At 38.7% G+C, this 115,654-nt stretch overlaps 6 protein-coding genes across 13 annotated transcripts; 4 read left to right on the plus strand and 2 right to left on the minus strand.

The window, feature by feature from the left end:
• Positions 1-2,414: 2,414 nt before the first annotated feature.
• On the minus strand, positions 2,415-19,066 carry med23 (mediator complex subunit 23). 3 transcript variants are annotated; one of them, XM_023347961.1, is made up of 31 exons: positions 18,907-19,066; positions 18,485-18,516; positions 17,532-17,619; positions 17,314-17,438; positions 17,116-17,227; positions 16,870-16,968; positions 16,655-16,756; positions 16,187-16,256; positions 14,602-14,714; positions 14,172-14,267; positions 13,559-13,576; positions 10,433-10,639; positions 8,911-9,054; positions 8,665-8,810; positions 8,330-8,575; positions 8,104-8,246; positions 7,730-7,904; positions 7,085-7,248; positions 6,856-6,980; positions 6,566-6,771; positions 6,285-6,465; positions 6,035-6,205; positions 5,320-5,536; positions 5,133-5,242; positions 4,932-5,058; positions 4,420-4,585; positions 4,047-4,101; positions 3,743-3,957; positions 3,535-3,655; positions 3,318-3,449; positions 2,415-2,944 (listed from the first exon to the last, which is right to left on the minus strand). In XM_023347961.1, the coding sequence occupies exons 1-31, from the start codon at positions 18,955-18,957 to the stop codon at positions 2,720-2,722; spliced, it is 4,182 nt and encodes a 1,393-aa protein (XP_023203729.1). In that variant the 5' UTR covers positions 18,958-19,066; the 3' UTR covers positions 2,415-2,719. The 3 variants fall into 3 exon arrangements, with proteins under 3 accessions (XP_023203729.1, XP_005808391.1, XP_005808392.1); XM_005808334.2 differs by having other exon boundaries at positions 4,047-4,119; XM_005808335.2 differs by lacking the exon at positions 13,559-13,576 and having other exon boundaries at positions 4,047-4,119.
• Positions 19,067-20,244: 1,178 nt separating this feature from the next.
• Positions 20,245-29,704, plus strand: LOC102220963. Its single transcript, XM_023348314.1, has 7 exons — positions 20,245-20,414; positions 22,899-23,022; positions 23,167-23,375; positions 23,516-23,691; positions 24,692-24,836; positions 25,952-26,088; positions 26,184-29,704. Exons 1-7 carry the CDS (start codon positions 20,366-20,368, stop codon positions 27,282-27,284), a joined length of 1,941 nt encoding a protein of 646 aa, XP_023204082.1. The 5' UTR covers positions 20,245-20,365; the 3' UTR covers positions 27,285-29,704.
• A 1,211-nt stretch (positions 29,705-30,915) lies between these two features.
• On the plus strand, positions 30,916-45,760 carry LOC102237634 (EH domain-containing protein 3). The gene is made up of 8 exons (XM_005808333.2): positions 30,916-32,059; positions 35,505-35,681; positions 36,275-36,372; positions 40,927-41,068; positions 41,839-41,938; positions 42,713-42,883; positions 44,585-44,749; positions 44,835-45,760. The coding sequence occupies exons 1-8, from the start codon at positions 31,833-31,835 to the stop codon at positions 45,360-45,362; spliced, it is 1,608 nt and encodes a 535-aa protein (XP_005808390.1). The 5' UTR covers positions 30,916-31,832; the 3' UTR covers positions 45,363-45,760.
• A 17,908-nt stretch (positions 45,761-63,668) lies between these two features.
• LOC106699894 (C-C motif chemokine 4-like) lies at positions 63,669-64,595 on the plus strand. Its single transcript, XM_014472220.2, has 3 exons — positions 63,669-63,842; positions 64,044-64,155; positions 64,326-64,595. Exons 1-3 carry the CDS (start codon positions 63,764-63,766, stop codon positions 64,453-64,455), a joined length of 321 nt encoding a protein of 106 aa, XP_014327706.1. The 5' UTR covers positions 63,669-63,763; the 3' UTR covers positions 64,456-64,595.
• A 5,209-nt stretch (positions 64,596-69,804) lies between these two features.
• On the plus strand, positions 69,805-92,495 carry stum (stum, mechanosensory transduction mediator homolog). 2 transcript variants are annotated; one of them, XM_023347308.1, is made up of 5 exons: positions 69,805-70,746; positions 84,014-84,196; positions 85,744-85,848; positions 86,808-86,816; positions 89,390-92,495. In XM_023347308.1, the coding sequence occupies exons 1-3, from the start codon at positions 70,536-70,538 to the stop codon at positions 85,818-85,820; spliced, it is 471 nt and encodes a 156-aa protein (XP_023203076.1). In that variant the 5' UTR covers positions 69,805-70,535; the 3' UTR covers positions 85,821-85,848; positions 86,808-86,816; positions 89,390-92,495. The 2 variants fall into 2 exon arrangements, with proteins under 2 accessions (XP_023203076.1, XP_005808389.1); XM_005808332.2 differs by lacking the exon at positions 85,744-85,848 and having other exon boundaries at positions 69,808-70,746.
• A 2,427-nt stretch (positions 92,496-94,922) lies between these two features.
• On the minus strand, positions 94,923-114,232 carry coq8a (coenzyme Q8A). Of its 5 annotated transcripts, XM_023347303.1 has the most exons (18): positions 114,093-114,232; positions 113,762-113,864; positions 108,812-108,912; positions 107,512-107,594; positions 107,174-107,418; positions 106,890-107,082; positions 106,712-106,778; positions 103,050-103,124; positions 101,795-101,923; positions 100,580-100,665; positions 99,555-99,695; positions 99,198-99,279; positions 98,808-98,901; positions 97,715-97,856; positions 97,433-97,540; positions 96,734-96,799; positions 96,530-96,616; positions 94,923-96,420 (listed from the first exon to the last, which is right to left on the minus strand). In XM_023347303.1, the coding sequence occupies exons 3-18, from the start codon at positions 108,903-108,905 to the stop codon at positions 96,130-96,132; spliced, it is 1,983 nt and encodes a 660-aa protein (XP_023203071.1). In that variant the 5' UTR covers positions 108,906-108,912; positions 113,762-113,864; positions 114,093-114,232; the 3' UTR covers positions 94,923-96,129. The 5 variants fall into 5 exon arrangements, with proteins under 5 accessions (XP_023203071.1, XP_005808412.1, XP_023203074.1 ...); XM_005808355.2 differs by lacking the exon at positions 113,762-113,864; XM_023347306.1 differs by lacking the exons at positions 113,762-113,864; positions 114,093-114,232 and adding an exon at positions 113,323-113,585.
• Positions 114,233-115,654: the final 1,422 nt, after the last annotated feature.

A 115,654-nucleotide genomic window follows, 5' to 3' on the forward strand; every position in this document is an offset into this window, starting at 1 on the left:
AAAAGACTACACATCAAACATCTGATGTGTAGTCTATAATGTTGTCTACAAATTTAACAATGGTTTTCAGTCGATGTTTCTTTTTACAATTTAGAGGACAGAGAGTACAGCAAGGGGCTTAACTCACATCCGTGCAGGACATCGGTTTTGAGGCGCAATGTGGGCAAGGTACCATTTGGTCTGTGGTCTAAATGTTAGGAAATCCACAATCCAAGAGCATAGAGGTGCTTTAGTAGTCAAATTTAGAAGATTTGTGATAATTATGGATTAAATTATTGTATTAAATGTAGTTGGCTAGAAAGTTATGCAGTGAAAAGCCATTAAACAATGTGCCTATTCTGGCCTTACAAATATGTTTCTATTATTTCACAAATTTGCTCTTTAATTCAGCTGGTGGTTTGCTACTTTGCATTAATTTTTTAACAGTGTATTCTGGGCATGGAATTGAGGATGTGGGTGGAGAGGGTCACAGATTAGCATTCTTATCATTACACCAAGGCTAAAGAAAACTATATCAAATTCAGGTGCTATCTGAGCGAGGAGATGTTACATTAAAATTGTGCAAATATTAACAGACTTGTCTTAATCACTGCACCACTTTTTAATTGAAGAATGGTTTGGATTATTAAAAAGTCAATGTTTATTTTTTTTTTGCTTCTTTTTATTGTAGAAAACAAAAACCTTAACTAAAGGAAAAACTGGAAAACAGCAGGGAGAAAAAAAAATCTCAGAAGGCCATAAGCTGCAAAAACCAAAATATATCAAGAAAACAAAATGCATAGTTTTGTGGCAACAATGCCCAGGGCAATAATAATAATAATCTAGTCTTACACTGACTCTTTATTTTCCCTGAAATTGTGGGACATTTCTGTAAGCAACGAGGACTGGTGACTGAGCAGCTGAATTAGGTATGCAGGTTATGCTCATGAATATTTTTGCCAAACCCTCTTTCCCGATGCCAAACAGATTTTGTGGAGGCAGTGTGATGGTGTGGGGAGGCGTCTCACTCACTGGGAAAAAAAAAACAAAGCTCATCACAGTTGGTTGCAGTCTTAATGCCAAAAGACATCGAGATAAGTTGGAGAGAACCGAATGGCCTCCCTACAATCCTGACTCTAGCCACATTGAACACTAGTAGGATCAGATTTCCAATGGAGATTAAAGAAAGGGTTTCCATCCCACTGCAGGGTGTGAACAGGCTGGTGACCAGAATGAAGAGGGATGACATGGCAGACCATTGCTGTTGGGTTTACCCACACAACTTTTTGAATCAGTTTAACTTTTTCTCCACAATTGCCCCGGACTGCTCTAAAATATGACACAAGCCAGATTACCAATAGGCTATGTCATGTTCAGCAGGAAGTGCACATGCTAGCATTGGCCCAGCCCTGCAGCAAACTGCACTAAACGAAAACACCGTCAGCAGGAACAAGAACTGAGTTTATTGAAGACTGGAGCGGTATGTGTGAGGTCAGGCCTTCACATTTCAGGTGAATATTATAGTGGCTTTCTGAACTGAACAGCAACATTTCGAGGCTGTTCAGTAGATTTCCCGCCAGGGAAACATCCGCCATTGCCAAATGAAACGGATGCTGCAACATGCCGAACGGCATTGGTGAGTCAGTTAGAGATATAACACTACTGAAGTAGACCATCTACTACTAGAGGACTAAAGAGGGTTATTTTACTGCAATTTAAAGCTATATATACTGTATGTATTGAAGGCCCCGATTTTCACAAAGGCTAGTGCTGGGACTCAATGGATTAATATCCTGACCTGGTCATCTAAAGTCAAACTAAGTTGGAACAAATTTGAAACCTCTGCTGGCCATCTGCAAAGTCTTAGTAACCAAAAGGTAAGAGTTTGTGTATGAAATCCTACTAATTTCTTTAGCCAACGTGTCACAGTGAAACTCAAAGCTTTGTGTAGTGTTCACCTTAATAAATTAATATTTGCCTGAATATTTTAGCCCTGTATTCTGGCAAAAATACACAGGCATAAAAAAAATAAAATAAAGTGTTTTGTCTTCATGGACCAAAAATATGACTGATGATGTACAAAAAAAGAACACCGTTTGTAAAAATAAACGTCGGGACTCCCCCTACTGGCATACAGCCACAACACAGCCGATATATTGTGTATTACGGCGCATCAGTTTGCTCTTGCATGCTTGACACTTTGATGACCTGCTTCAGAGCGACAGTCAAAGAAAAGGCATTTCTCCAGAGAAAAGAATGAGGACAAAATGACCTGACAGGTTCAAATCTGGGCCAACAGGAGGCTAAGTATTAGAGCAAAAATAAATAAATAAATACAAGAGCCAAGGAAAAATATTAAATGAAGCCAAGAAGATGCTACCAGAAGAATCTGGTGTAAAAAGTTCACAGCACATTTAGTATAAAAAAGCATTTTTATTGCAGTTTTCAATGAAGTAAAAGTAATATTCAATGTAAAAAAAACTACAAAAATAAGACACTAGTAAAAAAAGTTATGTGAACCTTCTACAACAGTAAATCTTTGCACTTTGCCTGTTCTAATCATTCACTACAATCATGCAAATAACACAAACAGCTTTCCAAGTGTTTCTTTCTTCTGATGACGTAAATAAAAACAGAGCAGCGAGTTCGAAATTCATCTTTATGCTTCTGAAACTCGCAACCAAAACACCTGGCTGTCATTTCATGTTTCAGTTCACCAGCGTCATCGTCCCTCGTGTCTTTACATGGGCGTGTGTGCGTGCTGTGATGAAGAGGAGGGAGAGGCTGCGGCGCTGGTGGAGGAGAGTGAGGAAGGCGGCGGCTGGGGAGTGCCGGCGGAGGAGGAAGAGGCGGAGGCAGACGACGCGGTGGCGGCAGCTGATGAGGTCTCGATGATGCTGCTGTGAGTGATGAAGCGCAGACGCAGCTTCATCGCAGGGCGAAGAGTCATGATGATTTTCTCTACCTGGACAGACATGAATATAGGTGTATTTTCAGGTTGGCTGAATCCTTCCACATCATTTTCTGTTAAGCAAATCACCGTGTGATCCATTTTGTGCAGATTGAATAGTTTTGTGAAAGAAGCTGTCACACAAAATTGAAAGAAATGACAAAAAAAAAAAAAAAAACTCCTGTCACTTCAGGTGAAGCTGATGGAAATACAGAAAAGCATTTTGACAGTCCAATGGTAATTGCATTCTCAGCTGTCTGGTTAGATAAACAGCAGAGTTACAACGTCACTGTCAGGTGTTTTGATTCTATGAAATTACATCGCCTCAGTCTCTTTTTGCTTCCTCCTTCATCGATGAACAACCGTCATCGTTCTGGTTTGTTCTTACCTGCTCCTTCACGCTGTCTCCGGTGTACATGTACTTGATATGATAGAGAAAATCACAGATGGGATCCATGTAGCTCAGATGTTGGCAGTGCTGGTCAACGGCCTGCAGCATCTCATAGAAGGCCACCCCAATCTTTAACACAAACATTGACAAGTGCTTAAAAAAAAAAAAAAGAAATCTAAACTTTTATCATCCAACACTAGAGCTGTGACTGTACCTCCAGCATGCACCGCGTCCTTTCTTGCTGAAAGCGCTGCAGGAACGGCCCCACTAGGTGATAAACATAAAGCAACTGCAACTCTGTCTGGACGATGGGTTTCAGCGTCTCTGACAGGAATCTACACAAAAAGATGAAGCGCTACATCACACCGGACCCTATAAAGCACAGAATGGCAGGTGGCAAAAGAGAAGGTGGGACGGCTAACTTGGGAATGAGAGAGAGCTGTCCGATGGATGAGTGGTGCCACACGGCGTGCGTCAGCGCCAGCACGTAGCTGCAGTTCATTTCGCTGTAGCTTTGGTGGCAGGCGGTGAAGTCCAGCAAGGCGAAGGGATCCCCCGCCCACTCGGTCTCCGACGTCAGCGCCGGCGAGCTGAGCACAGAGATGATGCGGTCGTGGAGGACGATCCAGTAGGGCTCCTGCAACAGGAGGGGAGAGGTGTTTGAAGTTGGTTTTTTGTTTTGTTTTTCTTTTTAGAATATGCTCAAAAGATGTCACGTTTTCTTACAGGAAGGGCAGTGATCACCAGTCCAATGGCGTTCATCCAAGCTGTGATGTTCTCCCTGGGGACCAGAGGTTGACTAAAAGGTGAAAAAGATTTCAACCTCAACCACACAAATCAGCAGGCGACCTAAAGTCACATGACACTACTTTTTGAAGGTCAGCAATGAATAACCTTAAGCTTTCGATTAGCAGTGGACATTCCTCTGGGCTTGTTGCCTCGGCTGCTGGTTTATGTATAAAAACGTCATTCGGCAACTTTCCTTCCAACTTATCGGTTGATTAATAATAATAATAAAAAAAAGAGTAAATAGGAAAATGATAAAGCTATAAAACATAGATTTGCATGCAATTCACAATTATTAATGCGTTTGTTGCACCTCTTTAACACCACATTGAGCAAAGCATTGCCGACGTCCTTCCCCGGCACGGCCAGAGCCATGAGCTCCACGCAGGTGACATGCAGGGCGTGAGCTGCGGGGTTGGGGAACTCGTTGAACCTCCAGTCACAGTTTGGGAAGGGGCCGGGCGACTTTCCCGCCATGGGTGGGAGCGAGAGTTAAGGCGGGCTGAGATGAGAGTAGGTGGAAAAATAACTTCAATGAAAGCAAACGTGACTCTGTTTGAAAATGAGCAGAGCTAACCCAGCAGCCACGAAAAGCCCTGATGCAGGTGGATTTTTGTCTTGCTTACAGATAATTCTAACAACACGTTGGGGAACAATAGCAAAAAATTGACTTTTAATTGCTTTTCAAAGCCATCGAGGGAGACATGCTATTAGGAGTAACAAGTGTATTAGCCGGGCGCCTCGAAGGGCTGTGATTTCCTCCATTATCCTGCATCAGTCTGATCTTGTTGCGGTGATGGATCTGTTCAGATTATTAAAGGATATTGTCCACAAGGCGGCCAATCAGCTTGCAGTAGTAGGTGTCATCAGGGATCCAGACGTTGTCCTCCCTGGGGTTCATGCCAAACTTCAAATAGGTCTCACTCAGACACCATCCAGGGGTTCGGTTGTCCTGCAGAACAAAAGCTTCAGGGTTAACGTCGCTGCTCGTATCGAACGGCAGCTCTGCTCGTTCTTTCTGCCTGCCTTCAGTGAAGACATGATGGCGTGAACCAGCTTCCTCTTCAGGTTGGTTCGGTCTCTGAGATGCCGTTCGTAGTAATGAAGGGTGTTGTACAGGTACGTCACGGGCCGGTCTGCGCGCAGAAGACATTCGCAGATTAAAAACTTTGGTGCTTGTCGATCGTTTCCCCTGATCGGTGGTCTTCCTCACCGTGGAACTTGTACAGTCCCCCCAGGTGATCCAGCAGCGTCTCCAGAGACTTTGAGACGGGGAGGAGCTCCAGGAAGCGGTGGATGACGATGTCGAAGACGGGCAGGAAGCGCAGGCAGACGTTACCGAAGTAGATCGGCAGGTACTGAGTCTGCAGCTGCAGGGGAGGACTCACTTGTTCCGCAAGACCCTCAAAGTACAGCTTCTCAGGGTATTTCTGGAAATGAAACGAAGGTTTTTCCATGTTAAAATTACTTTCTCAAACTCAATTTTGGCCGACAAATAAAGGATATAATCTGACAGGGCTACAAACTGTGGCAAGGTGGAAAGAGAGAGATTCCTGCAGGTTTCAGTGAGTTACATTTTAGACTTTTGGAAATCTTTTACAAACCCCATGACTAGGACTGCAACTAACAATCATTTTAGAAATTGATTATCAATTTAAAAAAAAAAAGGGTTTTTACAGATTGGACGAGCAGACATTAAAACGCATAGATGGACAGACAAAGGGACAAACAAATAAACCCACAAAGAGGGATGTATGTACAGACAGACATAAGGATGGAAAGACATTTAGAGAATTGGCTAAGAAAAATGATAGAATCAATTATTTTCCACGATCCATTTTCCTTTCCCAGACCTATCTAACCTGAAAACAGTCAATATTTTGACACAAAACCTTTTCAGAAGAAAAAAACAAACAAAAGACAGACACCTTGTGGTAGTTCATGTGTTTGTTGTGCCAGTCGCTCTGCAGCCAGTGCTCAGGAGCGTTCTCCTTCACAAAGTCGTTGACTCGGTTCCTGAAGTCGCTCGGCTTCAACAGAAGGAGCTGGATAATGAAGTAACAAACCTGAGCCTCGTTCCCCTCGTGGCTTCGCATCGCCTGAAAGAAAACACCGTGAATAAAGAACACTGAACCAAATGGAGCATTAGCAATACAGAGTTCCTCTAGATGTTCTCACCAGACACAGGATGAGTCTGTCCAGAGTGACGATGTTGTATTTCCAGACCATGTCATTCAGGATTTCAATGCACTTGTTGAGCTGCTGTCCGCCAGCTGAAGTGGAGAACTCGTAGACAAGAAAGTCGGCGAATGTTCGGACGTGAGCCACCAGCGCACGAGCTCCGATTCGCTCCAAAACCCTGATGAAGGTTTTAAAGAAAAAAAATATACAAAATTTAAAATCACAATGCTTTAATTCATGACAGCATCCTCTCTCATAGTATGAAACAGCGTCCAGACCTGAATCCTATCTGGTTTATGCGATCCGTCTCCAGAAGCATCTTCCACAGCAGACACAGGAACAAGGGAGGGGAGCCCTGCATTGAGAAGTGGGTGATGATGTCATTCTCATTGGCCATCGACTTCCACTTCCTGTATTCCTCCTCCACGTTCTTCTTCAGGTTGAAGCGAGACTCCTGAGGAACATTGTTCTGCTTGAAGAACGCCTGCGTCACAAACAGAGGAATCGTTCAAGATAAAAAATTGGCCGTTTAATCCATGTCGTACCTGCAGAGGTAAATGTGTGGCACCTGCAGGGGAGCTGGGAAGCAGGACAGAGTGTGTGATGCCCAGTTGTGAGGCGTAAAACTCATGATGGTCTGGAGGATGTCTTTACACCAGGTGCCATGAATGGAGTCGGAGCCGGTGAAAAAATCTACAGACGGTACAGAGCAGGCGACTTTTCAGCTGAGAAAGCATGGCGGGATAAATGACACTGAAACCAAAACAAATCTAAAGACAAAGTCTACTGGAAAGTACCAGTCACATGCGTGGCCCTGGCCAGCGTGAGTATCAAAGCTCGGTTCAGCTCCTCTGACTCGGCAGAGAGGACAGTCTTCGGGTCATTGAGGAAGCGGGTGAACTGAGGTTGGACCTCTGAACTCCCCAACGCTGTGATGAGCCGCAGGGCGGTGCTCTCAACGCTGAGGAAAGAGACACAAATCTCTGTTTCTATAAAGTTAAGAGTAAAAAAAAAACTTAAGCGCAGTCAGGTACACACTCTCAGTGTTACTGCTACATAGTAAGAAAATAAAAGACGACGTAAATCCTTCCCACATCATATCAGTTAATGGCAGTAATATGGAGACGAAACGAACGTCGTTATTACACAAAAAACAAACAAAACAAACCAGGGATTCTTAGCATTAAACTTTGGGGAACATTGTATAAAAATTTTGTTAATTTCTAATTTGCTTTTTTTTAATCTTGGAATCTAATTAACTAGAAGATATTCTTTTGCGTCTCTTGCGGTTTTCATTTTCATTACATGCACTTTCACAACACCGTCTTCCTGCTTAATTGCTCCAGCTTTTTATTTAATTTGAACCTGCAGGGCATAGAATAACCATTTCTTTCTTATATCAAATAACTTACATTTGCATGTGTTAAAAGTATTGAGGTTACCAGAGATGCAGCTGATTCTGGTTGGTCTGGGGCACGGCAGCCAGGCTGTGCAGATGGCTGAGGAGCTGAACCCTGTAGTGCGGCTGGATGTGATGCATCCTGTAGCTGAACATCTCCAGCAGTGTGTGAAGGATTCCCCACGCGTGAGACTTGAACACGTTGGGCAGCAACTGACCTGAACAGGGAAGCTTTATAATGTTTCTGCATACTGACATTTATTTCAGCACAAAATACCGGTGAAAATCGTTCAGAAATTTAAGCGGTATGGATACGTTTGCAAAGTTTTGCATACTGGTTCATCAAAAGTGTTTTCATCAATTCTTTAAACATTCTTTTTAAGTTCATCCTTTGTCAAAATATAAACAAACACTTACTGATAAATCCCTTGATGCCCAGTGACTCGATCTCCATATAGACCAAAAGCCTGCTGTACGTTTCCACTAGCGCCGGAGCCAGGGCGATGCTGGACTTGGCGTGAGCCAGTTTGATCACACGTGTGGCGATGCTGTGGATCAGGCTGAAAACAAACCCGGCGGACACATGCGTTAAAGATAAACCACTTCAGTTCAAATGAACTGCCCTGTTTCTTTTCTCTACTACCTCATTTTCGCGTGCACAGTGAGAGAATCCAGCAGGTTCATGGGCAGCGGAGTGACAGATCCTGATGCCATGCAGCTGGTGCCGGGCAGGTTGATCCTCATGGACCCGTTTCCGTAGATGGTCTCCACCAGGACGCCCATAGGCAGAGAGAAGCAGTCGGAGTTGGTGCTGTAGGCGTTGCACAGCAAGGCGATCTTATAGTCGGACATGCCCAGGCTTTTGTTACGCAGTGACTGCTGGAGAAACCTAAGACAAAGACGATGAAAATGAGCAAACTACTGATAAACTAAGAGCAGCATTTACACTTTGGGACCAGATAAGTTAAATATACGCACTCATGGTGGAGTTTCAGGGAGTGTGGTATGAGAATCTGCAGCTTGGAGTTGTCGTTCTGAGCTTTGCGGTTCAGGTGGATCCAGATGCAGGTCATGGCAAAGGAGTGAGTTGACTGAGGTTTGCTGATGTCAGGAACTGGTATACACTGGAAATGTGAAAAACAAAATGCTACATTTACTGATTACAATCAAATATTTAAAGTAAAATGCATGGGGAAAAAAGCCAAACTGTTCACTTTAGTTTACCTCTTTTTCTGGATAAAGCAGGTCAAACAGCTTCATGACTGGCAAGAAGTCAGCTAAAGCATTTTTCTGAATGCTGCCTGATATGAACTGCAGCAGGACCCACATCAGGTGATCCCTGCCTTTAATAAGGCCTCTGCCTGCAAGCTAAAAAGACAGAAAGGTTGAAAAACAATAAAGGGTATGATTTTTCACCTAATTCATGTCATTTAGCCTTTTAATTTAATTTAAAAACAACAGAAAGCTGGTTGTGCATCAACTAAGCCTGTCACTATAAGCAATAAATCAATTAATCACATAAATTAAAATGAGTGTGTCATTAAAGAGACGTTCTCATTTAATATAGTTGAAAAACAGACATTTTGAAAAATTCTGCAAACATTTGACACCCTGTATGAAGTAGTTAGTTTGCATAATCTGCCACTTTTGCCTGTTTTTCCCATCTAAGTTGAATGATTATTATTTTTTGAAATGCAATTTTGCTTACAGAGACTTCATAATCCATTTGAATTATTGTTGCTTTACATTTTTTTGTTAATTTCAGATATCTAAAATGTCTTCCATTTCCACTGTTAAATATCACTTAGAAATGCAAAATATATATATATCTTTGAGTGTGTATACTGGTATCAATATGCCATTATTATTAGTTGAAGACTATCTCAAAATGCCATGATTACATCATTTCTGGGAGAAATTATTGTCCAACAAAATTTGTTTTTGTGACAGACCTAGCATCGAATGCAAGGTATTCTTTCAATAATTTCTATTACAGTATTCCTAACTACCTTACCATTCAAAATCATGTAGTTTTTTTATTGCTTTCTTTAAGCAACATGTTGATTTTGGAGCAAAATTATTTCCCTGAAATTTCACAAATCAAAAATAATATGTAATAAAATAAATATACTTTACAAATATAAAATAATAAGAAAAATGTAGCATTATTTTGTGTGGACTCAGGTGGCTTTGACAGCAGGCATTCAATATAACAGTTTTATACAGAAGACAATAAAAATCCTAAACACTGGAGAGAGTCTGGCTCAACAACATCCAACCTTGGGTGTGCAGCCCAGACAGGTTCATTTGGTGAGAGCTCATAAGACTTTAGAATAAAGACATGACATAACCAACAGATTGTACTGCATCATGTAGAATAAAACTTTATGTTTCAGCACTTTTGTCATTTTATTGCACTTTTGGCCACTGGACCACCTGAGATCTGCTCCATTTCAACATTTCACAAATCTTTGACTTGTCAGATTGGATCATCCAGCACTAAACAGAAATTGTTTACGGTACAGTTTGTCATCTTGGATAAATGTTTTATTTGGCATCTAAACCAGGCAGTTTAGAAACCCTAGGTTCAAATTAATGACACTGATCAAAGAAGCTCAAAAACATGAAAAAGCACAAAATTACCCTTTTTCGTTCTTTTTGTGACTCTCCTATTCAACTGTGGCAGTTCAGTGTCTTTAAAATCTGAGAGCAAGATGCACCAACTTCTGCTCATGGAAACTCTTACCTTCTGATGTAAGGAGAGCACCATGTGAGGGAAGCTCGCGAACTGAAACAACACAAAGAAGATGAGCTGGGAGGAGAGGTGTTGCCACAGCAACTGGCTCGTTCCTCCGATGTCGGCGTCGAAATGTTCCTCCGTCTCCGACCGCTCCATGGCGTAAACCACCAGGTCCACCAGCTGCTCCTCCAGCACCGGGCACCGCTGCTTTTGCTGCAAGGCGAGGAGCGGAGCGTTAAAATGGCGAAGAACAAAGTAAGCACGACAACAAGAGGGTTAACACAGAAAGACAAAAATATTACTACAACTACACTAAAGTTTCACATGCCACAGCCATTATTAAACACACAGACTTGGAAAATATATTTCAGTCTCTCTCATGCAGGACGGCATCTTATTGAGGTTCAACTGTAGCTCTATTCTGGGGTACAGCTTCTCCTCGTCCTTTCATTTCACTGAGATTTAAATGTCAGAGTTGGAGCACAGACCCAAAAAAAACAAAAACAAACAAACAACAACAAAACAGTTACCACAGCATGATTTTTTGTACACACTGAATAATTAGTTAAATCCCTAGCGGTAAAACTAGAACCTTGGTGCAAGAAAAACTAAAATTCACCTGCATGAAAACACATAGTTTTGGTTTTCAAACAGCATAACACCAGAATTAGAATACATCAGTATAACATTTGTTAGGGTAGAAACACTTTTTTTTTTTTTAAAGGGGGTAGAAAAGTGAGGAAAACGAAATACTAAACAAAAACAAGGAAGAAGGAGGATTACAAAGAGAATAGGATATTGTAGGTAAGCAAGGGGAGGCAGGCAGGAGGAGAGATGAATAAAGGGATATTAAAGCCCCAAACTGTGATTGATTTTATGCAGAATTTTGCTTTATGCAGATAAAGACCTCTTTCGCTAAGAAGTCGTATGAAACCTCTCAGGATAGAAGTTCTTATGTAACTCAGACACAGATTGGGTTGAACAACACAGCACGACAAACCACAGCACGGCACAGCAACCAGTCAAAAAAGAAAAAATGGTGCAACACATTCCTGCATGCAGAACTGCAAGGTTTGGAGAGGCAGTCAGAGGGGGGAGAGGGGAGATTTGGAGGAAGAAGAGGAGGCTGACCTTCACTTTCTCACTCAATTATATTTATTTTTTCTTTTTTTTTAAATCCAGCTACAACCTCTTTTCCATGCTCACACAGGGGAATAGAAAGCAACAAAGGGGACAGAGAAAAAGAGAGGCATAGCTTCTGTGAAATTTCTGAAAATAACCCACATGGTTTATCTACATCACTCCAAAAAACCAAAACAAAAATCACCCCAATCACTAGAGAACTAGGAATCACTAAACATCTGAACAAAAAGTCCTTCAATTTAGCAGATTTCTTCTTACTCATAATCTCATAAATCAATCCAATGCTTTGAATTAAACACAGCCTCAGCCATTACAACAGTTTAATGTCAACAATTATAGGCCACAGACAATTGTGTATGAAAAACTAATTGAGTTTGCCCAAGTTAAGATTCCCTGTTCCACATACAGCAAGACTTCAAGCCTCCCTTACGTCCAACTTTTATCTTGGGTCTTGTAGCTCAAGAAAAGGCATCCAACAACCTGTGCCCTTCGTTTACAGCACATTATTTTATTGTTGCACCACAGGTCTGCGCTCTGTCAACCAGCCAATCACAGTTGGTTTTGCATATGAAGCTTTCCTTTGGCTTCTGCATCTACTTCGCTATCCCGTGGCTTTTTAGTAAGGCAGAGGTTAAGGTATTTCGCCGTTTCTCCATGATTCTTTGACATGCGTTTTTTTTAAGACTTCTTTTAGAATCCTACTGTCTGCTTTCACAGTGAAAAGAGACCGCTTTTATTTTGAAAGCCCTTCACCAGTAGAGTACTTTCCATACAGTGAAGTGGCTGATTTCAAGTTCTGGGAATCCATTTCCTTTCTATGCATTTGTAACAGAGATCAAACTTCCTGCTCCTCCTGCCAACCTGATCTTTTAAAACCAGCTCTGCTTCCTCTCTGTCTGCTCATTTAATCAGGTGTCTGAAGGTCACAAACTACCAATAGTAGTCCCTGTTCCTACAAGGTTATAGTAAGCTACTATGTGTCGACAAACAAATACATAGGAAAGAAGATATGTCTTCAGTAATGCGAGTTAGAGTTTTTAGACAGTTTTGCCCAGGTTGGCATGACAAAAACACCTTGCTGACAACAGGCAAGCACCAGACTACATCCACACATGCAGTGCAACAGCACCTGAAATGTCAACAGCAGGGTTTCAACTTGAAAATACTTCATGTCAGGCTTGTTAGCTGAAAAAAAAAAGTCTGACCCAGAATAACCTGGAAGTTTTTAGCAGCGTTTCGACTGAAAGACTATCAGTGATAACCACAGAGCTGATTAAAGTTTTAAAGCGCAGGACAATAGTCCAAAAAGAATGTTAAACATCAACAAGTAAATCTAATAAAGATGATGTATTAAAAGAGTGCAGGCTCAACAGAGCAGACTTACTGCTTTTAATTGGCACAACACACCTTTAATAAAAACATATTTTAGCCTTTAAAATTTAAGAATAGGCAAAAATTTTAATCTCTAGATGTGGAAAACTGGTATGGACTTTTTCTAAAAGGCTTGCAGCTGTAATTATGCCGAGTCATAGTTCTGAAAAACTAATAAATTAGAGAGTTGAATACCTTTGCCCACTAAACAAAATCATGCACCATTGGCACTTCATTATTTTGCCCTACTTCCCCCAGCCCTGAAAATAAATTGAAGTTTTTGGTTGCAGCATAAAAAAAACTGAAAATATTTTAGGGAATGTAAATAATTTGGCAAGATACTGCATCATTCATATCCTAAGTTGTTGCTAAGAAGTCAAATCATCTACCTGCTTCTTTCTGTGAACACAAATGTGATTCAGCACTCATTTCAAAACACAGATTTATCCATATGAACCCCTTCTGCATCCATTTCAAGCACTGTGCGATTCTGATTTGCTCCATTCGACTTTCTGTCTTTGTCCACTTTTGGGTTTTTTGTATTACAAACAAAATCTAAGCGAGCGGAGAGCTGGTTAGTTGGCAGGTCGTGTAACCAGAAGAGGAACAACGACATACCTGGGCAATGTTCAGAGTCTAGAGAGCGCATGGCAGAGAGACGGACAAACACCAGAGACAACCAGAGGACAAAAGAGAGAAACAGGAAAGAAAAAGTAAACAAAGAGAACGGGAAAGGGGGGGGAGAGACAGAGAGAAAGTGGTGACTAAGGAGCTACAAGTAGGATGTTCACTCTTTGTTCAGCACAGTTTAGCATCAACTCAGCTGTCTAAAGTGTACAAAACAGGCTCTGGTTCGCTGAATGTCAACAGAGACCCGTGTGTTGCTTTAATTATGGTTTGGTGTCATTATGACACTCTGAGTGGTGAACTCGAGTGATCTGGGCTGAGCTGAAACTGGATGAACGCAACAGGGAATACTGACATAAGTGCATTATGGGACAAGCTCACAGCATTGCATTACATGGATCTGTACAGCTGTATGGAAAGGATAACAAAAGAAGAATGGGAGGAGGGCCAGTGATAAAGGACTGAGAGGGATTAAGAAAAATGAAGGGGAAAATGTTTTAAAAAGTCCAAACCAATGGAATAAGTAGAAATAAATGGGCAGATATTAAAAAAAAAAAAATGGCATGGTGTTTAGGCAAAGAAAACGGCAGAGAGACCGTTTTACCTGTTTGTTGAGTCCTAACATGTTGCACACCATCTCTCTGGAATACGGCTGCTCGAGCACATAGCGGAGCAAGCCGGTCTGAGGCTCAAATAGGTCCTACACAATGTAAAACACACGTATCACACTTCAGAACAAGCAAATGAGCGTGAACTGTGGATCCAGATAGACAGCATTAATACCACTTTTGAAAGTCATTTACTGCATTGGCACATCAGAGCAAGAGGAAGTTGAATAAAAATGCCACATTATGCAGATTTTTTCTTTTTACTTTCAAATTATAGCCATACCATCATTTTATGTTGCACTACAGCTTAAAATACCAGTAAAATACATTGAGGATTGTGGCTGTAAGGTGACAAAATGTTTAAACATTCGAGGGGTTGTGAATACTTTTGCAACTCAAAGTGTTAGCGGTGTACAAGTATGTTACTTTGTCATAAGGCAGCATGCCCCTCAGAGGGAAGCGAAGCGTTGTTGGGTCTAATTTCCAGGAGTTGCAGATGGCTCCGCTGTTGTTCACCACAGGCAGCAGACTACACCGTCCTGCAGACACACAAATACACACGGATTAGATAAGACCGATTTTAAAAAAACTGAACGAAAATCAATTTGAGGAAAAATAAGTAGAGCTGTGTCCTTTTAATCACATGGAGATTTTTCTGATCTTATCTGATTGGAAGATTTAGTAAGAGGTACAAATACAAAGAGTTGGATTTCGGTAGGAGAAGATGTAGTGTATAATGTGATACAACAGCATTCAGAAACAGATCACAGACTGATGAAAATATCAGGATTTCTGCAGTTTTCACAAACAAATTGAAGACTTTTTAAGACCAAATTTAACACCTGTATCACCACAAAAGTGTTGGCAACAAAATGAGATAATGGCGAAGACAAATGTCGTCCAGGCAACAAGTAAATTTACACTTTAGCTAGCTAGCGGTAGCCACAACTGCTTGACATCACAGAACATAATGAATGTGTTTGAGAGTGACTCAAACAATTGACTAGCAAAATAAAACTACCTATACGATACTAAATAGTGTTCGCATAACAAAATTAAAGGCCTGTGACTGACATATGGAAGGCCTACTTAATTTTTTTTAATGAATTTCAGGCATTGTAAGATGCACCAATGTAAGGCTGTTCAAGGATGCAAGGACACCTCGTTTATACTCAGATCAAAATAGTTAAGTTTTCCCACTGCTCTGGATCTGGTTACAGCCAGGTTCCATCGCAAAGACAAAACAAGTAGTCGGCACGGCACCTTCTTTCCTGGTATTGAGCTTTACGCTGAAACCATTATGAAACAAACTTTACTCATCTGATTTATAGCTTTATCTTAAGAGTTTACAAGTTGCTGATTGTCCGCCTCATTCTCAAACAAGCAGAGGATGCCGTTTCTAAGCAAACAGCGAGAGCAAACAGTAGATTATTTTGTGGTAGAATTCGAACAGGTGCCAAAAGCATCTTGATTTATATGCTGGCAACACAGTAGCAGTGAACAATAATGTCAAAGAAAAACGTGTTTATACAACTGGGTGAACAGGGATCCTTATTTTATTTTTGTTACAATATTTTAAAACATTCCGTACTCTATCAGTAGATAGCTTCACAATGTTAGTAAACAGAGGTTTTTCTCTTTTGTCATAACCCAATATTTACACTGTCAAGTATGATGACAGACAGATATTCTGTGTACACTTTGGATGAGAAAACCATGCCAACAATATAATAAGGAATAAACAGTTGCAGGTTATTAACTGTCAGAGTCGTAACATTTCTAAAGGCCTCATGTTACATCCTAACATTCTCCTTTTGAATAGATCAAAATAACTCCTGTTGACGCTTATTATTTATCAGAGTCACATAAACACTGTTCACCATAGTAGACTCTCAGTGAGTTATAGAAAATAAAAATACTAACACAAACTACAATTAAATGTTTTTAAGAAGAAAGACAAAAATATTTACCACTGAAATCTTGTATATTTTAGACATAATTAGTGTCTTACCACATATCGAGTTGATTCTGGCGGTGGGTCTGAAACTGTCCACAAAGTCCGATATCAAACTGCCCAAAAGCTACAGATGAGAAAAAGGCATGTGAAGCAATTATTACAAGGAAAAAACAAAACAAAGTACCAGTTTTACAACATGGTTGCACAAATTAGTTGTCACAATACGAGTGTTTAAAATATTAATTACAAAGGACTGCTTGGAAAGCACCAACTGCTGGTTAATATATTCCAGGTCTCACCAGTTCCTAATATTTAGCCTATTGCATTAATGACGATGCAGACACTTAACATAAATGACAGCGCCAAAGATGCTGAAGGTCATCAAAAGTGTTTGAGTAACAGATGAGAAAAGGTGGCGAGATAAGTTTGGATTAGTTGCAATCAATATCGTCATAATTACCAATAAAGTTGCCATCAAATTATTTAACATTGTGCAGCCCTATGTATTGGAAACACTTTTACCCAATGTGAAAGGTGTCCTTCTGGGTAGAGTTTTCTGATTTCTGTGACAGCAAAGTAGGCAGGCAGCAGGCAGGCGTTTCTGTCCAGGATATATTCTACTACCTGCAATGGAAGCAGATAAAAAACTGAAAATGTGACAAAGAGATTTACAAAACATTTTTCAAAAAAAACCCTGAAAAACGCAAAAACATGTACGTAATAATGTGTCTGAGTACCTCTCTTGCTGCCAGCAGTTGCTGCACAATAGCTGAGCTGACAGTGATGGGGATGGTCTGGATTTTATCCAGAACAGCTTTCAGCAGATCGCGAACACCCTGGATTAAAATTCAAAACAGCTTTTAAATCTACTTTACAAGCCTTAAAATGGAAAACAAAATAACTTGGAGCTTTGATAACAAACATGCCACACTAAAGAATATAGCACCAGTTCCTCATCATGCATTGTTTTGTGTGTCAAAGACCTTGTAATCCACTCCTCCGATGATCTTGCGAATAAGTTTGAAAGTTAAGGCCCAAAGTCGAGTCCTTTCCCACTCCAAGCTCTCGGAGCTAATGAGGGCAACACACACCATCCTAAAAGTACATTTCAGATTAATTAGATGTTTAAGAATTATGGAAGATTTCTGTAATCAGGCTTTAAGAAGTGAGTATGTCTTGACCTAGGCGGCAACAAACTGGTCTCCACAGCCATCCCCAGACAGTCGTACAGGAATGAGATCCTCTTGGGACTGTGCTGACTGTGGATGAAGCGCACTATCCACTGCACACACTGCTCATGAGAGTCCTGAAGAAAAACAGAGGCAGTTGACGGAATGAAGTTAATGTAGGTTATCTTTTAGTGCTGGTATGTGGTTGAATTTGCACATGTAGAAGAAACCTGTTGCAGAGTTCCCCAGTACTGCCTGAAGGCCCCAAGACAGCTTATCAGTTTAGTCCTCTCATTCTCAGGAGTGTCCATGAACATCCTAAAAAAAAAAAAAATCACTTTTGAGTTAATATATCACTTTTAGCTGGTCTTTCCAGATGTAAAACACTGACTAACTCAATCTTGTACAGTAGGGGAGCACTAATAAATCAGTCACGAGTTTCTTAGTTTTGGGAGACTGACTGTTATGGAAAAAAATTACTTTAACAAGAGTCTGGCTGAGAAGATAAGAAATTTATTAAAACCTTGCAAGGTGAAAACAGAAATACAGAGTCAAAGGAGTCTGTTACGTCTGCTCTGACCAACAGTGGATCTGGCTTCCTTTTATAGGTTCTGGTCAGAGAAGAGAGACTTGATTGGACTAGAGGTGTGAATCCCTGATTGTGATGTACCAGGGATTCTGTGGAGCAAAACACAGATGGTCTTGCCATTTGTCTATTGTTAAGGATCGGGGGTTGTTCTTTCATGCTAAAGAGGGCAGATAAGTTCTACGTTGGGGAAGTAACACTTAGATAGTCTCCAGGATCAAGGAGCTCTCCCCTGCTGTTATATGACACTGCAGAGGTATATGTGAGAGCAGCTTGACCAATCTCATGATAAGACTATGTAGAAATATTTAAAGAAGAAGAGGGATGAGGAGCACATTATAAAATTTTAAATTACACTGACTGATACTTTCATATAAAATCACTGATCGTATCTACCTCCACAAAGTTCTGAATACACAGTTTGAAGAAAAATGCTAACCTCTAACAACTTTCTTTCTATAATCCCAAACTTCCACTTTCAAGATTTTTTTCCTCCATAAATCCCCCAAAATTTTCTGATTGCAATTTGTAGGATCTAAAAAAAAAATCAATAAATAATTTTGCAATGTGCTGCAAGTGTAAAAATTGAAGTCTTACCCTGCAAATGCCTCTTCTATCATCTCAGTTTTCTGAGGAACACAGAAAAGATGAACAATTATTTGAAATGATAGAAATAATGGTAAAATCAAAATGCGGTTTGGTTTTAACTTTAACATTGCCTTCAAAAACCCTATTTGCAGGGCAATTCTGACTTGGATAAAAACAAACATAATGCTTGGAATGTTCCGAAACAAATATCCTGTAGCTTGTGGGGCGAAAAACACTGAGTCACAAATATCTCTATAGACAGCATCATGTGTAATCATGCATCAAATGTTAACTATCCGAATTGAATTTATGTTTATTTGATCAAATCTAAAGTGAGATCACTGTGTGCATTTCAATTTAAAAAAGCTAACAAGTGAAATGCTAACTAATCTTAGCTCGCTAATAAATCAAGTTATAAACATGCGTGTTACCACAACATCTTCAAAGATGCTCTGAAGCTGCGTTTCCATCGAAAGCGCCATGTTTGCCGCTTCAAATGTTAGTTATTTTCACTCAAACATCACAAAAACCAAGCTGGTCACTCCAGCAAGGGAGCGCACAGATGTCAACAAGCTAAATGCTAACCGCGGTGCCGCGACTAAAACAATCCTGACGCTTTTAAGGCACAAGACAAAACGTTCCGCTACCTTTTATGAACGTGAAACTTCTAAAATATGCGCTTGTGTAATACATACCGACTTTAGTACATAATTTACAAAGAATATATAATATGAAAATCAATACTCCATGCCACTCGTATATTTAATGGGGTTTTTTGTTTAGTTTTATTATTTTTTTGCCGAATAAGGGGGTTGCAATTAAAATACTGACCACATGTTATAGTAGAGGCCATTAACTCACTTTCTATTATGATCTTAATTGTCTTCCTTCATAGCAATTCAAATTTAATTTGTAGCTCAAGTTGTTTGAACTCTGAAGTTTTTTGTCTGAACTCAGTTCTGTTTCATGCTCGAAGCTGCTCAAATATAGGTCCGAGGAAAATGAGAGAAACATTTTTTTTGTTCATTTATTTTTTTTATTCAGAGTCTTTGAATTCACCCACACGGTCCAAAGATGGTGTGGTTTCTTCAAGGTTTCCATTGAAGATTGAAGGTGAACAGAAAACATACGCCTTAAATAAAATCTATTCATTTCTGCAGAAACAATACATGAACCCCTTGCGACATAGTTAAGAATATCTATGAATTGAAAATTGTCGGCCAAATGTCATTTAGTCCTCAATAAATTAGAATAACAACGAAAAAGAAGTTCAAGATTAAAAGTTAATTATAGTCTGAAATTCATATATTAGGATTTATAATACGTAAGAGTTTCGAGTTATAACTTAGAAAGATTTATAGTGCACAAAATGACATATTCTACGTGTTTTTATCTAGTTATCTTTGATGATTATTTGTGTCTGTCCGTGTCTGTTCACACAGCGGATTTGTTGACCTTAGACGGAAGGTGAATTATTGCTGTACTGTTTCATAATTACAAGGGCAGTAAATGTGTTGGCTGTAAAACCCTCTCAAGACGGAAGTTCAGAAAAAGCAGCATTGCTAAGTACGGGAAGGTCTCATGGCTCAGGGCTGCACCTGCTCAGGTGTTATGTGCACAGACGAGTGAGGCCACATTCCTTCTTCCGAACACGGAAACCTGTTGGCGTAAATCATTGATTTTTTTTTTTACAGGTAGACTGAACAGTGGGAGCTAATCTCTCCGGGACAAACCGCTCTTTATTTTTTATTTTGGGTGGGTGGGGGGGAATGGTTATTCGTCTCTGCTGATTTCTTTCAATCTTCAGGGGAGAAGTTGTCCCAGGACAGGTGTCTCACCCGGGAAAAAACCCGCTGGTTTCTCCGGAAAACATGACCTCTCCGGACCAAGATGTGGACTAAGCTCATTTTTGTTGCCCTTTCTCTTCTGCGCTGCGCAGGTAAGGCTGCGCGGATAACAACGGGAGATACTAACTAACTGTTATTTTAGGTTTGTTGGTTTGGACTTTTTTTTTTTGTTTCCATAAAAAAATCACTAGATTGAAAGGAAAAACTTACTTTAGACATATTTCACACCCTAATGTTTGTAGAAACAGACTTACACCCCGAAATAAATCTTATCGTGGTTTTGAACTGATTTACCAAGTATCAGTTCTGTTCTGTTTTTATAGTTTTAATGTTTGCTTAAATTAAATTGACATTTATAAGAGTATGCTTTATGCACGGTTATTACAGTTAACGATAAATCAGAATAGAAGTAGTTAACAGATTTTATGCATCTGGCAGCATGCAACTTGAGCAAATAAAACGCTCGGATCATTCATTAGTCCCTCGTGCTTTTACTAGTTCCTTTGTTTTAGTTAGTCATGTCTTCTGTTTAAATAGAAACAAATTATATATATATATTTATATATATTTATTACCACTTTAAATGCTGATTATTTGTCCAATCAGATGGCCTGCATACGTTTTTTTCCCACCAAGAAAATGTTCAATGCTCAGAATAAGAACTATTTTATGATGGAACTGCAGATTCTCTCATGAACTTAATAGATCTGGAAATGTTGAGAAAAGACTTAATAGTTCAAGTCAGTCAACCAAACATTTTATATAATACGTCAGAAGATCTGGAGGTTTTCAACGTCACAGATGAGAGAAACTGCTTTGGGCAACAAAAAAGAGAAATACTGTATGTTAGGATTTGGGGTTGTTTGTTTTTGGTTTTGTCATATTCTGTACTCAGTTTTTTCCATTAGTTTTGTCTTGTTCCATTTCCAGTTCAGTTCTTCCTTAGTGAGTCTAACTTACTTCTTGTTTCTAGTTATTCTTTGTCTCTACAGTTTATTTATGTTTTTTTAGTTGTTCTTCAGTGTTAGATTTATTTCTCAAGTCCCTTGTGTGTTCTCCTGTACCCTCTGTACCACCTTCTCTCACCCTCTACTCAGTTTGCCTCCTGATCCCTTCACCCACACCTGCAACCCCTTTAGCAATCAGCCCAGTTCCTTTATCAACCTCCCAGTATTTAAGCACTTCATTGTCAGTCAGTACCAGCCGTTTCGCCTTGTCACTTCTCCCTGGTTTCTCCGCTATCTCCTTGTGTCGCCTGGTTGGCTTTATTTTTGATTATTTGTGTTACTCTGACATCTCTCTCTTTTTCTTTTTTATAAGTTTATTTCTTTATTTTTACATTAACTCTACACAGAACATTATGCCTGCTGCATTTGGGTTCACATTTAAAACACATGACAAAATGTTAAAACTGCTCTGCATACAAAAGAACACTATAATACAACATACTTTTGACTGTCTTAGACTACTTATCTTTTTTTTTACTACATTAAAGCAGGAATTAAATTCATATACAATGACTTCATGTCGGACATGGAAGAATTCATTACATTATCACCCTTCCTGTTTTAGATTCACAATATAAAATAAGTGATTGCATAATTATTCACCACCTTCAAGTCGGTATCTAATAGATGCACCTTTTCCTGCAATTGCAGCACTGAGTCTGTGTGGTGAGGTCTCAGTCAGGCTTTCACATCTGGGCACTGCAATTTTACTCCATTATTCCTGATAAACGGTTCCAGCTATGGCAGTTTGCACGGGGATCAGCTGTGAACCTTTTCAAGTACTGTCACAGATTATCCATCAGATTAATGTCTGGGCTTTGACTTGGTTGCAAACCATTTCGCTGTATCTTTAGTTGGATGCGTTGGGTCATAAAATAATGCTTTGTCTGATAGCAAAAAGGCTCCATTTTGTTCTCACCAGATCAAAGAACTTTCTTCCACTTGACCGTGGAGCCGCCAACATGTCGTTTGGCAAACTCTACTCAAATTGTTTTCTTCAACAGTTGCTTTCTCTTTGCCACTCTCCCATAAAACTTTGACCGGACAACAGCTATATGCGGAGTCTCTCCCATCTCAGCTGCTGAAGCTTTTAACTATTTCAGTGTAGTCAGAGGTGTCCTGGTGTCCTCTCTCCCTGGTCTCTTTCATGCACAATCACTCCATTTGTGAGAATAGCCTGATTTAGGCAGATTTACACATGCGCCATACTCCTTCCATTTCTTGATTGTGGTTTTAACTGACCTCCGGGAGATATTCAGTGCCTTTGAATTTTTTCTAATATCCATCTCCTGACTTATACTTTCCAATATCCTTTTCTTTGATTTACTTGCGGTTTTCTTTTGTCTCAACATTGTAATGGTAGGTAGGAGCACTGAGTACAGAATATACCTTAGTGTCTTGGCAGATTACAGCAGAAGGTTTCACTTTGTTTCACAGGAAAAGTGTGGAGGTTATTAGCAATGTAAAATAATGTAAAAGCCCCCTCAGGCATTATGTGCTATGTGACTTTATATGGAGTCGTGCTTTGCGTCTTTAGCAATCTGAACGTTTTAATCTGCTTCCTTTTAGTCTCCTCCTCTCCTCCAAAACCGATTAATGTCAGCTTCTCTTCCGTGAACCTGAGGAATGTTCTGCACTGGTTTCCAGGAAATGGCACACCAGAAGGCACACTCTTTACTGTGCAATATGCCATGTAAGTTCATACTCAGTAAATGTACAATCAATAAACTGTGCATGAATGTGTCCTTGAAAAGTAGCCTGTTTTCTGCTCAAGTGTTTCAAAGCTATGAGTTTCAGTTTTTGTTTTGCCCCTTGCGTGGACCTGTGTCTCTCACAGCTACGGAAACCCCAGGGAGGTCAGAAAAGGAAAACGGGAGCACTGGAGAGCAGTGGACCAGTGCACCAAGATCATACGGACTTGGTGCGATCTGAGTGCTGAGACGCGGGATGAGGAAGAAAGATACTACGCCAGAGTTCGCGCATTGGGAAGAAATTCATCTTCAAAATGGACTGAGACAAACAAAAGATTTGATCCAAAGTCAGAGAGTAAGTAAAACATACCGACTTGAGTAGTTTTTGTTGTGTCATTTGCAACAGGTATTTTAACCCAACTTTGCACATTTGCAAGGCTAGGCTTAATGATTTTTAGATGATATATATATTAAAAAAAACATCTGTGTGTTTAGCAATTTTAGGCCCTCCACTGGTTTCTGTGGAAATAGAGAACAACAGTGCAGTTGTCACTATAAATGGGCCGGTGAGGTATTCACCAAACAACCACACCCCAGCGCTTACCATGAAAACGATCTACCATCGCATGTCTTACAACCTCTCCATCTTCAGCACCAACCGCAATCAAGTGGTGAGTAAAAATATTAAATATGGTAAGAAGAAAGTGAGGATGGCTGCACCACAGGATTATGCAAACTGTTCAGTTATGTCTTACAAGTTTGTAGAAAGATTATCTCAACATTCGAAACTCTTTCAACCTCAAGCGTATGCACAAAATAGCACTGGAGAAAAGTATAAATATAGATTTCATTTGCTTTTAACTCCTTCTAAACGTATCTGATGATCAAGCTAAATTTTGCAGGAGACAAACCTAGTGAATACAAAACTTGCTTCCAGAGTAGTTTCAATTCATTTAAGAAGGGGAAAAACATATCCTAGGGAATCTGCCCCAGTGGGAAAAAGGAGTTGCCTTCTGACCTCAAGTTCAGAAACTAATCCTGATGAGATTTTCTGGTAGAGCTCAGAATTTTTGTTCCTCTATGACAAGTCGTCCACGTCCTGCAGCAGCAGAGCAGCTCCAAATTACATATTTAGCTGTTGGTATAATGTTCCTTTTCTGAAATAGTGTGTTAGTTTTACACCAGATGTAACTAGACGTACACTCGACAGAAAGTTCCACTTTAATCTTGTCAGTCCACTGAATATTTTCCCAAAATCCTTGGGAATTTTTGGAATGGTTTAAGATAGATATTTTTTGTTGTTTTTGATCATCAGTAGATTTTGTCTAGGATCTGTCCCACTAATGTGAATATTACCAGTTATTGACTTTGACTAAGCTCTGCTGGATTGGATAGCTTTTTCCTCCTGAATAAATGGAAGAATCATCTAAATAAAGTATTCTGTATTTACTCAGATTTTGTTTATTCAATGTTTTCATAATCTGAAACATCCAATTCAGAAAACCAAAGTAAAACACGAGAAATTTGTATGGTAGCAATTACGGTTTTTAGTACAGTAGGTAAAACAAAGAAGCAGCATCTGAATTAGTACTTTGTCTTATTCAAAATTTTCAGGGACGTTGTGACTAATATTTTGTAGCACCAGCTTATCTATGCACCTTTGCTTTGCAGCTTCATTTTCCAGTGGAGAACAACCTGTTCAAATATCACATGATGGACTACAATACAGAATATTGCTTCTCTGCCAAATCAAGATTCCTCTCCATACCACTGCAATCCATGTCCTCAGTTTGGCACTGCATAACCACACCTCAAGGTACAACCTTGTGACAAATGTGTTTGTGAAATGCATTCTTTTGATTTGGAAAAGGCCGATTGGAAAGAATGCTGCTGAACTAGATATAAAAACTGAAAAACAAAATCATTCATTTTGAATGATTTAATTCAAAATGAAATCATTCATTTTGTTTTTCATGGCAGAACATCTGGTTTAATTCAGCTGAATGAAAATGCTTTCTAGATCAACTTCGTAGTCTGTATGGTGATATAGAGCATGAACATTTTAATCTCATTTTGACTGGATGAATACAGGCCAAGGCCAAGAAAGACTTCTTTCTCTTTGGCAAAAACTGCAAAGTATTTGCTGTTTTATGTTTATGGAAACTGCAAGTACTTTGGAATCCTGCAAGAAAATGGCGATCAGGAACAGGTTACACAGTTTATTGGCAACCAAATAGATTCTGAAGAACAAACCGAATGGAAAGAATAAACATCAACTGGTATCATAGCCTTGCCACATTAAAAAGAAAAGGCACCACAGAAATGAAGACAGCATCCTGAGAGTGTTCTAATCAGAAGGATGCAGGCTAACGACCATTGACCTTCAGAATCACCATTAAGGTATAAGAATGGAAAAAGTAGGGCTTAATCTGTCTAACTTGCGCTTGTGGTGATCAGATAAGGATTCGTGATCAAAAGATTGAAATCCTGGCCACAAGTGCTTGAAATGAGCCTACTCCACTGGGTGGCCAGTCTCTGCCTTAAATACAGAGTAAGGCTCTCCATCACCTAGATAAGCCAAGTCACTGCTCCTCTGCATTGACAGTCTCCTGTTGAGGTGGTTCAAGATGCTACCTCCATCTGTCCCTTTGGGAGTATTCCTGGTACATTCTATTGGGAGAAGACCATATGGTAGAACCAGATCATTTTGGAGAGATGACATACCTTTCTGACCTTGGAAAGCCTTTCAATCCCTGTAAATGATAAATGACTTATTGGTTTTCGGTGGAAAGAGGGATGTCTGGGTTTCCCTCATGCACCTCTTACCCTTGAAACACAGTCTTGGACTAGTGGAAGACAAAGATTGGATGAATGTATAAAATTGTGGATCTACTTTACATTTTATTGACTCTGATCAATTTCTTCCCACAGACCCTGTTATTATGCAGCTGCAGCAAGTGGTTGTGGGGATTGTTGTCCCATCGCTTTGCATTTGTATAATTGTGTTGGTCAGTTACCTTCTCTACAACTACCTGAGTGGGAAGAAACAGACAAGCCCACATATATTGGTAATTTGAATACATATTCATGTGCACAAAGGCATTTACACAATTAACTTGCTCGTACAATTTTGTCATGCCATGTCTTATTCTTCTCTCTCTAGAATCAACTATCCTTTCACCCATGTCCCGTTGTGTTCCTTCCTGATCATGCCACCCTGCAGCTAACCAGTATTATTCCCAATAAGCCACCTCCTGGGATGCAACCCTTCATTCCATACCCTTCACTGCGTCCCCCGAATCCATATGCACCTCAGAGGTCAGAATTACAACAAGAACCCGAAGAACCCATGAATAATTTATCAGATGACTATGCCGCTGTCATCACTAAAAAAGTTAGTGGAGAGAACACAAGACAGAGGGAGTCTGAGGAAGGAGTTGCTGTGAATAACTTGAAGGATGAGCACCAGAAAAATGCAGATTGTCACGAGAAGAAAGATGTTAACATTAAAGATGATAGTTCTTCTAGTGGGTACAAGCCTCAAGCTGAAACATTCGGGCAATCACCTACGCAGACAGAGGTTAGTGCTTTATTGCAGAGTTTGCCATGCTCCCTAGGGCCCCCTGTTTTACCATCACAAACTCAGGCACCAACCCAATCTAATCAGAGATCATTTAGTGATAAGCAAACTATAGATAACAATACAGAGTCCTCAGCTTTGTGGTTTACCAAAAACCTACAAACTGGTACATTTAATGTCCATCTAAACCTACCATTGTTGAAGGAGGAAGGAAAGAGGGAAGAGGTAAAGGGAGGTGAGCAGAAACAAAATCAGTGTGAGAATGTTCCTCTTCTTTCTGAGTATGCCTCTCAGGTCATCCCAACCATGCCCACTGTCCACTCACAACGGTCTGACTGCTTGTCCGATGAGTACGGTGCTCTGATTCAAGCTAAGGAAGCAGAGGCAGGTCATTTTAAGAGGGTGATGTGTAGTAACTGGAATCCTGAGGACATGCAAGAAATGCTGCCCATGCCAGGGATGACCTTTAACGTCAGCGAAAGGTTGGGTGGCATGCAGCCTTCAGACAGCGGCAAAGAGGACAATATAGGAGGAACATTTGAGGGGATGTATATGACAAGGAATCACCTGAAGTTGGAAAATGTGCTTCTCAGACAAATAAGTGACGAAGAGGCTTGCTCACAGATAGAGGAAGAAGATAATATTCTAAGCAAATGGAATTTGGTCATCTCAAATGATGACTAGAAGAAATTAATGACTGCCAGTTTTACTCTTATCTACAAGCATCATGTCATCATATTACAGTAATGTACTGCATTAGGTATTGAGTCCAGTTAATGTAAATCTTTTTTTTATATATATATATAAATAGCTCAAATCACAGTGAGGTGTTTACATTTATTGGATTTTTGTGTAGCTAAAAGGTGCTGGTGACGTCACTTCTTTGTCATTTTGTACCTTTGCACTCTTGGTTCTTTCGTGTTCCACTTTTATGGCTGTATAATGCCGCCATATACTTTGACATGTTTCTTATGAAATACATTTGTAGTAGCCAGGGGAAATTTTGCACCTGCAACTACAACCAACAGTTAGAGTTGTTTTCTTTATTTCTATTCTACCATAGTACACTGTAAGGAAATAACTATTTTTAATTGATTCCAACAAATCATATCTGCCAGCTCATGCACAATACATTTTGGTTTTAATAGGTGTCATCTTAGTATTTCATAAAAATGATTTAACCTAAATTGGTTTTAGAACCAAAGCCCCCCAAAAATAATAGGATATAACACAAAAAATTCAGAAAATAAAGTGAGGTTTGAATGTTTTGTCACCATCTCCATAAGTCTTGAAAACAACTGGCTACAAAGAAAAATAAACTGATCTATAGGTTAAGTGACAAATTGGTTTATTTCTGGCTATAAAATGAAAGCATTAAGGTACACAATGGCAAAGAGGTGAATTGACCTGAAGCTGCAGATAGTCAACAAGCAAACAATTTGAAAATAATGAGGACAGAGCTTCACCTCTACCCTAACCCTTGACCCTAGGTTCATCAGATGTAGCAACAGAAAGCTTTAGGTGTATGATTCATGCCTTTTTCTTTTTGTGGTGTATTTGAGTGACTCCGTTGCAACGTCACATAAAGCCCAGGGAGTGCCACTTTTGAGTTTAGGATCTTGTTTTTTATTTCTTAAATGATGCCATTTTTATGAGAAACCCTTTTAGAAAGTGCAAATGATGATTGGCTTAAACATTTTCAGACGTAAAGCAATATAAGTTGTCAGTAGGAGACAACTTGACAAGTTGTCAGTAGGAGACAAGAAACAAAAGCAGGAGCAACTGCTTTTGTTTCTGTTAACAATTAGAAAAATAACAAGCAATCTGAAACAAATCAGATCTCTCACAAGCTCTGTCATTTTATGGAAAGCTGACTTTACGTAGGAGTAGTGTCAAATATGTGGTACTTTATTGTATCATTTTTGTGTACGGCAACATCTTAAAGGATTTTCCCGGATAATTCTGTGGTGTTTCACTAGCTATACCAGCTCATTTTATATAACTGTGCACATCTTTATGCCGTGTACAGGTTTCAGTAACAGAAATACTTGGTTTAGTTGCAGAGTTTAATCATTTGATTCCAGTTACAGCACTTGAAACTCCATATGTGATTACTGAATATATATTTTTTTGTCTATTGTTGGTAAATTTAGTGGAATATCTATGAAATTCATTCCTTATGTATTTATACTGGTTTTAAATCATTTCTGATGATCAGAGGAAAACATCAGAGGAAAAATAATTATGCATGTTAATTATTTCTAGAGGAATATATAGCACTTTATTACTAAATACATCTTATGTTTACTCATGAAGCAATGTGTGGCACTATGTGTCAACTTTTCTTTCCTCATTATATAATTTTTTACTTTCTTTTCTTACAAAGCCAACAGGTTCTTCTTATCAGCATTAATTGTGCTGCTATCTTGATTTTCTGGTTTAGGCCAAAACTTGTTCGGTTTTTTTAGAAGTAAGATATGCCTGTGAAGGTTTGTTTTTTTTCTGTGTCACTGCAAGTTGCCAGACTTCTTTACTTGACACAGATACTTCCTCATTCCATCACCATAAGTAGGCCTAACTAAAGTGGTATGATTACATACAACACTGTAAATACTTTCATCTGGTGCCTACCTCCAACTAATGTTCCGGGTGAAAATACTTTCAGTTTCCTTTTTTTTGAGCTGTAATAGAGAAGATAACTTAAAAGTAGTTGTTTTTTACTCAAATATAAATGAAGGAAATCTTTATTTAATTGTATTATTGTTTCTGATTGTGTGCCTTTTTTAATGAAGCTTTTAAAATCTTTATACAAAAAATACAGCATTTTTTTTCTTGGTCCTACTATGAGAATAGGATATCAGGGAGGTTCCAAGTGCTCTGCCATCATTTTTGAACTTTTATGCCAATTCTGATTCCCAGTTGGTTCATTTACTTTCTGTTTTCTGTATTTACAGAGTTAAGGATGATAAATTACAGACTTTGTATGCAAACTCTGGGCATTAAATGAGGTCATAGTTTTACATTGATATGAATTTTTACATTGATATGTATTTGTATTGAGAGAAATGACAGAATTAAAAAAAATAAACTGAATGTATTGCATACTTTTGTTGTCAGTTTCTATTAAGTGAGGGTGACTTTTTTCCTAACCTGGCTCATATTTTTTTATAAACAATCTTCTGCCATAACTGTATGATTAATAGTATTGTGCAGTGTTCACTTTCTTATATGATTGTTTTGTTTATGATAAGACTCAATCTGTTTTTTCAATTGTATGTCAAAGAACATACAAATTAGTTTTTAAAAATATTGTTAAATTCTTGCTGTTACTTGTTACATCAAAATATTGCCATACCCCATGAAAGACAATATTTTTTATACCTATGATCGCCCCGCACTTTAAGTGGCAGAATTAAGAGTTGGGACATACAGTACTGTACATCCCCTAGCAGGCATCGCAGTTTCGCTTTTGATTTGTTTCCACATTGAGCATCTAACTAGTAAATTAACAACAGATAACATAAGCTGAATTTGAAGATTATTGTGTGAATTTAAAACGTACCCTCTTTCTGATAAACTAAGCCAGGGCCGGTCCAAGGCATAAGCAAACTAAGCAGCCGCTTCGAACCCCAGAGACACTAAGAGGGGCCCCCTCAATAGAGCTGATTTTTTTTTTTTTTTTTAGTAATAATTTCTATGTCATTATAATATCAAAAACACACAATTTCACTATGAACTGATTTGTTTTTACAATAATATATATTTGATAAGGTATGTAGAAATGATTATTTTATTGATAAAAAGAGAACAAATAAATTGCTGTTAGGGCCCCCTGGTGGCAGCGGTAGGTACCGCACGCTTCGCCGGTACCTTGAGCTGCGTGCAATGTGCAGAGCTGTTGTAGGTTCTGGTGGGGAGGTTGGAAAAAACAACTGGACCAGTTTTTAAAGGATGTTTTTATCACTTTTTTTCCCTCTCCCATATTTGTCAATATCACACAACAACACCAATTCATGCACATGTAAGGCGAAATTGCATATTAGAAAATGACATAAAATTCTAGAATCATTTTTAAAAGATAGTATAAAAAAAGCAACTTATATATTCACTTTTTTGACGTTATGTTTTATAGCAACATTGATAACAGTTGACTGAATAATCTTTACAGAAAACTATCTTCATACTCAGATTTAACCGCTAGGTGACGCTGTGGGCTTTTACCAGCCGCTCCCCTCTCCCTCCGCCCCCTCTCCATCCAACATGGCTGCTCCGCATCATCATCACTGGGCGGGACCGCGGTGGGTCGAGCTTCGCGCTGCCAGCAGCTGAGCACTTCCGCCGGGGGTCAGGTTTCGCCTCTCTCCGTCATTCGGCATTTAAATTGGGCTGCAGGACATCAGCTGCTGCCCCACTCAGCTTTGCTGCGTGATAGAAAAAAAAAATAACGCCTAGCGCCAGCAGAAACATTTGGCTTTTAATTTATTTTTTTTTGCCTCGGAAGCAGCAGAATTACCTGCAGACCCTGAAGAGGTTCGGGTTGTTTTGGAGCAGAAGAGCTGGAGAAGCTGAACAATAACGGTGGATGCACACTGACAGACAGCCACATCATTTCTGGGACTAACTATTGGATCAGACTGAATAGCGGTAACGGTGCGCTGTGCCGGAGTAGAATAAATACGTTTTTCCAAGTGGAGTTTGTTTACTGATGCAGATTAGTAAACAACAACAACAACAACAAACTCATTCAAAGCAGTGTTGGGTAGCATTAGTGGCCTGGAGCTGGAAGGACCAATGAGACCGATCAGGGAGCGCGTTTGAATTGTAATAAATAGATAAGCTGTGTAATTGATTTTAGTTGTAGCACAAAATGAAATAACCTCCAGATTATTTCATCAACTTTATTCAGTGCAGGTTAAACGTTGACATTTAATTTGCTTGATCACTTTGTGACATAAATTAACTTAGCATAATATTTTTGTTAGTATTGGTTTTGTCCATTTTTTTTTAGATTTTTCTGTACAAAAAAACAGATCTGTCTTTTTTATTTTTGGTCATATATTCAAAAACATCTCCCTACACTTCATGTCTGAACCTGCATGTCAGGAAAAAGCTGAACACGCTGACCTATCCCGCTGATCTTCAAGTTATTTTTTTTTATTATTTTTGGCTTTCCCCCCTCCACCCTCACCCTAAAAGTTTGTGAATTAGTCCAACAGTAGGAAAACTGCAGCAATGTTCAGCTGGCTTGGAACCGATGACCGGAGGAAGAAGGAGCCAGAAGTTTTTCAGACGGTCAGTGATGGACTGAAAAAACTCTACAAGACCAAACTCCTGCCGCTGGAGGAGAGCTACAAGTTCCACGAGTTTCACTCTCCGGCACTGGAGGATGCTGACTTTGACAACAAGCCCATGGTCCTGCTGGTGGGGCAGTACTCCACTGGAAAGACGAGCTTCATACGGTGAGACTGTACAGCCACACTCTTGTTAGACTTTGTTAGGTTGAAAGATGAAATGCACATGGCAGGAGAAACCAGAAAGATAAAAACAGGGAGAGGCTGACACGCCCAAGCAGACTCTTGTGCACAAACCACACTGGTAAAAATCACAAATGAAACATAGAACAATTAAAATAGCACAAAGGGCCTGTGGTGAACCTCTGTAGACTGTATGTACTCTATAAAAAAGTTTATTTAACACATACACACACGTACACGCCCACAAACAAATGTGTTGCATCTGGAAGCATCACTGCATGGTACAACATTCTTTCCTTGCATCTTATCTTTATGTTAATGTACCGTGCAGAAAGTAGCTTCTGATAAAAACGTAGCTCCTTATGTAGAACAACTGTGATCAAATGTTTTGGGATAAAATGCCCGATACGCATGCTATATCAGGGTTTTCAGTTCATTTTGCAGTTTCTGATCTACTGATCACATCAGATCCAACAAGGAGAATCTCTGATTGGTCATTTTTCAGTCAGTCAAATACTGAGGCTTGCAGCATCCAGAGATCTCAGTGGGTTTTAAAGTTTCTGCTTGACATCATGGCTATGAGAGGTAGACCTGGTTTTCATGGAGATGCAGAAAGTGTTTGGTGATGTTTACCACCTCATCCAGTCCTTGGTGTTATGGAGGAAAATGGATGCAAACTGTATTGCCCTTTTTCCTTTGCAAATGTATATTTGAATGTATATTAAAAACACATATTTCATCCAGCAACTTTTACAATTTCAGTGCATAATTATGTTTATTTTTTTGCTGGGTTTTAACAGGAAGTGTTGATTTAGGACATTTTTTTTTTCTTTTGAGAAAAATAAAAAAAAATTTGAGATACACTAACATATTAAATCCAAATATTAAACCATTCCTGTTTTTGTTGAAGTTTTCTCATCAAGGTTTTTCAGATATGTTATGCTATTAAGGTTATGGCTTTCTTAATGAGCGATGATTAATTTAGAGCCAAAATTCAAAGTAGGTCATGTTAGATGTTAGTTTTTTGTTCCGATTGCGTTTTCTGTGGTCTATGAAAGCACATGACCTGGACTACCCCTGGAATTAATGTGTAATGCTGAGCAATATTAGCAGCACGGTGTTGAGCCTCTTTTAAGCCGAGGAGCTTCTGCACACACACTTGCACAGAGACTCGCTTGCAGAGACCGCTGTGGGTAATTAGCGAGTTAAGGCTTTGAAAGCCAGAGAGATGATGCTGTTAGTGACTTCCTGCTACAACACATGGAGACATCCCTGCTCTCTCATCTTCCTCATAAAGGTCTAATTCTCTCTCTCTCTATCCCCCTCGGTCTCTGATGGCTGCTCCCCCGGTCAGCTGCCTGACCCCACACCACCAGCATTTTAACAACACAATGCAGAATGTACTAACTGCTTAGTAATGTGTGGTCTAAGCTCTCCCTCCGGCAACTCTTGCATACTTTGCAAAGCAACATTTCTTGCAAAACGAGGCATTGATGTACCTCCTTGTTCTGCAGCTCATAGATAAGCCCAGTGAATCTCATCGTTGGGCTGAATTTATTGATTTAGCCTCGCACGGTGTCAAAGAGCAAGTAATCTCCTGCGTGTTTGTGTGATTAAACGCGGCTTCTTTTTTTTTTTCCTTTAAACCTCACGATGTTTGATTTATTTGCAGATTTTATGAAACATGCTGCTGTGAGTCTTCAAATAAATTTGTAGTCCAAGTGCAGAATTCAAGCTGGGGTGATCTGGAATGACGTGAATGTTATAACTGCACACACATGCTGTACTTGTGTGAAGTTATAGATCATGCATCATCCTTGTAGTTGAGCCATGGATCTGTGTATATGTTGCACAATTTTCTCACAGAAAGGAGGATTCACGCTACCCAGGCACGTATACGTAGAGATGGCTCTACCAGGCACCTCTGGCAAGCTGTGTGTTTAGTCAGATAATCTTATGGAAATATTCCACAGATCCCAGTTTACACTTGAAACATGTAACCCTTCAACTTCCAATTGACAGAATCTTTCCTCAAGGTCTGCTAATGCTAGTAGAATTGTGAAAAGTACCTTAAAATTTCTCCACGAGTTTAAAAGGTGACGTTTAAAAAAAAAAAAATAAAAAATACAATTCAGTATTCAGTCTTAAACACATGACATGTTTAAGTATTTTATGCAGTTTTAAACCTTGGCTGGTTGTACCCTGCAACACTTTTAGAATTGCCTTTTAATTCAGTGGGATACGAACACATGATGCCGCAAAAAAAAGAAAAAAGATAACCAGATGCCAGATGATCCAGTCTCCATTGATTTTGATTTTTGTCCTTTTTTATGTTAATGCACCTCTGCTTTCACGTGCCATGTAGACTACACAAGAGCACCGCTGCTACAAAATTGATGCAACTATGAGTCATATATTATAGCAATGGCATAATATTACTTAATTCAATTCTTCACTCTGCATTGACAAAGATTCATTCATTTTGGTTTGCCTGAGACAGAAACTGAAGGTGACGCTGACCGCCTGCCCTACTTATTGGTTAGTTTTGCTAGTAATTATGGGACAACTTGGGGCGCTAACAGAATATTTAAATTATATTAGCAGACTGCTAGTTGATCTTTAAATAAGGAAAAAGTAAAATGTCAAAGCAAGATCATGTTGTCACAGCTAGACTGACCAACCCTGTCCTGATGCAGCAGAATTTCACAGCCATGATTCCAATTAGGGGTGGGCAATACGGATGCAATGTTTCATCATAATATTTTGTGGTGTTCTTCCAAGAATGATTAAAGTGACAATTAGAACTGTGTATTACTTCTTTTTTGGCACCTTGTATAGCTGCGACTGTGTGTCACAACAATTGGGAATTTTTAAACATCATTTATGAAAATTTATCATGACAATGATAATTCAAAATTCTTAATATGATAATAAATTTAACCCAATAAATAGCAAAGGATAATATAAATGCCCACTCCTAATCCCAATATACAAACACTATCCAGGGTGAAATCAAAACACTCGTGCTTTAAAGATGTGATGGGATTTGATGTTACATTCATCCCCTTTGTCACATTTAGACCCACTTAACTCACATTTTAAAATATGTCAATGCACATAGAAAGATAGGAACAGTGTGGCCTCAGCTTTAGTCTTTGTGTTATCCATAGGCTAAATGAAATTTGAAATGCATTTGGCAAAACACCAAATACCAAATGCATTGGTGCATGAAGGAGAAATAAACTTGCCTTGCCTTGTCCCACACAACTGTTCTTTGTTCTTTCTGGTAGCATTTTCTTGGAAGCCTAGTTCCACTTAATGGAAAACCTGTTCATATACGGCTGATTTAGTTTAACAAATTGTTGGGTTGTTTGAAGAAATCCCTCATCTCGTTTAGTTTTAACACCGAGACCTTCAATTTCACCTGCAGCTACCTGCTGGAGCAGGATTTTCCCGGAATGCGCATTGGCCCAGAGCCCACCACGGATTCTTTCATCGCGGTGATGCACGGCGACACCGAAGGAGTCATCCCCGGGAACGCTTTGGTGGTCGACCCCAAGAAGCCCTTCAGGAAGCTGAACGCGTTTGGAAACGCTTTCCTGAACAGGTAGACGCTGCGGTTCAGCGAACACACGTACACATTCAGTGAGGTTGCTGAGTAACATGGTGCAGGTGTTGCCTGACATCTTAGGAGGAGTGTTCAGGGGAAGCAAAATGATACTTAGAGGTAAAGGTAGAGGGAAAGACTGCAGCAGCTAAGAGAGAACAAGTGAGAATCCACACCAGTGCTCCACATTCCTGTGTGATTGAATTTCCCTCCTCTTATGGCTCAGACTTTTTTTTTAGACTCTTTTAAATGGGTTCCTGTGTGAGCCACTGCACTGTCATCCTTTTGAAAAACTCTATACTCTTTTTTTTTATTTTTATTTTTTTTATTTCACAGATATGCCGTCGCAGATATTTTACTGCTGAAAAAGAGAATAATGAGTTAGAATTAGAGGGGGTTGCTGTGGGGATGACCCCTAACGTGTTCATATTTATTCAGCTGAGCAAACAGAGAGACGAGTAAGAGGAGAAAGGAGAGGTAGAGGTGTCCCAGTGTGGGACAGTGTTTGTTATAAGAACACTTTACACTTCTGTCCTGATTTGGTCTAACGTCGCTGCCTTCTCCTCTCTCTCTGTGGCCGTGTGCGTGTGTAGGTTTGTGTGCGCCCAGCTACCTAACCCTGTGCTGGAAAGCATTAGTGTGATTGACACGCCAGGAATTCTGTCTGGAGAAAAACAGAGAATAAGTCGGGGTAAGACACACACTTGTCACTCTCGTGCTTTTAAATATTCCTCTGTTTATGTTGCTGTGTGTGTGTGTGTGTGTGTGTGTGTGTGTGTGTGTGTTAGTTTTTTTGGACCCACTCAGCTGCAGGCTCACGGTCCCACTGATCTCTGAAACCCAGTGTCAGCATTTCCTTTGGACACTCTTGTCTCTTTGTTTATTTTAGCTGTTGCTTTCAGGAGGATTATGCCTCATTCATTTCAAAGAGCAGGAAGCGGAGACAAAAAAGATGAGCTTCGAATTCACTCTTGGCACATGCATACTTTTTTACTCTGCAGCCCTGTAACAAATTGATGTGATTTAATGCCTTTTTCTTCCCCCAAGTACTTCCCAAATAGCAAACAGAGATGCAGATGAAAACACAATCACACATACTGAGTTTGTCTTGGGTTAAATGCTTAAACATGAAACCACAGCTGCTCCGTTGCTCATTACACATGACTCCGTTGCCACATGTGTGCCACGGCACCGCCTTTTCACTTGACCGTCCAGCACAGGCAGAAATCCTTTAGTCACCAATAAAAACAAGCTGTTACATGTGGTTTAGGTTTGGATCTTAAGTCATCGTGAACAGAAAACCCGACCTGAGAACCCTAATGCTGCATTTAGGAGGAGGGAAATTAAAGGTCTCGAATGACAGATTTTCACGTTTCTGGTAAAACTGTGAACAGAAACCCTGGAATAAATAAATTTTTAGGGGGAATTTGTGACACCAAGATGCCACTTTATGTTGTGAATAATTTTTCCCTAGCTCATAAAAACACACATCCACTTTAGTTGAATGCCTCGTTTTCTCGTTTTTCCCACATTCCCACTCCCACTTCCCACTACAATTGCTTGTATTCCCCGAGCAATTGAAAGACTTTTGTTACTAATTAAAAGTTCCTCAATATAGAGGTAAAATACCACTTTGTGTTGTGGTATTTATTGAAAAAATGAATATGTGTAGATAGATTTTTTTTTTAAATAAATATGGAGGATGCTATTTATAAAAAAAAAAAAAAATCTAGAAGATTATTTCGGTATTTTCCAGCATTACCAGAGAAAAAAATTACACTATGCAGTTTATATCAGACGTTAATAAAATATGTTAGATTTTCAATCTAACTGTTCACAGTTTGAATGATTTTACATTAAAAATAGTTTCTTGTCTGAACAGAGAGAAACAATCCTTAAACAGAACGCAGTAGATCATTAGCTTGTGAAGTTTTAGCTCTGTGACCTTCGAAGCAAACGTTTGTGAAACCTTGAGCCTGACACAAATTATTAAAAAAATTAATTTACCATTGAACTACAAGCTGTCTAATTGTAATCTTTTGAGTTACTTTACATGACCAAGACTTAGTAGGAGCATGTCGAACTTGTATTGAACTTTGTGGAAAAGTGAAGCTATCCACGGAATGGTGGACCAGCTAGTCAGATAAACGCTGGATCGATGCCACAGCAGCTGATCTGGCGAATCAGCTGATTGTGAGTCTGTCGGAATAATTTTCAAACACATGTAAGACCTGGAAGCAGAAGAACATACCATCTGTGTTGCCATTGCACAACTAAGAGAAAGGAGTTCACTACATTCTTCGTGGAGGCAGAGCGGATTTGGAAGATCGATGCAACTGGAAGGCTTATAAAGTCAAACTCCACACAGGAACAGATGGTGTTACTGTACGTAACTGTGCAACATAGAACCCTTGTAGGTGATTGATGCCTTTAACGTCAACATTATTAAATGAAAACCAAAAGAAAATCTGAGAACATTTTTAAATGAACTCAACCTTTCCTCTGCATTCTGATCTGAATGAACTTGGAAGTGAACAGACGACAAAGTGAGAGGATATTGTGGAGCAAAGCGCTCCACAATACGGGCAGAAATGTGTGTTTGTGTGAGGCATGGTTGACATTCCCTAAGCCCTGTAACGGCCTCACCATGCCAACCAGCAACATTTACAAACGAGCACGGACTCAAACAGAACAATAAAATACTTTCACGGCCTCGCCTCCTTTAAATCATTTTTTTTTAGAGGAACTTTATTTTTTCTTTGCTTACCGCTGTTGCCCTTTGTGATTTTATTTATTTATTTATTTAATTTTTTTTCTCTTACAAGAAGCTTGATTTTGTTAGTTTCAGAATGAAAGGATGGGTTCATCCTAAGCTGCTCTTGTTCTGCTTTGGTTTCCGTTGAACCGTCATAGCGATGCACGTATTTCATACACTTGCCTTTCGAAACACATCATAAAGATGAGATGGATACATTTTCTTACACAGTTAATTCCCAAGCAGTGAGTACTGCAGATTATAGCTGATTACTTCATAGCCGGGGTGGGGTTAGATGCTTCGATTTGGAGTTTTCTCAAAACGCAAATGTGGAAAGGAGTTTTTCATCTGTTATTATCTCCAGCTCTTCTCTTGAGAAACGACTACGACTGAGTGATTAGTGAATACGAACAGAGCGTTATTTAGGTGTGGTATAGCAGTTGATTTAACACAGCCCTGTGTCAGCTCATTTTTATGGCTTTTTTTTTTTGTTCATTTTTTCCAGAAAATACTTTTGAGTCAGCACAGATGTGTTTTGTAGTCCCTTCCCACCATCTGAGTCAATTTAATTATTATTCATCATGTATGAGTTTAGTAATTTCACATCTGTTTACAACTATATGCTCTTTTTTTTTTGTCGACATCCTTTCTTTTTCCACTTTTCATTCATTGTGTTATCAGATTTCACCTTTTATCTGTTTGTGTGTCTAGATGAGGGGTTGTCAGGATATAGCTCTCTGCGTAGATGTCCTTATGGAGGTATAGTAGATTACGTGATAAATCTCAAGAGTCGGCCAGCTGCAAAAATCTCTTGATTTTTGAAAAGTGTATGAGTTCGTACATGTTCTTCACCGGTTTTGTCGCACAATATTGGGGGGAAAAATTGTCTTTGAGTTATTTTTGTGTAAGATTTCTTTGCTGTACTGGAAAATCACTGTGTGTAATTTTATACATTGTAGATGTATAATGAAAAAGAGATTGTCTAGATTTTGTTTTTCTCTCCCCACAGTCCCCATCTTGTAGGTTTTACTGTACAAGACACAGTAAAACTTACTGTATCGAATCGCTTACTTTTAAGAACAAATTTGATTTAATGATATCCCATATTTAATGTAAAGGTTTTAATGTAGTTTTGGTCTACACTTTTTAGCTACATGGCTTACCACAAGGTTTACCTGAAATGTGGACCGTTCTTCCAGAAGCTGATTCAATGATCCTGATGGGTGCGCAATTACATTTAGCAGTGCAGTGTATTTCAATAATTAATCAAATAGTTCTTTCCAGTTCTATTCTGGCCTTTAATAGCCTGATTTTAGAGTTTAAATGCGTCATTTTCAGGTAAAATGTTAGCTGTGTAAATAAACTCACCGAAGCATCGCTACAGATTTGGTTTTCTGTATTTGTGGTTTAGTGGGGCTGAGGAACACTGAACCCTTTCAAAGTTAAAAACTGACTTTACAATATCTTAACAATTTCCCCCCCAGTGTGTGTGAAGTTTCCAGGGTGAAGAACAATAAATTCTTATATGTTGCTCTATCTTGTTTTTTCAAGGAGCAGTTCAATTTATGCAGGTTCCTGGTGACACTGCAGCTAACCTTCTGCTAACTCCGAAGGAACGACGAATCTGTTAAAACCATATCAGATTTAATGTTTTCATGTGTGTTGAAGACCTTAACTCTATCAACACTAGTTAGTTAATCATTCATAGCTGTTACACATTTTAAAAAATGTCCCTTTGGTAAAGGACAAGTATTGATTTTGCACCAAAATCTAATTCAAAATAGGAGAAAAAATTAGTTTTGTTTAGATGCGCACAAAACTTCTAGATTCGTATGTTATTGTTTTTATCTTGGCGAAAGCGTTTTAAAAATGTGCTTTTAAAAAGTTAATATCTGCTGGCCTCCTGCTGGTTGCTGTGGCTTATTATAATTTATGGTGTAACTCATTAACCTGCAATGTACTAATTGTCCTTATGTGTTGAGTGGAAATGTCACCTCACTAATATTTCATCCTAATGTTCTTTGTTCTTTGTTTTATTCTGGTATAATTCCTTCAGGTAAGCCTCATGTTTGTCCTTTGGTGGCACACAAGGCCAAACATCAATGATGATTTTCTCACTGATTGATTTACAGTAAAGGACAGTTGTGGTGGTTTTCATCCAGTGAGGATTCATATCTTCCCCTTTTATTTTAATTTTAAAACCTAAAACAGGTAATTTTTTATGCAAAAAAGCTCCTTTGGTGTGTAATGTTGAGAGCTCGACCTTCAAGAAGAAACAACATTCTTCTCTGTCAACGTGTTTTAATAAAGTTCTTGTTTCTTTTGGCTCTGCATTAATCTGCGGTCGCCGTAGTTTCTCTGGAGAATATTGTGAAGTTTCCATTTTTTTCCTCATATCACGTTGAGAGTTGAGAACTGGACTTGCTGTGCTTGTTTGAAGGACAAGCAGTAGTTTGAATTTATGTTTGGTTTTTTTTCTTCTCATTTTAGGCTATGACTTTGCTGCTGTCCTTGAGTGGTTTGCAGAGCGTGTGGACAGGATCATATTGCTGTTCGATGCCCACAAACTGGACATCTCTGACGAGTTCTCGGAAGTGATAAAGGCCTTAAAGAACCATGAAGACAAGATCAGGTACTGCAAGGCTCCTAACTCCCAGATCGTAATTTCGAATTTATAAAAGTTTCCTACGCTCTCTGGAAAAGAATGGCATTTGCTTTGCCACGTCCAGACAAGTATGAAAAATTGGGTGTTTTTTGTCCAGACTTTTTTTTCATCCTTTTTTTTTTCAATGAAACAAATCTGGTGCTTAATAAATAAAGCAATTGACAATAACTTCCCTCGCTTTGTCTTTCATTTGCAAATTTGTAGCTTTATTTTAACATTTTATCTACCCACATTTCCATCTTTGACTGAATAAATGACACCCATACAAATGGAAAAAGTAGAGCGAGTTTTTCTACCTGTTTAGTCTCTAGAAAACGTCTAATTCAGGTTGACTAAGTAGCACAAACTGTTATTTTCTGGACGTTTAAAGGTATCTACATCGACAAAGTGTTCATTAAAGGTGTTGCATTTAGTCTAGGATCCTAATTTCCTTGACAGGATCAAGAGTAACAAATTTTGAAATAAAGCTCATGTAAATTTACCCAGAGGCAAAATGCTCTATTTTAAAAAAAGAAAAAAACAGGGATCAATTTTAGCCTTGCACTGTTGTGATATTTGTGGAATCTGGATACTATTTAAGGAAGTTTCAAATGTAGAAACAAATATGGAGTTTAGTCTGGAATCTGGAACCCAGTTGATGTATATTTTGTTGTGGCGCAAAAATAATTAATTGTTTTTATTGTTAATCACATTGTTTCAAGGAACTCATTAGCTCTGTTTTCTGTTGTTTTCTCCAGAGTCGTCCTGAACAAGGCGGACCAGATCGAGACCCAGCAGTTGATGAGAGTGTACGGTGCCTTGATGTGGTCACTGGGAAAAATAGTCAACACACCCGAGGTACAAAGATGGGGCAAATTCACATTACGCAGTTGTTTGGCATTTTGGCATTGTGGTGAACGAAAAGAAACGTTTGATGCTGTATGGAGTGAAAATCATTTGAAATTAAGATACAGGTCCAGATTATTCACACAACACATCATTACGGAGAGCAGTGCGGGATAACACTACCTGCACATCACTGCAAAAACACAAAATCCTAAGTATATCTGGTCTAGTTTCTTAGTATTCTTGAAATAAAACAAAACTAATTTACAAGTACCTTTTCAGCAAGATACATGAGTTTGTTTTCAGTCAACAATTCTTTAGCTACAAGTGAAATAATCTGCCAGTGGAAGAAGATATTTTTGCCTTAAAATACGAGAACAATGTCTCGTTTCACTGACAGATTATTTAAGTTATAACAAGTACTTTTTCATTAATATTAAGGTGTTGCTAACTTCAAACAATCTCCTGAAAAGTTGCTGAAAAGTTACTTGTAAGTTAGTTTTATCTTTTTTTAGGTATACAAAGATATTTACAATAGAAACTAGATCAAAAATACTAAGATTTAGTGCTTTTGGAGTGTTGTGGTTTATGTATGGCTATATATTGTTAGTTCTCTTCTTCCCTCTTGATGTTTTTACACTAACTTGTGGTGGTATGTTACATAAAATCCTAGCAGGAAACATTGGAGTTTGTGTTTGTGACAATATTTGAAAAAATTTGAATACTTCTGCTTCATTTTTTTAGTGCAAACCTCCGTTGATTTCTTCCCGCTTTTCTCATTTGCAGGTGATCCGCGTCTACATCGGCTCATTTTGGTCTCACCCGCTGCTGATCCCTGATAACAGGAAGCTTTTTGAAGCAGAGGAGCAGGATTTATTTAAGGATATCCAGTCTTTACCCAGAAATGCGGCACTTAGAAAACTCAATGATTTGATCAAGAGAGCAAGACTTGCCAAGGTAAGGCTCTAGCTGGAAAGGCTCCATAGACACAGCAGAGATCTGGAACATTTTCTCCCAAACCCCGTGACCCAGAGCTGGATTAACAGGACCTCTAATGACGTGGCTGAATGTCAGCATCACGTGCATGTGTTTCCTATTTGTTCCCCGCATCCCTCCCATGGCTGTTAACCTTGACAGGGAGCACTTATCACTGTCGCAAAACCGATCGTGTGGGACAAACATCATTTTTCAGCTCTGAGTGAATTATCTCCCGTTTCCTCTCTGGACAGGAAGTCAGGTAGGAACCTCACGTCGTAGTTTGAGGAAGGGTGTACGCTCGGACACACAGATTTATCGGAGTTGATGGAAGTTTTCCTGTTCGACGGCTGATGGGTGTGTTTGAGTGTTTCAAGGACGTGAGGCGGACGCAGGAAAACGCACATGCATCAACACGGCAACCCAACAAATATTATGGATTTTTTTCCGGAATTTTTCTTTTGCTAGATTAATTTTCTAAATATTTTTTTTCCCCTTTTCAGCCTCTAAAATCTGATGCAATACTTTGTCTAATGATAAAAACAAACCTGGAAGATTTGTTGGATGACTAAACTAGTTCCAGGAATGTTGAGTTGTAACAGCAAGCTGTGATTCCAACAAAATAACAAATTGTACATTACAAAGGTTAGAAGTCATAACTAAAAGATGGGAGGTAAGAACATATCAATTAGCAGCAGATGCATGCAAAAACTTTATTCATTCTTTTATGGTAATGTTGTCTATTTTTATGACTTGCTATGATCAAACCTGGCTGGATGAAGATGGTAAATGATGTGGCACTTTGTTCTAAAATTATAGATTTTTATTATTCATGGGCAGATGCTGCCAGAGGCTTTATATCTACATTTAAGATGTTTTGAACTTGCTGAACTTTCCGATGCTTTAGTCGCAACTGGTTGTTTTTATGTCAGTAAAGTGCAGGTAAATAATAATATAATGAATATGGTGTAGCTGAGATAGTTGGAACATCGTCAAAAAAGTTTATTTAAAGTGTTTTCATGTGTGTAATTCTGATGATCTCAAGCAAATGAAAACCAAATATTCAGATTCACCTAAAATCTGAATGTTACATCAAATAAAAAATCTGTTTTTTTTTTTAAATTATACAATAGTTTTGTTGTAGTCCACACCATCATGAAGGGTATGCGAAAAAAGTCCTTGGCTAAAGAAGCTGACTGTTGACTTAGTGGAAAGTTGAGTAGAAGGAAAAAGTGTGGTTAAAAATTATGCCGAAGCAACAGGGAGGAAATAATTTGGATTGTTACTCAATGGTTCCCGATCTTTTTTTTCTTATGAAACTATATGTTGTATGCTATTTGGAAATCAATGTGGCAGAGTCTGGAGGGAGAGTGAATCCAGGCTGCTTGAAGTCTAATGTGAAGTTTCCACAGTCGGTGATGATTTGGGGAGCCACGTCATCTGCTGATTCTGGTTCTGGCCCCAAACCTCTTTTGGACCTTCCTGCTCAGGTTTTGGCACTGATATTGGAACCTCATTATTCAGGATCAAGTTTCCACTTTAAAAGCTATCTGTGAATAATTTTTGTTTGTTTTCCATCTCAACTTGTGTGAACTCAAATCAGCGTCTAATTGCAAGACGTTAAATGCTGACCTGTCAGAAATATCCCTGTGAAAACGCTGATGCTTCCTCCTCCGTTCACAGGTCCACGCCTACATCATCAGCTCTCTGAAGAAAGAGATGCCATCAGTGTTCGGGAAAGAGAACAAGAAGAAAGAGCTGATTGCCAGTCTGGGAGACATTTACAAGCGCATCGAGAGAGAACATCAGATCTCACCTGGAGATTTCCCTAACCTGAAGAAGATGCAGGTAAACAGAAAAGCAAGTGAATGCCTCAGATTTATAGATGGGGTTATAGATGACGTCATGATCTCATGTTGATTTTGTTTTACAGGACCAGCTCCAAGGTCAGGACCTCACCAAGTTTCAGCCTCTCAAACCCAAACTTCTAGAGGCAGTCGATGACATGCTGGCCACCGACATTGCTAGCTTGATGGTGTTGGTTCGCCAAGAGGAAACCCAAAAGCCCAACGCAGTGGTGAAGGGCGGGGCATTCGACGGCACTCTGGACGGTCCGTTCGGGCACGGATACGGGGAGGGAGCCGGCGAAGGCATCGACGAGGCAGAGTGGGTGGTTGCCCGCGACAAACCTGCATACGACGAGATTTTCTACACCCTCTCCCCCGTCAACGGAAAGGTGACTGGAGCCAATGCGAAGAAGGAGATGGTGAAATCAAAATTGCCCAACACAGTGCTGGGAAAGATCTGGAAGCTGGCAGATATCGATAAGGATGGGATGCTGGATGACGAGGAGTTTGCTTTGGCTAATCACCTGATTAAGGTGAAACTGGAGGGACATGAGCTGCCCTCAGAGCTGCCTGCACACCTGGTGCCTCCTTCCAAGAGGAAAATACCCGAGTAAAAAAAAAGGAGAATAGATTCATGCCCAGAGAAAACTAACTGGAGGACTTCAACATAAAAATGTACAAATGAAAACAAGACATCAGTCGTCCAGTTCTGTTGTTTCTGTCATTCCAATGTCTTCAAAGCATTACAACTTCCATCAAATTGAAACTACTTAATATAAACCGATTTTTGAACATTCGTACAATTTGACAAAATTGCCGCTTTTGTTGAATTTAGCCTGCAAATATTTGAACAGTCCCAGAAAGCTTTTATTAGAGCCTAACAAAACAGTTAAAACAGTAGAATAAAAGTAGGCGTCAAATATGTAGGTGCAGTCAATAGATAATAAAATACAACACTAGAAAATTTCGGAAGAAATTTAGCCGGGGCCTGCCAAGGCGCGCCCGTCGGGCATGGGCCCGGCGTCGTCGCGCCACAAATCGGCGTCGACGCCAAAGGACGCCGCGACGTGATGAGTGGCACGCGGAGAACCGCAAGAACGTTAAGCGAGGCGGACGTGCACCGTTCGGTACGATTTAAAATGTTGTCAAGGCTTTTATTTTGGAAGTTTTGTTAACCTTCATTTCAAAGGGCCAAACTAATCCCATGCGTAATAGTCCTTGGGTTAAAATAGTTATATAATGCTCAAAACACAAGTAGCTGATGTAAAAATATTCAAGGCTTTTATTTTGAAATTTTCAGTATGCTTCATTTCAAAGGGCCAAACTAATACCACGTGTAACAGTGCTTTGGATGAAAAAGTCAAATAAAGCCAAAAAGAGCAATTACGTCATGTAAAATTATTCAAGGCTTTTATTTTGAAATTTTCAGAATGCTTCATTTCAAAGGGCCAAACTAATACCACGTGTAACAGTGCTTTGGATGAAAAAGTCAAATAAAGCCAAAAAGAGCAATTACCTGATGTAAAAATATTCAAGGCTTTTATTTTGAAATTATTATTATGCTCCATTTTAAAGTTCCAAACTAATCCCATGTGTAACAGTGCTTTGGATGAAAAAGTCATATAAAGCCAAAAACAGCAATTACCTGATGTAAAAATATTCAAGGCTTTTATTTTGAAATTTTCAGTATGCTTCATTTCAAAGTTCCAAAGTAATCCCATGTGTAACAGTGCTTTGGATGAAAACGTCAAATAAAGCCAAAAACAGCAATTACCTGATGTAAAAATATTCAAGGCTTTTATTTTGAAATTATTATTATGCTCCATTTTAAAGTTCCGAACTAATCCCATGTGTAACATTGCTTTGGATGAAAAAGTCATATACGGCCAAAAAGAGCAATTACTTCATGTAAAATATTCAAGGCTTTTATTTTGAAATTTTCAGTATGCTTCATTTTAAAGTTCTGAACTAATACCACGTGTAAGAGTGCTTTGGATGAAAAAGTCAAATAAAGCCAAAAAGAGCAATTACGTCATGTAAAAATATTCAAGGCTTTTATTTTGAAACTTTTGTTAAGCTTCATTTCAAAGGGCCAAACTAATACCACGTGTAACAGTGCTTTGGATGAAAAAGTCAAATAAAGCCAAAAAGAGCAATTACATGATGTAAAAATATTCAAGGCTTTAATTTTGAAATTTTTGTTAATATTCATTTCAAAGGGCCAAACTAATACCATGTGTAACAGTGCTTTGGATGAAAAAGTCAAATAAAGCCAAAAAGAGCAATTACGTCATGTAAAAATATTCAAGGCTTTTATTTTGAAATTTGCAGGATGCTTCATTTCAAAGGGCCAAACTAATCCCATGCGTAATAGTCCTTCGGTTAAAATAGTTATATAATGCTCAAAACACAAGTAGCTGATGTAAAAATATTCAAGGCTTTTATTTTGAAATTTTTGTTAAGCTTCATTTTAAAGGGCCAAACTAATACCATGTGTAACAGTGCTTTGGATGAAAAAGTCAAATAAAGCCAAAAAAGAGCAATTACGTCATGTAAAAATATTCAGGGCTTTTATTGTGAAATTTTCAATATGCTTAATTTTAAAGTGTAAAACTAATCCCATGTGTAACAGTTACTGAGTTAAATCAGTTATATACAGCCCAAAGCAGCAAGTAGTTGTAAAGGCCAGTTCTCAGTCCTGATCTGTTTCAACTGAGGATAGATAGAACTACAACGATGCGTATTCGTAGTCCTAACCAGCAGCCAATAGCCTCTTGAGTTCCGTTGCTATGGCAAATAATGGTCTCAGCAGGTGTGAGCTCTGAGCTGTGAGCTCTCAAACACACAAGTGTGTTTGAGCAAACACACTTTACTGAAAAAAAGCATTGGAAACAAATCCTTCTTGTTCGGGAACCGTAATACATATTCGAAAAGCGTTTTAAGCGTATGACAGTTCAATGTGTCTTCTGCGATAGTCCCGAGATTCATATCTGTACCTCACTCAGAGCATTTACAGTGATGAGAGAAAGAAATGTTGTGCCCAGATATGAACCGAGGTCGGCTGTCACTCTAATATGAGCAAAAATGAGAAACTTTGGGTCGCTTAGAGGCAAATTGTGGACAAACCATAACTGGTATCGACGAGCCGTCTTCACTTTCGAAGAGATCACAGACGTATCTACAAAATGAAATTTGAATGGCATTTCTAGGTGAATTTGTGACGACACAGCAAATCCTCAAAAATAGGGTATTTCTAGGATTTTTCCCATTGAGTTATAATGGGGTTTTTTTCGTAGTTTTTTGCGAATTATGTCGCCATGTTAATCCCGAATCCCACCAAAAGTAATAGCTGGAATGGCGTGAATTTTCTGCACGTTTTGATACCTCTTTTGTAGGTGTGCACGCAGCGGTATGAGCCGCATTAACGGTTACGGATGAAAAATAAAGAATAATAATAATAAAGAAACTTTTCTTGGGAGAATAGCAATAGGTTCCTGCCATTGCTTTGCATGGCAGGCCCCAATAAGCACTGGGATACAGAAAGTGTAACAAAGGGAAAATGCTTCATTTACTCCTTTTTCCTTAGCAATATTATAACAAAGTGAATTCCAGTTTTTCACAGCACTTGTTCTGTCTGGTACTGTGTTAATTTGAGTTTTCCAGGCATGAATACATTTTCTGGTCTATGTTTAAGGGTGACATAAAAATTAAAAAGGTTTCCTGTAAGGCAGAAGAATACCCAAAAGCAACAATGGTTATCACTTCAATTTGCTGCAGCACCTGGATTAGCTTTTTTGTTGAATAATCAAAATTTGAATTAGAGAATATGAATTTAGTTATTTTTCTTTCTTTTTGTGATTTGTAAACTGTTTCGAATCTCATTAACATGTTCTGATACTGTGACACTAATAACAATCTACATTATGTTTTGTTTGGACAGAGACTGAATATTGAATGTGCAGATGCTTGTTATTCCTCCGTAGATTTGTCTTGGCCATTGTATGTATGTATGTATGTATGTATGTATGTATGTATGTATGTATGTATGTATGCGTGTATCTGTTTGAAAACGCGTATCAGTGTTAACATTTACATTTTCATTTTACGTCTCACAAGCTACTGACTTGGGAATTTTCCAGTGAATGATTACAAAAATGGTTCAATAACATCCTGATTGAAGCTAGTATTTATCATTTTGTACAAAGTGTATTTCAAACCATTTAAGAATATCTCATGCCAGCAGACTTTACTTTCTGAATCGTGTATCTCGCTGAAAGAAACATACATTACAGTATTTCTAACATTAGCATAAGCGACGTTTATAGCTTCTCATAGTTTCTAATTGGTCAGTAATGAAATGAAATGACCATATTAGATTCAATTCCATTTTAGCCAGAAATCCTTAAAAGTTGTAAGAAGAGTAAAGGGGTTACATAATAACTCAAAGTAAATATTCCCACTTCTCTGCTTCTCGGTGTTCTTCATACCCATTTGCAGTTTTAAATCTAAAGTTATTGTCATTCTAGCTTTCTTCACATCTTTATCCAAATCAAGTCTGGACTTTGGCTGAGGTATTCCAAATCATTATTATATTACTACAGCTCAGAAGAAACAAGTTGATGAAATTAAAAGATGGCGCTAACCCTTAATCTGCAAAGAAAAGGAACTATGAACACTTTTCGCCTCAACTGCAAACAAAGCATAACAGCATTCCATCAACTTATTGTTGGAAAGGTTTGGACCCGATTGGCTGCACAGTTTTCCTTTTTTTTTTTTTTTGTGTAGTCCTGATTTCTTAATTAATCATGCTACCAAGATAACAGCATGTTGCTTCCTGAGATGTTTGTGCTGCAACTACAGAAATACTCTATTAATCTACTAGTAACTGGTTTTATGAAGAAACTCTAACCACATCACTTACACTAGTTTCAGATGGCTGGAAAGTAATCAGCAGCATGCTTTACTCATTACATCCCTGTATGTCATCAGATAAATGCATTCATTTGAATATGGGAAAAGTGTTTGTTGAATGTGGATTGCAAAACCCTTCAGTGGTTTTCATGTGTCCGTGGGTTGCAACATGAAATAAGTGGCGTCACTGGTGTTTTCAGTGTGTTTTCTGTTTGTCGGATGATGATGCATTGCTTCAGTGTGTACCTCACTGCTTTTCTGTTTTCAGAAAAAGTTTGAACATGGAATAAAAATCATCTTCAACTGCTTCACCTGTGACTTTTTCTTAAATAAAATACAAAAATAATCACGCTTTTTAAAGAGGTTTTATCTCTTAAGTCTTGTGCTGCGTTTAATGTACTGCATGAGGCAAAACTCATATGGGAACGACATAACTCTATGTTAAGACTAGTGGAGTACCTACTAGTCTTGAGGTTTAATTTCACTCAAGGTAAGAGTATACCTCGAACTTTTAGAGTTAAGGTTTGGGTTTAAAGTTGGAAACTCAAACCTTCCAAAGGAATGCTCGTCATTCCTTTGCAACTCCTCTTAGCAACAGCACAGCTGTTAGCAATGGAAAAGCTAACAGCAAATTGCTTTCTATCCTATGCCTCTAAACAAAGAGTAAACTTACAAGTAGAGATTAAAAAGTGTGTCATTGTTGATTGGGATGAAAAATGTCAAGAGTGCAAAGAAAAGTTTATTCCTGCAGCTTTCACAATGTTCTATGGTTGTAGCCACACCGAATCTTAACTTGTATTTTGGGAGCTTTGTTTAATTTTTCAAACTTGAATCCCTGAAATTCTGCCTGACAAATACAATAGTGAGAAATTAAAGGATATTTGTTTGGCAACTGGAGATAATTGTAGAGTTTATCCAACAGACCTAATCCAATAATGTTGTATTTTGAACAGCAAAGTCACAGCACCTCCCCAGTAAAGAAGATTTAAATGAGAATCATGATTAGAAATTAGGTTTCTGGAGATTAGTCAAAATCGTTCACTTACACAAAAAAGCTACTGGAAAAGGAATAATACATAGTTATATTTACAAAATTATTTTGCCACTGGAGTTTTTGTGCGTTCAGTCTTAAATCAGCATCCAATAAAAAAAAGAAAACATTTACAAGAGTTAAAATAAAATAAACAATTTTGCACAAAGGGGAGTAGGCCTACTGCATCTCAATACTGTTTTTTGTTGTCTCAGAGTAAACCCAGGAAAAGCCAGTGAAAGAAAATGGCTACTATACAGTAATTCAGATGCATTTCCAGCTCATTTAAAGGATAATTTATTAAACTAATTGTGTTCTGCTCAGCCCTGACTTTGATAAATAGGGTGTGAGATCCAGCTTGGTATGGAAATTGAAATTCCTTCAGATTGTTTTTTTCCCCTCTGTATCTTGGGGTCATTTTGGGGAGGATCTCGTTCTACAGTGTGTGACACAGAGCACATGATAAGTTAGTTATTACTTCTGCTCAGAGCTACAGTGGAAATGAGTTGGTGAAATAGGAGATTCCAACTCTGGCCATCTTTTTAGGACAGGAAACAGAGCGTGTGATTCCAGCCTGGGACCACAAGCATTTCTGAATCATCCAGGGATTCTTAATGTATGCATGTTGATGTGGCAGGAGGCCAGAGGATCCCTTTGGACTGTGACTTACAGGCTCTGTAAACCTTCAACACACACACACACACACACACACACGCCAACACGCACACTGGCCACATGAAGTGAAACGCAGCAATCTACTGCGCACACAGGACAGGCTGTACTTGTCCACCACTTCCTGTCAATTCCGCTGTGACCTTCATGGTTTCTCCCACAAATGTGTTCATCCTCCATTCAGTAATTTTGTCAAAACAAAGTTTTAGTGCATTAGTGCTAAAGTAAAGAGATATGCATATACAACATATTTGTGCTACTATTGTTTTTAAGATTAATAAGATCAATGAGAGAAAGTGGCAGCTACCAATTTTTACTTAACCTGCATCGTCCAAAAAGCTGTTTCTAGATAACGCCCCTAAATTTAATTTAGGAATAAGGAAAAAACAACATTTTCAACTATTTTAGGTAGATTGTGCTTATGTTTCCTGGAACTCTGCAGTAAGATAATGGAGATACTTTTTTAAGATTACCAAGAAACAGATGGACAGCGAGGAGCCAAAGCGTCTTAACTTAGTGACAGATGATTTTTATTTTATCAGTTTTATCTTTTCAGAAGGAAAAACACCTACAAATCTTGTACTGTTTTGTCAGCAGCAATAAATGAGGAACATCAGTCAACAGAAACGCCTAAACATGTGTGTATAGGCGTGTGTGTGTGTTTTTCAGTGCAGTAAATGTGTGTGAGTTATGTGAGTGGCTGGTGAAGAAATACACTTGGGGAAGCCATACATCAAAACAAATTTGGATCAGGAATATAAAAAAAAAAGTTGGGTGGAGAGGATTCTCGTTCTTTCACATCTCACCCTCGTACATGCTGAATGGGGAAAATGCACTCCTGCTGCTGACACTGTTGTGTTAACATATATGGAGCTGTACTTTGACACGTTTCCACATTTTCTACCCTTGCAGCCACAGCTTTCGTTGTATTTTGGGGCATTTTATCTGATAGACCATTAGAAACTGATGTATTTTTGTGAAAAAAGACAAATAAAATAGAAAAGGCAACATGTTTTCCATTGTTTTACAATGGAATATGACCTCTAAAGGCAGAAAAGCAACTTTAATTTAAAAAAAAAACATAAATGGAGGCTGATTCATTCAACATTTAGCAACTTCTTGGACTCTCCCTGAATCACTTACTGTCAACCATCCAATCCAGCCTGGATCTTCATCGGCTCAAAGAGTACACACAAAAGAACCTCTTTCAGAAAGAACTTGGTTTGATAGCGATCACATTCTCTTTAAAACACAGCGCAGAGGGTCATATAGGGTGTGGGTACCCTCACATTCTCATTGGTGCCATTATCTTTAGGTCCCACATGCAAGGCTTTATGCAAACCCAGAATGTGATCCCGTATCTTTTCTGTGTTTTCTGGTATTCTGGTTATTGAGCAATAAATATAAAGCGGGCTGAAATTCTTGGCAGGCGTTGATGAAGAGCAGGATGAGCAGGAGAGGATTGCTCGTTGCTTTCCGAGCCATGAGCGTCGTCTTCAGCAGGCTGGGATTGTGCCTTTCTGGCAGATCGTCCATCCACGTCAGGTGTCGGATGAGTTCCACTCTTCTTATCTGTCAAACTCAAACATCGGCACAGTTGCAGAGTTATGCCGCAGAAACGATTGGTGTCATGTTTCGAAAGGGAAAAATACGGTTATCTTTATTTTACACATTACCAGATCAACACACGGGGAGTGGTGGAGAGGCCGGTGGTAGTCAGACTACTTTAAATGGTGTCTAATTGTGTTTTGGAAAAATAACAGAAGACTATTACACTTATTAAATGTGAAGATGTTTTAGATAGTTAGTGTAGGTTTTGGTGATGGATGGGTAAGCCAGGTTTCATTTACTGGCGTTAATGGATGTACCAAGGGGCAGAGTGCCTGGAAGTGATTGTTTGTGTTTTGATAGGAGCCAACTGATCAAGACAAGAGGAGAGTGTGTGCTTATAGTAGATCACAAAGTCAGATGGGTTATCAGGTGGCAAGGAAGGGTAGGCGGACATTTTGGTGGTAAGAGAAGAGCAAAGAGGGAGATGGATCGGAGGTTTCTGAAAGTTATTTTATGCTTATCTTCAGGGGTGATGATATCCATAGTGATTTCCAGGTGGTCTGAGATGTTGAGAATGAGGCTGGAGGACTGATGTGTTGTGAGGCTGGAGGAGAAAGAGCCAAGACTTTGAGTGTGTGTGGAAGTTAACATGTTGTGTGAAACTGAAGCAATGTTGCAGATCCAGGAGTTCTGTGGTTTGCAGTTAAAGTCATTTATGCAGAAAGAAACCAACATTTCATTTGTGTTAAGAAAAATTGTATTTACATTTTGAAAAGAGGTTGCATACATTTGAGATGGATCACTATAGGACGATGGTATTTGTGAGAAATTATGTAGAAAAAAATTGATGTGAAATAAATATGACTGATACTTTTTGTGACGTTCTGCTGTGGATATTCAGTGCAAATAATTCAGGGGAGAAAATGACACCAAAACCTCATTTGTTGCTGTATTTGTTTTTAAAAACATTTGTTGTCTTTATATTGTTTAACATACAAATAATGAATTGTCACTTTAACTTTGTTTTTTGCTTTTTGTCCTGTAACAACCCCAAATCCAGGCCGTTCTTAATAGTAAAGGCAACGTGAAAAAGGAAGAAGGGTGTTCTCTGAAAGCAGAAGTTCAAGGCTTTTGAGAACAAGCCTGAACCTTACAAGGTATTTTTTGGGAAAGAAAAGATTATTGTTGAAGGTGAAAAGAGGGGAGGAGAGAGCAAGGATTCAACATGTAGAGAAGGAGATTTTACAATGACGCACGAAACTGGAGTGAAAGTGACGAAGCGAGGTCTTTTTTCTCTGAATTTAATTTATTTGTTTCATAATCGTATAGATATAAGTTGAATTTTGTGTGATAGAGCAAAACGAAGTAATGCATAATTGTGAAGTTGAGGGATACCCCAAGCCAAGTGTCAACATCTGTCAACAGGATAAATCAGTGTCATAATGCACTAGTGTGTTCTTTGTGGGAAAATATCAAGAAAAAAAATCTATTATTAAAAGAAAACCGTGAGGATTTAAGTTTAAACAATTGCTTCAAGTCATGTGGGGGAATACCGCAATTATGTTGAAGAAGGTTCTCTGATCAGAGAAGCAAGATGAAGCAAGAAAAAAGACGGACACTCCACAACACGATGCTTTTCTCCTGCAGGGTCAGAGAAGGTGGTCAGAGATTATGAGAAGACGGATGGAGTCAGATTCAGGGATACGTTGAAAGGAAATAAGTTAGAGGCTCCCCCAGGCTGAGGCAGAAGTTCATCTTCCAGCAGGATAATGACCCCAAACGTCCAGCCAGAGACGGAATGTAACTATAGATTAAAGCATATTATGAAATAATACTGTTTTAGAATGGCTCGAGACCAGAAAATGTGACAAGACTTTAAAAATTGCTTTATACATAAATAACTTCCTTCCACTGCACTATCATGTTTGGTCTACATTTCCAGATTCTGGTTGTAAGGTGAGAAAATGTCAAGTTTTGGGGGGTAGGAATACTTTTTCAGCTCCTTCTACACAAAACAGCCAAGTTAAAGAAAAAAAAACAAACTAAAAAAGACAGATTACTGCTGATGAATAATAAAGAGTGTACAGTTGATAAAGACGCCCTGTTAGCTGCGTTCATCCGTTTGCATCTTGTGGATAAAGCGGTCTGCTTTAGAAATAATCCCCAGTCCTCGTAAACTCTCCTTGAACCTCTTCCTGGCTTGAACAGAGGTCATGTACCCGGTCAGCATCCTGTAAAATACACACACACGCACACCCCCGCACACACACACATCCCCTACACGCACCCCCACACGCCGACACACACATACAGAAACAAACATCAACACACACGCTTCCATGCTTGTTTTCACCAATCCAGTTTGAGCTTTGACTCTTCCCATTGATTAACATTTTTTTTTAAAAAGGATTTCATCAGATTTTGCAGTCGGTTCTGATTCAAAGCTCACTTTTATCAGGTATTAATTTAACTAAAGTGCAGTAAATGCATCTTGTCTGCATAGTTCAGATATCTCTGAGGAAGAAATGAGCAGAACATTTCTCATTCCTCTGAATGCTATTGTGATTGGCTGCTTCCTCCACCGTCTCCTGATATCTGGTAGTTTACCTACAGGAAGTTCCTCTCTAAAAATACCAGATAAAATGTCAAATTTATGCATCGCTCGCAATAATATGTGTTCTATCCATGAATCAAATACGCAAACAAATGTATTAACCTTATTGACAAAGCAACAACAGCAATTCTGCTTCTAAATTCATTGAAATTGAAGCTCCAAGAAGGAATCTGACCCCCTTCCCTTGAGTTTAGGGCGTGTCGCCTTATGTTTTACACATGCACTGGCTCGGTTATTGTTGTACGTGAATTTTTATCAGTTAGATAAGATGAAGTCAGGATGAGGAGGTTTCTGATATGTTATCTGGGAACATTATGTTGTTGGTAAGAACAGGCACCAGACGGGCTCAGCTGTAGACAGCAGGACATCGTTCCTATTCTCACGCATGTACAGATTCTTTAAAAAAAACAACAAAAAAACGTGCAGTGTGCAAGAGATGTCTTAATCATGTTCCCTTATAGACAAGAAGTTTGCTAAGTAATCACAAATTAACAATTTATCGAATCATCATTAACTTTCATGAGAAGTTTAGCTGCTTGACCAAAATCGTCAGCTCCCCCAAGAGAGTCCAGCAAGCACCACTAATGTCTCCTACACAGGATTCAACAGGACCGAACTTTTCTTTTACAACTTGTTGAATAAAACAAATTGACAAACTGGATTTATGCCCCAATAAAAAGAGGATTAAAAAACCTTTAAATGGCTTAGCATTAAACTTTATACAGTAGAACATTTGACAAAGAAATCTAATAACTCTGTTTGTGAAGAACAGGATTTCTGTCAGCCTCAAAAGTTTTAGCCGTGACTAGTTTTCAAAAATGATAAACAAACAATGAGATTTTCTGGTTTCTGTTTGTTCCGCTTTGAAAGGCACGTTGCCAAATATTTGCTAGCGATAGCTTTCTGGAACAAATTTGGCAGAATTTGTCCCAAACACAATAGTAGGTATGATTAAGTTCCATACACACATCTATAAATTATGATGTGATGACATTTTATATCTAAGTGATGAAGGCTTAGCCTCACAGCTCTGCAGAAACATTTATTCAGTGATTACTTAATCTTATAGTGTGAAGGAAGGGATTAAGATTGGGTTTCGCATTTAGCATTTAGACAATTTCATTTCTACTCTAAAATTTTTACTCTAAAATTATTTACCCCTTGTTGGACATGTACTGATTTAAAGAAAAGATCAGTTCTACATACAGGTAACAATAAACAAATAAAGGGATATTAGATGCTGAATAGCCATGGATTTTGGATGAACAGTCATTTGCAGAAACTCTGAAGTAGTTTGAGCAAAAGTATCTTCTTCATCCTGGAAGGAGGTTCTGATCCCTCACATTACGCAGAGTTCCCTGAGTTTTCATCGTGGTGTTTCTCCAAGACAACCAGCCTGCTGGCAGAGAAAATGCTCCACCGTTAAACCTAATGTCAGCAAAACAAAGTAAGACATTCATAGACCAGACTTCTTTAAATCAAGCTTGCAACGTTTCAACAAAGACGAACAAAACAACTAAACCAGGGACTGATGGAATCAGGACAATGATGCTTTCTCAGTGGGTATGAAGCATTCAGATGTGTTTATATATGTACAATATTCATCCCTTATTAACTAAGACATATTTCTATGTTTTAGTCACTTAAGAGAAACAAAACTGAAGTCTGAATGGAAATATTCAAAAGGCAACAGACACTAAAATGTTGACAGTAGGGAAAATTATAATTGATTCATTCAATTAGGTCATTAACTTTGTCAGAAGTTATGAGAAAAAAGTGATCAAGAACAACTTTAAAAGAAAAACAGCCAGATATTCTGCTCAGTAAGTGCAGCCATCATTAAGGAGGTTAACGGTGGTGGGGGGTTAAGAGGTCAAAATGGAGATGCTGAACAAACAACACGGAAGCAAGAGTTGATAACAGCAGTAGCTCATCTCGGAGGTGAACATGGTTCATGGCAGCAGGAGATTGCCATTAACTAGTTATTAAGAATAATTAAGAACAGTATTTAGATTTATATGTAGCTTGACAAAGATCACTGGGGGGGGGGGGAAATAATGTCTGCAATGTTCTTTGCTTTAATGCATGAAAAACCTGCCAAAATTAGCAACCATATGGCTCTGCTGGTAAAATGCACATTAGAAACAATTAGATCACTGATATGTGGTGGAGTTGGATCATTTAAGTTTCTGCTCTTGATTTAGCAGGAAGCTAATAAAGAGAATCTAAAACTGGAGGGACGTATGAGCAGTGCCTTTTAATTCTGACCAGAAGTCTTTATTGTGCTTTCTGATAATAATGTGAATCAAAGAATCAACTATGAAGAACCATCTACAAATGAATAAAAAAAAATGCTTCATACTTCTGCTCTGTGCTTTATCTAAAGTCACCACAAAGTCGAAGTAATAATTTAGCAATGACTTGCATTTACTGCCACCTAGTGGTCACTTTAAAAATTTTGCCAATAGAAGATTCACTTGTTTTTATTTCAAAGTTAATTGAACATAGACGTTGTAATACATTAAAAACAGCTTGTGCTGTTGTGATTTAGTCACAGACGGACTACAGTATTACTTAGAAAACAAGATATCATTTAAAGCCCAAACAATCGTTGCTTTTTTGTTACGTGCTGAATGTTTCCTGTCAGCTTGATGTGGTTAACCAGTTTTTTTTCACGAGATTCAACGTGCTATGTTGCTGCCTGCCACAAGCCAGTGTCATCTTGATTCTAGGTAAGGTTAACACACGAACCTCTCTCTAATCTGAGGTAACCACTGCCAATAAAAGAAACTAAAATCAGAGTATTATCCTAATCCATGAGTATTATTTGTTGTCAAATATTTCTCTATTTTCCCTATTTCAGTTGTTTGTTTGGTTTTTTTTGTGCATTAGCACAGAGCTCTGTGGCAGCAATTCTCATGCTACATGTGGTGTTTTCATTAGCTGTAATAGGAAAATCATCACACTTTACAGAAATAAAGGTTTGAAAACATCAATCTGAGTGTAATTTATATGTATAATGTTTCACTTAGTGTACTAATCACATTTTCAAAAATATTAAAATGTATTGAAAATGGCTGTAAATGAAAAGACTCAGTTTTTAGGACTTTTTTCTCAGTTTAACATTAAATCAGATCAAATCTTTTCTCTTTGGGGCAGTTAGGATCGCCAAAATTATTTCTATTTGTTAAAAGAAAGAATAACGAAAGGTGTTAGGTTTTCTCCCTTTTTCTTCCAAATGTAACAATTGTCATGATAGGCAAACACTTTAATTTTAGTTTCAGTTAGTTTTAGTTTCCACAGGACTTGGGGACAAGTCCTGTGGCACCAGACAGGCCTGGTGTGTAATCCTGCTTCTCATGTTGATTTTGGAATAATGGGTGCGTTCTCTCTGAGTTTCCTTTCAGCTCATATTGTTTTTACTTCTGCATCGTTGTTTTAACAGACAAATGTTGAACCTTTACCCATCTGGTAGTTATACCCAGAGATAAACCAGACTTGTGAAAGTCAATATTTCTATTTATGCTCAATGCTTATATTGTATCTTTTGCCTTGCCTGAGAGACAGAGACCATGATGGTATTATTTGGGATTTCTTAAAAATGTTTAAAGGCTTGGTATTTAAAGAAAGTAAAGCGTTATGTCATTACTCTGATTTTTACAAAATCTACAGTACGTACATTTTATTATCCCAACTAACCTAAGAAAAAGTTGAGTCTGATTTGATGTCAGGCAATAACAAGACATGTTATGTCTTTTTATTTTCTATATTTAATTATCTGCTTTCGACTTTAAATTTGCATACAATTGTTAGATTTATTTCTTTGCTTGGAGAAATTAGATTCATCTGGCGCAAAGTTGATACATACATGAAAAGTGTTCATCTGTTTCTGAGTTGCAAGGCCTTATTAGGTAATGAGTGAAATTTCGTTTCCGCTCTTTGAGTTGATTTTATTTCAACATCATGTAAAATCTAGTTCTCAGAATTTCTAACCATATTTCTTCCTGGGTAGACGTTAAGCAATTTTTTTTTTCACAGACTAAAGGTAAGCGTATACGACGGGTAATTTTGCGGTGGGAATTTGCTGATCTGTGATACAGATGTATGCCTCTCTCCCCTTCTCTAACCCTCAAGCAGAGTTTCCATTTCACACTTTCCATCAAACCTCAGGTCCTTCATGTCAGGTCACGCTCATTTAATTTCTATCATTTCTCCCAACATTTTTTGTATTTATTAACTTTGCTCCGAACTAGAGCAACACTTTGATTTGTAAAGCTTCACTTTGTTACTCTCAAAGATTTTTGTACTCATTTCATCAGTGGTGTGTATATTTCATACCGGTTTAATTTTAGGACTGAGGTTAAGGCCAAAGGATTTCTTTTTAGCAGTCACCGATTATGCACCTACAGCCCACACACCTGACTAAATGCCAAATGTGCAGCCTCTAAGGTTAGTTAGGCCTACTGTACATAGCTGAATTTTGCATTGACTTTGTTGGTTTTTACACGAGCATGTAGATGCGTTGTACCCCTGCCTCTGTCACAAACCACAGGTTTCCGTTTGAGTATGCAGATGAGGAATTTATGCTGAAGTCAGTCTCCTGTTGGGTTTTTTTTTTTTTTTTGGTCTCTACAGGTTTGTAAAAAAAAAACTTGAAGGAAATGTTTTCTCGATAGTCTGAAATAAAGAAGCACTAATAATTTAGTCATTAATTTAATTATTAATGCTTCTTAACAACCAAGTTAAAACTAACAAGGAATGAGGAGAATGTAGATAAAATATTCATCTTTGATCTTATTCCTCAAACCAAAAACTAAATTATTTGTCCTAAAAAATCAGGACTACAATTTCTGTGATTTACTATGCACTTACAAATAATTTGTAAAAAAATGTCAGACATCCTGTGTCTCTGTGGTTTTTCTGCAAATTGATATGAAATTATTTGGGTGTATAACTAAACAGCCCTATTTTCTATTTAGAAAACGGAAAATAGGGCCTTATAAAATTGTTTAAGCATTTTAAAATGCTTCATATTTTGTCACGTTAGAATCTCAAACTTTAATATGTTTTATTGGGATTTTATGTGACAAACCAATGCTAAGTAATGCATAGTTGTGAAATGGAATGAAACAGAGATGCAGATTTCAAAATCTATTCCTAATACTAATTTAAAATGTGCAGCTTGTATTGTCAATCCCTCTTCACCCAGACAACTATTAATAAAATCAAATGGAGCCAACTGCATTCAGATGCAATCTAAGTATTAAATAGCCACCCTGTGTGTAATTTAATCTCAGTACTATAGCTGTTCTGTGAAAGTCTTAGAGTTTTGAGCAAACATGATCACGAAGACCAAGTAGCATAGCGGATAGCTTAAGAAAAAAATTATGTGGAGGTTTATTCAGAGAAGTACACAGGGTAACGCTGAACAAGCTGGAACGTTCCAGAACAACTATCAATCTGGGACTCAACAAATTTGGAAATGGCATTTCCCCATGTCAAAAAATGTTTGCATGTAGAGAAAATGGTAAACAACTGGTCTGATGAGATCAAAATGAAAGGTTCTGGTTGACATGCAAAGGACTGTGTGCAGTGGAAACACTAAATCTGGACATCACCTTGAACCCACCATTGTCATGTTGAACCATGCTGGTGACAACACCACAGAAAATTTCCTAATTTTCTGCATTTTACTTGTGGGTATTAGAGTGATGGGGGGGTTGAATAAAGTAGAATAGACTTTAAAAATAATCAATAATCCATCCATTTCAGAATTATACAACACTTTTTGTTGGTGAATTACCTAAGTACCAATTAAATTAGTTACGGTAAATGGTTGCAATATGTAAGGAGCTGAGTATTTATTTTCTAGATAAAAATTGTCTTTTTATAAGCTGTGCAAAGCAGAAAAAAATCCTCATCATATAGTTGTACCACTGCAAACATCTTAATCTCAACAAACCTACATGGCCGATATGGAAAACCCCTGAAACGTGTATCAGTGGCGTGAGTAATTTCGATTAAATCAATTATTTTTATAATGGGATTTGTCTGCACTAAGTAGATATACTCTAATCAACAGTTATGGAAATATTTTAGTGTGACATCTTTACTGGATGTGTCAATAAAGTTGGTGTGTAAAGCATTAAAAGTTTTTAAATACAATCCCAATATGAATATGCTTTGAGGATATTGTTCTCTGCAGAGGATGAATATCTTCTTGAAGATACCATCAACTTTAATTTGAATCTAAGCTCTAAGATCGGTTTCTTCCATGGAGTAGATAATAGCTGGAAAGAAACAGCAGAGGATGAAAGTTTGTCGAGACGGGCGACCGTCTACGCGTCGTTGAGGTTGAGAGAGAACAGGAAGACAGAAATGGCAATTGCCTACATACACGGAAAGTAACGAGAGTGAAGAGGTGATCGATACATCACGGGACGTCCCCCATTAACCTAAACCAGCATAACTAAAAAGACATCTCAGGGTCTTCCATTAACTCTACAGTGTTAAAAATAGGGAAGGTGATTATACACCCAACCAAAACTGAAGCTGGTTCTTATGACAAAAGGAATTCAATATGTGTAGAAGTCATTATTTTACTGTGAGAGACTCTAGTGATCTGCAGTCTAAGAATAAAGGTCTTTGTTGAGGTAATATAGAACCTTGGTATCTTTAAAATGTGACAGTTTGGTCATAAAAAGCTTTAAATGTTAGAAAACCAATTAAAATTTATATTCGATTAATAATTTGAGAAATATAATCTCACCTGTCAAAACTCCTCAAAAGTCTTGTCTCATAAACCTGACCATGACCTGCTTTTTCAGCAGAAGTTTAAGCTGGATTTGGTATGCTAGCTAATAACCACAATGTCTACTGTCGGCCCGTCACTTCCTGTCATCTCTCTGCTTTCGAACCTGTTAGAAAAAATTTCACCACGCATTGTGGTTAAAAAAAGCGATGTAACATCTCCCCTCATGAAGAAATACCCTGAAATACTGCATCAGTGCTCAAAGCACACCTGATGCAAGAAGAAAACAGCAACGAACCAGTGAAAAGGTTGGAATGTGAAGGACATTGGGAACGCATTAATGCCCTTTTAACTTTCTTATCATATTGTCACATTCCTAACACAAACTTCAATGTTTTATATTCTTATATTATATTTTTATAAATGAAAACCCAGGGAAAAGTGTGGTATGCATTAACACTTAAACATGATGAAGTGCAATAAGTTGTATCAGGTGTAATTCAAGCTCAAAGCAGGAACCAATGAAAGCAAGGAACAGATGGGAGACGGGCTGAGAGAGTTACAAAGATTTTTCTAAGGACAGCAGGGAACCACAATGACAAACTTTCTAAACTAAAGAAAACATGGAGAGAGTGTTGAGAGTTTGGTTTTTCAACAACATCTGAAGCCCTGCAGGCCTCAGTTAGTGTTAGTGTTTATGAATAACAAGAAATTTGAGAGAAATCCCAACAAACTAGCAGTCAGGTGGTAGTAGTACGGTGGTCTGGGGTTGTCCTGCTGCTTCAGAATCTGGATAACTTACATGAGGTAATCCTGAAGAAAGTCGTCCGGACAGTAAGACAATGATTCAAAGCACATCAGAAGCCCCATATATGAACGGCTGATTTAAAATTAAAGTAATCTTTTCATCTGACCAGCAGGTTTCGCTTGCTTTGGAGTGGTCCACCCAGTCCAAAGAAACTTTATTACTGAATATTAGCATTTTCTGTTCAAATTGACCTTTGTTTTTCTTTCTTTGACATTGAAGTTCACCGTGGGCGAAAGCAAACAATTAACGTGAGTAGTAACAGGTGGGGAAGCCACCGTGCATCTGCACATGCTGCACAGACATGCAAATGCTAAAGCATAAATATATTCAACCTTACAGGCGCATAAATGCCTGCATACCCGAAACTGAGATGATGCGGCGTTCTCAGTTTCAAAGAACTTGCCTGAAACCCACAGCACATCGCCCTTCCACCTCCCTTTTTTTTTTACCCCGGTGCTTTTTCCCTCTTGAGAAATGTTGACCACATGACCGCAGGTTGTTTTTTTTTTTGTTGTTGCTTTTTTTTGCAGGTAAGGTTTTGTCATGGAACCTGTTCTTCTGCAAATACACATGCATGTGAGGTGCAACGCAATAAAAAGGGACTCTGAGTGGAGTAGACACACAGACAACTCAGCCGGACCTGCAAGCACACCTGAGAGACACCAGACGACAGACAACATGGTGATGATGAAGAACTCCGTAATCATGGCGACCTGCCTTCTGCTTCTGTCATCCCTCGCTCTTCAGTCTTATGCCAGTAAGATCACCAGTTTCTTAACTAAACTATGTCATCATTGAATTCATCTTTGTGACGAGAGAACTTAATCTCTATTCTAGTTGAATTATTTTTGTCCCAATGAGTCTCGACGATGATGGCATTACTTTTCCAGGTGGAATTATTGTTCTAGGTTTTATTTTTGCATGCAAAGTAAATTTTTATTTACACCAATCTTTTTAGATTCCTTCGGCCCAGATGAATGCTGTTTCAAGTTCTTTCCCAAGCGGCTGCAAAAGTCTGCGGTGGTGAACTTCAGATACACAGATGCTCTTTGTCCCATGGAGGGTGTGCTGTAAGTATCTTTAGATATCAGGAAACACTTTTAAGTTGAATCCAAGTAGTTCATTATTACTTTTTTTATGTGCCTAATGAAAAACAAATGCATGTTTTTATTGTTTTCGGCATTCACATGGCTTTCAACAATGAGAAACTAATCAGCCTCTTTCCTCGTCTCTGTTGCAGTTTTACAATGAAAGCTGGTAGAGAGGTCTGTGTCGACGCAACTCAGCAGTGGGTGAAGAACATCATCAAAACCAAGGAGCTTAACCGGACCAAAAAAGTGACCAACTCCACCACCACGCCGTCCCAGTAACCCTACCGACCCCGACCTCTCACTGTTCGCTCAGCCAAGTCAAAGTGCTGGTGGAAATATTTATCTTAAGCTCTCTCTACCTGTGCACTGACAACATTCTATTAATATCTATATCTATATTTTTTTCAATAAATGCAAAAATCCCCCCTGAGAAGACTTGTGTTTTTGTTGTGTTAACTCATTGGCTTCATTTCTGTCAAACCAATTGCTAAGTTACATTTTTAAATAAGGAATTAGGAACTGACAAGCAAAGAAACACAAACAATCTATTTTTATAAACTTTGTTTTATGGCAAAACTACTGAAATTATCTTAAACCGACAAGCCAAAGGGTCATGAAGGTCATCCACTTCAATTCATTTGAATTCAGTTGGCTTCTTTGTTTCTGATTTACAACAAATGTCACGTCAAGAACTTCGTGAGACGTTCAGGAGCAATTTATGCCCATTAATATTTAAATTAATCCTGTAAAATGCACCACATCACAATTAATTGCACACTTTTCAGTTCTATCTACTGTTCAGTTATATTCAGTTTATACTGCCATTTGGGAAAAAGTTATCTCCAATACCATCCGGCCTTATGGAAGATTAACCCTTCCTGAACCAAACTGTAAGCATTTGTTTAATAACAAATACCCCAATATACGTGAGATGTATAATTCGTTTTATGTTCAGAAAGAGAGAAACTCTACCTTGCTCTGATTCACACCATAAAGCATCAAAGTTCCTGTGGTTTCTGGTTGATGAAACCAGAGGAAGTTGTTATCTAAACCACAAAGATTTGACCCAAAAAAAAACTGTTTCTTTTTTGGTTTGTTTGTTTTTTTGTTGTATGTTTGTTTGCTTGTTTTAACGAAAAATGAGAATTCAAAACCAAACAAGTTGAGTTCTTTGGGAAAACGTGCATGAGTGAATATTATTTAGTTCTCTGTGTTTTATTATGCTTGTGACTTATCATTACTTTTAGCAACTCTGCATGTGTTTGCAGTATCTTTCCAGCAGGGGACGCTCTTTTGTCTTGTACTGAAATGTTTCAAATCAGTCGTTTATATTGATCAGAGTGGACAGCGTCATAATTAGATTTGCTTAAAATCTCATTTCCAAGCACACTGCCGTCAGCAGAAGCTCAGTAGGGTAATTTTATGAGCATTCTTACCAGACAGGACTGTAATAAAACACATATGCACAGTCAGTGCTGCATGCAACTCGCTGCTAACAATTATTCTCATGTAATTTAAAAATGAAAAACTTACCCATTTCAAAAATCATTTTGTTTGATTTATTCAATAAATTGAAGATAAATAAATGCAATATAAGCAACAACAACAAAAATCTCTTTTAAGCCCTAGACGTCAGCACCGCGGACATCAACTGATTGTGGACCCAGAGTTTTATTTTTATGCTACACTGATTCCTCCATGCAAGCTATGGAGAGAAGCTTTACTGGCTCCACATGTGACCTATCAGAGGAGATGCTCTGATTAGACTTTGGAGGACCTGCTGCATGGATTTACATAGTAATTAGATTGAAAACAAGAGAGAGACGGAGTGGCTTGAGTGCCTCTTGTTTGCAGTTGTGATGATTCTTTTCTAAACACAAAGAGAACGAAACAGAACAATAAATGTAATACGTATTAGGAAGGACGTTCACAAACCTTATATTAAAGTCAAAGCTAACATAACTCATGTTTCAATGGATTTATTTCGTTCAGAAAGCTCCATTGTGAAGATTTTGTAGAGGTGTCTTATTAAATTTACATAAAACTGAGCAGCTGCGTGACCTACCTGTGGCAGAAGAAAATTAGGACAAGCAGAAGCCGACTGCCTGAGGTTTTTATTTTCTTTTCACAGCCGCTGTTGTTGGTCGGAAAATGTCAGCAGAGTAAGAACAAATCTGTGTAAAATGGTCTCCAGTCATGTTGCTTACTGAGAAAATGTTTAGTGGTTAAAGTAACTGGAATGGGATTTTCCATTTGCTTTTCAATTCAGTTTAGCCATTAAGAAATCCAGCATTTCGTAAGCTAATACAGACAAACCCACAGGCAAAATAGTTTTTCAAATTGTATTTCCTTTCATTTGTGTCATTTAATGACAGAATTTACTTCAATTGATGGTGTTAATGCTTGTTAGAAATGAAGAGAGAGACTGACTTTTCAAGCAAAGGACAAAATACTGAAATGAGTTAATGAGAATAAATGTTTTTTGCTTTTTCTGCCATGTGTTTATATCCCACTGTGGTGTGAACTCTAGAAATTGCAGTTTAAATAAAAAAATATATCAATAAGACAATGTGGTTCTTATTGATCAACTGATCATCTGACTTTAGTCAAATGACTTAGTAATTCAGCAACTTGAACTGAGAAAACTGCACATATTTCATACGTGCCTTTCCTGCTTCATCCTCTGAGTAAAAGAATGAATGTTCATTATAGCAGAAGCAGAAAGAAAACCAATTTCCTGTATTACCCTTGAAGAGGGAATTCATGTGGTGTTGTGGGCAAGTAGAAGACATGAAGGAGGCAAGAAAACAGCAAGTCAAAAATGGTAAAAGAGAGAGTTTGTGATGGCTACAGTTTCTGAGGCACACACATGTAAAAATAACCAGAATGTGATGTCATCTTTTCCTGACAGATGGGATCAACATAAATTAGGTCTCCTGTGAACCAAACATCGCTGGGGGAGCGGGGAGAGACGTTGTCTGTGAGTTCTCAGCAGTAAAAGGAGGAAGTCAAAACGGACAGCAGAAACAGACACACACACACATATGCATGGACTCTCAATTAACTGCTTGTTATGATGCTTGCAAGGTAATTACACCGTAAATCACTGTGGTCACGTCTTGGTTTCTCAAATGTTATGAGCAGAACTTTAATGTAACTTTAATGCAGATTATTGTATGACTTTCTCCAACCCATTCCCATAATAATACGCACAGGAAGCCTATAGCTCGGCAATCGCACAGAGTTTGAGTCCAGATAGTTTAGAGCCCTGTGCTTATTTGCATAATAACAGCGAAACCTCTTTGTGTTCCATATTTTATAGCGGTTAAGCAAAATTCAGAGTGGGATTCAAAGGGAAATTATAGGAGAGAGAGAGAGAAGGGATAACCAAAAACTCAAGATCGATATCTTCTGTATAATTACCTACAGCTTCGTCGTTGCTTGGAAACCAAACAGAGAAGAGAGAGGGGGAAGCAGATGAAGATGATGAGAAGGACAGAGACACTATTACAAAGCCTGAAACTAATTCCTGGGTTGAGATGATTTCCACTCTCTCTGCTACTTGTGTTTAAATAGAGCTTTGGCTGACAGATGAGGAGGTGAAAAAGTGGGGGAGTCGAAATGAAAGTCGAACATGGAGTTAAAAGGAGTAACAGGGTGAAGAAACGGAGACGTGTCTTATATGTGGGAGAGTGGATGCATGAATAATTACTGAGATATTGACATTGGACGTCTCTTCGTCTTTCACTTTGTCACATTTTTGCGTCATACTTTGTTCTGACTGTCCTGTCATCTCTCATCTTTTTTCTCTACTCTTTCATACTTTATCTCATAGTTTTAATCCTCCTGTCTGTTGCTTCTATTTTGCATCACTCATATGGGCCGTATGGGCGACAGCCCAGGGCGGCATTACAAAGGGAGAGCACAAACCCGGCACAAAATATAACATATATCTGGGGTGCCTTGAAAACGTTTTCTATTGCTTTAATGTACATCCAGTCAATAATTGGTTAGCACCTCCTACCCAACCAAACATCGTTTAGATCAAAAATGTTGAGCTGATATAAATATTAGTCTGGTATGCCCAAAAAGTGAAGCAGGATTTCAAATTTTTTAGCCTCACAGCTAAAAAAATGAAGAAAAGCTTCACCAGAAAAAAATTATAATTTTGATTGACCTCAGAAAAGTTCAGAACTAAATCTGACCCATAATGTGTGCAATTCCCTACAGAGAACTCTAGAAATGTCCACAAAAGTCTTATGGGCAGTGTGGCGTATTTGTCAGTGGCAGCTGATGCGGTTATGCTTCAGGAATAAAAGCTCTGTAAGCCGGACTTCAGTTGAGTATATTGATTTGTATTCAATCAAACTGCAACCCAAATCTCGGCCCAATCATATGAAATTCCCTGTAGAAATCTGGACTCCATCCCTTTCAAAGGGCTCTGAACAACACATCTACCATTCTACAATGTGTGGATCTTACAAAATTATTATCACATGCACACTTTCCACACCAGATCCCCTTCAGCTCCCGATACCAACTATCTCCCCATGTGCTTAAATCCATACATCCATTGTTTGATCAGACTCAGTGTCTCCTCCTCAATGTTTCCTCTGTGTGGTCAGACACTGTAGCAGTCTTTTTAAGGCAGCGGGCAACTATCACTATATCAATCTGTAGGAGCTGATATATTCCTGCTGAAGAAGAACTGAATGCTGAAATCAGATCAGATGGTGCTTCAGTGAAGTATTTAGTTTAGAGGTGTGCGAACCTCCAAACTAACACAAACAGTTTCTTGCGTCCTTAATTGAGTAGTTAGGTTTTCACTTGAATTATACATAATCAATGTCTTGCTGAAAGTGGAAAGTGTCAAGAAGAAATTAGTCATCATGGACTCAAATATTTAAGTTTCAAAAAGCTAGGATATGTAATGGAGTGTGTACCCTTTTTTAGACCAGTTGTTTAAAAAAATAAAGAACATAATGATTAGGTTTAATAATGATAAGTATAACAATTTCGAACAACTTTATGAACTGTGAGCTGTTCAATAGTTCAGCTGGTACCACTGTTGTCTTACATCACAAAAATCCTGGGTTCAAATCCCAGCATGGGGTCTTTTTTTTATGTTTGCATGTTTTCCTTGTGCTTACATGTGTTCTTTCCAGGTACTCCGGATTCCTCCCTCTGTCCAGGAACATGTTAGGTTAACCCAAACTGTCCTTAGGCATGAGTGTGTGCATGTATGAGACTGACCTCTCCAGGGTGTGTCTGCTTCTTGCCCAAAGGTTGCATTATATGCTTTTATGATCATTGATTTTTATGATCCTATAGATCAACCTGAGAGCATTTGCATCCTATCCTTCCATTATCTTTCACTTATTTTTGGGAACTCTCTTGTCTCTATGAACAAATAAACAAACACGTAAATATTTTAACATTAAGATAAATAAAACATAAAACAATAGGCACATTAGCTTCATCGACCGGATACGCCTAACTGCTTGATGCATGTGACCTCATTGATGTGAAACACTGGATGGGTGTACTGTTTCTTTAAATGGAGGAAAGACAAGGGAGGAGCAGAGTGAGAGGAGAGAAAGAGAGAGTGAGAAGGAGATGTAGTAAAATAAGCAGAGCTGTATTCATGGTTTCCCCTCCGTAAGAGAAGTGCATTTAGATAAGACAAAAGGATTTTACAGAAAGAAAGAAGCAAAGGAAGAAAAAAGAAGGAAAGAAAAGAGAGGGAGAGAGAAAGAGGCTGTACACATTTAACAGGATTTTTCTAAAAGCATTCCAACAATCTGAGGAGGAGTTATCTCAGATCAGCATCTTGCAAGATGTTTTACAAGGACTCAGCTCACTGACCTCTGATGAAGAGATGGCTTAACACGGAATATTTTTGCTGCTTTAGAGCAAAATTCTTTCTTCCTTTAAGACAGTTTTTTTCCTGACTGAAGTAACTTTAAAGTCACTTTTCAAAGAGATTTCAGCACCTCCTTTGCAGGATATGTGAATTTCAAAGATATTTCTTTCATCCTAAAAACCTTTAAGGCAAAGTGCTTTTTAAAGTTCACTGGATGTAAACAAACCCCAGACAAGCATTAACCCTTTACTTTAAATTATAAATGCTTTTGGGCAACTAATTTATACTTTAATTTATTAAGCTTTGAAAAGACAGCTGTTCACGCTAGCTGTTGAATTTGAAGTTGATTCTGTGTAAATTGAACTTCTGGTCAATGAACAGTTTTTAGGCTTCAGCTGAATTTTCCCACAGATTTGACAAGCTGCTGTTGTACAGTTTGCACAGATATTTACAATTTTAGCATCTGGGTGGAAGAGAGAAAAAGAAGGAAAGACAGATGACTCAGAAAGAAGGAGGAACAGAGCAGGGGCGCCTTAAAACTGAGGAAAGCCTAGGGACCAAAACCATGGCTGGGGCCCCCATGGCTGGTGGAGGAGTGGTGGTGGAGGTTCGGGAGAAGAAGGGAACTCTCCGGGCTGCAATACCCACAATGCCTTTCCCCGTGGCTGTCATTTGTCTTTTCCTAAACACCTTCATACCTGGGCTTGGTGAGTTTAAAATCGCTCCTCCTCTCTTACCGCTATCTGAAATTAACGCTACAAGAGTTAGGACCAAAGTTGAAGTTGATCATTGTTTCCCACTGAAATGACTAAATGAAGGTATAATGCATGTTATGTCGTTGTTTATGTGTACAGCCGCACCTATAAACTTTATGGTTTACCTTAAACCCTGGGGTTAAGAGCATAAACTTTATGTTCATGCCTACAAACTATCTGGTTACACCTGTAGACCACATCGTTATAGCCATTGAATCAACTGTGGCTCAGTGGGTAGTTGTCTTGCGATTGGAAGGTTGTAGGTTCGATTCCAGCTTCTTCCTGTCACATGTTGATGTAAGCCTGGGGTTAGACTACAGTTGCATTCACACCAGGCCTGTTTAGTCCACTTTAGTTGACATCTAGTTTGTTTGCTTAAAAAGCCAGGTTTGTTTGGGGAGGTATGCATCAATGTGCCACTTGTCCAAAAGCAAGAAGCGAACTATAGTGCAGAGTTTTCTGGGTAAATGCAACCAAAACAAAGATGTGAGTCTAGGAGAAATGGCTCATTTACCCAAAACCAAAGAGAAATCCTACAACTGCTAAAATCCAATGAGTTTGGATTGTTTGACTGAATGCAGTGTGAAAGCAAACAGCATCAGCTGAAAATACAACTAACGTAGCAGTTCTGGTCCCCAATCAAACCGAGTCTACTGAGTCATCTGGAGTGAAAACACCCTATGTGTCACATCAACCTTAATTCCACATAAAGTGGGCATTCATTCTTCAATAGAACAATGTCTGTTGTAACAAGAAAAAAAAAGTACTCACTTTAAGCGTTTAGGTAAAAGTCTAATTAGGTTTAGACTGAAATTATAATGGCACTCATAAAACTTTTATTTTATATACATTAGTCTACACCACAAGTTGAATACTTGAATGCTAATGGAAATGTATGACCTCTATTATTAAACACATCTGAAAAAAAAAACCTTTTCGAGTGGTTGAGACCTGGCTAATTATCTGAATAATCCAAAATGTACTCTTTTTGCAGCTAGAATACTTCAAATTTTATATTTGTAAAACCAGGACCCTAGACATATTGGACGATGCTTTCACAAAGTTCTCCTTTTTCTCCTGACTTACAAGTTCAAAAACTTGCCAAAGTGTGTCTCTCTCTGTGAAACACCCGTAAGAAAAGGCAAATAAAGGCAGTGAGAGCTCTTTTTCACACCTCTTGAAAAGTGTAAGGTGTTTGAAAACACAACCTGACTTTGCCAGGTGCTAATGCACTGCAACTAGAAAATGTCACAATCTGGGTGAAGCAGAAATGTCACTCGTGTCATCATTATGGCAGCAATATTCTCACAATGGATGGATAAATCAAGTCAAGTGTGGGCAACATTAGTGTAGGCAGACTCGTCATTTGTTATCAAGACAACAAACCGTGGCACTGTTTGGAGGAATGAACTCTTTATCAGGTTCTGCAGATTAGTCACTAACTCATGCAACGCTGTAAGTTTTACTCTGTGACTGCCGACTGGCAGGCTAGCAGACAATTGTTTCCATTTTTACAATTTAACAAACCAAACATTTTATGGAATATTTAAATCAAATTATTTTCTCTTTGTGATGACATAAACAACATAAAGAGAATATATGTTTAATTATCACTATTTTATTTCCACCATTTTCAGGCCAATGGAAATAAGTAATAATAGAAAACATGACATGTGAAAGTCCCCCATTTAGAAAAACATTATTTCAGGTCAGGTAGGTGTCTTTTTATGCCTTTCATGCTGTTTATAGCATGTTGCATAGATTCAACAGAAACCATGTATGAAACGTAGATATTTGCAACAGGCTTTAAGGACGATATAACAATAAATAATAAAAATCAATTATTGTTATAATCAATTATTGTCTGTTGTGTGTAGCTGAGGACACATTAAGACTCCATAATGCAGTCAGTCTGATTCACTTGCAGTATAAACCCTTTGTACTCTCTGAAGTCCGTCTGATCCTTCATCCGTCACTCTGCTGGGCGTCTAGGTTTTTGTGTCACGGTATGCAGCAACATCTGGCCCCTTATGACACACAAACAAATATATGCACGGTCTCAGCAGGCGGCATCATCCACACAAAATGTGTGTCGATCCACATTTTGCTTAGAGCAAATAGCTAGAATAATTCTTTTATAAGAAATTTGCAATAAAAAACTCCCCTGAAATTAGCAGTTATTCAAAGTAAAAAAAAAAGAAAGAGAACGGAGAAAAATACGGAGAATTTTTATGTGTTTTACTTCAAATTGTTCTGTTTTCACTGAATATTATTCAGCTCTAATATACAATTGTTGTTCTTTTATAATTTTTATTCTGCTCTGAAAGTCACTTCTTGACATAAATATTGACTGACTGTGTCCTAGATGCCTTCTGAAAGCATCAAGGCGACGCTTCACCTCAGTGTGTCTAAGCTTCTTGCTCACACAGTGCGAGTGCGTGCAGGGATTTTTTTTTTTTTTGCCCGAATGCTTTGACATTTCATTGAATAGCTGTGGCTAGTTGCCATGACAACGATGACTAAAATGGCGTGCGCGCGCGCGCGTGTGTGTGTGCGTGTGTGTGTGTGTGTGTGTGTGTGTGTGTGTGTGTGTGTGTGTGTGTGTGTGTGTGTGTGTGTGTGTGTGTGTACATGGCCGTTTGGCTCTAATTGACTTTGACTGAAAACAGCGTATCGTTCTCTATTCAATTTGCAGCCGAAATAATAATAATAAAATGGAACAGTGTGATTGAATTTGGACGACAACCGGAGCCGGGCGCCACCCCCTGGAGGAACTCGTGCACAGGTGCAACAAGTTAGGATAAATTTGTGGGGCAACATCCGGAACGCCGGGATTGTTTTGTGGAAAACACAGGCTGCAATTTTAAGGTCAGTCAAACGTAAACATAAAAAAACAGAATCAAATTTATCTAAAGGTTATTAATTAAATGTAAATTAATTATGAGGGATGTGAAGCCGCATGAAGTTGTGAATCAGCTTGATGTACGGGGGTGAAGAACAGTTGAACCAGAAACACAGGATATAAAGACACACCTTGTTCCCTCACTGTTTTACATTTAATTAAACAAAACACTCTGGTAATAGATAAGTGAGGATTTCTGAAATTATTTCCTTTTACTAAATGCAAGATACATGATGGGAACAGAAACAGTGTGTTTCAGGTGTTTTAAAAAAATGTTTGCCCCCTTTGAAAACACGTGTTGTAAGTCGACCTATGAGAAGCTCACAAAGCAGTGACGTCATCATCTAGGCTTCACTAAGTTGTTTAAAGGAATAATAATCTTGGTTCATTTTAATTTCTGACTCCCTATTTTGATACTCAGAAAAAAAATGAAATAATTTGGTTATTCTATGTGACCTGAAATCCAAACGGTCGAATCAGATTTATTGTCTTTAACTGAGTAAAATGTGTTGTTGGTCTTTTTATACAGACTCGTAAATCTGCTTCACCTGCATGCAATGCAGACTTGTGCTTTGCAAAGTAGTTCCTAATATTGCTTCCAGTATTTTTTCCTTTTGAAAATAATCTCATTTATCTATTAGGTTCACTCTAAATGTTTTAGTCAGATTTCTACCATCTTTGAACTTCTGGTCTGTGTTGAGTTTCCTACCCTGTAGCGTCTCTTACCAGCTTCTCCTTCTTATCCAGACTTGCATGCAGCAGAAAAGGTGCAGCAGATTAGAAACACTACTTTCACATATCATGAAAATATTTGGAATTTTTTTATGGTCATTTTGTGTTTTGTTGTGAGGTTTCCCAGTTTGCTCAACTCTTTATTCTTTTTCTCTGTGCCTTGTTATCCTTGACTCTTTGTAAGCGGCCTGCCCTGTCCTCTTTAGAAATAAAACTGAACACTCTATTCCAAGGATTATCCCATTCTTCCTCTAGAGCGGTTCTGCCCATACTTGGTGCGGGAACAAAACTCGTACTGTTTCCATGAACTGCCAGGTTGTTGTTTTTTTTAACCAACATAAGAAGGAGGCAGATGCAATTATCAAAACATACTTTCAATACACATGATCCAGTTAATTATCACGTCCTCACTACTGTCTATCCTTGATAAATAAACAATAATCAACATTCTTTGCAAACTGATTCAATAGGACTGCACTCAAAAACTGGTCTCCACTTCATACCTTGCACATGTACAGAGCTAAATAACTTCTATTTTACTGTCAATCCTGCACTTTATATTTTATATTCATATTTATATTCATATTTTATACTGTATTTTATTTTATTCTGGAGTAACCTCATAACATTCGAACCTCAAAACATTGTCCTGAGCCGTATGCAACGAAATTTCATTCTGTATACACCCTGTGCATGCAAAATGACAATAAAGTCAGTCTAAGTCTAAGTCTATCCCTTTCAGCTAATGACAGTTTGAAAAAAAAAAGTAGAAAATTAGATAAACAGATTATTTCCTGAAAGTTTTTGGGAAACGGAACCAAATATCAAATTTCTGAGAAATCCAAACAGCAACAGTCCCAGTGTTTCCCTCTCGTTGATATGATAGATATTACACAACAGGATTCTTGGTGATTGATTTAATTCTCATTCAGCTGCCTCTCTTCTGCTCCGAAAACAGGAAGCAGCAGAGGGCAGAAATTAACACGGTTATTAGCACAGTTTTTAACACATTAATAACCGACAACAAAGCCGAGCAGAGACTCTCACTCTGGTCAGAATTAACAAGTGTTTCTGAGTTGATAATTACACTTTCGTTCTCTGTTAATTGAATCTTGAGGCATTAACAGACCAGGACTCGTGTGTGTTTGGCTAAAGAGTGCTTGCTTTCTTCGTAGAGAATTTGAAAGCGTTTATTTTTGGTCTAGCAGGAGCTATGCTAGGCGTTGCAACGCAGGGGATATGCTGTTCAACAGGAACCCATCTGTGCGTATCAGTCACTTCACGTTGGCTTCTGGAGGAGGAAACGACGACTTGCTCTCGCTTGCTGTCGTCTAAGCCATAATTTCCAGGAAGCAATTGAGACATTTTGAAGAGAAAGTTGATGAAAAGTAAATTAATGACTGGTTTTTGACAACTGAAGTGGGTTCAGCTAATGTCAAACACGAGTGGTGTGGTTAAAAGCTCAGATTCGGACGGTTGGGTTGGTATGTTTAATCTCCAATAACGTTAAATCATCCTTCTGCTGTGTGGAAGGATGGGGGTGAAGGGTATATGGTAGTGTTGATGTCACTCCGTAGCTCCAGAACCCCAGCATCTTGTCTGCAATTCAGTTTTTCTTGTAATTAGAACCATGTGCTTGTACACAAGAGCCAGCCTTCTTAGACCAGTCATGCCGTCACACTTGATGGACAGAGGACTTGCATTTAAGAATTTTACTGAGTATGTTGGCTTCCTAAAACACACTCCCTTGAACCAGATCAGAAATGAACCAACCAGCATCAAGCTGTGCAGCTCCTCGGGGTTATTTTAAACCGTCTGCTCTTGCATTTCTTTGTCACCTCAGGAGTGGCCATCAAATGACAAATGTTCAGCTATTTTTACCATGTGCTGATTAGCTCCTTGCACTCTCAATATTGGCAGCACATGCTGAAATCAAGAAACATGTTGAATTAGTTTATTTCAAGCAAGCATGTTCTGAGTTTTAGAGAGGCAGTTAATCACAGCGGCTAATAGCTCTTATTGTCTTAATTTTTCAAGCTGTGACTTTAGAATCAAGGACAAGTGTGAGATGTAACATCCTGACAACCGAAACGGAAAAGAAAGACAGGTTTTATTTTCTTGTGTATTTTTCCTAGATTGTCACCTATTGTGTTTTGTTTGTATGAAAAGGAGGAAAAATTCGTTCCCACAACAAAATAACCTGCTGCAACATTAGCGCCCAATTAGTGAAAAACATGCAACTTGCACAGCAGGAGTTCTTTGTTCAGCAGCAGGCGTAAGGCAGCTTTTTGTTCCATCAGACTTTTAATGACGTGAAGCTCCGGCAGCTGCATGTGTACCTCACCAGATCCACAGAGTGTGCTTTCAATCGGCAAACATAACGAATGGTGAATATTACACAAATTGGTAGAATTGGAGCTGTAAGCTGAACAAAGCTCTGCTGAGATTTACCTGGACAGAAACTACCCAGTGCTCTTTCTAATGCTACAGTGATATCAGAGAGGTAAATTGGACTCATGTGGGACGCAGCACTCACATGTTTTTGCATCCATGCCTGCAGGGGTGTGTGCGTGTGTGTGTGTGACTGATGTCATGTGATTACCGCATTGAGGTACTGACTCATGTTGACATTTCACCATGACAGAGTTTGCTCTCACATTGTAGGAAGTTGGTGCCGTTCAATGACTGAAATGACCCTTCTTTGTCAATCGTGCACACAAGCAGAGAGCTGACATATTTCCCAAAAACTGAGTTTGCTTTTGCAGCAACATGTTGTGTTGCTGAGTAGCTGTATAAGACCTCTTAACAGATTTGGTGAGCTTGTACTCCATACATAAAAAAAAAAAAAAAAAAAAACACTTAACTGTTTTACCTGCATAATTAGAAGTTATCTAAAACAATTCCCCCTTTGGAAATAGGTTTAGATTCCTTATGTCTTTGTCGTCTTCCTCTCCCTTTAAGTCTTCTTCTCTTTTTGTCCTTGACACGCTCACACTCTGTCATTAGCCTCCCACACTGGCAGTGGGTGCCTTGTAGAGCTCTCTGTGTAATTATAGTAATAAGTCTGGCTAATATCTAGGCGCACACATTCAAACTCTCACAATTTTCCTACATGGTATATACAAAAGGAGCTAAGAGCACAGGCGGGACGGCTCAAGGAGATCCCTCTGGAGAAAAAATATGGAAGATTTTTTTTTTGGAGTCTATCAATGTCTAGTTCAAGGATTTGTTAAGTTTAAAAGAGATCCCACAAGATAAGCTGTTTTCACAACACAGTCGAATTCAGGCATTGCACAGCATTGCGGAACAACTCAAGCATGCTGTGTTTCTCTGCGTTTCATACGAGCAGCACCAGTTTCACACAACCTGTCATTGTCTTTTGCCTAGAAAATACAGCATTTTAAATTTTTTTTTTTGCAACACAACAGCTATAGGGACAGAGAGAGAAAGAGCAAACCAAGCGAAGCCGGTAACTAACTGTTGTCACCAAGCAGCAGCTTGGATGTGTCACAGACAGCAAAGGGTTTGTTCTGAGTTGAGGAGGCGGTGGTGAAGCTCCGGGAGACGAAAGAAAAGTCGTCGCCTGTAGAAGCAAATTAGTGCTGCTTTCTCAAGTTTGGTGTAGATTATCAAATGTCATCCATCACGTTCGCCTCACTGGTTATGAAAGACTTTTTTTTTTCTAAAATGAAAAGCCATTCTTAAAACGTTTTATCTACTGTACTTCCCTAGCCAGACGAAGACTGACTTTAATGAGGAAGTAGAAGGAACAGATAATAAAGAAATCATAACTAAATAACATAAAAGTTTAGCAGTCTTTCGGTCAAAACAAAATGAGTTCAAATACGTGGTTTGTGAATATAAACCAGAAGTTTCTGTCTGGAGCAGAACTTTATTTAACTGAATTAATGCACAAATATTTTGTTTCCAAATTGATTCCTTGCAAGCATTTATTATGTAAATTAACTGTCTGGTTGAAGTGAGGATGAATCCTTTTATATGAGCAAAACAGAAAATGTTAAGAAAACTACAGCAGAAAAGGTTGCAGTATTCATTAAGGAGACAATTTGCAAAACTTTTTACTTGCACCAAATGTACGTATATCTCCTTAACTTTTAGGATCCTTAAAGATTTAGAATTTTTTGGGGTGTTTTGATCATGTTCCAGTTGTTTATTTATGCTCAGCAGGTCACACCTCATTTCTCTGTGTTCGTTATTGCCAGTGAGGTGTTGCCATATTGGTTTATATTCTGTATATTATGTTTGAATTTACTTCTGCCACATTTGCATTAGTCCTTTCCCCTTGGTTTGTGGATCCTTTTTTTTTGTTATGATGAGTTTCTACAAGATATATTGCTTTGTAAATTTCCCCATAAGTTGTCCCTGCAATCAAGTTGAAAAGGTACATATGTTAATCCAAGAAAATGAAACGAATGAGTCGATAGGTTTAAAATAGCAGCATGAGTATGAAACTTATTTTATGTAGTTATTCTGTTTTAGTGTTACTGTATAGTTGCTAATAATATGACGCAAACTTTAGAGTTTCTAGTGTTTCAAGTTCTGACCTCCACCTCTAATGTGCTGATTTATCACCTTGGCAGCAAATTCAATCATTAATATCATTATTTTTTGTTGTCATGCCAACACACTCAGATGTGCAGCATTCCTGTTTTGTTCCCCTGCTCTTGCTATGTTGTCTTAGGCCTCAACATGAAGCTATTTCTGGCTTTAAAAAATCCAGTGGCCATGAGCCTGTCTCAAAGTAACTGGCTGAGAAAATTCTTCTTGTTTATTGACTTTTTTGTATCTATAAAGGCAAGAAAGAAATAGCTAAAAATAAATAAATAAATTCTATAGGCAATATGTCCGATTTTAGATTTCAAGAAAACAGAAAAGTCTTTTCCTCATAACTTCCTTTGCCTAGTGGACATAATAGATGATAAACACGTTAACACCAGCTGCTCTGTGAAGGCGACACGTGTTATCAGTACCTCACAGAGTGAGCAGAAGCTGGAAACCAGACAGGAAAAGTGAAAGTAGCCCGACCGTATAAATCCTGTTCTGGATGCCAAAGCTCAGATGGAAGTGATGCGTAACCATTCAGCTCGCTGTCAGTCACGTCTGAAAGTGGGCGGATCCGCCAGGCAGCCAGAGCATCTGTTGGTGGGCGAGGCCTCGACGACATGAAGATCCGATCTGAGCGGTTTCTGTTCCTGCTGCTCTTTTATGTGACAGGCTTTGAAATGAGTTTGAGGTGAAAGATTGAGCACTTCAAATGCAAGAGGTCAAGGGTGTTTTTCTACATCTTTTAGTCATTTAAGGGTGAAAGCGTGGCGTGCAAGATATGATTTCCCTGCACTTGTTTAAAAGACTGACCTATTTATTTTTCTAGCTTCAAATGAAACACAGAAATAATCTGTGATCAAACTAACTGGAACATGATCAATCTTTGGCATTTCCTTATTTCCAACAAGCAAGATTCAGGTGGAAGCCGGGCCGTTCTCGCTCCTCCTTCCTTCCACCTGTTCGGCTTTTTCCTCCTGGTATTTGAATTCCTCCGAAGTGACAAGAACTGAAGCTTGCAGAGAGGAAAGGACCAAAGTTGCAATGCACATGGCGCCCAGTGGCACTTCTAGTGTGGCTGTCGGGGTTCGCAGAAATCAGTTCAGAATTTGCAAAAGCAGGAAAACAGAAAAGCCCGTAGAGACGACGGCCAGACATCAGCTGACTGTCTGAATGGAAATGTTGATTTGACTTCAAGAAAAGAGTTGCATGGACTGTTTGGTATTTTTAAAATGGTGGTTCAACTTTCTTTTAAAGTTATTTTTCAAATATAAGATCAATAATTTGCTTCTCTTTATCTGAAAAAAAAACGGTCAAAAATTGTATGATTCTTCCTACAAACATGAAGTTATTTTCTTTCCTTTCCTTTTAGTTTACCATTAAAAAAAGAGTTTTCCGTGCTTAAAGAAAACAGCATTGATTAGCAATCTATACTGCTGAGATTACATTTGTTTTTTCTTTTTCTTCTTTTCTTTTACAGGTACTTTTCACCAAATATATCTAACTAAAGTACACCTGCATAATTCCTGTTGAGCTGCTAACCTCCAACAAGCAATAAGATGCTGCCTTGTTCCTTAACGTTTTTGATCAACAAACTCACAAAGTGCATCAGATTTGCATTTTTAGTAAACGTCTTCTGATGCATTCCTGAACTCAAATCAGGAACTTGGAAAACCACAGAACAGTAATTCTTTTGGAGAAAAGCACTAATTATGTATGACTAAATGTGATTATATGAATAAATGAATGGAAATTGTTGATTCACAATTATAATACCCTGATGTATCAGGATACACAGAGTGGAAAGCATAACAAGACACATCTTCTCATAGGGATGTGCTACATGTACAGTGTGTTTTTCTTTAAGAAATCTTTGTTTTAATTTATTATTTATATATTTTTAGTTAAAGCTGATTATCTGAACTTAACAATGTGAATCTTTTAAGAATTAGTACAATTCTGACAAGAGAAATTGTGGTTAATGTCATAAGCTCTTGAGCATAACAGCAAGTTTGGACTCAGTATGGGCAGTGGTTTACTCAGATACAAAAGGACAGCTTTAAATTCAGATCTATTAAGGTGTTCTACATGAAAACTTATCCACACAACGGTTTTTATCCTCAAAATTTTAAATAATCTCTTGAACAAGCAACATTTTTCTGGGGAAAAAAAATGTTTTCAGCCTTGCAAGAAGACGACAAATTGAGATGAAAGGCTTGTTTGTCCTGCTGTAACGCTGCCGCTGATGGGTTCGGAGTTTGATCACATCTGATCATCGTTTTCAAAAAATGTAGCAGTATTTCTCTTCTTTATGGTTTTGAGGCTCCTATTTGTGACCCCCAAAAAAAACAAACAAAAAAAAAACACACAGACACACAAGCACACTTGTACATTTGTGTGTTCACATAACACCATGTGTCTGTGTGTACAAAACTGAAACCTGAGTTGGCTAATCCAACATCCAATGTATCAGGGCATGTAATATTAATAAGACAGGCCTGTTTAATATGTAGTGTTTCTGTGTAATGATATTCCTGTGTTGTCAGCTAGTTAGAAAGAGTGGAGTCTCACTGTATGTTCACACCTGCCATACAAGATAGTTTTCAACACAACAAAAGCTAAAAAGCTACAGAAGGACAGATGAGAGACTAAATTAAATGTGGATTTATCGCAGCTGACGCCGTGTTGTTGTCACAATTTAACAATAATATCACAAGGTCTTCTGAGATCGTCTCTTCCTACTTTAAATGCAGATGAATACGTAGCAACATCACAGCATCGTAGGCCGTCACTCAAGTAGGAAACAGTAACCACATCTACTGACGTTTCAGTAAAATCATCCATGAATTAGTTTTTATTAACATAAGCCACCCTGTTCAAAGCAGTAAACGTCAAGACAGCACACTGACAGGCTGTCAGCTGATTGGTGCGTCACTTCTAAGAAGCAATAATACATCGAACCCCTTAGATTTCTACTTTTGTGTGTTTATTTTGTCACACCGTTTTAAATCATCCAGGCAAACATGACCCAAGTAAATATAAAATGCCGCTTTAGATTAGGATTTTTTTTACAAAGGGAAAACAATATTTAAGCCAACCTGCTCCAATGGAAAAAGTACCAAGAAAACAACTCGGATACATAAAGTACACACAAGTATAGATTATGTTTATTAGAAAACCCAGTGTTCAGTAGTTTAATACAGTTTACACTAAAACACAAACATACTCTAAGACATAGCCAACTTAGTCTAAACCCCATTCATGACTATAAATGGATGAATAAACACAAGAAGGCGAAATCCAATGCAGTTCATCGCTGGTAAGATAATCCAAAAGAAAAACATGGAGGCTATACAAGAATCATCCATTAACTTCAGATCAAAAAGCAACAGTCATGCCTTTATGCTCAGAAAATGCTATTGATGAGCATCTGTTGTCATGGAAACACAGTGATACAATAATGTGGTTTGTGCGCGCAGACAATGTGACACATATTCACACAGAACGTTTATGGTAGCAATAAGTGTGCAGAGGTGTTCTGGGTGAGGAGTGATGGTGCATTCAGGAAAATGACAATTGTCCAGAGAGATGACGACTTATTTCAGCTCATGCAGTCAGTGGTGGGTTAATATGGCAGTGGGCTTCCAGGGAATGGAGACATGATGCCACAGTGGCTGCAAGCTGAGTGGATGTACTACAGAGGCTGTAAAATCCCAGTTAAAACTGGGTGCATATCTACCAGTGGTTTATAATCAATGCAGTTTATGTGGCAACTTGGTCTACAGTACAATCACTCTATATGTTTATGATAAATACAGTTTTAACTGGGGTCTGTGCAGTGTTTTGTTTAAATATTCAGACATCTTAAACTTTTTTAAAAAATTTGATCTAGTTTCAGCCCCAGACTTCAATGTATTTTATACAATATACCATCAAAAGGCACATGAGGCTGAACAATATCTAGATTTTCCAATTTTTTACAAATAGAAAATATTATAAAGGAGTGGAGGTTTGCTGTGTCCAAATGTTATTTTTGAAGTCTTACCGAAATGAGTTAAGTTTAGACTTTAACTAGGCCGTTCTAAGACGACTGTGCTTTAATTTAAACCATGTTCAGTCCTCATAGAAGGTGAAGCTCTGCAGGGTTTTTACAGCCTTCAGCAGGTTCTCCTCCAGGATTGCCCAGTATTTGTTCAGTCCATCCTCCCATCCACTCTGATCGGCTTCTCTGTACCTGCTGAAGAAGTTCATTCGCACAGCATGATGCTGCCATTCCACATGCATTCGATTCCAGAAGAAGGAAAACCATGAAAATCATTTTAATCTGAATTGGCCTATCGCATAAAGACCCAATGAAGCACGTTGAACTTTGTGTTTATAACCAGGCCAAGTCTAAGGGGTATAAATACTTTTACAAGTAAGCAGAAGAAGTGCTGCAGCCTCAAACAGAGTACTATATGTGTTTGCATTAACTTGTGTGTGTGGTGATCTTGTCTGATAGCTCGGAGTCAGAAGAGTCGGGGGACTGTGAGATATCCTTGAAATTTTATGAGCTTCATAAATCTGAAATTTGTGTCAAGAAGATGAATGCTAACACATTAGATCATACACCAAATGTTTAAAAAAAAACTAATTACATTTCCATTGCTTATTGTTTTTTTTTTATCTTGTAGTAATTATGCTAGATGAGTCTGGAGAAGACTTCCTGCCTGTTATCCAGCAGCTCCAGGCCCTGCTGTGAGTTTGACTTCAGACTAACTGGTGAATTGTTTTCATCAGAGTGCTCTGGTCTATTTCTCAGGGAAGACAGTTGTTTGATATAACTCACCGGAGATGAACCAGAGGGGAAAACTACTTTAAAAGGCTTTAATCACGCCAGTCTACAAATATCGCAGAGCCAAATACAGGGCAGTGATAAGTGCGGCTGCTTCGGAGACTTCTCAGCGGTGATTGCCTTCATTTTTTTCTTTTTGATAAACTGTGCAGCTCAGGACTTTCTCTTTGCCTCTGTTTCTGTCGCAGGAACCTTCGTCTCAGCGTTCACCGTGCTGTGCGGCGCACGCAGCGAGCTGATCGCAGAGAGAGGCGTGTGCTGCGTGTTCTGGCTCAACGTGGCAGCTGCCCTCATCCAGATCCTGACAGCCGTCATAATGGTTGGATGGATCATGAGCATCTTCTGGGGAATGGACATGGTCATCCTGGCGAGTCAGTAGCTGCATTTATCTCCCCTCTGCTCGCTCTTCTACAGTTTCCCTTTGAGGGATTTTAGTGTTAACGTTTCACCTCTTCGTCATTTCACACTTCCTCTGTTATCAAATGCAGCCTGTTTGAATTTAAAGCAGAATCTAAAAGAATTTAAACAGTGTAAATTGGTGCTATGTTGTTATAGTGTGCAGTGATGTCACCCATGAGGCCTAAACGCAGTTCATATATATGCGTCTAATAAGTTAAACATGTTTCCTTTTAGGTAAAATGTTGACTCGGGAGCTGATTTGGTGGTTTGTACCGTCCTATGTCGTCTTGTCCAAAATGTTTAGCATTTCTAACACTAGCTAGGTTTTAGATTGGTGCTTTGTTTTCATGTTTTTCCTGTTTCACAGTCAGTCCCCCTCCCAGCCTTTATGCCAGTCTGAAAATGATCAATCATTCATTGATATTTATTTTTACAATTCGCTTAAATTCGTAACAAATGCACAAACAGGCCAATTTATTCTACTACCCTTATTGTAACTCATTTATTTAACTAAGTGCAACAAGTTCTAATATTTTCACCTGAAGCCCCTCAGGGGAGCTGATGAAGGTGACGAAGGTGAGGAAGGTGACACAGAGTTTTAGAGTGAAGGGTACACGCTCCTGTCATGGTGTGCTATTTTGGGATTTACCTCCCTCTGGATCTTGCCAGCTCTTCAGATATATATGCAGGCATCGCGTCTCCATTGTCTTGACTCTGACTGCTTGACAGACGTGTCGACCACTCGCAGTGACGGACGTGGAGATGAGCTGCTGCCTTGTGCTCAGGGTCAAACTCCACGTCTTTAAAAGGGAAAAATAAATAAATAAATCTTTAGGTGAGCAACCAAAATGAGCTGGACACAATGTTATTTAAATAGAATAGTATCCAGACTTGAGCAGTTTCTTTGTGAATATTCTTTGTGAATATTCCTCTACAGATTCGTAGAGGAATACGTGTTTACGTCAGCGGTTGTGGTTTGGAGCAATATGGTAACACCTGGTTATTCCACTGTGACACAGTGACGCATATATTCACTCTGCAATCATCTCGCGTGTTTTAGCTTTCTAATGAGATCAAGATTAGAAATGATGCTATTGCAGCTTGAAAGATAAACCCACTTTTTTTGAGCAAGAAGGAGTCATACTGGACAGGAGGCTGGAAAAAAATAGGAATCACAAGCAGTTCAAAGATGCTAAAATGAATAGCAAACAAAAATGCTAAATAATTGATTGAAATGCTCACTTTTATGATTGATGCGATGAATACTTGTTTTGATCGCTGGGATTTATTCATAGCAACAACAACAAATCTGAAATACACCACTTCTGTTCTTTGGTAGCAATATTACCAAAATAATATAAATCCACTTAAAAACCCACATGTATTCAAGATCTCTTGTATTATTTATAAACATCAGATGCAAGAGCGTGTAGAGATGGGAAGGTGGGCAAATTTCACCTCCTTCTTCCCTGTCATGAAATGTATTCTTCTTCTTCTTCTTCTTCTCCTTCTTCTTCAGGAGTGACGCCTGAACTGGCTCCAGCACAGAGAAAGAGTCTCTATCCCCCCAGTGAGCCGAGGCAGCCTTTGAATTAGTGCAGAACTGCCTCCTTTGTGAACATGCGTGAGTGTGCACATGTGAGGTGGTTGCTGCCTGTGTGCGATCAAAGCGCATCAGTTCACACACACACGCCTGGAAGACGGTGTGTGTGCTTGCAGTGCTGTGAACGTTGAGTGTCTGTTCGGAGCCAGCACCCCCGCTGTGGTTTTGTGCACATATCCCGGCTGGTTTTCGGGCCTCTGGGCTCTTGTCTTCCTCGACCATCACTGCTAAAAATTTCTGCTTTCTGCTGGCTGCAGCAGCGCTGGGTGTTTCTGTTGTGTTTTCTGGTTAGCAGGGCTTTTCGAGCCGAACTCGTTCACGCATGTTGGGGTAGAGGATTAATAGTTAGATCATTATTACAGCACAAGCCTCTGCGGCTTTGGGAGTTAATGCTCCTTTTCAGCTGCACTCTTTTTCTTCCTTTTTGTTTTTCCTCCAGCAATTCAATCGAAAATATTGGATTTTTTTTAATCAGATTTCCTGTTCTCTTGATCAGCCTCCATATCTCTTTTCATGTTCTCTCTCTCTCCATATACTGTATGTAATGATTTCGGTGATCCCTTTTCGTCCTTATCTAAAAATTGTTTCTATTTGATCTCTCCACTTTCTTTCTTCCCCTCTTTTTTTCTGCCTCTTCACTTCTATTCCCCAGTCTCAGTCTCCCTCTTTCAGTCATTGATCCAGCAAACTAGAGTTGTGTTCCTGTAAATCCTTTCAGTAGCTCATGTAATATATCTGGATTAAGATATGAGATGATTATATATATATATATATATATATATATAATATATAGATGCTAATGCCCTAGCCTTTATATATATATATATATATATATATATATATATATATATATATATATATATATATATATAAAGGACCAATTTTTTGTGGTATAAGAATGCAGCAATCGGTGTTCTAAAAAATTATGGCTAACTTTGTCTTTGTCTCTTTTTTCCTTCCTCTGCTGTCCTTTTGGAAAGTTTCTGACGGTAAGTGCGTTTGTTGTTTTTCTTCGCTCACTGTCCAAAGTCCCACCAGTTCACAAATACTATGCAAAGTATCACAAACGCGTTGCAACAAAACTCCGCTTGCCAGCCATGAATCGGCTTTTAATGATGTTCCATAAGCTGTAAGAATTCATCAAAGAAAAGCTCACGTTGTCAAATTGCAAGGCTTTGTTGTCATGAAGCTTTTCAGATTACGTTTTCACTTGCAGTCACTTCTCAAACAGCACAGCATTGCCCTCCTTACGCACAAAGGCTGACAAAATCTGTGACTTTATGAATAAAAGACATCCGTATGTCTTTTCATATATGCTCATCATTTGGTTCTTCACCTGTAATTTGATCTGATAGAAAAATCAGGAGAGTAGAAGTGTGAAAGAGCAGCTTTTTTCAAGTCTCATGCTCCCCTTATATTCCATGAATAAACAATAAACATATGTTAATTTGTTAGTCCTTATGGATAGGACGTTAGCCTTTAGTTTATTTTTGAGTTAGGTAACCTCTGTTGTCCAAACACCTGGAGAAAACAATGGTTTCTGTGGAACCTTTTCTTGTATCTCATCAAAAAAGGAGTCTATACCATAGAATCCAATGAAATTTTAATTTTAGCAGTTCTGATTGTTGTAATCTCCTTTGGACCTTATTATATAAAACTAGTCACTACATTCACAGTGGAAATAATAATGTGAGGCACAGTCGAACCCACAATTCATTTTAGTGTGAGTTTTTGCTGGTCATGCGAAAGATCTGCTTTAGATTATAATCAAATATTTTTTCCTCAAGTCTGGATGAAAATTTACCATTCATCACTTGATACCATCCACATACTGACAATATATATTCAATAGATTAAAAATGCTAATGTTGCAGCAATGTTGTATCATAGCAACACAGTGAAACACTCGGCATTCATATCGCAAAACATAATTTATCTCTTTCTCTGACAAGAAACATGCAGTTATACAAGATCTGAGATTTACAGTGGAATATTTTGCTATGTAAACAGTCTAAGCGTTTGTTCCCTCAGTCAGATTAAATCAGATCCCTGTTTGTTTGCTGTGTGCAGCTCCAAAAACCGTGTTCGATGTCACCAAAATTTACAATTTAAGATTTCAAAAGCAATATTGCTCTCACCAGTATGTGTGTCTTTATTGCAACATTCCAACAATTCTGGCCTCTCAGTTTGTGTGTTTGAACCTTCGAGACAACTAGTCAAATGTAACAGAAAATAATATGAATGGATTTAGTCGGATGTTTCCCACACTGACTAAAGCACTAAATAAAGCAAAGCTCCCTCAGCAAGCCCAGCTCTACTCTGCCAACAAAACAACTTCTTGGGCGCAAACTCGGTCCCAAAACTCCCTTTTATGTCACTCTTGTGGATGTGCAGAAGTTGTCGGCACGTTGCTTATTTTTGTGTTACATGCTTGTTCCCACTGCTCACCAAAAACTAAGTTGGAGTCTGCTGTCACTGCTGCTTCTGCAATATTTCACACATCCAACCACCCACTATCTTCACAACCTTTTCTCTGTTTGGCACTCCGAATAAGATACATTTTTCGTGTTGAGTCTGAATGTGTATTAGTTTTTTTTTTGGTTTTTGTTTCATTTTTTACTGATAGTTCTGGTCAGAGGTTTGTCATGTGATTGAATTTGTTTCATTCGCAATAAAATTTGATTTAATATCCCTGGAAAGTTGCAGTACAACCACATGCTTTTTGTACCAATCGACACGTTTCTGGCATCATTCTGGTTAGATATTTTTACCAATGTTATTAGCAGAATCAGCTTAATTCATATTTTTTTGGTCTATTTCTTGCCATTAAGTATGGTCCATGACATTTCAGTTGTCACTCGAAAGGCTTAATGTTAACCAGCTTCATTGTTTCCAAAACCTGCTTTGATGTTTGTCCTCGTTGTCCAGTTGGATCCCCAAATTGTGTCCAATTCTCAGTCACTTGACCCAAACTGTCCATATCAGATGAACGCAAACTGTTTAGGATGTTCAAGAACAATCCAAACCACCTCAGCTCCAAACTTAACATCTTCAAGGTCAGCTGAAAGTAGAGGCTCAAATGCCCACGAGTCAAATACCTTTGTGAGAGAAGTTTCTTGATCGGCTGAGGTGCAGAGTTAGCTATTTGATCACAGTGGTGTGAAGAGTAAATTGAGAAAACAAGCTGAGGCTTTCAAACCTCAGAATACTTTGCCAGCTGTCAAGCATGGTGGTGTTAGCATCCAGCATGGGGTCTTTTAAGGGGTCAGTGGTAGAGGGATTGCTCATAGTTGATGAAATTATGAAGGCAGAGGAAAGCCTTCAAACCCTTCAACTTATCTTAAAAGTTAGTGACAATAAGCTTCCAGAATGAGCTCAGAAATATATTCTGATTATGATTGTATGCAAACTTTTGACCAGAACTGTAAGCAAATCTAAGAAACCTGATTAGTATTCATGAGCTACTAATCCGCTGAGTGATAACAAGTCTCTGCTTTTTGTCTCTTGTAATGTTTGCATATCAAAATATAAAGTTTTTTTTGTGTGTTTCTTGATTCCTCAGGCTGTAGAGACCAAGGTATCCCTCAAGATGTTTGAGATGTGTCTCTCTCACATTCACTGACGGATCGTATGAAGCTGGCCCAACAAAACCACGATGAAGGAAACCTTTTAACGACTTCTAACTTGATATTGAGTTGACAACAGCGTATGGCAGCGACGTGTAAAAAAAATGGATATGAATTGACTGAGGCTGGCTGCTGATTTGGTCGACACCAGACTGTGTTTGTGTTTATATTTAAAAAGAATTTGGACATTTAAAACAAAAAAAAGATCATTGTGTTTTATCTAAGTGAGAAAGGATTTTCTTGGCTTTTGTTTTTGTCAAAAAGGAATAACTGCTAGTGCTTCAGCATTAGCTTGAAAAAATTGTGAAAATCCAGTGAAATTGTAAATCCAACAACAACAGCAAAAAATTACTTCATATGATCATATGCTGTTTGTGAAATTTGACAGGAGGCCAAATCGTTGTTTCCACTGCTCAACTGGAAGCTGAGCAGCTGTGTGTTACATTATCTTTGGTTTCTCTTACGAGGTTTACTCTCCGCTTGTAGAGCTTTAGATTAGCACAGGCTAGGGCATTAGCATCTTCTACTTGTACATTTTGCAATATTTTTAATCTCCCCATTAAATTTCACCACTGCTTAAAAATCTCTTAGTGCTTTTTATTGTTATCATGATTAAAAGAAACAAACCATTCAGTGGCAAACTAACAGCCAGTGCTAACTTTGTTAGCACAAGCTAATGCTAGCACTTCACAGAAAGTGCTAGCATGAACTCAGTGCATTACCAAACAAACACATCTTTCTCAAATGTGTTTTTTAACATTTAAAACTATACTCTTTTTTTATTATTATTTTAATAAATTCATTACAAAAATGTTTGCTAAGCTGACCTTGGTAGTTCAAATATGCTTGTTTAAGTTTTCTTTCCAAAAGGATTCATCTTTCCTCATTATTTGATTTGAATTTTCACACATCCTAAATGTGTAAATCTGTGCCAATGGGATTTTACACATTATTCAAGCTTCAAATCTAATTAGCAAGTCTTAAAATAGCAGCTCATTGCGCTTGACGAGGCCACAACCCCGTCTGTCACTTTAAAGAAAAGACTAAGCCTGAGAGATTGTGGTTGGTTACAGGTCTGCACTGTCATAAATACAACACTCCCAATGTTGGAGACTGAAGATGGAACGGTAACCACCAAAGGAATCTGAGAGGGCATTGGGTTAAAAGTGAGAAAAGTCTATAAACTATTCTCAATCATCCACCAGAAGGTTCCCTTGGAATCGTTGCTCTGAACAAGAGCTTTCTCATGGTCGCCAGATAGTGGCCTGCGTTGTTGGTTTGTTTCCAGGAACTTTATCAGAGGTCAAAGAGCATTCTGAAACCAAATAGCTTCACCAAACTTGAGCAGTAAAAACTCCAGGATCCAGAGCCAGATCAGGGTCAAAAGCTAATAACGTCTGGATCTGCCTCATATTCATACTGTCTTGTTTATTATTTTTGAGTAAGTGCGCCACTGGGTCACTTTGGCTTGACTGCGATTAAAAGGAATGCCACAAATCAAAACCTCTGTGAGCTTGTTTGCTAAAAATGTTTAAAAAGTACGTAAAGTGTGCTCAGAGGTCAAGCATGAGCTGACTCGAGCCAAGTGAAAGTTTGGGTTTTGAGTTTACTTAGCAAATTTATTCTAGATAATAGCCTGTTTTTCTATTTAAATCTATACACAAGCTGAGAATAATGTGATACACCGTGGACACAGATTATCACAGTTTGCTGCTTTGCAACTCATAGGATCTGATGAAGTTGTAACTACTCCAATTAACACATAGCAACAGTGTGAATGTATTGAAATTTGATAGTGTTTTATTCAAAATATATTTGTATACTGAACTCAGAGTTTCTTCATTTGGTCAAAGCATAGTGTCATTTTAAAACTGGCTAATAATCCTGGCATTAACAGATATTGCTTCCTGCCACTGTAACATAGTATGTTAAGTAGTGGGGTATTATGCAGGACAGACAAAACGGCTATAAAACATAATGATTAAATTAGTAATTGTGTCAGCTGCATCAAACCTAATGTGAATATTTCAGGTTTAGTTCCTGTACATTTTATGTGTTGTCTGCATTTTTAACCAAATGCCTTTTCAATGCCGTGTTTTGTATATAAAACAAAACAAAACCATGTTTTTATGTCTTTTTATGTTGTACAGTGTTTATATGCAAGAAAATGATAATGACAATAACGATGAATGATGTCTGTAAAGGTGATATTATTCTATGCCTTACAATTGATCCATGTTCTCTTAAGTGAGTGTTACTGACGTGTCTTCATTTTATTTAGATTTAGAAGCAGTTTAAGCATCCAGATCAAACATAACACTGTAAGTATATATTTAGTAACTTCTGGTATGTGTCATGGGAGTCCTTGTATCGTTGTTTAATAATGACGTTGTGCTAGAGTTTTTGGCCATGTAGTGCTGTGAAAAAGTATTTGGCTCCCTCTATCTTTGCTTTTCGGTTACGTTTAAATATTTTAGATGAGCAAATTTTCTATTATTTTTTTTTTGTCAGACAAAGCTAACCTGAGTAATTACAAAATCTTGTTTTTAACTTATTATTTTGTGTTTCAATGGAAGAAAGCTACACAAAACAAGCTGTTGGATTGGACAGCTTTTGTCACTTGGCTCCATAGAATATTTTCTTTATGAGTGGACTTTTTTTTTTTTTGCCATCAATTGAATGCATATAATGATGTGTGCTTGCAAATACAAATGGAGATTTCAGAACTTTAAGTCAGAGTTTCAGCTTATTTCTGTGGCACTAGGATAAACATAAGCAGCTTGAGGAATCATGCAATAAATAGTCACCCTAATATTGAACTTTCGTCATTTGCAGCTCAGTGTGTGTGGACATTAATTACTGAATTATGCATGTTTTTTTTTTTTCTATTGAAATCACAAATGTATTCGTTTTTCCTGCTCGTAAATTCAACCGCGGTGGGGACAAGAGCGTTTCTGTTTTTCCTGCAGCAACCATGTGGTCAGCCTTAGCTTCAGTTGTATGTTCAGTTTTTTTATGATTGCAAATAAAGTGTGAATTTATCTCTGACTCATGAATAAACCTACACGTCTGAACATGCTTGCTCTACAAATGCTTGCCGAAACATTTAAACACCAAATGTGTTGCACTAAAGCAGTTTCTCAAACAAATTGCCAACCAATTTTTGGTCAAATTTCCTACAGCAAGTCAAACTTATTCTCATGGGCGCAGTTCCACAATTACTCCAAACTACAGAAAGATTATTTCTGTTTCCATGGCAAAAAACAAAACGTAAGAATAGCCTGACTAACGATCTCTACCGCGATCGTGGTTGTGAGGGTATAAAAATAGTGCCAAACCACACTGAAGCAAACTGTTGAGGCCTTATTTCTGAGCTGTTTGTCTGAAATGATTGCACTGAGACTCGCTGACTGTCCTGTCTCACCAAATAAGGATTTGTTACTGCCTGCTCTTTGCTACCAGACAGCTCAGAGTGCAACATCCTCCCAACGCTCCCGCTGAGCTCTTAGTCTTGTAAACACAGCCGGATTCAGAAATGCCTTCCAGCTACTCGACTCTGGAAGCATCTCAAAACCCCTTCAATGTCACAAAATACACACACGACTGAAGACATGATAAAAAGAAATATTTGTTAAAAAAATAAAATAAAATAGTTTCCACCGCTGTGGATTAAGCACCATGACTCAGGAAGATGTTGGATTTACTACGGGGTTCAAATTACAAGCCACTTTTGCATCTTTTTTATCATATGTCTTGTTTAAAATACACATTTAAGGTAAGTATTTCCAGATAATGACTTCATGCTTCAGCTTAATTTTTTTTAATTAAATGACAAAGACAACCCACTATGGAGTGGTTTACCGTTGATTAAAACATTCCCACATGTTAGAATGGCCTAGTTAAAGTCCAAAGGCAAATCAATTGCAATGAAAGGCAGTTCAAAGTAGTACTAACTCAAATGCACAGCACTCATTTCTAATTTTTGTTGTAAAAAAAAAAAAAAAAAGCAAACAAGCTAAACATAAACATACATTTCCTTCCACTCCACAATTAAAAATTTTTTTGTTGTTTTTGTCCCATTAAAACACATTGAGGTTTGTGGTCATAGTGTGAATCTTTTCTAAAATTATATTTAGAGGATGAATGCTTTTGGAGGCGACTGTGTAAGAGATTGCTTTCACATTATATTGAATTGGGGAATATTTTCTTTCTCAAAACAGCACCATAATAAAGATACCAGAATTTGTCTGGATATGCAAAAAGTGTTTGAAATATATAGAAGTTTCAGTCTCTCTCTTTGTGTCTTTCTCTCTCTTGCTCTCTTCCTCCAGAAATGTTCAACAAATGAGTTTGATGTTAAAGGGCTCCGGTGGATCATATATGAATCTAATCATGTTTTTTTTTTTTTTTACCTTCTAAAGCCTCACAGCTCCGACAACAACATATTGTTTTATAACCAAAAATTTACATATTAAACCTCTTAACGTGCAACTAGCCAGCTGTGCTCCAGATAATAACCCATCTGGCTGCTTGTATCTTCTCCAGTCTTGGGGATGCACTTCCATTTAGCTCGTCGTATTCATAAACCTATTCATCATTGCTGCTGTTTGTAAAACATATGGTTGAAAATATAAGTGAAACAAACATCAAAATACACTGCTACAATTCCATCTCACTCCAATACTGCAACAAGATCTGAAATGTTACTTGAGGCTTCTCATGCAGGTGATAGTGAGACCACAGCGCCCCATGCTGGACAACGATGTGAATTGCAACTAGCTTTTGATCGTTGAGGTTTGTAAAAATAAAACTTGCGTTGCCATAAATGTTTCCATTGTGGATGTACTTACATCCAGAGTGAATTTGCAGCAGTGATTTGCCCTAAATGATTGAGTTTCTCTGTTCTTAGTTTGTCTAGTTTATCATAGACATTATCCTAGAGCTTAGTCATCCTGCAGGTTTTTTGTAGGATTTAGCTCATGACGTTTTTAATTTCAAAAAGCTTAACTTTCATTCTCCCAAACAAACACAGAATTGGAAAATTGTCAAATTAAAATCCAGACTCTGAAGTATTAAAAATCGTGGATTGTAAAAATCATGGATGTATACAAATGGAAAGATCAACAGATAAATCCAATGGTGTGTGGAATGATTATCATGTTGACAATAGGGCATGAAACATTTAGAAATAAACATTGTGTTCTATATTTTAATTTGTTTTCCCTTAGTCTTCTTCACTCTGCAAGACTGTAGCAACCACAGTCAAAGGAGATACTACAAGTACCTATAACTGTGGCATCTAAAACAAAAAAAACGAACAAAAAAAAACAGGAAAATAAAATACATATTTCTTGATTTTGAATTGTCTTCCATTTCAAAAATTAAGGTTGGATTTTTCAGACATAAATTTTAGCACATCTCTACCGAGTGGAGGCTGCTTCATCTGATAATACCACGCAGACACAAGGCTAGGGCTTAAACATTTAATCTCTCTATACAATATATTGTCCTAACTTTCAGTTGCATTTTGATTATAAAATTGGAAACGGTCATTAGAAACAAAAATCGACATTTTCAGGCTAAAAGCCTTCTGCGGAGAATGACAGGCACATTACCCTTTGCTCCCCCCCCCCCCCCCGCCCCCCCTTTTCACACCAGGTAGCATTAAAACTGCATTCACACATCAAAACGTTGAGAACTTTTACAGTCACATGGCCGCCAGGTGACGGAGGAGTCTGTCCCCGAGGAGGCGTGGAAAGATCACCGGCGTGTGGGAAGCAATTTCAGCCCACGGGCGAGTGGATGACGAGCCTCCTGCCCGCCGCGTCGTCTCACGAACATTCATGACTAACTGCAGGAAGGACCCTTCGTTTTGTGTTAGCTACACATACATTTTGTTTTTAGACTTGTAACCGACTGGAATACAATGAAAAGTATGGCTGAAAATCAGAACCAGGACAGAATGTCAATATCAGCTGGTTTAAACAAAAATCATGCCTCAAAACAAAACGTTTTTTTGTTGTTTTTATAAAATGCGACAAACTATTTTCATCAATGTTAGTCCCATTGAAATTGAAGCAGCTACAGAGTTATAAACCGAGTGAAATATGACCGGTGAGCTAATAATACACTGCGAGTCAGAGCTTGTGCGTAAAAGCTGACGAAACCTCTCGACTTCAACAACAAAACGGTCGCTAAACTATTCTTAATCAGCGTTTTCCTTATATTCATAAATCAAAATTACCTACTGTTTCCGGCGCAGACAAATTGGTCAAAAGTGAGACCCGAAAAGTCAACAAAGTCTTATTAATGCCATGATTTCTTTCTTTCTTTTGTTTTTGACTTTTAGGTGTTTCGAGTTTATGGTATCTAAAAGTTGAACAACAAAACGAAAACACAGCAACACAAAATGAGAAAATGTTCATAACGAAAATAGCAGAGATTACTCCAACTTTTCTACATTCATCTCCTTTCGTTCAGCAAGCTGCTGCTCCCACTTCAGATGTTCCTTTGAAACTGTATAATAGCTCCTTGAAACGTCAAACAGGAAACGCATTGTCCTCACATCCTCCACTCTGCAGTTCGTCTAAACTCAACCCCCTCCCCCTCCCGCCCAATCGATCGGCACTTTGCTGTTGGCCCCAGGACGAGTCCGTCGAATCCACACCGGACCAGCTCAGACAGTGGGAGGCGTGCGGCCCTCCCAGTACTTCTCGTACGCCTTCTGGAACATATCCTTGCACTGCAGCTTGGCGTTGAGCCGGGAGCAGATGAGGAAGGAGCCGCCCATCTTGCGGTGCAGCGAGTACGTCTCCTCCGGAGGCGGGGTGAGCCGGTGCTTCAGCATCACCGGGATCAGGTTGTGGATCCTCTCGGTGGTGGACTGGGCGCCGAAGTCGAAGGTCTCGGACGACGCGAACGCCTCGCCGAGGATCATCACCGCGTCCACGTGGGCGTTTATCATCGCCTGATGAAGAAGGCAGTGTAAGCGTGCGTCTCCACATTCTGAGCTATCTCCGGTAATCAGAAGATGTTAAACTTTAGGAGGTGAAACAGGTGAAGAAAAACATCATTACCTTGGACTCGTATCCTGTCAGGAACTTCATATCAATAGATCTCTTCAGCACTCCCTCTCTGTCGCCTTCGGCGGCGGCACGGATAATCTAGTCGCATGGGAAGATTAAGAAATGTGGAGAAAATATTTAGCCTCCTAAATGAATTCCTGCCGGAATAACATACCAATAAACACAGCTATGAAGAGAAAAAAGTAATGACCTTACCTCTACGTAGACATCTGTGAAACTTTGATCAAAACCCCTAGTAGCGCCAAAGTCCAACAGCGCCACCTAGCGATACATAATGAAACAGTCATTCATTTATTTTACCGTAATCCTCTCCATCTCATCTGCAAATTGCGGAATAAACTTTTCTGCATTGATTATTCAGCAAAACAACCATAAACGTTCATGTATTTTACCGACATTTTATGCGATCGACCAGCACACAAGTAGTGTAGGAGTAAGAAGGGGAAAAAAAACAACCTTTCGAAATAAAACTCGGAAAAGTGTGACGTCTGATATCCCTAAATAAAAACCCAGCGCTTATAGTTAATAAATATAAGTCCATAGATGTTTGTTAGCAACATTACAGAACAAACAAGAGAATGAAGCCAGTTGACTAATCAGAGAAGAACTGGAGCGCTAAATGAAAATATACACATACCTGCCACACTTTTCAGATTTTTATTTTTAATAAAAATGCTGAGAATGATTTATAATTTTCTTTCACTGCAAATTCATGCATAAGTTCTTTGTGTTGGTTTGTCAGAAACAAGCCCATCAAAACACACTGAGGCCTGTTGCTGGACCGGGACAAAACAGGGCAAAAGTTCGAGGGGGATGAATATTTTTTGCAAGGCACATCATCTCTGGAGACAGTATTATAACTAACCGGCTTATTTAGGCTGTGAGCAGACTCACCCTGTGCGTGTTTGGATCGTAGAAGAAGTTGGACCAGTTTGGATCCGTCTGCATGTACCTGAACTCAAACAGCTCTCTGAGGCACAGGAACAAGATGTTCTGGCAGATCTGAGGGAAGAAACAAACACGTCCTGTGTCTGGTTTGGCTAATTGTTAACACCAAATGCAACGTGTTTATATTTACTTATAGCATACAGATTGTGGTGTTACTGAAATGGGATCAAGTGGAACATAGAAAGCCAGAATGCGCCAACGGGTCGGGGTGTAAATCATTAGTCTCACCTCGTTCTTCAGCTCCTGCGAGAGGCTCTCTGCCTTGTCCAGGGGAAATCCAGGAACCAGTTCAGTAGTCAGGACGTGGCTGCTGCTCAGCTCTTCGATCACCTCCGGCACGTAGAAGAACGGGTCGTCCTTCAGCAACTCCCTACGCCAGAGGAGGGAGATACAAGCATCCATGAGCCCCAACGAAGCACACAGGCAGTTCGTATTATAAATCTGCATATCACATTTACATTGTATTGTACTGAGCAAGGTGATTGAGTGCAATCCCATACAAGATTAAATAAATTAGAACATTTAGAAAGCAATGAGAAAAACACATCTATATTTAAGAAAATTTTATCTGCTAAAGAGATATGGTTTATTTGCCATTTGTGCTCATATTTGTTTTTTATTTTATATATATATATAAACACAACTCACTCCAGAGAAGAGATGTAAAAAAAAATCCAAAAACAAAACACAGCAAGGGCAACAAATACACACAGAATGACTTAAATATAGGCCATCTGATATATTTAAGTGGTTTTCTACTGACTAAAGTTTTATGGCAAACATTAGAGGACAAAAGTGTATAAAGTTTTAAAATAATTTTTCCACAATCCATTTTCAATTTTCTGTACTTATCCAGACATGGAAAATTATCAAATCAAACTTCATACTCTTACAAATAGCTCTGTGGCATGTTTCCAATTACACCACAAGGTGGCGGTAATGTACCAATCTGAACACAGCAACCACTGTTAATTTCAAAACAAGGGTGCTGTTTTTCTGACTAACCACCTACAACTACCCAAAACTAAAAAAAAAAAATAGAAAGAAAAAAGGACTGTCCATCCAAAACGCTGCTCTAATGCAGGAGAATTAATCTGTTCCACATTCTCCAGATCTGTGGTAGAATGACTTCAGAATAATTGAATAATTAAAACACAAGGGATGTAAAAAAAAAAACAACCATTTTCTTCAGGAGCTGTTATAATATCCACACAGGAAGGCTTGTAAATGTAAAACTACCAAAAGGCAACATGAAGGGGTTTCTGCATATTAAAAAAAATAATAATAATAAAATAAAAAATCACATTTTGTTCTGAAGTACCTGAACTTTTTTGCACACTGAGCTTCTCTGATGTAGTCACACTCCAGGGCCAGCTCTCTTCTCATTACATCTATCAGGTGCTCTGGAAACAGACCTAAAGACAAGCAAAGACAAAAACTAATTTAAGAAGAAAAAAAACATTTACCAAATGTCTTAAGTGTGTGTTGATAGCTAGATTTCTTTCCCCTTAACCAAGATGGACTAAGAGTCAAAGAAGTCTCCAGCTTGCAATGATACAACCTCTCCACCAGACATTAAGCAGATGTCTGAGTAAGTGAGAGTAATGCATGTCTTAGAGGCCCAGAGGAGATGAAATAAAACAGAAAGGAGGGGAGCAGATTGGAGGAGGTGACCGGCCTGCGTGTTGGGATGGGTTCGGTGAGTGCGTACCCTCAGGCAGAGCGTTGCTCATGTTCAGCACAGTCATCAAGTTGTTGACGTCACTGTTGATGCTCTGAGCCACACCGGGATACTGAGGACAGAAACATACAACAAAAAAAAAGTACCTTTATTTATTTCAACTCAGCAATTTCATTTCTTAAACTCAATCTCTTTAATATAGAGTAGTTCTCCTACAATTAGTCCTCCCTCATGTTAGTTGGACTTGTTCTACAGAGACTCTGACCTGTCTGCAAACAGATCAGAGGGATCAGATTATGGATGGTGTACACACTCTCTCTCCAGTAATCCTGTTGGTCCTAATAACATGGGAATATCCTGTGTCCACACACATGTTTACGTCCTAACCTGTATCTTCATGGCCACCTCCCTGCCGTCCTCCATCCTCGCCAGGTGCACCTGCCCGATGGAGGCGGCTGCGAACGGACGATCCTCGAACGATGCCAGCTTGTCCCTCCAGTTTGGACCCAAGTCGCTGTTCAGCGCCTTCTGCAGATGGAGAAAAACAAATGTCTTTTGCTTTTTTCTTCCCTCACTGTACCTTTTTAAGTAATTTTAAATGAATAGTACAAGTACTACTACTTCATCAGGCAATTGAAATTTAAAATCAGATCCCAGATTAAAGAAACAAACTTTGTTTAGGACTTTTTTTAATGTAATACTCAATCTTCTTCTGAGACCTTTACACTTTAACACAGTTCCCATATGAATTAAAATGTCCACTTGGGAATTAGGGATTGATGAATAACTCAGTCAGAAGATAAACTCAGGTCCCTTGCCATGCTAGCCTATGAGGATTTAGCATGGCGAGTTGAGCAATTCTTCATGGGCACAGGCAGAGCGTCTAGCACAGATAATGGAATTAAAGTTATCACGTTTTTTTCTGGTAGCAAAGGCAAATACGTGCTACAAGGAAAATTTATTTGCATTTTAACACAAAGATACAATGTTGAAAATGTACAGTACAGACCAAAAGTTTGGACACAACTGTGTGTCCAAACTTTTGGACTGTACTGTATATCCATCTTAATAGTAAATGGAAAAAGTCTCATCAATTACAGAAATAAAATCCTTCTTATACTTGCTGAGCGACTTTTAGCTTCTTTCCACTGATATTTTAACTCTTAATCTTAGGGCTCCTTGTCATCGCCCTAATCTTTATGCCCCTACACAGATTCTCCATCCGATTCAAGTCGAGACTCTGGTTCCACCACTTCAAAATGCCAATATTATTTTCAATCATTAGAAACATGATGGTGAATGTAAAAAACTGATTTAAATCTAAATCTTTACGTTTCACGTAAAGCTGGGCGTAAGACTAATTTACATTCATCAGGAAATATGAAGGTTTTTGTTGGAGAGACGACACTTACTGTCATTTGTTTGATTGGCATGAAGTCAGCGCTCTGCCTGACACGCTCAAAGATCTTGGCGAGTTGAGGATTGATAAACGCATCATCTGAAACACACAGAAACACAAAATGTTTCTCAGCAAGACATAGAAGCTGAACTGAAAATTTGCAAAGGAAACATTTTTTCAAAAGAGTATTGGACCTAAGGTTTTTTTTTTAAAGATTATCCTTTAAAAAATCCTTATTATATTAAGACAGCCCCACAGAACAACACAAAATCTCATATCTCTACTGGGAAATAAATCCTGATGTGCAGATTAACTGCGCAGGTAGAGGAGCTCCAGACTTTTTGGTGAAAACTACGATTATTATTAACCTTTGAAACAGTTGGGTCCTCTGAAGGTGAGCACTATTTTGGACTTGTGGTGAAAGGGACCAACGGTTGAACAATAAAAGAGCAGCATTCCCGCTGTGACAGATAAATGTCAGCAGAGGGCAGTGAAGCCTGCGGAGATTTTTATTATTTCACTCAGCTTATCTGCACCATTCACAGTATCTGAGGCTACAGACCTCCTCTGTCATCATTTAGGAATCGCCTTGTTGCCGATTTAAAGATAGGCGTCCCAGCTCTGCCATCCATGACGCACCTGTGCACCAGGTCTAACCTGACTGGAAAACAGTGGGAAGATTATGTCCTTTACTTGAGTACGTAGAGCTATGTTTACTCATTCCCTGAATTGCGCTTTCCAAGTTTGGACCAGCATGTTTATGGTGAACATGAATACCAGAGGAGGGAGCTAACCAGGACAAGGTCAAGCTGTGGGACCGGCAAGAGGTGGTAAACAAATTCTGGATGAGGTGTTTATTGCCGTTACCTGAGCTGGGTTCATAACTTCGCCGCTAGCATGTCTGCTGCGGTTAGCGGTGTACTTTAATTACCAGAAGATTGCTTGAAAGCAAATAAACCGTGATCCACAGGTAGGTCAGTGTTAGTGTAAAAGATCTGACAGAGAAATTATGCAGACGTGGCCATAAAACATCTGTGTTTTCTTTCCTTTTGTCAGTTCAAAAGGAATGCCTCACGTTGACGAAAAATAATTTTACACACATTTAGGACGGTCTTAGAGAGATATCAAAATCTTCTAAAACACTTTGTGAATCACAAACATTGTCTTGAGGTTTTGAGAATAGCGTTTTCAAGAATAAACGTTACTGATTTAATGTTCTGTAGCTCACCTTGAATACTTAGAGCTTGTCCAAGTTTCAGAGCGGCTCCTCTGACTTTGCACAAGGTCCTGACGATGCGCTCAGCGTTGGCCTCGGACAGGAAGGGGCTGGAGTCCAGAACAGATTTCTTACTTTCACCTGAGAAAAAAAACAACAACAACAAAAAAAACACCAAACATTTTATTTGGGTTTCATAAACATAGGCTTGAAACAGTAGAGGATTCTGTTTCACATCTGGCAGGTTTTCATTAAAAACAGATGTAATGCAATTGGTTAAATGCACAAAACGTAACTTTTCTTCGATACGTTTAAGAGCGATTAAACATGTTTTCTGTTCTATGAAGGTCTCGGATTTTGTTAGAGAACATCAGTGAACAAACAGCGTCATGAAGATCAAGAAACACAGCTGAGAAGTGGAGGAGTGAAGGAGAAATCAGTGGAGATGTTTACAGCAGAGTTGTCTTATAAAATAATATCTTTAACCTTCGAACATCTCACAGTTCAATTTCCAGTTTTCCACAAACTACGTAGCAGACACGGTGAACACCCAGGAAACATTGTTGCAAAATGACGCAAAGCTCTGAATGGTCTGATAACTTGGTTTGGCCACATACAAAATAAGCCAGAGCCTGACAAGATGGATTCTCTCATATTTCTGTAAAAGTAAACAAGGAATGTCCTCAGTTGAAAAAAAAAAGTGTCTGAACCCGACCAAACATTATAGGTATTTCAAAAGGAGGCGCATTCTCGCTTCCAACCTCGTCCAGAACAGAACGTGACCCGTTGTAGTGTACAACTGTGGGGACAACAGACTGCCGGGTGTTGTTTACAAGACGCGCTGAGGTGGGGGAGTGTTTGTGTGTTTTTATGTCAGTGGGCCGTCAGGTAGACACCTTCGGAGGCTTTAACAAAGATTTACCCGTCGCTCGCTCATGAGTATGTTCGGAGCGTTCTCGCTGGGATTAGAGAATAAATGAAGACAAAAATAGCGGCCAGCATTTGCACAAAAGCCTGGGATTGGCGCCTGGGAGCTCTGTTTCAGCTTAGGATTAGTAGGTCATTGGAACAGAGAAGCAATGCTTGCTTAAGAGGCGAGCTCATCAGGGAGGCGGTTTTTGAAATGTGTGTAACATGTGACAACATGCATGAGAGAAGATGAGATGTTTTCTTCTGGAGTGGAGAAGAATACATAACAGACAATACATGCCTAAATATAGACATTCAAAACATTAATATTCACACCAGAATAATTATTTTACTATACCTGCAGCTCCGTTCATTCCGATGCTCTTCTTTGCGACTTCTGCTAGGGCTCCAATACCTAAACCTACAGCTAAACCTGTGTAGAAACAGAGACACACACACACACACACACACAGATTTTCCATTAAATTCATTTATAAAGAAGTTAAACATCAATGCATTTTTACACATAGGTAAAGACACACTCAAAGCAGCAGTGTCACTCAAAAACGCCACCATGCAGTGACCTAAAAGAGCATTTCAGTCAACCTGCAAGCATATAAACATTGAGTGTTTCTGTGTGTGTAAAGTGCGGCGTTTAACTCTTCAGTAAATGAAAGCTCCGCCGTGGAGCAGAGCAATGCTAACCGAGCCGCTTCCATTGAGGAGCCTGTCTGTTGATAATAAAAACACGAAGCAGAGGATTGTTTGTGAACAAGTTCCTCCATGTCGAGCTTTCACCTTACGCAACCTCGCATTACATAATCTGTTAGTCAGCGGCTTGCGCGAACAACAAATCTGAGCCGTATCGCTGCGTGGATGAAAAGGAGGACGCTCTGCGTCTTTACTGCCTTACATACAGCCTGATGTCCTCAGCAGTGATCACAGCCTAATTGTACGGAGTCTGAATACATGAATCCAGCAAAATTCTGTTATTGTAATGCTGACGTTAAATGCGCAGAGGCAAAACAAACGACGGACTCCTAATCGTGCAATTAGGGGCGAGTATGAATACATCTCTCTAAAGTCAGTGTGTCCTCATCCCTGACTGACAGGTACTTTTCCAACGTGAGCACAAGCGCCTGTCCATCATTTGATCCAACGGAGCAGCAATGTGTTTACAAAAATACTGCTCTATATATGTGCACTGCCAAATGCTGTCAATTGACTATTATTTACACATGCCATTTTAGAATACAGCTGGAAATAAATGAATACATCTATAATTATTTAAATACGGCTACAATTTATGAAACACGTTATACAGTAACATTTTAAATATCTCAATTAAAAATTTTAAGTCATACCTTAATAGCACATACAATTATTTCAATATTTATTTTGCATTATTTATTTTGCTGAATTGTGATGAGCTGAAGGTATACTCTTATATCCTCTCATCCATTAGGCTGGAAAAACACTTTTTTTTGCCCTGGATTATGAAACAATTAGAAACTTGAAATTAAGGGAAGGAACAAGGACACATGCCACAGCTGCAGATAACCAATCAGCTTCTTACGAGCACAAGAAAGAATATGGGCAGGTTTTATTTTAATTATTGTATTTCAAATGAGTTCCCTGTAAGCTAAATAGCTTCATATGTGGGTCTTTTTTTTTATCAGTGTAGGCTATTTTGGTGACACCTTGAAATAAACATCAAACTTTTATACCCCAGTCAGGGTTCCTGTTTGCTAGGTTTCCAAGCTACTGAACTCAGACATCACGTAGCGTAATTTCTTTCTCATCACTGGCTTAAGAATCATACAAATCTTCACTTGTGCACTCAGAATTAAGCTGGAGACATGATGCAACTTTTGTCTTAAACTTACCAAACAATTTCATAATTCTGTTTTTTTGCTTTTAAAATATATTTTGTAGTACATTATTGTATAAATTATACATTTGCTTTCCACAGTGCACAGCTTATGCACTCATTCTCCTGCTGTAAGATGATTTTCTCACCCATAAAGTCCTCAAAACCCTCAGCAAAATCTTTGGAAGCAGTGAGAATCACGGCAAAGACAAGAAGACATCGGAGCTAGGTTGTAGCCAAGGAAACAAGCCAACCGAGTCATGACTGCAAACCTTGATGCTTCTCCCGATACTAAAATGTGTACAATTTCCACACACAGCTGTGTGAAAGGTAATGAACTTGCTGACGTTTTTTACCGACTGTTACAGGAGAGCGAAGGACGAGCAGAGGCCACGTTTCTAAACCTGCTCTGCCCACACTTTTCAGCACCTTCTAAATGTTACTTAAGACCGTCAACATGCTGAATCGTCGCTCAGCTACCTGCCGCTTCGCGCTGTGGCCCCAGTAGCTCCTGCTGGACTGGAAACGAGCTGCGGCTAAATTCTGACGGACGTGTTTGTGTTGGCCGTCCTCTCCCGATTTATCCCAGAACGCTCTGGGTTTACTTTTGTTCGCTGTACAGTCGCTTTCAAAGTTCCAGTTTAAAGTTCACAACACATGGTCAGCATCTTAAATTAAGCTCTCAGCTACAGACTGGATGAGCTGCAATCTGAGATTTTCTCCATTCGACTCTGATTAATCTGAACGAAATGATCATGTGTAGATAAACTACAGGGTCTTGAGGATTCTCTAACTTTCGCAGCATTTACCCTGGAAGTGATGAGATTAAGAACCGCCATTACAGGACCGTTTTAGACTTGAAGACAAAAAGTCTTTGAACATTAATTTCTATAAATTATCTAGTTTGGCAGCTGACTGGAATATCTCTTGTAACACCGTGACCCCGTCAAGTTATGGTTGTGAAGCCAGTGGCCCAATCTTAAAGGAGTGAAAGACCAACTCAAGTAATAAAATTACTCAGGTGAAGCTTAACCAACGTTTACACAGCCTGTTCAAGACAAAAAGGACCCCATCCTACTGGGTCTAGCAGCCATGACCCAGTTATCGGTATCAGGAAGGAAGGAAATAAGGAAAAAGGAGCAATAGGGCAGAAGGGAGTAAAGACAGAAGGATCCAACAATTACAAGAAAGACGAAGTCTGACATTTGAAAATATTTCGACATGAAGTCATGACGCGGCAACTAAAATTCATCTCCCAGCTCCTCTTCTTACGGTAAAGGCATTTCAAAACTACAGCTGGCGAGCGCCAAACAGCACATTTGTTATTGCAGCCAGCTACCAGCAGGCATGTCGCCTCAGTAATCAACCAGTTAATATCTGCTTGTAGTTCTCATAAACCGAGATCTCAAACTCCAGCCCTCAAGGGCTTGTTAACGGCAACTTTTACATGCGTCTCTGCTTCAGCACGCCTCGTTCTAATAATTGGGCCGTCAGCGGGAGTCCGCAGAACAAACAGGAGGCATGCAGAGTCGGTAATTCGGCCGTTTGTTTTGAGGCTCCATGGACTGCGGTTTGGTGCTCAAAGAGAGGAAGACATCAAAACGAGATTATTATATTCTTTATTGAAAATTTTTAATTGGGTCTTCTGTCTTCTGAATGTTAAACTCATATACAGAGTAGACTCCAATATACCTGTAATTACCAGTATGTTACATTGTTTCTGTTTGATTAGGAATAATTGTTGCTTTGAAAATAAAAATTTATTAGATTGTCTTTACAGTTTTTGTTCAAAATTTCTCCTTAAATACCAGATGTATGAGCCATTTAGTCATGTTATGACACCTCAAAGGAGTCTACTGATAATAGTTTTATTTTTATTTATGTTTATGTTTATAAAACATGATCTACTAATTGTGGTTGTAAACTGCAGAGATTAAATAGTGGGATGGATGCATGTTTGTGGCAGCTGTGAACCAGGAAAGGACTCAAGCAGTAATATAATCTAGCTCACTTATTGGGTTTTTTGTCATGGTTACAGTCTGCTGCTGGTGTACGTGCACACTAGCAGGAGGGCAACCATGACTGCAGATGTAGTCAGACTAACAGCAGATGAATCACCCACAGACTCAGACGCAGTAATGTGGTCGTACCTCCGAAGTTGGCCAATCTGCTGAGCCGGGTCACAGGCACCTTCCTCTCTCTGGCTCGTTCGCTCAGCTGCAGATGACAAAGTGACGAAACCTTCGCATCACGTTGTTAAACCGGGAGCGCAAAGCTGATGTCTACAGGGGGACGAGCGCCAGCTGTTGTTATGGGAACAGGAATTACCATCTGTTTGTGCGGCTTCGAGTCAGCCCTCTTGCTCTGGCTGGTTTTCTCTATGTCCTCAGCTGTCAGTCCTCCCACTGAGGACTGGTCCTGATGGTAGGTCCTGAACCGGCCAACCTGGTGTGGATAATTAACCTCCTGCAACACGTGCCTCCTCAGGCTGTGGTTATACCGCTGATGTCCAAGGAAATGCCTGTAAAACACGAGGGGACACATCATTACCGTTAAATACGCAATCCGACAGAAATGCCGCTTAAAAATATAAACTGTTAACAGAAACAGACCTGGCATCTTGGTGGTAGGATCTTGTGTGGCCACTAAACTGGTTGCTTGGATCTTTGTATCCCTCAAACATTGACTTTTTCCCACTCGTGTTGCTAGTCCCTGCTGTTCCGTCAGTACTCGTCTCTGTGTTATCAGCTGTAAAGTCCGCGTGCTCTTCCCTGAACTCTGATGATGTGAACGGCGTCCCTTCCTGAGGAAAATCAAACTCCGACTCCGAGGTGCTTTGCTGTTGGCCGGACAGCTCCTGGAAACAAACGGTAGATGTACACGGGTTACAAATCAACCAGCGAGATGCCGTTCTGCCGCAGATTAACTAATTGATAAAACGGAAACTTGCCTGTATTTTCGACATGGCTACAGACAGGCCTTGCTCTGCGGCTGATTGGGCGCTCTGGACAGCAGCACCAACGCCTGCAACTCCTGAGTAAAAAAACCCATAAAAAAACCCCACAAAATACAACATTTCATTAGGAATTTAAAGGCGTGTATTTATCCTAAGTTGCTTACAGTTTGGCCTGATATGAATATATATTTTTCCCATCTGCCATAAGCCAAACCAATACTCTCGACTGTGCGGTTTGTTGACTTGCCTGAGCTCCAGGTGTAAAACAGTAGGAGACACATATTGGCAATTGAACAACTGTCCACCAAATCAAGCACAGATCCCGTGAAAGCTGATCTGACACCATGCATATTTTATACATCATCCAAGCCATATGTTAAGCGTAGCACAAGAGACAGATTTTTACTGATGCAACACAAAAAGGAACCTTTTTAACATAAAAAAACATGAACTACATGAATTTTAAACATAATTTTGTACAAACCTTTGGGTTAAGATGACCTGTGTGACCCCGAGACATCTTTCTAGTGCGGCTGTTATAAGCTTATGTTGCTAGGGGACTTTCAAAGCTGTAGTGTTTCCTTTCCATTTATCCAATACCTTCAACTAATACCGCCACTAACTATGTGTTGATTTTTTTTTTTAAGTATAGAAATCAGTGAGGACAAAAGAAGAACCCACTGCTAAGGTACTTGCGAAAGATACATTTTTTTTCCTCAGATTATTGTGTTATGAATAACAAATTTTTATGCAATCTAGTGAAATCAAAAAGTAGCGCATAAATGAAGAGGAAAGCTATGTTCTGGAAAACGTAGCTATGCAAATGCTTTCCAGAAGAAAATTGGGTGATGGCAGCATAATGCTGAAAGGATATTTTTATTTAGAAGAGACAGTGGATGGGGAGAAATAATGGAGGCTGGGTTAAAGGTGAACCAGCAGGAACAGAAATCCAATGTCACAATTTCAATGGTTTAGATCAAAGCATATTTACATTGTGTTAGAATGTCCCAGTCAAAGTCCAGACCTAAACACCAGCTATGAATCTGTGAGAAAACCTGAGAATCACAATTCACAGATGATCTCTGTCCAGTCGAACTAAAACTGGAGCTTTTTTCCAGTCAGCTAACCAACATGGCTAGCGAAGTAGCATCTCAATTCCCCACAATGTTAAATATCTAATATTTGGTTCCAGGTCCACATATGCTCCATAGTTGGCTCTATAAACTGCTAAATAATTAGCAAATTAAAAAAAATGTGGGAAAGGTGTTAGAAAGCTGTCACATAGTGTACATACCGGTTCCACTGCGCACGGCGTTGCTCTGGGTCTCCACCACAGCCTGGCTCAACTTGGCCAAGCCTCGCATAAGCAACATCATATCACCCGCCATGATGGTGCTGGACACAGAAAGAACAACAGAGATCAATGCTACTTTATACATTCAGGGAAATATAATAAATTAATTTTTTTTTTTTTTTTAAAAACGCATTCAGATATGTAATCCCGTCCACAGAAACAAAGACCTAAAGATGGACAAGGAAGCAAATGGTAAGGGATAAAACTTGTCAACACTCTCGTTCCTGCCAATAAGGGAGCTCGCCAACAAACATACACAGCTGTTCCGACTTTAAATCGACGCCTAAAAATACACGACCTCCACTCTGTCCCCTGCTTGGATGAACACACACACACACACAGACAGGGAAATGCGAATCTTGCTCGGGCGAGCTGTGAATATGCAGTCCAAGACTGAATCTGAAAATGTCACTGGAAACGAAAGGGGAGGAGTGCAAAACAAACGCTGCAGCTATTTCAGGACACCAGTCACCGTAGGTGCACGTGTTTGGTTTATGTTCAAGGCCCGACACCGCACTGTACTGCTCTCAGGGTTTGTTTGGTTTTTTTTATACAACTGACAAGCTTTCTATTAACCTTCATCTCAAAGACCTACCACTAAGCAAAACAGATCAGGGTTAATTCAGGCCACAAAGAAAATTAGATCTGCGAGTCTTATCTAAACAGTAGAGCTTTGAACCGCATTCCAGTGTGTTGCAATATTCTACCGCTGTTTTGACACAGGTGATCCACTGATGGTGTGACAACATGCTCTGACACAACACAGTCGAGACCGAGTCCAGTGGAAACAGCTCATGCTGCTGAGTCTTAGCAACATGTGAGCATGCGTGAAGCGCTATACATACACTGGCAGTCAGTAACTAGGTCATCTCCCTACTTCAGGCCTGTTCTGTGTATACTGCAAATCATGGGCGGAGAAAAGGAAAAAAAAAACTTAATCATCTATCTTCTCAGAATATCAGAGTATTATTGTTTAACATGTATTAGTTGGACTTTTGATCACGGCAAGTGGCGGTGGCTTTTGTTTTTGTTTTACAGGACTGGGAGGTAAAAGCAGTGAACCGTCATTTTCAGGGAACAAATCTGTTCATTCACAAATGAAAAGCTGACTAATAACCGAAGTTATTATGGGGTTGTATCTTTTGCAAATATCACCAAAAATGGTTGTAAATAAAGGCTGGAATTAGATTCTCAAATTAAGCGATTGTTAATTGTATAGTTGCCTTACTAAGAGTGAATGGTGGCGCTCTTTTAGTCCATTTTTCCACTACAGAAAGTTTGCTCACAAACATATGAATTTGTCTTTTGTAAACAAGTAAACAAACCAACGTTCTTTCAGTCAGCTGACTGGCAGTGGGCAGCAGGAGACGGTGGGGTGGGTGGGGGGCAGTGCTATGTTCCTCTGTGCTCCATGAGAAAAGGGAAAACTTTGATCATGTTGGTATTTTCCCTCTCACCTCGTCATAATAATACATTGTTTTCATAGTTGCCAGCATCAAGGTTCCAAAAATTAAAAAACAACAAAGAAACAGTAATATTTGTTTTCAAACATACTGTTTTTATGGTTGGCAGTTATTTTCAGAAAAACCCAGAAAGTGCCAAGAGTGACCAATTTCTGGTCACACTGAGGCAGCGATGCCCCTCCCCCACCTGTTGCTTGCTGTGTGTTTCAATCAAAGAAGACTCTCATAGTTTCCCCCTGCTTATAAAGGATGATGATATGAAGCAATAAAGAATGGTACAAAATTAGCATTAGATAAGGGTTAGGGTTAGGGTCATGTATGCAATCTCATTGCATACATGAGATTGCAATGAGTTCAGCGTTTAGCCTGGCCAGAGCTAGAAGGATCAGCTGTGTGTAGGGAAAAAAGGAAACAGGCAGGAAGGGTGTGTTGTCAGGGCAACAGGCATGCATGTGGTCTTGGGATCGAAGTCAACCTATCAGGAAAGTGGTAGCAGTAACTTCAACCTAGCAGTTTTATTATTATTATTATTATTATTTTATTTTGAGTTTTTTGTCCTCTCTTCAGTCCCATAAAAGAGCAACACATAAAACACAAATAAATACTTGCAGCAAATATTCCTATTGAAGCAATACATTTGTAAAATTATAAGCATCTGCTAAGCAGCCAACAGCAGAGGGGCTACAGATACGCTCACTAGTTAGCTAAGATCAACTTGCTGTTTGTTCAGTGTAAATTTAAAGTTTATTTTTAATAAAAAAAAAATATATTTTCTAATAAAAAAGGTTTATTGTTCTGCAGAAAATAGCTTGAAAACTACCAGTAAATTTAGCCGGTGTTAGCTCAGCAGTTTTTGGGCATTTTTTTTTTTTATTTATTTATCAAAAAAGAGAAATAACACTATATAATATAATAATAATAGGAAATAATAACAGTACAAATTGTAGCTTTCATTTGAAATAAAAACTATTTGATTATGTTCTAAGTTTTCATTTACAATTGAATTATAAAGATATCACGAAATCATGCTGCTTTCACTCAATCATTATCAAGTATTAAATCCAATGCAGTCACTTTAATAATAAAACTATAATTGTTATTGACCTCAAAGAATACATAGACAATCAACTTGTCAGACTTTGCAAAACAAAAAGCAAACAACTTTAAGAGCTTAATAAAACCATTAATTTAAACACCTTAGAGACAAATCAGCTGTGGGTAAACAGATTGAGGAAATGCTTTTACCTAACTGTAGAGAGGGAGAGGAAAACCTGGAGGCTATTCTTAAAGCTCACACTCTGTGCTAATGCGACGTATTGTGTGCTGAACTTTCTCTGCACAAGGACACACATGTAATCCTCAGCTGTTGTCTGCTCCACAGGATGATGTGGAAATAGCCGAGCAGCTTGAGTCACTGTCTGAATGCTGTTAGCTACACCTCCTGGACCCCTGACGGTAAATCATCGCTGCCCTTGCCTACTGAGTCTGAGCCAAAAGTGGGAAACTGACTCCTGGTGCTGTGAAGTGGCGAAGCGCCATTGCGGTGGCATCACCACTTCTTACTGGGGAAAGTTGAATTATATCATGTTCCCAGAAGGATGACGAAGCTGGAGTTAGTCTGGGTTCCATGTTAGTAAATGACCAAGTCAAAGTTTGCTACAAATGGCTTATAACGGGTACGCCATACTGGTGAAATTTGTAATTGTCAATGTCATGTTATTTATTTATTTTTACAGTTTTTGAATAGAATACAAATCACCTTGCTTTAACGCATGAGTGGATAGTCTTGCAATGCATATTCTGTTGGAGTCAAGAGAGAACTGCGGAACATTAGGAAGACATAAAATTGCTAATTTATTGTTTACTATTGCACTTGGATTATTCAAAATGTCTTTATAGTCATCACAATGTTTCTCATTCACCGACACCTATGTATTAGATCTCGGTGAATGAGTTTGATTCCGTATTGAATTAGAGATGTAATACAGAATCTCTAGTTCTTCTTATTGACTTCAACAATGTTTTTTAGGTTAATAGGGGCTTCTAAACAGGACGATTATTATCAAAAAACCCAAACTGAAATGAAGCAAGATACTACTTGTTCTTTTAACATAGTTTTGGGAAGATTGGTCATAACAATATCAAGTGCTTTTGGAGGCAATTACCGAAGAACATCAATGTAAACGTTTTGTTTATCTCTGTGGCTTTATTGCATGTTTGTTGCTCCGAATGAGCCCCTATTATGGACAAACAAAGTTGCTTAGCCTAATGTTGGAGAAAACTAAGGATTAATTAAATTTTTTTTTTTTTCAGAAATAAAAAATACCAAACCTGTGTTTTGAAGAGTCATACATTAGTCCCAGTTTGACCATTCTAATAGTTTTCATTGACGATGCTATCGCCCCCCCCCCCCCAAAAAAAAATGCAGAAAAGGCTTTTATAAATGTCAAACAGGATGTAAAATAATTTAATTTCTGTGAAGAACGTTTCAGATCAGATTCATTGAGATGATTAAGTGGAGTAAAAAAAAAATAAAAGAAAATAGAATAGCCCTCAGTCAGAGGCACCCTTATTGATATAGCACATTTAATATTGCAATCACAGACTCAAAGTACCTTAAAATAAAAAGTAGATCATATAAACAAGAGTAAAACATACAGATAAAAAAAGAGTACCATTGCACAATAAATCAAGAGTGTAGACAATGAGTAAACAATAAACCACATAAAAGAAAAATGAATGAGTCTAGCTAAAAGTTTGGGGAAACAGATCATTACAACCTCTAAAACGGTTATATTAAATTGTCCACTGTAATAATTTTAAAAAAATAAACGCATAAATACACGAGTCCTACTTTAAAAAAAAAAAAAAAAAAAAACTTAATACAGTTTTTACTACCTAGCTATTCAATGTTAAGCCATAACATCCTTTCAGAAATACCTTTACGCAATCCTCAACTTGAGAGTTATTGCAGCAGTTTCACTTCACCTTTAAAGGGTCACGCCACTATATTCTTCACAACGCGCCCACAGTGGCCTCCTTTTGAAAATCTGTGACTAACGGCTTCCGTGGAGCCAACGAGACTTGACGGAAACTCACGAGCCGTTTGCAAGCGTGACCTCCCGAGTTCACGCTACCATTTTGAGCGTCTTAGCGCATCCGCAGCCGCGTGGTTTGCGTTATCCTACAGTCTGGACAAAGTTTGGATGAGCAGCTCGCTAAGTTTAGCATTAGTGAAGGCGGCCATAGATCCGCCGCCATACGTCAGGGACGTCAGCACGCTGGCCAAGAATTTGCAACGTAACCCGTCTCAGGCTGAAGCTGCGGAAAAAATACGACTGTTTCGGCCTGAGCTGGGTTATCGGTGTGTTGTTTTGCGCCCACGCGTCGATGCATGGAAATCAATCGTTGGGTTTGAGGAACTCACCAGCCAGCAGCTGTCCTGCAGAGCCTCTGCTGCTGGTTCCTTCCACGTCTATTAGAGGTCAACAGTGGCGAGCGTCTCAGAGTAAACACTCCCCTTTTTGCGGCTGCACAGTTGAGATATGGAGAGGATGTTGTTGTTATTATTAATATTATTATTTTGTTGAATCTGTTTGCAAGAATTGATTCCTCTTCTTCTCCTGCAGGCAGCGTTTAATCCAGGCTGTCTGTCAACACGAGGTCAAACCCTGTTTCCCAACTTCATGTAGCAGCCAGAGCCACTTATTGGCGCAACCTTTATCTTGCGATCAAAAGCAACCTTTCACACGGCTCACCTGAACAGCTTACTTTCCTGGCCCCTCGGTTCGCATTCCTGAAGTCATTCGCTTTCCCCTTTGTTATGCATTTACACGATATAACCTCGTTTTTGCATGGCTCTTGGTGTATTTTTTTTCCCTCTATTAAGCTCCGCCCACTCTTTCTCATTGGCTCCTGATAGTTTGTTTACAGTCGGAGGGAGTTATATCCGGGAGGCCCCATGTTGTTCCTGAAGAAAAACTGCAGATAAGCTCTGGCGGCAGGTCATTTACATGTCAGGTGAATGAACTTTACAGACATACAGATTTGCACTCAAAATATACATATGTCCAAGTGCTGTGCCAGCAGATGGCAACATAAAAGCAGCAAAAATAACTTATTACTCACGTTTTTGACTAACTGGTTCTTTGGTGCCATCTGCTGGTGGTAAGACGACAGCGCGGTGACGTGGACCCTTGTTTTTCCGCTTAACTTAGCGGTGTGCAGAGTTTTTACGTTTCATACGTCTGTAGTCACGTCTTTGAAAGATTGGTAAATAAAAAAAAGTGCTTGTATTACCTGCGCAGGATGGTAGATCTGGGTACATACAGTCCTGAAGAATTTTAGGAAGGGGATTTTTAAAGAGTGTGAGATATATGTAAGTTGCTTCTCTGGAAAATAATCCAAAATCTGAAGCTTGAACCAAAGTTCCTATTTTGTCTCTTTAGTCTACTTTCTTTATTGGTATATATTTTTACGAATCAAAGAATAAAGTGTAGTGAGTTGCGGTTCTGTGCAACTTTATAAAATTGTCGCATGTTGTTTACTTCACACCCTTTTAATTTCTATTTAGGTCAGTTGATTTATGAAATATATTTTCTATAGTCTACTGTCACTGTACTATAAGGAAATGTTCATGCACAACACAACTATAAATACCGAGGTTGATCTGACTTCTGTTCTGATCATATTGGTTAAGGATTTGAAATAAAACTTATAGAAAAAAGTGTAAAAAAAAAAAAAAAAGTTGTAATTGAATAAAATATAATGCTATTAAATTAAATCGCGATTTCAGCATGTTTATGATTACTCATCTCAATACTTCATAAAAATACTTTATGAACTGACAGCTTTTCAGAAAACCTGTCACTGTCAGTGTATTCACAGTAGAGGGCGCCACTAACCTACAGTTTTTTTTGTTATGCTTCATAAACGTGATGATTTGTCACCTATGTCCAAGTAAAAATACATTTCTGCATCCTCTTAAGTTAGCATGTCTTCTGTAGAACGTAGTTCTACAGAGTACAAAATGTAGTCATGCATTTTATGAGAAATTACTAGTAATAAAAAAGCACAAAGGAATAATTAATACAAATTGTTTGATAGATGAAATCAATGTTGAAGTAAAATTGTGATTTCAAATTCTAGAAAACAGTAATCCAGCTCTAATACCTACAATAAATTTGAATAAAAAGGCAAAATGGAATTACAATCAGCTCAATATGGGAGAAAAAAGTAAAACATCTACAGTTTCTTTCTTTAGCAAACACTCTTGAGGAATGAGTCCATCGCCTCACCAAAAAAAAAGAAGTGTGCATGT

Source organism: Xiphophorus maculatus, chromosome 15 (genome assembly GCF_002775205.1).
Source record: "Xiphophorus maculatus strain JP 163 A chromosome 15, X_maculatus-5.0-male, whole genome shotgun sequence".
In the NCBI taxonomy this organism is placed as follows: Eukaryota; Metazoa; Chordata; class Actinopteri; order Cyprinodontiformes; family Poeciliidae; genus Xiphophorus; species Xiphophorus maculatus.

What these genes read in the sequence shown, in the direction of transcription:
- coq8a (XM_005808355.2), bottom strand. Translation starts at nt 108,905, where the DNA reads ATGGCGGGTGATATGATGTTGCTTATGCGAGGCTTGGCCAAGTTGAGC. An exon ending in TAGCCATGTCGAAAATACAG is followed by an intron (nt 107,419 to 107,511) that starts GCAAGTTTCCGT and finishes GTTTGTTTCCAG; the next exon opens with GAGCTGTCCGGCCAACAGCA. An exon ending in CGGAATGAACGGAGCTGCAG is followed by an intron (nt 101,924 to 103,049) that starts GTATAGTAAAAT and finishes TTTTTTTCTCAG; the next exon opens with GTGAAAGTAAGAAATCTGTT.
- LOC106699894 (XM_014472220.2), top strand. Translation starts at nt 63,764, where the DNA reads ATGGTGATGATGAAGAACTCCGTAATCATGGCGACCTGCCTTCTGCTT. An exon ending in CGCTCTTCAGTCTTATGCCA is followed by an intron (nt 63,843 to 64,043) that starts GTAAGATCACCA and finishes CAATCTTTTTAG; the next exon opens with ATTCCTTCGGCCCAGATGAA. An exon ending in TGTCCCATGGAGGGTGTGCT is followed by an intron (nt 64,156 to 64,325) that starts GTAAGTATCTTT and finishes TCTCTGTTGCAG; the next exon opens with TTTTACAATGAAAGCTGGTA.
- med23 (XM_005808334.2), bottom strand. Translation starts at nt 18,957, where the DNA reads ATGGCGCTTTCGATGGAAACGCAGCTTCAGAGCATCTTTGAAGATGTT. An exon ending in GCTTCCCAGCTCCCCTGCAG is followed by an intron (nt 6,772 to 6,855) that starts GTGCCACACATT and finishes TTTGTGACGCAG; the next exon opens with GCGTTCTTCAAGCAGAACAA. An exon ending in CCATCATGTCTTCACTGAAG is followed by an intron (nt 5,059 to 5,132) that starts GCAGGCAGAAAG and finishes TTTGTTCTGCAG; the next exon opens with GACAACCGAACCCCTGGATG.
- stum (XM_023347308.1), top strand. Translation starts at nt 70,536, where the DNA reads ATGACTCAGAAAGAAGGAGGAACAGAGCAGGGGCGCCTTAAAACTGAG. An exon ending in CACCTTCATACCTGGGCTTG is followed by an intron (nt 70,747 to 84,013) that starts GTGAGTTTAAAA and finishes TTTCTGTCGCAG; the next exon opens with GAACCTTCGTCTCAGCGTTC. An exon ending in GGACATGGTCATCCTGGCGA is followed by an intron (nt 84,197 to 85,743) that starts GTCAGTAGCTGC and finishes CTTCTTCTTCAG; the next exon opens with GAGTGACGCCTGAACTGGCT.
- LOC102220963 (XM_023348314.1), top strand. Translation starts at nt 20,366, where the DNA reads ATGTGGACTAAGCTCATTTTTGTTGCCCTTTCTCTTCTGCGCTGCGCA. An exon ending in ATTTGATCCAAAGTCAGAGA is followed by an intron (nt 23,376 to 23,515) that starts GTAAGTAAAACA and finishes CTGTGTGTTTAG; the next exon opens with CAATTTTAGGCCCTCCACTG. An exon ending in AGACAAGCCCACATATATTG is followed by an intron (nt 26,089 to 26,183) that starts GTAATTTGAATA and finishes TTCTCTCTCTAG; the next exon opens with AATCAACTATCCTTTCACCC.
- LOC102237634 (XM_005808333.2), top strand. Translation starts at nt 31,833, where the DNA reads ATGTTCAGCTGGCTTGGAACCGATGACCGGAGGAAGAAGGAGCCAGAA. An exon ending in GGAAACGCTTTCCTGAACAG is followed by an intron (nt 35,682 to 36,274) that starts GTAGACGCTGCG and finishes GTGCGTGTGTAG; the next exon opens with GTTTGTGTGCGCCCAGCTAC. An exon ending in AACCATGAAGACAAGATCAG is followed by an intron (nt 41,069 to 41,838) that starts GTACTGCAAGGC and finishes TGTTTTCTCCAG; the next exon opens with AGTCGTCCTGAACAAGGCGG.